The sequence below is a fragment of the Amphibalanus amphitrite genome, unplaced genomic scaffold (genome assembly GCF_019059575.1).
Source record: "Amphibalanus amphitrite isolate SeventyFive unplaced genomic scaffold, NRLGWU_Aamphi_draft 001012F_arrow, whole genome shotgun sequence".
NCBI lineage: Eukaryota > Metazoa > Arthropoda > Thecostraca > Balanomorpha > Balanidae > Amphibalanus > Amphibalanus amphitrite.
In genome coordinates, this window is record NW_024882506.1 from 7,633 (window position 1) to 126,975 (window position 119,343).

Below are 119,343 nucleotides of genomic sequence, written 5' to 3' on the forward strand. Positions count from 1 at the left end.
AGTGTGGAGGTTAGCCGACCCGTTCGAGCGACTGAGCTGTCAGGCCGGTCCAGGCTTGGCAGCCTGCCACTGCAGCACGGGTGCCAACCAAGGTGAAATCAATGGGCCGAATCGAGCCAAGTGGGCGAGCGGCCGCAACCCACTAGTCATGCCCTCGGCAGAGTTTCCGCGACATTGAGGCCGATCACTTGTGGTGCACACATTTCGGTCAAGCTCTTACACCGCAAGGCGACCGCCCGAGTGTACTTCTACTCCCTTCCCCGGCCGAGTCGACCCGGCCAGCCGACAGACAGACAGACAGACAGACACAGATGGCGGGCGGTTCGGGTTGGCATCGGTCCACTCCTGTCACCAGACCCGGCTGCCGAACCGTTGAGCACTGCTGACCGCCACCCTGAGTCACCGGTCTCAGCTGAGACCCGCGGACCACCGGTCTCGGCTGGTCCGGCCCCGCGGACCACCGGTCTCGGCTGGTCCGGCCCCGTGGACCTTGATCGTCCGCAGACCGACTGCTATCAGTCACTGTCCCCTGTCACAGCGCAACAGCGCACAGCCGACCACACGATATTGCTGTCCAGCCACAGCCCGCTGATAACCGACCAGTCCGGAATTTGGCCGGGTTCATTGCGGTCGCATATCAGCTGGATAGATCCCCACAGAGTGCTGATAACCAGCCTAGTTGGCCGGGTTCACTGCGGTCACATATCGGCTGCAGAGGTCTGAAATGGCACAGGACCGTCACCGTCACCCGATCAGTAAACAAAGCCATCCGCCAATGATATACCGTCCAAACCAATAACAAAAATAGACTCGGTATGAAGTCTAGACACTGCAATGAAAACCTCGGCAGCCTCATCGGCACGTAATGGCACCACATGTCCAGATGTGATCCGAATGCACACCACTAATCTGAACTTGAATTTATTGACTCTTCCAAACCACCGACAGGTAAATTGACATGCATATTGATAATCCCGTGTACTGGGCAATTATAACGTTCGGACGATACATCCGGCCGGCGCCGACGGCCAGCTGTCCAGCCCCGGTGGGCGCTGCTCGCCGGCTCAGACTGCCGGAGGGAACTGGAGAACCTCCGGGATAGGGGGACGGGAGGGGCAGCAGCGGGGCGCCAGGAAAAGGGGAAGACGAACAGACGAGCATACCATTTGGGTACCAGCAGGGACGGCACAACCGATAGATGATTTACCGATAATAGATACAAGCGAGTAAAACATAATAGGTATCTTATAAACATCCGAGAAGAGGTTTCCCAACGACTAGCGCCAATACCACACAGCCAAACACCACCGATTTCACCAGCCGCGCGGTCACAGCGCGCCAATCACGGCGCCCCGCAGAAAAGGCGCCAATCACGCCTCAGACACCGCTCGCGCACGCACTCTCGCCCTGGAGCGCCCGTCCCTGAGGCGCGCCGCCGAACGCTCTCGGTCACGGCGCCGTCTCAGCCGCCGGAACCGCCGACGCGTGGCGTCATTCCTCGCGCGCTTCTCGGCACTCTCGCACGCACTCGCTCTCTCGGACACTAGTAGCGGGGCGGCGGGCGGCGCTGGGCGCGCGCTCCCGCCACTCCGTGGTGGCTGCTATATCGGGCAGAGCTCGCCGGACCGGGGACGGCGTTCAGGAGGCGCTGGCCGGGCCGGGGCGGCGCGGCCCAGCCGGCGGCACGCGCTCGCTCTCTCTCGGCTCGGCGCGGGCTCGGTACGGACCGGTACGGCGGGCGGGACGGCCACCGCGGCCGGCCCTAGAGCACCATCTTGCCGACGATGGTGCCGATGATAAGCGCGACGATGGCCATCACGTAGTACATGGTAGTGTCGACGGGCGCGGGCTCTGCGGAGGCGCCGCTGCCGGCGCCGGCCGCCGCCAGCTGACGGCGCAACCGGATCCCCTCCTCCTGTGGCGAGCGGAGAGCGCGCCGTCAGACACGGAGGGTCGGATACGGGACGACGAGCACCGCACCGCGGCAACACGGGGTAAAATCAAGCCGCCATCCGCGCCAGGGGCACAGCGACTGTCAGTATACAGCAGCCAAGGGTCGCTTAGAACACAATGATGCATATCGTAATATTCACATGGTGGGTACTCAGAAGTTCGTTTTAACCGAATCCATTCAAGGTAGCAGCATATGTAGATTGGCGTAGTTTCGCAACAACAAACACGTGCCTCAGTGTTCCCTCAACTTTGCAACATAGAAAAGTCATGAATAACCCGGCACCTGGCAACTACGAGTGCATCAATGTTTGCTCGTAAGTAAACACAGCACCATTAAAATCAAACCTGCGAGTCAGCATATCAACGCCGAAATCGATGGCACCGACAGAAGGTCAAGTGGACAAGTGGCCTTTAATCTGACTCAGAATCACATGAGCCTACTCGAGTGAGCCGCACAGCTGTGCGCCTGGCAGCGGGCGGACCCCGCACGGTCGCCGGGCCGGCGGCGAGCGTCCCACCCCGTGACGCTACACCCACCTTGAGCTGGAGGTTTTCGTTGCGCGCATTGCTCATCTCCTCTCTGAGACGCCGCACCTCATCAGCTGCCATCTTCATATCCTTGGGCTCCGGCTGACCGGGCGGGGAAATGGCGTCAGCGTGGGCACAACCTGGTTTAGCTAGGCACATCATAAATGAGAGAAGATAGGCACACTCTGGGCCACAGGACTGGTGTAGAAAATTCAGCAAACACATGGACGATGTACTTTACAGGCGTGGCGAGATAGTGGAAAAATACACAGGAGATGTAGATATGAGACAATCTTGATTTCTGACACATTGTCACAGACATGCTCGGCACCGTACGATTGCTTATAACTCGGCTAATTACTGTTGGCACCTGTCAGCGTAACATTCATCGGTTGTTATCTCCGCCTGACCCAATATCTCCACTCAGGCGCTCATCCATTCAAGAAAGCGGACTTAGCTCGGCACACGGCCGTAATAAGGTCGCCTGTCACACGCCACAGTGGCACCCAGTGTCTGGGCGCCGACCGAAATACCCGGCCGGCGACACGGCGCTGTAAATAGTCGCCCGGACGGCCGGAGGACCGCAGCATCGCGGCTGGGAGCTAGGCAAGACACGGCAGTACACTGACACGGTCCGAACTGGTGATGTCAGGTCCCTATTTTGCCTAGTTGTGTATGCTCATTGACCAGTAGCCCGAAATATTGTGGAAAAGGGACCGAAAATGTCCAAAATAGCGTGTGTACGAAAACCGTCAAGCTGTTTTTCGAACAATGAATAAGCTCGCTTCCAGTGTTTAATATCAATGTTTTCACATCTGGATGCAATGCAATGAAATCAGTCAGAGATAACCAGGAAACTGATATGTAATGAAATCGGACCTACAAACAATATGCAAAAAAAAATGGAAAGTTGACTCGGTGATATTAACGAAACATGCCAACTATTTGTGCGCCTGACCGACCAAAGTCTGAACCGGTTTCGGACTTTTTCGGACGCCAGAAAATTCGGACTCCGATTTACATCACTAATCCAAACGGACAGACCCAGGGTCGCTGCTGCGCTGCCGGTCGGCGCTCACCCTGCTGGTCGGATCCTCCTGCGAGTCGGCCGGCATCTCAAACACGCACCGCATCTTGTTGGAGGTCATGATCTGTTCGGGGCTGGCGTTCTTCCACTGGGGACGCACGGCAGACGAGAGGTTGGGTCAGATACTGACGGCCGATGAACGTACGGACACAGCTTGACACGACAGAGCCCATTTAGCGGAAACTGTTATGGATCAACCAAACCACTGTGGGCGATTACCGCATCCGCAAAGAGACAGTGGCACCAGTAGCCATGTTGACAGCCAAAACCAAAGTGCAACTCATCAGTAAGTGAGGATGAAGAGTTTGCACACTTCACAGAGCTCTCACCAGTGACTCGAGGTCTTCATCTCCGTCCGGCAGGAACATGGTCTGTACCATAAACTTGTGCTTGTTCTTTTCAGCAGGGTCGTAATCAAACGGCTGCAGCATCACTGCAAAGTGAGCGACGAGCGTTTAGACTGATCGTGAAAAATAAGGAATGAGCGGGGGAATAGGAAGGAGTTTTTACGAACCCCGAGGAGGTATGATTGCGGAAAGTCGAGTTATTTGAATAGCAATTTAGCGATCAGAGATGAAAATTGACGAGTATGCCATTAGCGATTTCATTTTGTCTATTGGTGATTTTCTTGTTTACCTACTTTTTAGACCTCATTTCATTACCTATCTTCTATGAAAATGCATTTATGACACCATCACAAAACATAGCATATTGACATGGTAAATACCAACACCAACATATCGCAGCCCGGCCAACCGACTTACCTGCAATGCTGACTGTGCTTCCTGGTTCTACGATGCCCTGGTTCGGCCTCACGCAGTACCTCTTGGGCGCTGTGGTTTTGATCTTGAACGTGACCCTCTTGTCGGACGTGTTGGTGACCGTGAGGTTGCTGCTGGACACCTCATCCTTGAACGGACCTGTGATAAAAAAGGCATTCCATCAGCACAGTACAGCCAATGCCATCACTCAAGGACATGCTGGCCACTAAAGTCAGCTTGCATCGATTCAGGCAACGTTTGAAGGGACATAAAAATATGCCTCCCAAGAGACAGTTATTCGGTTAAGCCAACATTATGAACGGCGAGGATAGCGGCGGAGTTTCCCCGGATCGCTCGACGCTCGCTATCGAGACTCTTTGTAGAGGACACGTCTCTTGGGTCCTTGGTAGCCGCAGAAATCCGACCGCCGATATCCCGCAGCAGCTTTGACCCTGCTTCTCTGACTACGCCGGTAGTCCCCACTGCTACTGAAGTGGATCTATAGCCGCGGTCTGCAAGACTGGCGTAGCGCACGCGCTTCAGGTTCTCAGCGGCGACTGCAGCTGCGCCGGGATCCACCGCACACCTCACCACGTGAGAGGCAGCAAATGTGTCAACGCACGTGGCGTCCCATGTGAGGCTTCAACCAGCATTGAAGGGGAAAGCCGTCAGTCCGTCGGGGCGCTTTCCATCTCCTCTGTCCAGCCCCACAGGTTCTTAGATCCCTTTCTAGGCTAGGCTTTGAAAAGGATCTTAGAACTAAGCTAAGCAAAGCCTTTTTAGCTTTGTCTTCGCTAGCTATTATGTTAGTGCAAAGCTTAGGTTGCTAGAGGCAATCAAATGTCAAGCTTCAGATTTTGAAAATTTGGAAATTAGCTCATAAATTAAAATTTAATAGAGCAGGGCAACAGGGTGAAGAAAATAACATTTGACAACTCCCATCATGCCCTTTCTGTTCAAATTTTGTGATATTTTACATCAGCTGAAGGGCTCAGCTGAAGGGCTCGCCCATCAAAAAGCCAATTTAAAAAGGCACATTTGTTTTTGCATACAGCTCTTTTTGCATGTTTGATACTTTATACTTTATGAAACTTTAATGAAACATACTAAAATGAATGATACTTTCATTACTCCATGATAAATATGACTGATGCATTGCATTATGCACCAACGCACCAATGCATTATGCAGTAAGTGCAATGCATTATACTCTGACCACTATTTCATGCATTAATCTCAATCTTGTGGCAAAAGTCAATTGTATAGTCTGTTTTGAGCCAGAGGCTATCTTCATATTTTATTGCAAAACACATTTGATATCCATTTGGCCCATACAACCACAAGTTGCACCAATACACATGTATGAATTTTCATACAAGATGCAGAACCATCAAAATATGATCACAATATCAATGATCCAGACAAAATCCAATCCAGATCCAGTATACCTTATGCCTGATGTGAGCACCAAATCAACACACAGTCTACATCAGCCCATCATATTAAACCTAAACCTAAACCTAAAAACCAGAAGTATATTACATAAAGGGTCTTTAAAAGTAGAAGACCATTGGCAGATCCAGCTTGCAGCATTTTAGGCATTTGCTCTTCCTTCAGAGTCCAAAATGGACATAACTGACATTTTGAAATTCTTGGAAAAACACAGAAATCACATAACATGTGCCTGCAACAGAAGAGAATACGAGGAAGCAAAATACAGCCCCACAGCATCTCAAAACACCTATCTCAATCTGGATTTGTCAATGGGTATGATACTGTCCACACCTAGGCACCATACCAATAACTGGAATTTAATTAGAATGCTCAAGTCAGCAAGGGCAAAGTTGTCCTGCTGTTGCAGTTCACTCATCAGAAACAAATTTCTCAATTTAACATGATTCATGCACCTTGCTTGGTGCAGGCTGGTGCATATTTCCACGGTGACTATAAATACACATTTCCGGCATCCTTGTGGCGAGCTGGTGCAGACTCATCGCCCTGACTAATGGCTGATGTCGCTCATTGCATCTCAATCTGTGCAATGCATTGCATCATTGCATGCAATCTGGTCACCTGAAGTTAAACCAAATAAAGCATTCAAGATATTCTATAACTTGTCAAAAGTAAAAAAATATATCAATTTTAATATTTTAAAAGTGAAAGCGCATACAAGACACTTTTTCCAGATGATAATCATTTACTACTCAAACTCGGCGAAACCGACGCATATGACTTACCTTTGAATCGGAGCTCCTGGGAAGGCTCGATCGCTATTACGTTGTCTGACGACGCCATATTCACCCTTTTTATTTATTCGGAAGGGCACGAACTTCTAACAACAAAACAACACAAACATACGACAAATTTTCACCCCACCTTCCGACACGAACACTCCACAAACGTGACAAATCAGCCAAACAAATATTTATGTGTAATGCGCATGCGTAAATGACCTTGGCAACGTCGAACGAAGATGTTCCAAAAATGGTAAAATTGTTGTTACATCTAGAAAAATAAAAAATAGGCATTTGCCGATTTTCACTCAGCATACCAGACACTTAATATAACTTAAGTTAATTTATAATGTACTAGATAATAATACATATAGATGTCGCCCATATCAGCAAGAGCATTTCGATTTCAGTGTAGATGTCGCCAGCCGGCTACCTTGGCTGGAGCCTTGGCTGGCCGCTGGACCTGGAGCCAAGGCTATGCTGGATTGATGCTGGAGCGATTGGCTTGAGGACGACATTTTAGCCAATGACGAGAACGGTGAGTATTTTTATCCGTGAGTCAGTGTATATTGTGCAACATGGATACCGTATGTCTGCCATATGCGTGGGGCAGATGGCAGACATTACGCTTCAATCGGCAGTTGTAAACCAGTACCTATAACGCCTTTTGGGGCGACTAACGGAGCGAGCGAGAGGGTGGGGTCCTGGTCGGGTGGGGTCGAGCGAGAGGTCCTGATATGTCATGCGGATCTTGTCAGCTGTACCTAGTTATTAAGTTTCATATGTAATTCCTCGCTTGATTGATATTCGAACTGGGAGGGCTGTCCCGTCCGCAACGCAGCCGACAGTCTGTTCTGACCCATCCGAAATCCCAACAATACGTGGGGCTGCCTAGCGCCCTTAGATGAGCTGAAGGCTCAAGAACCGTCGAACGATGCATGAACAAACATCAAGGTACCTACATAGGTTCGCTGGATCAAGCTGCATTTCAAACTGATGAACATCGGCAAAATACTTTTATACTGTAATGATCGTGTCGATTGATGCACAAGCCATCCATTGACCAGCATTGGTGACAGGGCATTCAATTTTTGTTCACAGTTCGAGCGATGGTCAGCAGTACATCAGCGCTCACATTTCACCGAGGCTCGGAAGTACGCGATACAGGACTCATCGCCGTGCAAGCGACGATACTACTACCAGCTTTTACCACTCACCATCCCCTGGCGGTTCGGTACGGTACGGTTTGGTTTGGTTCGGTTCGGTTTGGTTCGGTTCGGTTCGGTACGGTACGGTGCGGCACCAAATACAGCACCGTCACCGTGTCGGCTTACTAGCGACCAACGGTTTTTACGTTTGTACAGGGTGATGCGTAGTTCACACTACACAGCAAACATCGAACAGTCTAGTTGTTGACGCCACTCACTTGGCCCGGAGCGCCTCGGGACACAATCGGCCGGTGGGTGGTACCGAATACTGCCGCTGCACGGCGCCACCAGTCCCAGCCGACCGAGACAGGTGGCTGACGTCGGTACCACTCTGGCACCTCTGAGACCCCCGCGGGGTCACCAGTGTCCGTAGGGTCACACCGCCCGGTGTCTGACCGTTCAGAGGCAGGGGACCCATCAGCAGACCTCAGACAGTCATCAGGTCTGCCTGTTGTCGGCTCGGCCGCTGGGCAGTCAGCGCTGGGCTCCACACTACCAGGCTTCTCTAAATGACCCTGCATGGTTCCGTGGACGCTACAGCACTGTCGTTGGGAAATGACGCCGTCCTCTTCAGCAGCTACCGTGTCGTTTTCCAGTCGTGAGTCATCCCAGTCTTCCTCCGCGGTAGCTGCTCTGTCCTCATCGGCAGTAGCTACATGGCAGCTGACTTCAGCACAGGGGAGGTGCGCTGCGGAGTAAATTAGGGACAAAGGCGCTGCGCCTCCCTGTCTATCAATGGGTGAGCTCGTAACATGCTGTTCACAGCGGGACGCAACTGTACCAGGCTCTGTCACGGTATTGTTGACGACTGCGCTGCGGAAGGCGGCGAGAGGACGTTCAGCAGTGCATGGGGGATCGCGCACACCATTTTGACACCCGGTAGAGCCATTAGGTGCAGTGGGACAACTTCCAGCGGATACCGAGGAAACGTCCGAACATTCGCCTTCAAATGTATGAGGCTTTGTAAAGGCTGGGTGCGCTAATTTCACATGTTGAACACGCGTTAGTTGTTGACACTCGTGCTCCTCTTTCACGACAGCCGAGGGTAGGGGCGCCACTCGAGACACCAGCAGCCGGTCGTCCCCGGAGCCCCGCTCCAGGTGCACCATCACCTCCCTCCGCCGCGGGACATCAGCACACCGCAGCGCGCTCTCCGAGCGCCGCCGAGCGCCGCTGGGAGCGCTCTTACTGCCACTCGAGGGTGTTTTATGGGCGTCACTGGCAGCTCGTACTCCATTGAACGCCTGGTATCCTCCACTGGGGCAGCGTCTCTGTCCTGGGCTGGGGCCATTCACCAGACTGGCGGCAGTGCTGCCGCCCTGGCGGCCCAGTCGGTTATCGTAGTTGGTCTGGTCGCCGTCAGGTGTCGCGCGCGTCACTCCCGCTCTCAGCGCGCACAGTACCGACGAGGAGTGTTTCCGGAAGAGGCTGCCGACCGCGGCGGTCACCGGGGGCCGTTCGCGCGGCGCACCGGGACCGGAAGGGACGCACTTCCGGTGAGTGTCGGCCGGCGGTCGGGCGGGAGGAGCGGCCGACGCTGGGTCGCGGGCATTGACTGACGACGGGTCGCGGACACGGGCTGACGGTAGACTACGGACACACTTCGGGCCGGCCGGTGGAGGACTGCGAGAGACCGGACCGACCGGCAGCGGTCCGCGGACGCAGGGCGCCGACACGGAGCGCGTGAGGTGCGCCCCTGCGGGCGCCAGGTGCCAGGGCAGCGTCTGACTGGCCGAGCTGCGCTGTATCAGCGCCACACTGGAGGTGACCGCTGCCGACTGGCTGCTGCGGAACCGGGCCGGCACGATCTTGGAGGCCGAGTCGCGCACCTCGAACGTCATCACGCACGAGGCCACCACGATGAACCCTGGGGAAAACACAGACAGGGAGGTGGTGTGGTCAGTTCGTATCCCACTAACTGGCATAGGCGGCGGAACCGGGAGGGCAGCGGGGCACCGTGCCCCCCTTTGATTTTGGCATTTTAACATTAGCCCTATGGGCGTTGCATGGAAAGAATGGCACCAAAAGTCGGCAGTTGAAGGTGTTACGCCGCTACTGCTAACTGGTAGAAGGCATGGATGAGCTGCCGTTCTGTAAACACAATCGAATGCTCGGGGGTGGAGGCTACCGATGTCCAATCTAATCGCTTATTACCAGAAGCATTTTCTTTCAAATTTGTAACGACATAAAACATCGTTAATTATGTATCTTTTCGCATACAGATAAATCCGTGAAATATTGCAGACTTATATGGCATACATCACAACTAATACTAAAACTAGCTGACACGTCCCATATATTTCTTGATAGTTTGTCCACAATTTTCAGGTATTTTCAGCGCTCGCCTCAGAAGCCGTTCTATCTAACCTGATTCTCATCGAATCGAACCGATCAGCCCGCCTTACAACTGCCTCCACTGAACGATGGAGCGGTTCCCGTTGGAACGGGCGCAAAAAGCAACTGACACGACATGATTTGGTAATTGGGCTGAGGGTCTGGATGCGACCCGTTTTCCTCGTTTTATCCATAACTGAGCTCGATATTTCCAGTAATAAAGACAACTCAAGAAACTCAAGGTTACGAAACGATATTTATTTTTAAATTACTTTTAAATGCACAAAGCTTTCGGTCACATACGACCTTGATCACTGTGTTTCACAATGTTTCACAATTATACAAACATCGCAAAAATGGTAGGTACTATTGGTCTCAAGATAAGGGTCCAGGCGGCCTGTAGGTTTGATGCGGTGAATACCCTCACCCTCGCCACAGCTGGAGTGGGGGTAGGGGAGGGGATGCGTTCGGCCCGAGTCTGACAGCGGGGTCGCTCGCCGCAGTGTGGTGTCCAGCGGTGCAGTCGGAATCAGGCGGAATTATGCCGGCGGCGGTAACCGGTCGAAGGGCCTGGCTCAGTCGCGTCTCGAGACGAGTTACCGAGCAGGGTGTCAGCGATAGATGGGAGGGGTGTGGTCAGGGCGCTGTCTGATCACCAACTCAGCATGCTGTCAGTTTGCTGGCGTTTCTCATCTTCCCATTGGTCGTTGATGAACCACACGTAGTGTGTGCGATTGACCAATGAGAGACTAAGAGACGCCTGTAACTGGCTTCCATATATTGGAAAACCGACAGCAAGCTGAAAACACGAAAGTGCATGGGGCGCACTAGCTTTGAAGGTCGCTCCGCAAAAGCATAACTTTCCATAGATGAGGGTGACGGGTGTTACCTACCCCAGACTTCTTGCGATTGCTCTCAACAAGGAAACCTGAAAGCTGAAAAATAGCACACCTGACTTGATTCAAGCCGATTCTCTGGTGACACCAACGACCAATTACATTTTCAATTTTTGTCGAGACACTGACCTATGACGTCATAAAAGACTTCACTCGGTCCCAAAACATTGCGGCTTGGCAACTCCGCCATTGCCAGGTCAACTTCTACAGATAAATAAAACTCACGGACTTCATATTCTTCCGAGACCTTGCAACTTTTATGTCTCGTAATTTCTAGAAGTTCACGTAAAGCTAGGTCGATGACGTAACCTCCTTCACCATCATAATTCAACGAGGGAAATATTAAAATTTATGTTGATGACAAAAAACAAGATTTACGACTATCGTTTGCACATGGAGTCGTGCTCGTGTCGCTTCACTCCTTGCAAGATCGATGCTCAACTTTTGCGTTGTGTGCAACGACATAAACGACGTTACATAGATATTGGAGTTTTTGTCATTATTCCGCACCGTAAACAGTGTTTACAATTGCTTCACGTGCAAAGAGAGAAAATTGTCAGATGTAGTTTACCTGATTTGTTAAACGTCTACACCTTTTTACACTCAACTTAAAATAAGTCACACTCAAATTAAAAAAGGTCACATTCAAATTAAAAAATGTCACAATCAAATTAAAAAAGGTCACACTCAAATTAAAAAAGGTCACATACAAATTAAAAAAGACCACATTCAAATTAAAAAAGCTCACATTCGATTTAAAAAAGGTCACATTCAAATTAAAAAAGGTCACATTCAAATCAAAACTGTATTTCGTTTACCCTTTTCCAGCCATATATTTTGGCAACCGCTTGGCCGATTCATCAGTGGTCCGGAGCAGTCAGATAGCCCAATCATGTTAAAAACTGAATGACTGTTTTGATGTATCCGGGTAACCGTCCCGGCGCGTGGCTCTCTCTCAAATGCCAAATCAGGAGCGTTTAAATGGCTTCTCTCACAAGTCACAAATCTTTGCCAGGATTGGAACGATTATTATGAAACTCATGGCTTGTATAACTGTTCTATTTTACTTACCTATATGGGCTCCATGTGACAATAAATTATCATGTGTCACGGTCGGGGTGCTGTTGCACGTGCGCATGTGTGGGACCTGCTTATGTATCTCGAGAACAACAAGGCCGATTGCACTCAGAGCTGGGGACCGGCTGTTTGGGTGATTTTAGCAAGTCAGTTGCTGTCTCATTTTGCACATGCGCACGTGTTAAGACGAATTTTGCATATCAAGAACGGTTAGGCCGATGGGACTCAAAGTTCATATGCCGCTAGGGACAGGCTTTTTGGGTATCCCGTTGATTTCAGTTGGGGTCAGCACATGCGCAGAGTAATCTGAGTATCCACGGTACACTTAACTTATGTGTACTCGATGTGTGTCCATGTAGCCCTGTGGGTGTTTGGAGGCTGGTAGGTATATGTAGTGCTTTGCGCGTGCACGTGCGCATATGCAAAGTGAGACCCTAACTGACATCAACGGGATAGGGGATACCCAAATAGCTGTCTCTAGCGGCATACGAGCTTTGAGTCCCATCGGCCTAACCGTTCTTGATATGCAAAATTCGTCTTAAACCTTTTTTAAATCGAATGTGAGCTTTTTTAATTTGAATGTGGTCTTTTTTAATTTGTATGTGAACTTTTTTAATTTGAGTGTGATCTTTTTTAATTTGATTGTGACCTTTTTTAATTTGAATTTGACCTTTTTTGATTTGAGTGTGACTTATTTTAAGTTGAGTGTAAAAAGGTGTAGACGTTTGTCTAGTCTGAAATATGCCGTATTTTTACATAAAATGTATTTGTTAACTTAAGTGACCGAAAGATGCCGGCGGTACGGGATAAAATTATTAAACCACTCGTAGGTAGACAAATATTTTAAACGTCTCGCCTATCGACTCGACATTTAAAAAATGTGTTCTACCTACTCGCGGTTTAATATATATTACCTACCGTTCCAACTGAAATACTACCGTTCCAACTGAAATACAAGGTGGTTATATATTAAACCGCGAGTAGGTAGAACAAATATTTTAAACGTCGAGCGGTTAGGCGAGACGTTTAAAATATTTTTCTTCCTACGAGCGGTTAAACAATTTTATACCGTACCGCCGATATCTTTCGGGCGCTTAATGATAAAGAATACATTTTATATAAAAATACGACATATTTCAGACTAGACGAAATTTCTACTAGACGTTTAACAGTTTGTTAATCGTCGACGTTTAAAAAATCAGTTACACGACATCTGATAATTTTCTCTCTTTGAACGTGAAGCAATTGTAAACACTGTCTACGGTGCGGGATAAACCGCAGTTAAACATCCACGCGCTATATCCTCTAAATTACAGGGTCATCAATAAAAGATGACATAAAGTCAGCCCCGCCAGAGGCGTAAGACATATTGCATAAACAGCTCACCGTTGGAATGATAAATCTTAGACATTTTACATAGCACAAACAGAAATCAGCTGTGTTGCTCGAAGAAAACTTGCTTCTCCATGCGGCAGACCGCAGCCAAGACCTAGACCTTGGCTAGACTCTCTTCACCTTCGAGCAACTGAACAAGATCCCAGCACCCCTGGTCACTCTGCAGTCTGGATTTTTCCTGCTTGGACTTCACCGTTTAACCTCAAGCAACTCAAATTACGGAGCGAACTCAAGAGTCCAAGACCCTTGATGAACTGACGCTGCCATGAGTCGTCGAAGGCTTCGTCTGCACGCCGAGTTTGGCCGCCGGCTTCTGTTTGTCCAGGTCTTGCTGGACGACAGCCCGAAGTTCGTCGATCAGGATGAGGTCCGGAGGGCAGCCGGCTGGCATCTCTTTCCTTCAGAAGTCTGGCACATTCAATTCGCACCACCGCTAGGCCTTGGCAGAGCGATGAGTTGGCGCACCGTCCTGATTGAAAATGCATGTCAACATGTCATTGACCATGCGTTGGCTTAGTATTGGGCCGAAGGTAGGTAATGAGCCTTGGAGAGCTCTTCCAAGTGCGTCTCACGGTCCTGTTCGGAGATGTGATAGCGCTTCAGCGCGAGCCGCTTGGCCAATTTTGTCGCCAACTACTGGCCCCTCTTCCCGGTCGCCTTTTTCAATGCGATTTCTGTAACGTTTGAAATGGTAGGCGCACGCCTGCAAACTGGAACGATCTGCAACACTGCCAGCAGCCGTATGCTTATCCCACCAACACCGGACTGTGCAGACAGTTCGTCTATAATTAAGACTTGCAAACAAAAACAACAGGCAGATGTTCAAACCAATCAGCAATGACACGCTGTGTCATTTCGGCCTGGAGCATGCCGACTGTCTGGTTCAGCTCCCTTGATAGAAATTTCAGACATTCACGTAGCGACGCAGCCGTTCAGGTAGATAATCTCTGTGAAACTGGCCGTAGCTCGGTGATCCGTGACCCGAGGTTCGTTCGTCACCTCATGCTCTGCGGCCAAGGACCGCGCAATGCAGGAGTGCAGCCTGAATCGTCATCCCTCAGGTGTGGACACGATTAGGAACAGGAAAGTGTTGTCATAGGTAGTGGACATAACTTTTGCGGAACGATATATTGTCGCCCTGTAGTGTCGTTCATTGTCAGCGAGACGCTACATGGAGTTTAAAATGCCGAGCGGCCCTCCCGCCGGAATGGTGAGCGTCCTTCTCTGTCAAACGCGGCGCTAGTTTCCGCCTAAGCTCCGCTGGCCCGCTCGACTGCTATGTCATGCGGCACAGTCTACAAGTACAGGTGACCGGTCGCGAGATCGGAGCTCCGTAGCACCGAGCGAGTGTGGCGAAGGTGGGGGTATTCACCGCATCAAACCTACAGGTCGCCTGGACCCTTATCTTGAGACCAATAGTACAAAAACCGTCCAAAATTCTTAATGTGAAGCGCACGAACATTTCTAGCCTATTTCGTGCGCTTATTATGCAAACATCGCAAAAATGGTACAAAAACCGTCTAAAATTCTTAATGTGAAGCGCACGAAAATTTCTAACCTATTTCGTGCGCTTCACATTAAGAATTTTAGACGGTTTTTGTATCATTTTTGCGATGTTTGTATAATGTGAAACATTGTGAAACACAGTGATCAAGGTCGTATGTGACCGAAAGCTTTGTGTATTTAAAAGTAATTTAAAAATAAATATGGTTTCGTAATCATGAGTTTCTTGAGTTGTCGTTATCCAACTGTCATGGATACTTTACATTTCCAGTAATGATCAGCGTACTTCTCTGGAAAAGGCGGGAAGATGAAGCTCACGGTTCCCAATAAAAAATACCCAGTGAATTTCTGTGTCAAACAGATGGCAGTGAACATTATGGATTTCCCCGAAGGAAAATCAAAAACTTTTCCTTTATTCGGGAGGGCCAACTGCGTGCGGCTAATTTAATGCAATTGTGGACTGCTAACAGGCAGCATTAGGAAGCTAATTAGCGCTCCCGCCTGACAGATTTGCTGCGAAACTTCCGCTGAGCTGGTGGCAGCTGTGTGTCGCTCCCTGTGATACCCAACAGTGGCCTGACGTATAAACTGCTGAGTGAACTGCTAAAATGGGACGACATAAGGGACCGTTCGGTATTTAAACCAGTCTTTTTTATTTAATTGATCAACAGGTACCTACGTCGACTGACCTTAAATTGGCCTTGGATGCCAACTGACAAATTTGGCTACCTTGCGGGTCAAGATCATGACATGTCCGAAAACGTCATGTAGCACATCAGTCGACCTGAAAGGATAGTCTAAACGGCTGAACACATCCCACCCGTGGGTGGTTGTCAGGGCGCGCTCTCACTGCTTCAGCATGTCTCTATCAATATTGATAGAAAACTTTTGGTGAACTTTTACCTCACATGACTTCAAGGTAATACATAGACCGTAACCGATACAACTTACAATCTCAGTTTAGCTGCGTAAGTTGTTATGAGTTATGCTCCAATTTCACGGTCTTATTTCGACCATGGACATATTGAGTGCGTACCTAAGTGCATTATTAGGTACTGTTGTAGTGTTCCCCTGTGTAGGTATGATAGTGAAAAAGCAACTAAAAGAGCCCTCACGAGGCAAAACAAAAAACATAACCGATGAGCTGCGTTTCGGTGCTGCAGATAACGTGACGTCTAGCGTTGGTGGCCATTTCCCTGGTGTGCGATCCTGTCGATCAATGTATCCGATCGGTGATCAGTGCCGTGGGCGCTAACCTGCCGCTCCGGGCCCGCACCTGCGACTAACGTCTCCCGGGGGAGGCGCGGCACGCTGCCGACAGCGGACAGCGATTTGTAATTGTATTTGTATTTATTCAACAGACCGTCAACAGGTACTAGACCCAGTAAAAGACGTAGTCACAAGATTACCGTACGCTGTAGTTTGGTGAAAGCGGTGTAAACTTGGCATATTTTTACCACACTGGACGGGCAGACAAGTCAATGGTGGGCTTGACATTGGGTGTGTAACGCCGCAGTTATGAGAAGATACAATTAAATTAAAATATGTAAAGGTTGAACGTTTAAATAAATGCATCACTAAGACCAGACAACATAAACAAGTGTTAAGTAACTAATGAGCCCAGGGATAGGGTATTATTTAAAATGTTCGCCATACAAATATAGGCCCCAACAACTGGGTGAATGCAGCGATTTGAAGATCGCGTACCACAAATAACCCAAAGCTCTGATGCATAATCACACACTGAAAACAATTTAACCCAAGGCTGGCGAGTAAACCGGCGTTTTACGGGTACCCCTATCCGCAACCATTTTTAACCACCCTCCCAGGAGTAGTGCTAGGTCCCATTGCGGTGTAGTCGTACTTGCTCTGAGCGGATATAACCGCTGCCAGCGAACAAGTCCGCTGAGAGCAGGGACGACTACACTGCAATGGGACCTAGCCTTCTCCTGGGAGGGTGGTTAAAAATGGTTGCGGATAGGGTACCCGTAAAACGCCGGTTTACTCGCCAGCCTTGGGTTAAATTGTTTTCAGTGTGTGATTATGCATCAAGCTTTGGGTTATTTGTGGTACGCAGATCTTCAAATCGCTGCATTCACCCAGTTGTTGGGGCCTATATTGTATGGCGAACATTTTAAATAATACCCTATCCCTGGGCTCATTAGTTACTTAACATTGTTTATGTTGTCTGGTCTTAGTGATGCATTTATTTAACGTTCAACCTTTACATATTTAATTTAATTGTATCTTCTCATAACTGCGGCGTTACACACCATGTCAACCCACCATTGACTTGTCTGCCCGTCCAGTGTGGTAAAAATATGCCAAGTTTACACCGCTTTCACCAAACTACAGCGTACGGTAATCTTGTGACTACGTCTTTTACTGGGTCTAGTACCTGTTGACGGTCTGTTGAATAAATACAAATACAATTACAAATCGCTGTCCGCTGTCGGCAGCGTGCCGCGCCTCCCCCGGGAGACGTTAGTCGCAGGTGCGGGCCCGGAGCGGCAGGTTAGCGCCCACGGCACTGATCACCGATCGGATACATTGATCGACAGGATCGCACACCAGGGAAATGGCCACCAACGCTAGACGTCACGTTATCTGCAGCACCGAAACGCAGCTCATCGGTTATGTTTTTTGTTTTGCCTCGTGAGGGCTCTTTTAGTTGCTTTTTCACTATCATACCTACACAGGGGAACACTACAACAGTACCTAATAATGCACTTAGGTACGCACTCAATATTCCATGGTCGAAATAAGACCGTGAAATTGGAGCATAACTCATAAACAACTTACGCAGCTAAACTGAGATTGTAAGTTGTATCGGTTACGGTCTATGTATTACCTTGAAGTCATGTGAGGTAAAAGTTCACCAAAAGTTTTCTATCAATATTGATAGAGACATGCTGAAGCAGTGAGAGCGCGCCCTGACAACCACCCACGGGTGGGATGTTCAGCCGTTAGACTATCCTTTCAGGTCGACTGATGTGCTACATGACGTTTTCGGACATGTCATGATCTTGACCCGCAAGTAGCCAAATTTGTCAGTTGGCATCCAAGGCCAATTTAAGGTCAGTCGACGTAGGTACCTGTTGATCAATTAAATAAAAAAGACTGGTTTAAATACCGAACGGTCCCTTATGTCGTCCCATTTAGCAGTTCACTCAGCAGTTTATACGTCAGGCCACTGTTGGGTATCACAGGGAGCGACACACAGCTGCCACCAGCTCAGCGGAAGTTTCGCAGCAAATCTGTCAGGCGGGAGCGCTAATTAGCTTCCTAATGCTGCCTGTTAGCAGTCCACAATTGCATTAAATTAGCCGCACGCAGTTGGCCCTCCCGAATAAAGGAAAAGTTTTTGATTTTCCTCGGGGAAATCCATAATGTTCACTGCCATCTGTTTGACACAGAAATTCACTGGGTATTTTTATTGGGAACCGTGAGCTTCATCTTCCCGCCTTTTCCAGAGAAGTACGCTGATCATTACTGGAAATGTAAAGTATCCATGACAGTTGGATAACGACAACTCAAGAAATCATGATTACGAAACCATATTTATTTTTAAATTACTTTTAAATACCAAAGCTTTCGGTCACATACGACCTGATCACTGTGTTTCACAATGTTTCACATTATACAAACATCGCAAAAATGATACAAAAACCGTCTAAAATTCTTAATGTGAAGCGCACGAAATAGGTTAGAAATTTTCGTGCGCTTCACATTAAGAATTTTAGACGGTTTTTACCATTTTTGCGATGTTTGCATAATAAGCGCACGAAATAGGCTAGAAATGTTCGTGCGCTTCACATTAAGAATTTGGACGGTTTTGTACTATTGGTCTCAAGATAAGGGTCCAGGCGACCTGTAGGTTTGATGCGGTGAATCCCCCACCTCGCCACACTCGCTCGGTGCTACGGAGCTCCGATCTCGCGACCGGTCACCTGTACTTGTAGACTGTGCCGCATGACATAGCAGTCGAGCGGGCCAGCGGAGCTTAGGCGGAAACTAGCGCCGCGTTTGACAGAGAAGGACGCTCACCATTCCGGCGGGAGGGCCGCTCGGCATTTTAAACTCCATGTAGCGTCTCGCTGACAATGAACGACACTACAGGGCGACAATATATCGTTCCGCAAAAGTTATGTCCACTACCTATGACAACACTTTCCTGTTCCTAATCGTGTCCACACCTGATGACGATTCAGGCTGCACTCCTGCATTGCGGTCCTTGGCCGCAGAGCATGAGTGACGAACGAACCTCGGTGTCACGGATCACCGAGCTACGGCCAGTTTCACAGAGATTATCTACCTGAACGGCTGCGTCGCTACGTGAATGTCTGAAATTTCTATCAAGGGAGCTGAACCAGACAGTCGGCATGCTCCAGGCCGAAATGACACAGCGTGTCATTGCTGATTGGTTTGAACATCTGCCTGTTGTTTTTGTTTGCAAGTCTTAATTATAGACGAACTGTCTGCACAGTCCGGTGTTGGTGGGATAAGCATACGGCTGCTGGCAGTGTTGCAGATCGTTCCAGTTTGCAGGCGTGCGCCTACCATTTCAAACGTTACAGAAATCGCATTGAAAAAGGCGACCGGGAAGAGGGGCCAGTAGTTGGCGACAAAATTGGCCAAGCGGCTCGCGCTGAAGCGCTATCACATCTCCGAACAGGACCGTGAGACGCACTTGGAAGAGCTCTCCAAGGCTCATTACCTACCTTCGGCCCAATACTAAGCCAACGCATGGTCAATGACATGTTGACATGCATTTTCAATCAGGACGGTGCGCCAACTCATCGCTCTGCCAAGGCCTAGCGGTGGTGCGAATTGAATGTGCCAGACTTCTGAAGGAAAGAGATGCCAGCCGCTGCCCTCCGGACCTCATCCTGATCGACGAACTTCGGCTGTCGTCCAGCAAGACCTGGACAAACAGAAGCCGGCGGCCAAACTCGGCGTGCAGACGAAGCCTTCGACGACTCATGGCAGCGTCAGTTCATCAAGGGTCTTGGACTCTTGAGTTCGCTCCGTATTTGAGTTGCTTGAGGTTAAACGGTGAAGTCCAACAGGAAAAATCCAGACTGCAGAGTGACCAGGGTGCTGGGATCTTGTTCAGTGCTCGAAGGTGAAGAGAGTCTAGCCAAGGTCTAGGTCTTGGCTGCGGTCTGCCGCATGGAGAAGCAAGTTTTCTTCGAGCAACACAGCTGATTTCTGTTTGTGCTATGTAAAATGTCTAAGATTTATCATTCCAACGGTGAGCTGTTTATGCAATATGTCTTACGCCTCTGGCGGGGCTGACTTTATGTCATCTTTTATTGATGACCCTGTAATTTAGAGTATAGCGCGTGGATGTTTAACTGCGGTTTATCCCGCACCGTAGACAGTGTTTACAATTGCTTCACGTTCAAAGAGAGAAAATTATCAGATGTCGTGTAACTGATTTTTTAAACGTCGACGATTAACAAACTGTTAAACGTCTAGTAGAAATTTCGTCTAGTCTGAAATAGTCGTATTTTTATATAAATGTATCTTTATCATTAAGCGCCCGAAAGATATCGGCGGTACGGTATAAATTGTTTAACCGCTCGTAGGAAGAAAAATATTTTAAACGTCTCGCCTAACCGCTCGACGTTTAAAATATTTGTTCTACCTACTCGCGGTTTAATATATAACCACCTTGTATTTCAGTTGGAACGGTAGTATTTCAGTTGGAACGGTAGGTAATATATATTAAACCGCGAGTAGGTAGAACACATTTTTTAAATGTCGAGTCGATAGCGAGACGTTTAAAATATTTGTCTACCTACGAGTGGTTTAATAATTTTATCCCGTACCGCCGGCATCTTTCGGTCACTTAAGTTAACAAATACATTTTATGTAAAAATACGGCATATTTCAGACTAGACAAACGTCTACACCTTTTTACACTCAACTTAAAATAAGTCACACTCAAATCAAAAAAGGTCAAATTCAAATTAAAAAGGTCACAATCAAATTAAAAAAGATCACACTCAAATTAAAAAAGTTCACATACAAATTAAAAAAGACCACATTCAAATTAAAAAAGCTCACATTCGATTTAAAAAGGTTTAAGACGAATTTTGCATATCAAGACGGTTAGGCCGATGGGACTCAAAGCTCGTATGCCGCTAGAGACAGCTATTTGGGTATCCCCTATCCCGTTGATGTCAGTTAGGGTCTCACTTTGCATATGCGCACGTGCACGCGCAAAGCACTACATATACCTACCAGCCTCCAAACACCCACAGGGCTACATGGACACACATCGAGTACACATAAGTTAAGTGTACCGTGGATACTCAGATTACTCTGCGCATGTGCTGACCCCAACTGAAATCAACGGGATACCCAAAAAGCCTGTCCCTAGCGGCATATGAACTTTGAGTCCCATCGGCCTAACCGTTCTTGATATGCAAAATTCGTCTTAACACGTGCGCATGTGCAAAATGAGACAGCAACTGACTTGCTAAAATCACCCAAACAGCCGGTCCCCAGCTCTGAGTGCAATCGGCCTTGTTGTTCTCGAGATACATAAGCAGTCCCACACATGCGCACGTGCAACAGCACCCGACCGTGACACATGATAATTTATTGTCACATGGAGCCCATATAGGTAAGTAAATAGAACAGTTATACAAGCCATGAGTTTCATAATAATCGTTCCAATCCTGGCAAAGATTTGTGACTTGTGAGAGAAGCCATTTAAACGCTCCTGATTTGGCATTTGAGAGAGAGCCACGCGCCGGGACGGTTACCCGGATACATCAAAACAGTCATTCAGTTTTTAACATGATTGGGCTATCTGACTGCTCCGGACCACTGATGAATCGGCCAAGCGGTTGCCAAAATATATGGCTGGAAAAGGGTAAACGAAATACAGTTTTGATTTGAATGTGACCTTTTTTAATTTGAATGTGACCTTTTTTAAATCGAATGTGAGCTTTTTAATTTGAATGTGGTCTTTTTTAATTTGTATGTGACCTTTTTTAATTTGAGTGTGACCTTTTTTATTTGATTGTGACATTTTTTAATTTGAATGTGACCTTTTTTAATTTGAGTGTGACTTATTTTAAGTTGAGTGTAAAAAGGTGTAGACGTTTAACAAATCAGGTAAACTACATCTGACAATTTTCTCTCTTTGCACGTGAAGCAATTGTAAACACTGTTTACGGTGCGGAATAATGACAAAAACTCCAATATCTATGTAACGTCGTTTATGTCGTTGCACACAACGCAAAAGTTGAGCATCGATCTTGCAAGGAGTGAAGCGACACGAGCACGACTCCATGTGCAAACGATAGTCGTAAATCTGTTTTTTTCATCAACATAAATTTTAATATTTCCCTCGTTGAATTATGATGGTGAGGAGGTTACGTCATCGACCTAGCTTTACGTGAACTTCTAGAAATTACGAGACATAAAAGTTGCAAGGTCTCGGAAGAATATGAAGTCCGTGAGTTTTATTTATCTGTAGAAGTTGACCTGGCAATGGCGGAGTTGCCAAGCCGCAATGTTTTGGGACCGAGTGAAGTCTTTTATGACGTCATAGGTCAGTGTCTCGACAAAAATTGAAAATGTAATTGGTCGTTGGTGTCACCAGAGAATCGGCTTGAATCAAGTCAGGTGTGCTATTTTTCAGCTTTCAGGTTTCCTTGTTGAGAGCAATCGCAAGAAGTCTGGGGTAGGTAACACCCGTCACCCTCATCTATGGAAAGTTATGCTTTTGCGGAGCGACCTTCAAAGCTAGTGCGCCCCATGCACTTTCGTGTTTTCAGCTTGCTGTCGGTTTTCCAATATATGGAAGCCAGTTACAGGCGTCTCTTAGTCTCTCATTGGTCAATCGCACACACTACGTGTGGTTCATCAACGACCAATGGGAAATGAGAAACGCCAGCAAACTGACAGCATGCTGAGTTGGTGATCAGACAGCGCCCTGACCACACCCCTCCCATCTATCGCTGACACCCTGCTCGGTAACTCGTCTCGAGACGCGACTGAGCCAGGCCCTTCGACCGGTTACCGCCGCCGGCATAATTCCGCCTGATTCCGACTGCACCGCTGGACACCACACTGCGGCGAGCGACCCCGCTGTCAGACTCGGGCCGAACGCATCCCCTCCCCTACCCCCACTCCAGCTGTGGCGAGGGTGAGGGTATTCACCGCATCAAACCTACAGGCCGCCTGGACCCTTATCTTGAGACCAATAGTACCTACCATTTTTGCGATGTTTGTATAATTGTGAAACATTGTGAAACACAGTGATCAAGGTCGTATGTGACCGAAAGCTTTGTGCATTTAAAAGTAATTTAAAAATAATATCGTTTCGTAACCTTGAGTTTCTTGAGTTGTCTTTATTACTGGAAATATCGAGCTCAGTTATGGATAAAACGAGGAAAACGGGTCGCATCCAGACCCTCAGCCCAATTACCAAATCATGTCGTGTCAGTTGCTTTTTGCGCCCGTTCCAACGGGAACCGCTCCATCGTTCAGTGGAGGCAGTTGTAAGGCGGGCTGATCGGTTCGATTCGATGAGAATCAGGTTAGATAGAACGGCTTCTGAGGCGAGCGCTGAAAATACCTGAAAATTGTGGACAAACTATCAAGAAATATATGGGACGTGTCAGCTAGTTTTAGTATTAGTTGTGATGTACCATATAAGTCTGCAATATTTCACGGATTTATCTGTATGCGAAAAGATACATAATTAACGATGTTTTATGTCGTTACAAATTTGAAAGAAATGCTTCTGGTAATAAGCGATTAGATTGGACATCGGTAGCCTCCACCCCCGAGCATTCGATTGTGTTTACAGAACGGCAGCTCATCCATGCCTTCTACCAGTTAGCAGTAGCGGCGTAACACCTTCAACTGCCGACTTTTGGTGCCATTCTTTCCATGCAACGCCCATAGGGCTAATGTTAAAATGCCAAAATCAAAGGGGGGCACGGTGCCCCGCTGCCCTCCCGGTTCCGCCGCCTATGCCAGTTAGTGGGATACGAACTGACCACACCACCTCCCTGTCTGTGTTTTCCCCAGGGTTCATCGTGGTGGCCTCGTGCGTGATGACGTTCGAGGTGCGCGACTCGGCCTCCAAGATCGTGCCGGCCCGGTTCCGCAGCAGCCAGTCGGCAGCGGTCACCTCCAGTGTGGCGCTGATACAGCGCAGCTCGGCCAGTCAACGCTGCCCTGGCACCTGGCGCCCGCAGGGCGCACCTCACGCGCTCCGTGTCGGCGCCCTGCGTCCGCGGACCGCTGCCGGTCGGTCCGGTCTCTCGCAGTCCTCCACCGGCCGGCCCGAAGTGTGTCCGTAGTCTACCGTCAGCCCGTGTCCGCGACCCGTCGTCAGTCAATGCCCGCGACCCAGCGTCGGCCGCTCCTCCCGCCCGACCGCCGGCCGACACTCACCGGAAGTGCGTCCCTTCCGGTCCCGGTGCGCCGCGCGAACGGCCCCCGGTGACCGCCGCGGTCGGCAGCCTCTTCCGGAAACACTCCTCGTCGGTACTGTGCGCGCTGAGAGCGGAGTGACGCGCGCGACACCTGACGGCGACCAGACCAACTACGATAACCGACTGGGCCGCCAGGGCGGCAGCACTGCCGCCAGTCTGGTGAATGGCCCCAGCCCAGGACAGAGACGCTGCCCCAGTGGAGGATACCAGGCGTTCAATGGAGTACGAGCTGCCAGTGACGCCCATAAAACACCCTCGAGTGGCAGTAAGAGCGCTCCCAGCGGCGCTCGGCGGCGCTCGGAGAGCGCGCTGCGGTGTGCTGATGTCCCGCGGCGGAGGGAGGTGATGGTGCACCTGGAGCGGGGCTCCGGGGACGACCGGCTGCTGGTGTCTCGAGTGGCGCCCCTACCCTCGGCTGTCGTGAAAGAGGAGCACGAGTGTCAACAACTAACGCGTGTTCAACATGTGAAATTAGCGCACCCAGCCTTTACAAAGCCTCATACATTTGAAGGCGAATGTTCGGACGTTTCCTCGGTATCCGCTGGAAGTTGTCCCACTGCACCTAATGGCTCTACCGGGTGTCAAAATGGTGTGCGCGATCCCCCATGCACTGCTGAACGTCCTCTCGCCGCCTTCCGCAGCGCAGTCGTCAACAATACCGTGACAGAGCCTGGTACAGTTGCGTCCCGCTGTGAACAGCATGTTACGAGCTCACCCATTGATAGACAGGGAGGCGCAGCGCCTTTGTCCCTAATTTACTCCGCAGCGCACCTCCCCTGTGCTGAAGTCAGCTGCCATGTAGCTACTGCCGATGAGGACAGAGCAGCTACCGCGGAGGAAGACTGGGATGACTCACGACTGGAAAACGACACGGTAGCTGCTGAAGAGGACGGCGTCATTTCCCAACGACAGTGCTGTAGCGTCCACGGAACCATGCAGGGTCATTTAGAGAAGCCTGGTAGTGTGGAGCCCAGCGCTGACTGCCCAGCGGCCGAGCCGACAACAGGCAGACCTGATGACTGTCTGAGGTCTGCTGATGGGTCCCCTGCCTCTGAACGGTCAGACACCGGGCGGTGTGACCCTACGGACACTGGTGACCCCGCGGGGGGTCTCAGAGGTGCCAGAGTGGTACCGACGTCAGCCACCTGTCTCGGTCGGCTGGGACTGGTGGCGCCGTGCAGCGGCAGTATTCGGTACCACCCACCGGCCGATTGTGTCCCGAGGCGCTCCGGGCCAAGTGAGTGGCGTCAACAACTAGACTGTTCGATGTTTGCTGTGTAGTGTGAACTACGCATCACCCTGTACAAACGTAAAAACCGTTGGTCGCTAGTAAGCCGACACGGTGACGGTGCTGTATTTGGTGCCGCACCGTACCGTACCGAACCGAACCGAACCAAACCGAACCGAACCAAACCAAACCGTACCGTACCGAACCGCCAGGGGATGGTGAGTGGTAAAAGCTGGTAGTAGTATCGTCGCTTGCACGGCGATGAGTCCTGTATCGCGTACTTCCGAGCCTCGGTGAAATGTGAGCGCTGATGTACTGCTGACCATCGCTCGAACTGTGAACAAAAATTGAATGCCCTGTCACCAATGCTGGTCAATGGATGGCTTGTGCATCAATCGACACGATCATTACAGTATAAAAGTATTTTGCCGATGTTCATCAGTTTGAAATGCAGCTTGATCCAGCGAACCTATGTAGGTACCTTGATGTTTGTTCATGCATCGTTCGACGGTTCTTGAGCCTTCAGCTCATCTAAGGGCGCTAGGCAGCCCCACGTATTGTTGGGATTTCGGATGGGTCAGAACAGACTGTCGGCTGCGTTGCGGACGGGACAGCCCTCCCAGTTCGAATATCAATCAAGCGAGGAATTACATATGAAACTTAATAACTAGGTACAGCTGACAAGATCCGCATGACATATCAGGACCTCTCGCTCGACCCCACCCGACCAGGACCCCACCCTCTCGCTCGCTCCGTTAGTCGCCCCAAAAGGCGTTATAGGTACTGGTTTACAACTGCCGATTGAAGCGTAATGTCTGCCATCTGCCCCACGCATATGGCAGACATACGGTATCCATGTTGCACAATATACACTGACTCACGGATAAAAATACTCACCGTTCTCGTCATTGGCTAAAATGTCGTCCTCAAGCCAATCGCTCCAGCATCAATCCAGCATAGCCTTGGCTCCAGGTCCAGCGGCCAGCCAAGGCTCCAGCCAAGGTAGCCGGCTGGCGACATCTACACTGAAATCGAAATGCTCTTGCTGATATGGGCGACATCTATATGTATTATTATCTAGTACATTATAAATTAACTTAAGTTATATTAAGTGTCTGGTATGCTGAGTGAAAATCGGCAAATGCCTATTTTTTATTTTTCTAGATGTAACAACAATTTTACCATTTTTGGAACATCTTCGTTCGACGTTGCCAAGGTCATTTACGCATGCGCATTACACATAAATATTTGTTTGGCTGATTTGTCACGTTTGTGGAGTGTTCGTGTCGGAAGGTGGGGTGAAAATTTGTCGTATGTTTGTGTTGTTTTGTTGTTAGAAGTTCGTGCCCTTCCGAATAAATAAAAGGGTGAATATGGCGTCGTCAGACAACGTAATAGCGATCGAGCCTTCCCAGGAGCTCCGATTCAAAGGTAAGTCATATGCGTCGGTTTCGCCGAGTTTGAGTAGTAAATGATTATCATCTGGAAAAAGTGTCTTGTATGCGCTTTCACTTTTAAAATATTAAAATTGATATATTTTTTTACTTTTGACAAGTTATAGAATATCTTGAATGCTTTATTTGGTTTAACTTCAGGTGACCAGATTGCATGCAATGATGCAATGCATTGCACAGATTGAGATGCAATGAGCGACATCAGCCATTAGTCAGGGCGATGAGTCTGCACCAGCTCGCCACAAGGATGCCGGAAATGTGTATTTATAGTCACCGTGGAAATATGCACCAGCCTGCACCAAGCAAGGTGCATGAATCATGTTAAATTGAGAAATTTGTTTCTGATGAGTGAACTGCAACAGCAGGACAACTTTGCCCTTGCTGACTTGAGCATTCTAATTAAATTCCAGTTATTGGTATGGTGCCTAGGTGTGGACAGTATCATACCCATTGACAAATCCAGATTGAGATAGGTGTTTTGAGATGCTGTGGGGCTGTATTTTGCTTCCTCGTATTCTCTTCTGTTGCAGGCACATGTTATGTGATTTCTGTGTTTTTTTCCAAGAATTTCAAAATGTCAGTTATGTCCATTTTGGACTCTGAAGGAAGAGCAAATGCCTAAAATGCTGCAAGCTGGATCTGCCAATGGTCTTCTACTTTTAAAGACCCTTTATGTAATATACTTCTGGTTTTTAGGTTTAGGTTTAGGTTTAATATGATGGGCTGATGTAGACTGTGTGTTGATTTGGTGCTCACATCAGGCATAAGGTATACTGGATCTGGATTGGATTTTGTCTGGATCATTGATATTGTGATCATATTTTGATGGTTCTGCATCTTGTATGAAAATTCATACATGTGTATTGGTGCAACTTGTGGTTGTATGGGCCAAATGGATATCAAATGTGTTTTGCAATAAAATATGAAGATAGCCTCTGGCTCAAAACAGACTATACAATTGACTTTTGCCACAAGATTGAGATTAATGCATGAAATAGTGGTCAGAGTATAATGCATTGCACTTACTGCATAATGCATTGGTGCGTTGGTGCATAATGCAATGCATCAGTCATATTTATCATGGAGTTAATGAAAGTATCATTCATTTTAGTATGTTTCATTAAAGTTTCATAAAGTATAAAGTATCAAACATGCAAAAAGAGCTGTATGCAAAAACAAATGTGCCTTTTTAAATTGGCTTTTTGATGGGCGAGCCCTTCAGCTGAGCCCTTCAGCTGATGTAAAATATCACAAAATTTGAACAGAAAGGGCATGATGGGAGTTGTCAAATGTTATTTTCTTCACCCTGTTGCCCTGCTCTATTAAATTTTAATTTATGAGCTAATTTCCAAATTTTCAAAATCTGAAGCTTGACATTTGATTGCCTCTAGCAACCTAAGCTTTGCACTAACATAATAGCTAGCGAAGACAAAGCTAAAAAGGCTTTGCTTAGCTTAGTTCTAAGATCCTTTTCAAAGCCTAGCCTAGAAAGGGATCTAAGAACCTGTGGGGCTGGACAGAGGAGATGGAAAGCGCCCCGACGGACTGACGGCTTTCCCCTTCAATGCTGGTTGAAGCCTCACATGGGACGCCACGTGCGTTGACACATTTGCTGCCTCTCACGTGGTGAGGTGTGCGGTGGATCCCGGCGCAGCTGCAGTCGCCGCTGAGAACCTGAAGCGCGTGCGCTACGCCAGTCTTGCAGACCGCGGCTATAGATCCACTTCAGTAGCAGTGGGGACTACCGGCGTAGTCAGAGAAGCAGGGTCAAAGCTGCTGCGGGATATCGGCGGTCGGATTTCTGCGGCTACCAAGGACCCAAGAGACGTGTCCTCTACAAAGAGTCTCGATAGCGAGCGTCGAGCGACCATCCGGGGAAACTCCGCCGCTATCCTCGCCGTTCATAATGTTGGCTTAACCGAATAACTGTCTCTTGGGAGGCATATTTTTATGTCCCTTCAAACGTTGCCTGAATCGATGCAAGCTGACTTTAGTGGCCAGCATGTCCTTGAGTGATGGCATTGGCTGTACTGTGCTGATGGAATGCCTTTTTTATCACAGGTCCGTTCAAGGATGAGGTGTCCAGCAGCAACCTCACGGTCACCAACACGTCCGACAAGAGGGTCACGTTCAAGATCAAAACCACAGCGCCCAAGAGGTACTGCGTGAGGCCGAACCAGGGCATCGTAGAACCAGGAAGCACAGTCAGCATTGCAGGTAAGTCGGTTGGCCGGGCTGCGATATGTTGGTGTTGGTATTTACCATGTCAATATGCTATGTTTTGTGATGGTGTCATAAATGCATTTTCATAGAAGATAGGTAATGAAATGAGGTCTAAAAAGTAGGTAAACAAGAAAATCACCAATAGACAAAATGAAATCGCTAATGGCATACTCGTCAATTTTCATCTCTGATCGCTAAATTGCTATTCAAATAACTCGACTTTCCGCAATCATACCTCCTCGGGGTTCGTAAAAACTCCTTCCTATTCCCCCGCTCATTCCTTATTTTTCACGATCAGTCTAAACGCTCGTCGCTCACTTTGCAGTGATGCTGCAGCCGTTTGATTACGACCCTGCTGAAAAGAACAAGCACAAGTTTATGGTACAGACCATGTTCCTGCCGGACGGAGATGAAGACCTCGAGTCACTGGTGAGAGCTCTGTGAAGTGTGCAAACTCTTCATCCTCACTTACTGATGAGTTGCACTTTGGTTTTGGCTGTCAACATGGCTACTGGTGCCACTGTCTCTTTGCGGATGCGGTAATCGCCCACAGTGGTTTGGTTGATCCATAACAGTTTCCGCTAAATGGGCTCTGTCGTGTCAAGCTGTGTCCGTACGTTCATCGGCCGTCAGTATCTGACCCAACCTCTCGTCTGCCGTGCGTCCCCAGTGGAAGAACGCCAGCCCCGAACAGATCATGACCTCCAACAAGATGCGGTGCGTGTTTGAGATGCCGGCCGACTCGCAGGAGGATCCGACCAGCAGGGTGAGCGCCGACCGGCAGCGCAGCAGCGACCCTGGGTCTGTCCGTTTGGATTAGTGATGTAAATCGGAGTCCGAATTTTCTGGCGTCCGAAAAAGTCCGAAACCGGTTCAGACTTTGGTCGGTCAGGCGCACAAATAGTTGGCATGTTTCGTTAATATCACCGAGTCAACTTTCCATTTTTTTTTTGCATATTGTTTGTAGGTCCGATTTCATTACATATCAGTTTCCTGGTTATCTCTGACTGATTTCATTGCATTGCATCCAGATGTGAAAACATTGATATTAAACACTGGAAGCGAGCTTATTCATTGTTCGAAAAACAGCTTGACGGTTTTCGTACACACGCTATTTTGGACATTTTCGGTCCCTTTTCCACAATATTTCGGGCTACTGGTCAATGAGCATACACAACTAGGCAAAATAGGGACCTGACATCACCAGTTCGGACCGTGTCAGTGTACTGCCGTGTCTTGCCTAGCTCCCAGCCGCGATGCTGCGGTCCTCCGGCCGTCCGGGCGACTATTTACAGCGCCGTGTCGCCGGCCGGGTATTTCGGTCGGCGCCCAGACACTGGGTGCCACTGTGGCGTGTGACAGGCGACCTTATTACGGCCGTGTGCCGAGCTAAGTCCGCTTTCTTGAATGGATGAGCGCCTGAGTGGAGATATTGGGTCAGGCGGAGATAACAACCGATGAATGTTACGCTGACAGGTGCCAACAGTAATTAGCCGAGTTATAAGCAATCGTACGGTGCCGAGCATGTCTGTGACAATGTGTCAGAAATCAAGATTGTCTCATATCTACATCTCCTGTGTATTTTTCCACTATCTCGCCACGCCTGTAAAGTACATCGTCCATGTGTTTGCTGAATTTTCTACACCAGTCCTGTGGCCCAGAGTGTGCCTATTCTTCTCTCATTTATGATGTGCCTAGCTAAACCAGGTTGTGCCCACGCTGACGCCATTTCCCCGCCCGGTCAGCCGGAGCCCAAGGATATGAAGATGGCAGCTGATGAGGTGCGGCGTCTCAGAGAGGAGATGAGCAATGCGCGCAACGAAAACCTCCAGCTCAAGGTGGGTGTAGCGTCACGGGGTGGGACGCTCGCCGCCGGCCCGGCGACCGTGCGGGGTCCGCCCGCTGCCAGGCGCACAGCTGTGCGGCTCACTCGAGTAGGCTCATGTGATTCTGAGTCAGATTAAAGGCCACTTGTCCACTTGACCTTCTGTCGGTGCCATCGATTTCGGCGTTGATATGCTGACTCGCAGGTTTGATTTTAATGGTGCTGTGTTTACTTACGAGCAAACATTGATGCACTCGTAGTTGCCAGGTGCCGGGTTATTCATGACTTTTCTATGTTGCAAAGTTGAGGGAACACTGAGGCACGTGTTTGTTGTTGCGAAACTACGCCAATCTACATATGCTGCTACCTTGAATGGATTCGGTTAAAACGAACTTCTGAGTACCCACCATGTGAATATTACGATATGCATCATTGTGTTCTAAGCGACCCTTGGCTGCTGTATACTGACAGTCGCTGTGCCCCTGGCGCGGATGGCGGCTTGATTTTACCCCGTGTTGCCGCGGTGCGGTGCTCGTCGTCCCGTATCCGACCCTCCGTGTCTGACGGCGCGCTCTCCGCTCGCCACAGGAGGAGGGGATCCGGTTGCGCCGTCAGCTGGCGGCGGCCGGCGCCGGCAGCGGCGCCTCCGCAGAGCCCGCGCCCGTCGACACTACCATGTACTACGTGATGGCCATCGTCGCGCTTATCATCGGCACCATCGTCGGCAAGATGGTGCTCTAGGGCCGGCCGCGGTGGCCGTCCCGCCCGCCGTACCGGTCCGTACCGAGCCCGCGCCGAGCCGAGAGAGAGCGAGCGCGTGCCGCCGGCTGGGCCGCGCCGCCCCGGCCCGGCCAGCGCCTCCTGAACGCCGTCCCCGGTCCGGCGAGCTCTGCCCGATATAGCAGCCACCACGGAGTGGCGGGAGCGCGCGCCCAGCGCCGCCCGCCGCCCCGCTACTAGTGTCCGAGAGAGCGAGTGCGTGCGAGAGTGCCGAGAAGCGCGCGAGGAATGACGCCACGCGTCGGCGGTTCCGGCGGCTGAGACGGCGCCGTGACCGAGAGCGTTCGGCGGCGCGCCTCAGGGACGGGCGCTCCAGGGCGAGAGTGCGTGCGCGAGCGGTGTCTGAGGCGTGATTGGCGCCTTTTCTGCGGGGCGCCGTGATTGGCGCGCTGTGACCGCGCGGCTGGTGAAATCGGTGGTGTTTGGCTGTGTGGTATTGGCGCTAGTCGTTGGGAAACCTCTTCTCGGATGTTTATAAGATACCTATTATGTTTTACTCGCTTGTATCTATTATCGGTAAATCATCTATCGGTTGTGCCGTCCCTGCTGGTACCCAAATGGTATGCTCGTCTGTTCGTCTTCCCCTTTTCCTGGCGCCCCGCTGCTGCCCCTCCCGTCCCCCTATCCCGGAGGTTCTCCAGTTCCCTCCGGCAGTCTGAGCCGGCGAGCAGCGCCCACCGGGGCTGGACAGCTGGCCGTCGGCGCCGGCCGGATGTATCGTCCGAACGTTATAATTGCCCAGTACACGGGATTATCAATATGCATGTCAATTTACCTGTCGGTGGTTTGGAAGAGTCAATAAATTCAAGTTCAGATTAGTGGTGTGCATTCGGATCACATCTGGACATGTGGTGCCATTACGTGCCGATGAGGCTGCCGAGGTTTTCATTGCAGTGTCTAGACTTCATACCGAGTCTATTTTTGTTATTGGTTTGGACGGTATATCATTGGCGGATGGCTTTGTTTACTGATCGGGTGACGGTGACGGTCCTGTGCCATTTCAGACCTCTGCAGCCGATATGTGACCGCAGTGAACCCGGCCAACTAGGCTGGTTATCAGCACTCTGTGGGGATCTATCCAGCTGATATGCGACCGCAATGAACCCGGCCAAATTCCGGACTGGTCGGTTATCAGCGGGCTGTGGCTGGACAGCAATATCGTGTGGTCGGCTGTGCGCTGTTGCGCTGTGACAGGGGACAGTGACTGATAGCAGTCGGTCTGCGGACGATCAAGGTCCACGGGGCCGGACCAGCCGAGACCGGTGGTCCGCGGGGCCGGACCAGCCGAGACCGGTGGTCCGCGGGTCTCAGCTGAGACCGGTGACTCAGGGTGGCGGTCAGCAGTGCTCAACGGTTCGGCAGCCGGGTCTGGTGACAGGAGTGGACCGATGCCAACCCGAACCGCCCGCCATCTGTGTCTGTCTGTCTGTCTGTCTGTCGGCTGGCCGGGTCGACTCGGCCGGGGAAGGGAGTAGAAGTACACTCGGGCGGTCGCCTTGCGGTGTAAGAGCTTGACCGAAATGTGTGCACCACAAGTGATCGGCCTCAATGTCGCGGAAACTCTGCCGAGGGCATGACTAGTGGGTTGCGGCCGCTCGCCCACTTGGCTCGATTCGGCCCATTGATTTCACCTTGGTTGGCACCCGTGCTGCAGTGGCAGGCTGCCAAGCCTGGACCGGCCTGACAGCTCAGTCGCTCGAACGGGTCGGCTAACCTCCACACTCCTGACCTATTTGTGTTGGACAAGGACAGCTTGGCTGGCAGTGACCGCTGAGGGGAAGGGAAGGGAGCGGGAGTCCGGCCCAGCGGAGGGCGGGGCCAGCTGAGACCGGGCAGCTGTCTGACGCTTACCAGGTAATGAAGAATGAGTTATGCTGACATGTTTTCTGTTACAGATATGAGGCACGTCTGATAGGCAACTGAAGAGCGTAGGACGTAATAGATATTTCCTGAACTTGAGCGATTTAAAATGTTATAATTTCGTAGTGGTGTCTTTCTCTTTGAGCTGCGCCATTGTTACCTTTGTGGCGCAAAATAGGGCAACAAATATGAAGAAAAAGGAAACGTGTCCAGTCGGATAAATATTGGAATTATTATTTGAAATGTGCGGAATAATCTGTAGTTTTTGTGAATAATCTGTATCAGATAATGTCAAATAAGATAAATATTAAGCTACAATGCAACAGTATTGAAATACTTATGTTGTGTGCCATTTCAAACCAAAGCAAATGTGGCCTTGGCCTATTCCAATTCCAATTTTAGCTGTTGCTGGTTGGCTCGTTTTATGAGTACTTTCCATTTATTTCAGCTTCATTTTGTCTCCCACCACCAACAATTTTGACTTGTACAATGTGCCCTATATATGGCCCTGCAATGTGCTTAAAAATTGAACTATGGAGCACCAGCAGATCCATTCCAAGGGAGCTTGGGGCAAATGCCTGCCTCCCGCAATGCCATGCCCGAATTCCGAAACCAACAAATATTTGTGGTTTTTCGAGAATGAAATGAAAATTACATGAATTTTTAGGAAAATTTTGCTTTAACTGCACAGTTTCACTGCACTTAAGGATTCAAAAATCCATTGTGTTTTCTGGAATTTGGTGAAAGCTTGAGCTGGGGTATGACTGGTGACCCCCACACTCCACAATCTCCAAGACTGCCTTTCTGGATCTGCCAGTGTAAAGAAGCTGGAGCATCAAAATGGGCATAGGGTCTCTGGTATGATGTGATGGTGCAGGGTCCTAAGTTCAGGTTTATTAAAAAAATTGTTAAACTGTATTTTCTTCTTCAGAAATCAGAATCCCTGAAAATGAATTAAGATTTGCTAAAAATACTGCTCATGTGAAACATATGACTGAGTCTAGCTGATATTTTGTTATATAAGTGGTTATTTTGTATGACTTGCCTAAATGAGAGGTAATAGATCCTGCTCACACAGCAAGGGTCACAGCACAAAACAATTGAGCTTGTACAAAGAGTGATGCACTCTAGATGACTGGTGTTGGGTGATGACAGGTAGTCGAGTCTGTAACAAAGCTTCAAAGTTTATGGTGTCCCAGGGCTCTGTTTCACAGCTCAATTCTACCTGCTGCTACCGCCTACCAGGCATGTAGGTAGCAGCCTGTGTTTCACAGCTCAATTCTACCTTGACCTGCTGCTACCAGGCATGTAGGAAGCAGCCTGCTGTGAAACAGGGTCCCACATGTGTCTGCTCCAAGATGTTCTGAAGACTGCTTGACTAAAACCCAATTTGAAACCAGGGCTGGAAGTTGCCTCAGAAAACAAGTAGATGGAGTAGGGCCATTAAATTTCATTACAGCAGTTGCAAATTGCAAAAGCTGTTCAGTCATTCAATCTGGCCCTAACTCCATGACTTGAAGGTATACCCTGATGATGAAAGCTTGACCATTTTCTCCTACCTATTTACAGAACTGAGAGATCCACCAGTTTCTGATTTTTGAACATTCCTAACACAACCTTCTTGAATAAGAAATGTCAAAAGAAAAGGACAAACATTTCCAAGATAAGCTGAAGAAGTTCTTTAAGCACAATCGTGATGGGAGTAATTACAGGTACCTATCTTTCGTTTTTCATTTGTAATGTCATTTCATTAATGATGTTGCTGGTATGCTACAATTGTTCTTTTAATTTGCAATTTTACCCATGATTTCACTAAACCACCTTATTTATCTCTGCCTAATAATTATTTATTGTAATATGTATATGAAACAGCTGCTAATTAGGTGTCAGGAATGTGCTGGGCATGCATGATATGAATGTTAACCAACATATATGTTTTTACTGGTTGACTAGTTCCTCCCCAGGTTACTTGTTACAAGTTCCTTGGTACTTGCTACTAACTATTTTGCCAGTGCTGGCAGAATTATGTGATAGGTGCCCTGTTGGCCTGTCTGGAGCTCCCTTATGATGACCGGTTCTGTGTAACTTTCAGTCAGTATCTCAGCCAGCCATTCGAGTACACCGCGGACCTCCAGCAGAGCCTGCGCTCACACTCGCAGCCGGGCACCCGCGTACGGGCCCTGCAGGTCAGTTGCATGTACAGAACGAGCAAAGTGTGGGGGCCATTCAGGTCGGCTGTCAATATAAAAACGTTGTTTGTCGATTTACTTGAAGACTGCTGTTTTTGTGGTGATTTGTCAGTATTATCCACCAACTGTCGATAAATTGCCCTTGTGCCTACTCCTGGTAGATAAGGTGCCTGACCGTCAATCTAGTGGGATTGTGTTCGAGGCCTTAAGTGTGCACTCGTCATTAATCACGGCAGCTCTGGCAACTGGCGAGACAGAGAGGGCCACACTAGCAGCTAGACCCGGGAGGACCGTGTCGCCATTTAAATACGAAGCTTTCTCCTCGAGATCTTGCCGGTGAACCGGGCGCGGGCGATGTAGCAGTCTTGTGGTGGCCCTGTGGTGCCGCGTAGTAAGCAGGTGCCCTGGCCCGTAACCACTCTAAACCATTCAGACTAGACGTAAAAGCATCGCTTGTCTTCAGGCTGTCAGTGAAAAGCACTGCAGCATATTTAGATCTCAGACTTTGTTAATTAAGTTACCAGTATAACGCCTTTTGGGGCGACTAACGGAGCGAGCGAGAGGGTGGGCCTTGCACGTGCGAAATTGCGAGGGGGTACCTCCAACTGACTTGTGCACGGCACCCTACTAACTGGTCTCTAGCGATGTGCCAAATTTGGGCACAATCGGCCCAGCCGTTCTCGAGATCTGGAAGCGGCACCCTGCACGTGCGCACGTGCAAAATGGGTCCCAACTGACTTGTGCACGGCACCCTACTAACCGGTCCCTAACCGTGTACCAAATTTGAGCGCAATCGGTCCAGCCGTTTCCGAGATCTGGAAACGACCCCTGCACGTGCGCACGTGCAGCAGCACCCCAACTCTGGCACATGTGTATGCAGTGACTAGTGGGTGCCTACCTACATGCCAACTTTCAGCGCCATCGGCCAAGTAGTTACCGAGATATTGCAACAATTACAAAACTGACACCTCTTCGTTTTGCACGTGGCACGTGCATAAGGGGTCACCCACATGCATCGGGAATAGTCCAATACTTGGTAGAAGGAATGAAGCTACCCTACAAAAATTACCGCGTGTAAATCGGTCAAGTGGTTGCTGAGATATAAGCCTCCCAAAAGCGTGACCACGGCCGGCCGGCCGGCCGGCCGCTCATACTCAGAAATTTACGTTAATCTAAGGAAAGACTACGCTCGCTTCGCTCGCTCCGTAATGAGATTTCACTCTTGGTAAGTCGTCTTTGACAGATCATTTTTTATTTTCGTTTCATTATTTGGTCGTCGGGTTGCGTTGACGGCCACGCCACTTCATTATGCGTCCAATTACATTATTATTTATCATCGAGATGTGTCATCATATGCGGAGGATTGTAAGGAGCTGTGGGTGTTCGGGCACCGCAAATCCGCCGCCCCAGCGCGGGTGATCTGGACCTCCGCCGTCTGCTGCGGCCCCAAAGCCAGGCCAGTGCGCTGGGGCGGCGGATTTGCGGCGCCCGAACACCCACAGCTTCTAATAATTCACCGGTGTGTGTCCTCGAACAGGCAGTCCAATGGTCGTGTTCTTCCACACCCCGCCCTCCGTCCTCCCCTCGCTCGGCCGCCGCAGGATCTGGTGGAGCGGGTGCGTCGCCAGCGGCTGGACGACCTGCAACTGGTGTCGCTGGTAGCCGACGTGGCCGACCTTCTGGAGCCGACGGCGGCGCGCGACACGCGCCAGGCGGTGCTGGCCGCGCTGACGGCACTGGTGGCCGGCCAGCTGGAGCACATGACGGCTGCCAAGGAGGAGCTGCTCGGACTGGTCGATAGACACAATGTCGCTGAGGACCTCCTGCCCAGGGTGAGACGCCGGGGACAGGGCAGTGTCCCGTAGAGGATGAGACGCGGCTGGGGACGGTACAGCGTCACAGGGTCAGTCGCTGGACCTCGCGGGCCTTCCATATCGTTGCACCTGACAAATTGGCACCTCTTCTCCATTTGTTTGCTATCCACCGATGGCAAGCCAGTGTTGTGATAATAATATGTCTAGGTACTGATTACTTTAATTAATAATGATGCACGTACTTTGTGAAAATATTTAACTTATTGCCCTCCTGTCTGAGCCACGGTAGGCCAGTTGGTAACTCCACTGTGCGTAACGCCCTTCAGGTGCGTCTGCTGAGCGCGCTGACGGAGAACGGCCGCAACCTCACCTACATCGAGGAGGAGATGCCGTCGCTGCTGGTGCGCCTGCTGCCGGAGGCGCTGCTGCAGCCGGTGGCCGGCGGCGGTCAGCGCGAGCTGCTCACCCTCCTCCAGAACACGGTCAAATTCAACGCCGCCTACGTGGAGCCGGAGCACGTGCGTCGCTGCGTGGAGCTGGTGTACGAGCGCGCCGCCGCCGAGCCGGGCGGCCTGGACACGGCCTCGTGCCTCTCCCTGCTGGACGTGATCCTGTGCTACCGGGACCTGCCGCGCGGCGCGCTGGTCCGCCTGTCCGCACTGCTGGCCAGGCTGGTCTGCCGGCCAGAGCACGCCAAACACGCCTGGCGCATCATGAGGAACCTGCTGGGCACCAGCATGGGACCGGTCACACTGCAGGTGAGGTCCGACGGACAGCGGGGTGGAGCTGGCTGGTTGGAGAAGGGGAAGGAGGTGCTCTGACCTATTTCGGTGGGGTGGGATGGCTATGGTAGTGGGTGGGTGTGCCGGGAGGGGAGCTTGGTAGGTTTTGTGAGAATTGAGATGTTATAGGTTGGCATTGGACGGGAAACTGCTGAAATGCTGTACACAGCTGCTGTTTTGTTGATAAAGTTGACAATGTGGCAGCTTAATTAGCGGACTTGTGGTTTAGACGTATCTGGACTCAAACTGTGTCGTTCCTTTGCCAACGTCGCCGCCCGTCCGCCCTCAGGTTCTGACCGACATCATCATGAACCGCTCCAACGCCAACGACGCGCCGCTGCTGAAGGGCTGCGTGTTTTTCGGCGCCACGGCGCTGTGGGGCGGCGAGGAGCGGGTGGCCTCGCTGCTGCACCGGCCGGGCGCGCTGCTGCCGGCGCTGGCCGCCGCGCTCGACTCGCCGCAGCCGGCCGTCTGGCACGAGGTGGCGCTCGAGCTGCGCCGGCTGGTGAGCGGCCCTCAGGCCGGCGAGCTGCTGCCGCACGCCTGGGACGCCCTGCTGGACCTGGTGGACCGCCTGTACGGGGAGGCGGTGTCCGGCCGGCCGCCGCTGGCGCAGGCCGCGCAGCAGGTGCGCGCCCACCTGGCCGCGCTGCTGGCCGCCATAGAGCAGCTGGTGGCGGCCGGACGGTTCAGCGGCGACGACGCGCGGCTGGCGCAGACGCTGGAACTGTGCGCTGCCGACCGACCCGAGGCCAACGTGGTGGCCACCGTGCGTGACACCGCCGACAGGCTGCTGACCTATAGGTGAGAACAGCCCACATAATGTTCATTCTGCGGGTGAGAACTAAGACGGACTACACGCCTACGAAACTAGGGAACCCCGACAATTACTGTCGACCTACTGCGGATGGTGCGGGGACATAATACCTTGATGTGCTGCTGAGTGAATCTGCAGCCTTGTCGCTCAAGCTCAGCTAAAGCAAAAGCTATTGTTTCACATTCAGCGGGCTTATGTCAATAATCGTCTTTGCGGTATGGCACGGCACGCACGCGTATGTGCAGAAAATGCTACATGCGTAGAATGCTTTCTTATGCGTGTCCTTTACCTTTGTGCAGGTACACGTGGCTGCCGGAGCTGCGTCAGCTGGTGGCGCGCTATTTCGAGCGGGAGCGGCGCACGGCGGTGCGTCTGGCGGTGTGTGAGGTCCTGCAGCGTGTCTGGGACGGGTTCCGCAGCCTGGAGGCGGGCCCGCTGCTGGAGACGGTGCTGCTGCCGGCCGCCGCCGGACTCCCCGCCGAGCCGGACCCGCTGGTGCGCGCCCGCCTGGTGTCGCTACTGGTGCGCGTGGCGGGTACCTGCCGCTCTCCGCACTGTCTCGAGGTGATGACCGTGCTGGAGAAGGTGCTGAACGCGCCACTGGAGGCCGGCAGACCGCCGGCGGCCGGGGAGGTGGCCGCGCTGGTGGCGGCCGCCGAGGGGTTCTGTGAGCTGCTCTCCATACACCTGGACTCGCTGCCGTCGGCACTGGCCGTGAAGGCGTACAGAGCGATGGTGGATCACCTGGGCCGGCACTACACGACCCCGGAGGTGCTCCTGGCGGCGCCCGAGGTCCGAGAGCCGCTGCTGCTCACCCTGCTCAGCCTGCGCGTGGGCTGCCGGGAGCAGATCGGCCTGCCCGACCCGGCCACCGGAGTGGTCAGGTTCAGCCCGCACCTGCTGGCCGAGCAGAGGAACGCCGACGCACCGGCGGGCGGACCGGCGCCGGCAGCGGTCGATGGCGCCCCGCACAAACTCGGCCCGTCGGAGACGCGCGTCAGCCTGGCCGGCGTGTGTCTGACGGTGATAAGCGCGCTGCGCCACGAGCGCGACTTTGCGCTGCTCTCAGAGCTGCTGCGCCGCGTGCCGCGACTGCTCGAGAACAAGGCGCTGGTGGTGAGCGAGCACAGCGCTGACGTGGACTACTTCGCGCAGGCCATGTGCCAGCTGACGGCGGACATCACGCCGGCGCTCTGCTCGCGGCTGGTGAACGTGCCGGCTGATGTGAAGACGTCCGACCTGCAGTCGCTGGTGTACCCCATCCTGGTGTCGCTGACCTCCTACCATGGACATATGAGCATGCCCATGCACCGGCGGCTGATCGGCAGTCTGGAGAGCGGCCTGCGCTCCCGCTGCGCCCCGCAGTGTATGACCGCGCTGACCGTCTGTGCCCTCGGTATGCGAGAGGCCATGGCCAAGGTCATACACGACGTGCTCTTCGGCATGTCCAAGCTTTCGGCGACGGTGGCGATGGGGAACTCGGTGCTGGAGTTTATCTCGACACTGATCCGCATCCCCAAGGTGTACTCGTGCTTTAATGAAGAAAAGTACATGTCCATCTTCGCGATCGTGCTTCCGTACACGAACCCGGCCAAATTCAACCACTACATTGTGTCGCTGGCACACCACGTCATCGCGATGTGGTTCCTCAAGTGTCGGGTCAAGTACCGCAGAGGAGTCGTAAAATACATCATCAAAGGCCTGAAGACCAACTTCAGCAGCATCCAAGAGCTGCTGAGGCAGCAGCAGGCCAGCAAGCAGGCAGCGGACAACGAAGACTCCAGCAACCGTCGCAGGTAAGAATAGAGAGCTGTCGGATCATTGGGACGACGTTTCGGGGAAGCCGCAATTTGGAGCTCATCTTTGTAGAGCCCAAGGGATTTTCGCTCAGATCTGTAATGGTTTGTGGGTAGTTTACTTTTATCAAAACGTGACACATCTGCGAATAACCCAAATCAACTTCAAGCATTCCATTTTTCATTGTGGTGTCATCCCGCCGCACAGACTGCTCAGTGAGCTATCTGCCGTGGGTATTGTGTATCTTCTAACCAGTTAGGGGGCCTCTGTTGTCTCGTAACCAGCGGCGGCCCGCTGTTGCTGTCTCCTGACCAGTGACGTCCCCGTCCGCAGATCGTCCAGTCTGTCGGACCGCGCCAGCCAGGCGCGCGGCCGCGAGACGCGCACGTTCCCGCTCTCGCGGCGCGCCCAGGAGACGCCGCCAGATCCGGGCGGTCGGCGCGGCTCGCTGGCGGTCGGCGGGGGCCCGCCGCCGCCGCCTCCTCCGCCACCCATACCAGTCACCGAGGAGCTCATCAAGTTCCACCGCGAGCTCACAGAGACCTGTGTCGACCTCATGTCGCGCTACACGGGCGCCAACTTTGCCGTGCTGCCCGAGCGTACGGCAGTGATGGAGTTGTTACTGGCCGGGGGTCTGAGTAACACCTGGGTGATCGGTAACCGGCTGGTGACCATCACTGTCGGCGGCTGCGGCGGCACCGTGTTCCGGCGCGCCCTCTGCGAGCGCTGCTACAACCTGTGCTGCGCTGGGCTCACTGACGACACGCCCACCAGCCCGCCGCCGGAGCTGGACACGCCCCAGCCGCCGCCGCCGCCGCCGGCGCCCAGCGCTCCGCTGGAGGTGCGCCGGCGGCACATCTCCACACCGGTGGGCCGCGGCGCGCCCGTGGCCGAGTCGCCGCCCCTCAGAGACGACTCGCAGCTGAAGGTGCGGGCCGCCGCCGCAGCCGCCGCCGCGGCCGCCGGGGATCAGCCGAACTCGCCGGTGAGTGGAGGTACTAGGGCTATGATAAGTTAACTGGTAGGGTAGGTGCCGAGAGGTCTGGAAATTATCGTAACCGTCATGCATATGCAGCGTTGCTGTTTTGTTATTTGTATATCGTCAATCATTGACGTCAATGATTGATTGACGTCAATCATAATCAGAACCATTATGGTTACCTATCATTACCTACGAATACCTATCGAATACCTATCATTTTCTACGGGATTCAATAGATGACCACACTGTGATGTGGTAATAGTAGTTTAGTCGTAAACGTGCAGTCTTGTATTAAGTACGACTCTCTCCTGCAGGGCACGGGCGCCGGCCCCGGCGGCGGCCGGCTATGCAGCTGCTGGTGCCAGGGCTGGGCCGAGGTGCTCGTCCGCCGGCCCTCGGGCAACATGGCCTGGATGACGCGCCTGGAGAACCGGCAGCTGGTGGACTCGGACGAACTGCCGCTGCCCGACCTGCTGTCCCTGATCGCGCCCGGCACGGCCGACCAGACCATGGAGAAGCTCCTCAAACAGGTGCGATGGAACGTAACGACCGGACAGTGAGGAGGGGGTGGGTAAGTCGGGTGGCGGAGGAGAGGAGGGGGAGGAGGAATAGTATATAAGAGTGACTTAGAGGACAGGACAGGAAGATAAGGATGGTTTCGGTCAAGGTTGAGGGTGTTGACATTTTACTGTCCTTTTTGGAGATGTGATGGAAGTGGCTTTTTATATCTGACTTTTTGGGACTTTTTACGGCTTAAAAATGCATTGAAATACTTGTAACGCTTGTTCCTGTTGAAACTAAATGGTGTGTTTATTTCCCGGCCATTTCTCCAGCTGGTGCTCTAGCCCATCGTCGGGCACATCTGACCGTCCATCACTGTCCGTCTGTCTCCCCAGACCGAGTCCCCGGCTGAGAGCGCCACCTCCCCGCCGGCCTCGGCTCCCGTCTCCCCTCCGGCGCCGCCCGAGATCAGCATCATCCAGGAGGACGGCGACGGTGCCGGAGAGGCCCCCGACGAGGGTGGCGGCCCGCGGCGCCTGCTGCCGCTCTCCCGCACCCGCAGCGGCGAGACGCGCCGACACAGCCTCTTCAAATCCGTCTCCGGCAGCCAGGTGGGTCAGATGGGAGCGGGTGGGCTAGTTAATGACGGGATGGGTGGGCCGTCAACCTAGGGGGTGAGACGCTGATATGCTGGCTGTGATGGCTAGGTTTGGTGTCCGCGACTTTTTAGCTCTGTTTTCTTCTGATGGCATACCAAGTTGCTGGTAACACACTTACTGATTCTGTTCATACCCAGCGTCCACTGCATTATGTTCTGCATCGTTTCACTTGTGCTGGTATTACCATTTTTCGCTGCAATATTCGAAATCCTATTTCAGACTTTGGTTTGTGTCTCTCGCTTGTTTACCACATGACCTTTTGACAGATTTTAGGATCCTTTCTCAATCTGGTTACAAGCTCCTGAACCCCCAGCTGTACCTCGGTCAGGTCCAGTAAGTCTCCCATCTACAGTATTCCGGGCGACTTAGGGTAGGCATACCACCCATCGTGGAGCTGCACTAAGCGGCGGAGCGGTCTGTGAGCGTCCCCTCACTGTTTGACAGATCCCTCGTCAGCTGCGTCACTTCTGCGCCTCATCTCTGTGCGGCTCGCCGCCCGAGGCCGACTCCGACGACCCCCCGCCGATGGTCTCTGACGCTAGTCTGTGTGACTGTGTGTGACTCGCACTGACCGAGAATTACTGATGAGTGATGAGTCTTATCGCGGCGTGGTGCTGGTTGAGAGGTAGCTTGTGGTTTTGGTTGAGAGGTAGCCGTTGAGAGAGTGCCTTTTGATCATTTGGGGTGTGGTAGTGATCGACTGACATGTTGCTGCTTTTCTGCCGTTTTCCGGATGCAGTGGCTGTTTCAGTCGGTAAGTTTTCGCTTGGTACGCAACTCTGCATTCCTGCACGTTTGTGTCCTGATTTTACCTAGAATGTATTGCTTATGTCTTGTAAATACCGTGTTGAAATTCGCGTGTTTCCTCATTCCACCTACGACGAACACAGTCCATTTGCCCTTCTAGCGACGGCTAATTCCCAGTGTGAATTGAGAGTGCCGGTTTTGAGAGTGCAGTGTGCTGGCCTGATAGACTGTGCCGCCGTGCATGGGTGCCCTGCGACACAGACGCCCAGCTGCCGCGCAGTAATGCTTTCCACAGCCTGCTCCGTGATAGCACATGATAACTGGACTGGCATCCCTCCGACATTGTAAATGATCAACTGCATAACGCACGTAAATGTGTAAAGACACTCGTATCGGGTGCCCTAAAATATCATCCGTCACCGTTTTTGCTGCTGTCACGTGCAATGCTCATTTTCCCCTTCATTTCCCCTCTTGTATCAGTGTTGCTCACGAGTGATTCAGTATGCTGGACATTTTTTTTTTTTTAACACGGCACTTTCAAGAACTTCGTCTTCACTGACATCAAAAAGGAGTATTCATTCTGCAGTTGTATTCCCGTCACGCGGCCGTCATTGGCTAGGTGGTGCACCGCGATGGTGTACTGGTTTACCCCAGTGCCCACACTGTGTGATCAGTGGGTCGTCCTCTGCCAACTGGCGCCCTCATTCCCCACTCCCCGCAGATGCCGCCGCAGTCGTCCCCCCGTCTGGGCCGTGACCGGAGTCACACTATCTCCGTCATGTCGCCGACGCGGCGCGCCCCGCCCTCGGACGGGCTGGGCGAGGACGGCCGGCTGGGCCTGCTGCCCGAGCAGGTGCTGCTGCAGCTGTTCCACAGCCCCGAGCTGGACGCCCGCGAGCCGTATCCCGAGCCGGCGCCCGCCAACTGCGACGTCCTGCTGCTGGAGAACGGTCCGGAGACGGAGCGCACGCTGGCCGTGTTCGATAGGATCACTCCCATGGAGACGCACAAGATCGGTGTGCTGTACGTGGGCGCCGGCCAGGCGGGCGACGAGCCGGCCATCCTGCGCAACCAGTGTGGCTCGACCCGGTACAATCAGTTCCTCAAGGTGAGAGACGGCGCCGTGCTGGCGGCCTAGCCTAGCAATGGGCAGATGGCTGTGAGTAGATACGGTAGTCTTGTGCTTACCACGGTGTTTACATGTTGCGTTGGAGTGAATCATAACAGAAATTCTTTGCAAAACTTTGGATGAAAATGTTTATGGTATCTAAACTTGCGTCCTTCATCCTTTCAGCTGTCTTGTATCTACAATTGTGTACTTTGCACATTTTCCGTGCTGCGGATGATGCCACGAATTTGCAGTTCTTGCAGCATGAGCTGTTAGTATTGAACGCAACACTCGTGCCCCAATGTCAGCAATGGTTTAGTTGTGGGTCTAACTGTATCGCCTGAGTGTCTGAGAGTGGCCGTTCACTGAGTGGCTGCGGCACCGACAGGGTCTGGGTCACCTGGTGGAGCTGACCGAGGCTCACCCGAAGAAGACGTTCCTGGCCGGCCTGGACCGGTCCGAGAAACGCTCAGACGGCCGCTTCGCCATCATGTGGGAGGACGACCTGATGCAGGTAACGGAGAACGGGACGGTCTAAAATGAATGACAGGGGACGGGAGCAGATAACGCGAAATAAAGGAAAGGGTGGGTGAGGTAGGGAACGGGGCGGTCCGAGACGGGTAGCGGAGGTCCCGTTTTCTAGTGGAGTTGGAGCGATGCTGCAGCCCGCTTACCGTCCTGTTCTCTACCCTGCATTCCCTCATCGGGTGTCGTTTCATGCGGAACTGATCACTGACAGTTATAAATGTTGACTGTCCTCCCTCAGGTGCTGTTTTATGGGACACGGGTAGTCTGATCGCTCACTGCCTGCCCCATCTCCCCCTCAGGTGCTGTTCCATGTGGCCACCATGATGCCCACGGTCGACGAGCGCTGTAACAACAAGAAGATGCACATCGGTAACGACTTTGTGCTGATTGTGTACAACGAGTCGGGCCAGCCGTTCAACATCACCTCGATCCGCGCGCAGTTCTGCTACGCCGGCGTGGTGGTCGAGCCTCTGGACCACGGCACCAACCGCATCGTCGTCAACACCAAGGGAAAACTGCAGGTCAGTCGGGCGGCGGGGTCTGGCTCAGTCATCAGTCAGAGACGACTCAGTATGAGTAGGTGGTAGATCAGATGTGAGTTGTAGAAACGAGACCCAACCAAAGACTCCCAGCAATTTTTCTTCTGTGAGCGCATATGAAAATGTGTGATGTTTTAGGTCACCTGTATTCATGATGTGGAGTTTGTTTACCTACGTCCTGGTATTGTTTCCTTTTTGCGGACTAGCGTATATCCCCCGCCACACCCCATCCAATCGCTATCCGTGCACCCGGAGCCGTATCTCCAGTCGCCCAGTCAGTCACGCTGCCCACTGACAGCCGCCGCCCCGCCGTGCCGCAGGAGCTGTTCGGGCACACGGAGGTGACGCTCGTCTCGGACCAGAACGTGGCGGCCATGGCCCGCCAGCTGGCGCTCCACGCCAACCTGGCCTCGCTGATCCAGCAGCGCGGTGTGGCTGGACCCGACCCGTACGCCTCCAACTGGCTCGAGCGGCTGCGGCACATCAAGCGCGTGCGCCGCCGCGTGGCGGACGCCCGCCAGCGCCGCCTGCAGGAGCGGAGGAAGGCTGGCGAGGACATGGCGCCGCACAGTGTCGACTTCACGCAGCTACTGGAGTGAGACGGATGGGGGACCCGAGGACATCCCCCAGCTATTGGAGTAAGTGTGATCGTGATCGTGGGTCGCTCGGACCTCCCACAGTAACTGGAGCAAGTGGTGTGGTGGGACCCGTTACACTCATCGCTCAGCAGCTACTGGAGTGATCCGATATGATCGGGCTCTTCCTTCTTTATGTCGAGGGGGAGGGATAGCAGTATCTTATTACGAAAGGGAAATCCTGACCTGGTATAATTCATTCACGCGACAGAAATGTATCTTTCATTAATGTACCACACATTACGATTTCGGTTGGTGGCGCTCTTTCGCCCTCGTTCATGAAGTGGGCCCTTCCGACGGCGTCACTGATGCACGACTCTGTGAGGCAGGCGTGTCGGACACAGCACGTCAGCTATTATACCGCTGATACTGTCCTTTGTGAACGGACGTGACGTCCCTCGCCGCGCCGGGGGATGCGGGATGACAATAAGAGCATGGCGTCTAGGAGTTGGCAGACCAAAATCCTCTCACGCCAGTGTCCGATGCTATTTTTCTGGCGGGGCATTCGGCCTACTGTGCTGATGTGTGATGCCTTTGCCGATGCATAACCGCTATCGGAGTATTTCTGTGTGGCTGGTACCGTCCGATGGGGCCCGTCGAAGGTGTCAGCTGGGTGCCAGCGCTGGGGCTCATCCGTAATCGTGTAAGGGAAGAGCCGAGCTATTTTAACGCTTCTCGTGTGTGTGGTGAGAGGTGTGCGTCGGGCGGTGTCGTACTTTTAAAGGCTGTGTGGCTGCTGGGGGTACGGTCGTTGCCTGCGCTGCTCGGTCGCCGTTTCTGTGACGCTCAGTGGAAGTTACGTCAAATCCATTGGTTAAAAGCGTGCCTCGGAATGCCGTTCATAAGAGTTCATACCAAACATCAGTATGATTTGTGTGATCTGCGTAAAACCTTGCGCCTCCCGCGATGGAATACTATTGTTGTGAAAATTATTATTTTTCCAGTGATAATCTTGCGTCCGATGCTCACGAAACAATAGTGTATGTAGACAAGGTGATGGTATCATAATTCGTTTTTGAATGGTGGAAGTCCATGTCCAAAGTAATAGCCTATAAGGCCACTAGTCGACACCAGGGTATATGGTTCGCTCTACAGCACTAGCTAATGTCTCCTTGGGATAAAACATCTCAATGTGTGCCTATATTTGACGATTTTTGGTTATTGTTTACGTGATATGAGCTCATTTGATACCAATAGTGCTGCAGCTGTACCAAAATACCACAAAGAAATGGACGCGGAAACACCAACTGTTTGTGCTTTGTTCATGGTGTGCGTGTGGCTGTGTATGAGCCGACGTGTCCGACACTCAGTGTGATTGCGCTGTCCAGCTCTGAGTGGGTGCGGTGGCGGGGTAGGACGGTCTCGACCGGCTCCTGTCGTGCTGACGGTACCGCATGGTATCCGCGGTATGGAGGACGCGGCCCGCCTGCGTCCCCGTACCGCGGTGCCGTGACCCTCGCGCGCCCCGAGTGCCTTGTAACGCCGTCAGCGTCTTGCCGTCTGTCTGTCCGTGTTCGTGTGTATTACGACAGATCCATCCGAGGCAGCCAAACGCGGCTCCGTGCAGTCTGCCGCGCGTCTCCCTGTATATTTTATGAAGGTGAGCTTTCTCGGTGCAGCCGGCGCGGTCGGTGTGCCGTCCGTGCCCGGTGGTCGGCCGGGTGGGCCCGCTATTGGGCCGCCCGACCGCGGCCCCTCCGCTCTGGGCTGGGTGGCCGCCGCCGCAGGCTTCCGTATCGGATCCATAGGCGCGGGCTGCTCGCGCGACTCGCGCGCTGTCCGGTTCTTGGTGGGTGGAAAAACAAACAGTCCGGCTGTGGTGCTACTCCCGTGTTGGGAAAATCATGCTCTGGGGCGTCTTTATTGTTGCCTCGTGAGGCGGGCAGGCGGCGGATCGTGTGCGAGCCAGCCGCCCGACTGTGTACTATGTATGTTAGCCTAGGCCTGGGCGCTGTTTGGTCGCCGTCCTTTATCAGCATGCTGCCGGTTTGCTAGCGTTTCTCGGTTTGTCATTGGTGGATATCACCTATTCACCATCAACTTAAAGGACGGGAAACGCTAGCAAATCACTTCTACATTCGGTGGAAGCGGCAGCAGGCTGATAAGGATAGCAGCCGGACAGCGCTCCGTCTTCAGTTCAGTCCAGGTCGGCCCACTCGCTCCGCCGTTTGCTGATCCCGTGTCTGGGTGTCAAATAAAGTTGAATACCTCAGCGCAAGTCTTGTTGACAGTTGCTCGTTTTAACTTTTACGAAGGCCTAGTTATGCGACAGTGGTCATGGGATAATTGTGCGTTATTTTTCTCGCGTGGACCGTGATTATAGAGGTGGTTAGGGTAGGGAGAGGGTATGCCGAATGCCACATAGTGCCTACGTTTCGCTTCATGGTGAAAGAAATGCCCGAATCTTCCCTTGTGGTTCGATCGGCTAACCACCGAGAACTACCCGGCGAATAGGACCGTCCAATGAATTGATATGGACAGTTTGTCGTGAGTGAACATTTTGATCAAGCTGTAGGCAATTGAAGCTATCGTTATATTCCTTGAGTACATAGAAATAAAGACTTTGAGTAGATGAGACAATGCCCAATTAGGTTGCCCACTGACAATTATAATTTAGTGCCACAATCCTCTCACCTGTTCGTAACAGCAGCGCTATTATTGAACCGTTAAAAGCTACCAATTACAAGTAAAGAATTCCTTCAAACTCGAGCAAAATTTAGCTATTATTTTCAAAAGCAGTATCTCAATAAAACATGATTTCATTCGAAATATGTAATTCATTTGATGTAAATGATAATATTTATTAATTCATGGATCAAATTAGTATTTGAGATGTTAAAAAGCAGGAAACAAGCATTTTTTCTAGTTTGAAATTCCACTAAGTAAAGGTGCATACAGTGATTTCCTTTTTTTGCAGGACATCGTTTCGTTTCATTGGTTTCATTCCCGCGTGCGCGTCTGTGTGGGAGTTGGCTGATTTTTTATTCCATTGTGTCGCTGGTTGCTCTGAATTTCGTGCGGTTTATCGAATGCTGATGGAGACCTTATAGCAAGAATTCAACAGTGCTTTATTGCAGGAAACGCCTGACATTTGAACTGGCTTTACTCCATCTCAATCTCCAGCCTTTTAATGGGTTGTTGTTATGTCTGTCTCATTGTGTGCATTTAGGCTTGAAATTGCAAGTGGCCTCAACCCTATTGGCTTTGAAGAGTATATTGGTAAGTCTTTTAACCTGCCTATGGATTATTCACTGGTGATGTAGGTACCTTCTTTGCCTTCTCAGTGGCATAATGGTTGACCACTTTGACAACTTGACGCATGATGCTATTGCTATTGCTATTGTATCAGAATCATGGCTAGCCTAGTGGAAGTCTTAGCAACTCTTTCTAACATTTTCTGTCTCTCAAAAGCATGGGCTTTTGATTTGCATGGTGTCAATGTAAGCCTATGTTTGCTGTGGGTTGTTGTCACCCTCTGCTGGTGTGGCTCATTGTCTGTTTCAATGGTTTGCTGGTTGGCTTATGGTGAAACCAGAGTTAAAAGCTATTTTCTTCTGTGGTCAATGCTCATTAACATGGCAGGATTATCAAACTTCATTGACCAGGGCTGAAGGTTTCAAAGTAAAAGCATGTGCAGAGATGTTTTTGATAACGTACCTACAATATTGAAAAAGATTGTGGACTGTGCAGACACTGTCATTGCCAGACTTTGTGGTAGCTGCCTATCATTGTGCCATTCTCCAGTCCTAGAATCACATGATTCCTGAGTTTAACATGGACTAACCTTATGAAGTTATGTGACTTATTTTTGCCCTAGCCCAGGACAGGATTTGAGCAGTAATTGCCACATATTTTGTATGTGGACTGCTCTTGAATGTAAATACAAATGCAATACAAATACAATACAGGACCATCTGTGCTAAGGGTGACCTAATTTGAGATCACACAGATCACTCTGGTTCACAGGGGTCATTATGGGTCACATGGGGCTAGTTAAGGTACCCAGTCTTTGGAGCAGCCAGGAGGTACTTATACAACCATGTAAATTGACCCCAAATTTGTGATACAGGTTTATGCCTCATGGCTAAAAGACATACAGAATGAATTATCTAAGGGTCAAACATGTGTCCAACATCTAAGGGTCAAACCTGTTGGCCCTTGTGATGAGTCTTGCTGTGGTGGGAAGAGATTTGAGATGAATATTGACCTGGAAGTTTACCTGGAAGCTGAAAATGTCCAGAGGCTAATTTTGAGTGGTGGTCAAAGGGGTTCTTTGCACTCAATATTCATAGCAGGGGATCAACAATGTGGGCTCACTTATCAGCTAAACTATGTGATGTATGAGCAATGAGAACCCTTGCTTGTGAATGAATGTTTAACCCGCGCCCTGCTGGGGGGGGGGGGTGTTTGAACACCCCCCCCTGTGGTTTTTCGCGAATATCTCAAAAACGGCGGCGCGGAGCGCCGCCGTTTTTGGTACTCCTTATCATACATCAATTCTACACATGTTGTGAAAATTTCAGACCAAGGTCATTCAAGGTCAGGCCACCAGGTCACTTGAAGTGACCTCACCTCATAAAAACTTTCAATGTCTGTCATAGCTACACCGAGTGACCGATCGCTTTGAAACTTTCAGCGATTGCTAAGAGCAATAGCATGTACAAAATGTATATCTCAGAATTTTGATATCGATGACCTAAGGTCAGGTCAATTTTGCGACCTCCCCATTATAAGTCAATGGGAGAAAATTGAAATGCGCCTCTTTTGGATGAAAGACGTTATAAACACTCCCAAACACCGAATTACAAGTGGTTTAGACACACTGAACTTGAAAATGGTGTCCGTGACCCTTGTTTATGCCCTGAGGTCATCTTAGGTCACGAATGGTATCTAACAGTTTTTCGCAAATAACTTTTGATAGAGGCATGCTAGAGCGATGAAAACGCCTTAGATGTGTTCAGCTCGACGATACGGATCGACTGATATGCAACATGACCCTTTCCGGTCAGGTCATGACCTTGACCTGAGGTCAAATTTTCAAGTTGACCTTTCAAGGTCAAGTTATAGTTCATTCGATGCGTCTTGACGAGAGGAACACGATGCCGGTAAAAGTAAGCTCGTACAATGCTTGGGTCAAAAGTTATTGCAGAAAAACTGTTTTCGAAAAAATCGGCTATTTTTGCAGTTTTTGCCCCCTGCAGGCAAAACCGTTGACGTTAGGTCAAATCTGAGAGAATTACTCAGAAAGGGCGTTAATAGGGCTATCGAATGCGCTTTTCCGCGGCGCTGTAGCTCTATTGGTTCCCGAGTTATGCGTTGGCTTCTTGGAAATTTTCGACATTTGACCTGGAAATCGGCGAAATTTTGCCTTCAATGACCTCTGGTGACCTGACCTTTGACCTGACCAAAAAATTGACCGAAGTGATTTCGTCATTATTTTTTACGCTCTTTCGAACGCCGCCTTCCGCGTATCGCTACGTGGCCCAGGAACCGAGTTACAAGGGGGGGTGTTCAAACACCCCCCCCCCCAGCAGGGCGTGGAAATCCAGGACCCCCAGCAGGGCGCGGGTTAAAGGGTAGCTGTTCAGCTGATAGGCATGCCTCTGCACATTTCAGCCCCGAAGCTGTCCAAGATGTCGTCTGGCAGCTGTGCAGGGGACGCCGAGTCCGGCCAGGGCAGGCGGCCGATGCGGTGGCAGCACGACCGGCGCGTGATGGGGCCCGTCACCGTGGAGACGGTGGTGCCCAGGCTGGTGGAAGGCGCGGCCGCCGGCGCCGGCCCGGCGGGCTCGGCCGGACAGGCGCCCGCAGGGGCCGCGGCGGGAGCTTTGTCTCAGCAGGGAGCCTCGCCACCACCGTCTGCGGCTTCCACCAGGGCGGCGGCTGCCGGCGCCTCGGGTTCCAGCCTCGGCTCGGGCTCTCGAGGAGCCACCCCGCCGGCGGCCACGGCGGGCCCCTCGGGCACCAGCCCCGGCTCGGCGGCCTCGCGGGGCGCCACGCCTCCAGTGGCTGCCGGCGGCGGCTCGGCGGGCGCCTCCCCGGACACACTGTCGGCGGAGGGCGGGGCGCGCCGCTGGGACCGCGACCGCGCGCCGCCCGACGGCGACATGGTCATGGGCCCGTCCGGCAGGGCCGTCTCGTACGCGGAGCTGGTCAAATCCGGCCGGGAGCCGTCACTGCCGCCGCGGCCCAGCAAGGAGGGCACTCCGGCCGACGAGCCGGCGCTCGAACAGAAGCCGTTCATCTCCGGAAACCCCTTTGTGGAGGTTACCAAGGGACTGCTGCATCTTTACAAGGAGAAGTGAGTGTCTCATCAATAGCTTGTGTAATGTACCATAATGTATGTATAGCTTTCTAAACCCAGTAAGTATCAATTTGTATTGAACTCTTAGATCAAATGTTCCGCTTTAATACGGCTTAGGTGCGGTCAGACGTGAGACAACAGACCCAACAGATTTTATGTCATCTGCTGCGTCCTCTCCACTGAACCCTGTACCCTACGGTCTATCATGAGTCTATGACGGCATTGTTTCTGGTCTCGGACATCGCTGACAGCCTCAGCCCGCCCTCAGCGCGATGACCAGCCTGGAGGAGGGCACGGAGCGTTCCGAGATGATCTGCATGATGTCAGTGCCGGCCAAGATGGCCATCCACGACCTGCTGCAGTTCACGGCCGCCTGCTATCCGGACATTGAGCGGATGCGCATCATCCGCGACAGCACGCCCAACCAGTACATGGTGCTGCTCAAGTTCAAAACTCAGGTGGGTCGGGATGGGAGGAACAAATGGCAGAGTGGGATGGGAGGAGAGTGAGAATGGCAGAGATCTGTGGATTCGATGGAACAGTAGAGAAATATGATTGCATGAACAGCGAATGCCATGGGAAGAAAGATGGATCTAATAGTTGGGAAGGATGACATGACGACATACGAGTGCAACCGGCTGCTGTCTGTTTATTTCGGTAGATTTGGGCTACGCTTGACACGCCCCCTACTCCGACCTCAGTCTACAACTCGATGAGAGTACCCCAGGTGTTGCTGTTCCACCCTGGAGCGTCGTTTGGTGTGACGCTGTAGCTCAGCACACCGCCCTGCCTAGTGTTACATGTGACCACACCGGTGTCCTTCCGCACTGTGTCGTCAGGCGGCGGCTGACGAGTTTTACCGCAACTTTAACGGCGTGGCGTACAACAGCCTGGAGCCCGAGACGTGCCACCTGGTGTACGTGTCGCGGGTGGACCTGGTCAACGAGTCCGACGAGGCGCGGCTGCCCATACCAGGTAAGCTGGGAGGCACGGCTGACCATGCCAGGTAAGATGGGAGGCGCGACTGACCATACTAGGTATGTAGATTGATCAGAGGTACTGTGGAGGATGTGGGTACTGCTGCTGGTCTGTGGAAGTGGACACTCGCTGCCGTCTTAAGCGGACACAAGTACAGCTATGTCGATCAGATCCGTCGTTGTACCATTTTCCACTCAATGTGCACAATCAGCCAGTGTTTTTACCGAACTAGCCCCTCCCTGATCTCCACTAGCGCCACCCCACTGACGTCCCCGTCTGTGTGCGTCTGTCGGCAGGTTTCACCGAGCTGCCCACGTGTCCGGTGTGTTTGGAGCGGATGGACGAGTCGGTGGACGGCATTCTGACGGTGCTGTGCAACCACACGTTCCACGGCAGCTGCCTCAGCCAGTGGGGAGACACCAGGTGAGGCGGACAGACTATGGCCCAGATCGAGCACTAGGGCCATAATGCAGGTCGGGGAGGCCGGGTTGGGATTCCGCACCGGTGCCCGGTTTACTTGGGTTAGGAGTAGGCGTGGAGGATCACTGGGAAGAGACATTACTCAGTACGCGTCAACTCTGTTCAGGGAGGTCAGGTGCTGTCGAGAATCACTGCGTTGGCGAGTGGTTGGGAACTGTTTGTGAGTAACACGGTGTTCCACTGCAGATTGTCGTCCGGTCTAAGTCTTGCTGGTTTATGCCGGGTTCACACCGGTTTTCCGGTCCGGAAAAATTCCGTCTGCCGGGCCGGCACCAAAATGTTGAAATTGTCGCTAGATGTCAAAAAAGTCGCTAGAACCGGAAAACCGGAAAGTCGAGCCGGAAATGTCATAATCATCAACCATCAAGTACGATAAGTAGGTACCAAGCAATCTCGCGAATTATTTTGAAATCGAACATACTTGTGTGACGGTTTTACAAGTCCCTGATGCAGTTCCACCCAACCGAAAATCATCCATACTTCACTGGTAGGTATATTAGCAAGATTAATACAATTTAACATTTACAGCATGCGGGCTGGGTATCGACAAAAAGACACTAATAAATTTCAATCGCGCTTTGGCTGTTGTTGGTTTAAAAACACCTGCGAACAAAGAGGAATTGAGGGTTGGGCAGGGCGCATTAGAGACGGCGAGCTTGATATTACGCTTGCTGATGTAGATGGCTGGGTCTCAAAATCGGTCATCTGACTGTCACTGAGCTCTACTGCCATAACCCGCGCCCCGCGGGGGGTCCTAAATTTCCACGCCTTGCTGGTGGGGGTGTTTAACATCCCCCTTTTAACTCGGCTCCTGGGCCACGTAGCGATACGGGGAAGGCGGCGTTCGAAAGAGTGTCAAAATTAATGACGAAATTAATTCGGTCACTTTTTTTTGGTCAAATCAAAGGTCAGGTCACCAGAGGTAATGGAAAGCCGAATTTCACCGATTTTCAGGTCGAATGTCGACGATTTACAACAAGCCAACGCATAACTTGGCATCAATTTTCTCCCATTGACTTATAATGGGGGGGTCACAAAATTGACCTGACCTTAGGTCACCGATATCAAAATTCCGAGATAGTTATTTATTTAAATTATGTACATATTGTTGCCCTTATCAATCGCTGAGAGTTTCAAAGAGGTCGGTCGCTCGATGTAGCATATGGAAGACGTTGAAACTTTGTATGAGGTGAGGTCACTTGATGTGACCTGATGACCTGACCTTAAGTGACCTTGGTCTACAATTTTTACATGTGCAGAAAAGATGCATGATAAGGTGTGCCAAAAACAGCCGCCGTTTTTTAGATGTTCGCGAAAAACCACAGGGAGGGTTCAAATATTCCCCCCACCCCCACCCCCAGCAGGGCGCGGGATAATATCCTTGGCATTCAGTAGGTACCATCGTATTTCCTGAATCTTCTACTTGCGATTGAATGGCAAAACTGCCTCCACCCTCCCGAGCTGCTATGTGCTTGTGTAGGAGGGCATCGAGGGCAGAGAAGTGTTGTCAGCGCGTCTTGTAGAATGTAGATTTCAGAATCTGCTCGGCTGGCTCCACTTCGTAGACGACGAAAGTTAGCAATACGTAAATTGTGCTACCTGTCCTGCGGCCGGCTCCAGCGCTTGATAATCTCTTCTGCAGATACTGGCTCCGCTCCTTCCACAACCAGCGCGTCCGCAATGTTGTTCCACAAATTCGCCCTTTTCACCGCTTCCTTATAATATTTATCTTTTTTATTATAAAGTCATGGATCATTTTATCATAAAGTCTTTTTTATTAGGGCACCGTTGGTTAAATTGGTCCTGTAGCGCTGAAACATAACATTATTTCCCTCGTGCCTTAATTTCATATCACAAACGGTGGCTATCCGGCAAGGCAAAAGTTGAGATGATTTCAACTTTTTGCCGGACCGGAAAATCTGGCTCTCCGGCCTGCCGGACCGGTCAAAAGAAGTTGCCAGATTTGCCGGTTCACACCAGTTTTCAATTTTCCGGCACGGAATTGGCCATTTTTCCGGCCCGGCAGACGGAATTTTGCCGGTCCGGAATCCGGTGTGAACCCGGCATTAGTGTTCTGGTCTGCACGTGGCTTACTGTGTGATTTTATACCTTTCAATCAAACTTCTGCACATAAATAATCCCGTCTTTCTGCCTCCATCTCTTCTGTATTTGAGGTCTTGATTGTTTCGTCAAATCGCACTGTCCCGCTGACCTCTCCCGCCCTCCATCCGCAGCTGTCCGGTGTGCCGGTACGTGCAGACCCCGGAGCAGGCCGAGGATAACTTCTGTTTCGAGTGTCAGGCCAGCGACAGTCTGTGGATCTGCCTGATCTGCGGCCACGTCGGCTGCGGACGCTACGTCGGAGGTCACGCCTACAGGTCAGTCGCTGGGGGCAGACGGGGAACCCGGCTGAGGAGGAGGGGGGGGGGAGGCGAGTGCGGTGCGAATCGGTCGGTGTATTGACCCCGCATAGTTTGTATGCAATATCGCTAGCGATCAATGTGACGTTAGCAACTGTTTGTGCCTGTGAGCGGAAAGCGACATCTGGCTTCTGGCGCCTGGTCTTATTTGATAAGTGTTCTGTTGGAACATGTTAAGAGGGCGATGTTGTAGCTTATCGCTTCCTCATATGGACCGAGCTATAGCATACTCACTCGTGACTCGACACTCTCACTCCGCTCTTTCGATTCTTATTTTGTCAATCCGTGTTTCAGCCATTTCCTGGACACTGGCCACACGTATACGATGCGTGTGGGCAGCACGCGCGTCTGGGATTACGTTGGTGACAACTTCGTGCACCGTCTGGTACAGAACAAGGAGGACGGCAAGATGGTGGAGGTGGAGGACGGACGCGAGCCCGGACAGCGCGACTCCAAACACGTGAGTCAGGGCCGGCTGAGGGATTAGAACTGGGGCTGGTCTCAGGGCAGGATGTGAGTGAGGCGGGAAGGGAATGTCGTATAACTTTCTGGGATGGCGCCGTGGCCGGCTGGTTGTTACGGAGCGAGCGAAGCGAGCGTAGTCTTTCCTTAGATTAACGGAAATTTCTGAGTATGAGCGGCCGGCCGGCCGGCCGGCCGGCCGTGGTCACGCTTTTGCGAGGCTTATATCTCAGCAACCACTTGACCGATTTACACGCGGTAATTTTTGTAGGGTAGCTTCATTCCTTCTACCAAGTATTGGACTATTCCCGATGCATGTGGGTGACCCCTTATGCACGTGCCACGTGCAAAACGAAGAGGTGTCACTTTTGTAATTGTTGCAATATCTCGGTAACTACTTGGCCGATTGCGCTGAAAGTTGGCATGTAGGTAGGCACCCACTAGGCACTGCATATACATGTGCCAGAGTTGGGGTGCTGCTGCACGTGCGCACGTGCAGGAGTCGTTTCCAGATCTCGAGAACGGCTGGACCGATTGCGCTCAAATTTGGTACACGGTTAGGGACCGGTTAGTAGGGTGCCGTGCACAAGTCAGTTGGGACCCATTTTGCACGTGCGCACGTGCAGGGTGCCGCTTCCAGATCTCGAGAACGGCTGGGCCGATTGTGCCCAAATTTGGCACATCGCTAGAGAGCAGTTAGTAGGGTGCCGTGCACAAGTCAGTTGGAGGTACCCCCTCGCAATTTCGCACGTGCAAGGCCCACCCTCTCGCTCGCTCCGTTAGTCGCCCCAAAAGGCGTTATACTGGTTTGGATACGGCACTAAGTCATTGCTGGTTGACGGTTCTGACTGTTCCCTCACTACTTATTGATTTTGTGTTCTTGGTCGATTCGTGGTGTCACTGTCATTCGATCAGAACCGGGGACACATGGCTGGTTTCGGTGGTAGTCGAGTTCTGGGACCAACCACAAAGTCCGCTGTAGAGTGGTGTCAGTACCATCCCCTCTTTCGCCCCCGTTAGGCGGACTCTGAGGAGAAGCTGGAGGGCATCCAGCTGGAGTACACGTACCTGCTGACCAGCCAGCTGCAGTCACAGCGCCAGTACTACGAGGAGTGTATCGCGCGTATCGAGAAGGACGGACAGAAGCAGGCGGACGAGCTGCGGGAGCGCACCCGGCAGTCGGTGGAGGAGACGCACACTCTGCGGGAGCGCGTGCAGCAGGCCGGCCGAGACCGCGCCGCCGCAGAGAAAAAGGTAAGCACGGGAAGCCGAAAAGGGGAACAGATGTTGAAAAGTGAGGGACAAAGGCCCGGGCATTCACCATGCAGGCACAACCGACACAGCGTAACACATCCAGTGCCAGAATATTGCGGACCAAATGCTGATAATGATATTTTGGGTTTACGGGTCTATGCTGGGTCAATTTTGGCATATAAGTAGTAATGAACTTCCTGCCTTTCCGCCTTTTTCCCAATCTGTTTTACGTCGAATATATGGGTCTCGAATGGAGATGTTTATAACCAAATGACTGGTAGTCAAGCAGCAGTTTCAAAGTCGCTCGTATCAACGTGTTTTAGTGTGGGTGAGCTTACTTGCTGTGTCATTCCTTCATTGACGTCATAGATCACAATTCCGCGCATTCAGGCCTTGCATTTGTTCGCCGTTGCTATAGCTTACCGCCAAGATTGAACGCGCTACACCTTATCTGCCGCCTTCCGTCCTTTCGAGGTGGTGCATGATTTTGGACGCTGAATGGTTTTATAGCTCATGTGAAACGCTCAACCACGAAGCCACTACACCGGTTTGAAAGTGAGTGAATTCTATGAGGTGGCCGAGGTGCCATGTCTTGTTCCGGCTAAACAATACGCTACCCGGTTTCAAGTAATGATTTTACTTTCGCTGCTGATTAAAACAGATTTAACGAGGGCCATGATTTGCAAGTGCTCTGCAGACGTGGAATTGCGCCGTGACATTTCACATGATCGCTGGCCCTCTCAGATAACATTCCATCCAGCCGTGTTTTGGGCAGTTCTGCACATTCACAGACGTTTCTGGCGGCCCGCCCAGTCCTGCCGCCGGACTTTGTTTGTTTTTCTGCATTCCGTGGGCGGGCCGGCCGGACGTGGCCGCGCCTCAAAAGGGGGGCGTGTGCTTGACGTACGCTGAGCTGATAGTAAAAAAGGTCATGGCTGTAGGACAAACATACGCAGGCGGTGCGGTCATGCGTTGATAATTGTGCTTGATTTTAACCCCTAGTTTCACTTATTTGGAATTATCAAGGCCATTTAAACTCGAAAGTCGAGAGCCGGGGTCGCACAATGCAGCAGGGCATACGTACGGCAGCGTCCTTGGCCCGTACCCCGCACCGACTTGCTAGATCTTTTAACCGACACATAGGCTAAATAAGTCATGGTAGAATCAGCCCAATGCGACAGTCATGTGTGAGCATAAATATCGCGTCGACTCGACTATAAGTGTTAAGTGACCGCAGCCGTTCGCACTTAATTGCAATCGAACATTCTGAATTGCTTCCGAGGACTGAGGAGCTGGATTTGTAGGTAATGCCTTGTCACGCTGACATTGCGTCTCCAATGACCTATGAGTAAGGACCTGTGTCTGGCTTACTCTGTACTTACATAACCACACTGCACGCCCCTCCCCCTGGCCCGCCAGTTGGTGCGTCGCGGTTTATCATTTGCGATGCGCACATGTGAACATGACCCTGCTTCCAATGTGCCTCCCTCTCCGTCCCGCCTCCCTAGAATACCCATCCAGCGTTCCATTGTACTCGTTAGCGGCTAAATGCGAGCCGCGCCTCCTCGTGACAGGCGTGTCCGTGGACGTCTGGTTCGTCATTGGCTGCGTCGCGGGCTTGACGGACTGCCTAATAGTGTAGCTCTGACCCGCGACTGACTGTTGTCTGTGTGACGGATGGCGTGGCTCCGTCAGTAACGCTGGCGAGATACAGCGTACTCGTGAGATGAGTTTCGCACGGAACGGAGCTATTCCAATGCGTGCGTGGGTCGGTTTGGTCTGGCGTGCCCTCATTTTATCTGGGTGGCGTGTTTGATGTTAGGGCGTCCTTGGCATTAGGCCCATAGTCGGGCGGAATATCAAAACATACAAGATGGACATCCATACCGGGCAGGGGAAGTAAAGTGTGGGTGGTTATATAACTTTTGACGTTTGCTATCTTTTCTGATGCAGAGTTAATCTTCGCCTCTATGACAAACGTGGATGGTTCGCGAGCAATCCATCTTCTCGCCAATGGTTGATCGCAATAGGCATAGGGAGGTTTAGCACAGTCATGGTGAATGATGAGTTCCTGCGCATTGCCGCCGTAAGTTTCCGTCGGCAAAGCTGTACGGTTATGTAATGTTCAACGTATGTGATCGCTCTCTGAGTTATGTTTCCTTCTGGTTCCTTCTTATGATAAATTCGGAGAATCGCATTGCGAATAAAAACATTCAACGCTAATGCTGAAACGTAGTTTTATTTGAGTTCGCGGAGCATGCATTGCCGGAAATGTGTCGTATGTCAACACATCTCAACCATATTGATTTTCAGCGTTATAACAACCGCGCCTTTGCCTTGTTATGATATGTTTTTGTTGACGTAGAGCGTATAAGCTGCGCTCTGCGCAGAGTGCATGGTTCTGCGTTGAAAAGTCCGCTTTGCGTACAGGCCATATTCCGAATTCCCTGTATTTGCGATTCGTTCAACGTCAGTTTATCATTTCACCGGTGCGATGTCCAAGTAGCCATGTCACCTTTGCGACTTTATCCCCAATGCGAAGTTCAAAAGATAGTTTCCCACTTTCTCCAGCCTTGCATATAGTACAGGTATGGCCTGTATTTTTCCTACCTTCCTTTTTGATTTGTGATAAAAGGAACATAACCACCTAGCTGATATCGAGCGCCTATTTCTCTGCCCCTACCCTCAAGACCAGCAGTTTTCGCAGCGTCTGACCCTTTCTGTCTTCTCTCGAATCCAGCAGTTGACACAGCGTCTGAACTGTCCGTTCTTCATGTTCAGCAGTTGTCCTCACGTTCAGCAGTTGACGTAGCTTCTGTCGTTGTCCGCAGGTTCAGCAGTTGACGCAGCGCCTGAACCGGTGCCAGAAGGAGCTCGACGAGGAGAAGCAGATCAACAAGTCGCTGCGAGAGAACCAGGCCGGGTGGCAGGATCGCGTGAAACGACTGGAGGCCAACCTGGGCGAGATCAAACGCGAAAAGGACAAGGTGAGACCGGCCGGCGAACCTTACCCACAACCGTCTGAGACTAACCAAACATGCACTGATGCACGCATAATGTCCGCTTATGCTCATTGCTCATCAGTTATAGATCGCCAGATAGTCGCCTCTCCGATTCCCTTGGGGTGATTGCGTTTATTGAGAGATTGTTCGCAGAGGCCTGCGTGCTTGGCCTTTCGTTAAGGGATCTGAGTGACCAAAGCGGATGGCTTATATCGCTCTCGCCGCCATCCAGCGTTGGCGCAATGCCATAGTCGGTGTACCCGACCGATTAGTAGGATGTTTCCTAGCTGGGCTGGAACTCGGGCCGAACTTCCACCACAGAGCTTCCCGCCCGATCCTCTGATCACGTGACCGACCTTCATGCTGTTGGCACTGGTCACGTGCTTGTTCACGTGATCAACAAACCCGTCATTGACTTGAGCTGTTAGCTCTTCGCTCTTGTCACGTGATATTCAGGGAGTCGTACGGCGTGATACGGTGGCTGATCACGTGCTGCTAACTCGGCGTAATGTGTGTACTCCAGGCTCCGTTTTTTTTCCTGTCCGCCCTGGCAGCTGATTAACAGCGCTGTCGTCTAGTCGCCCTGTTTAGACCAGCATCCAACGTCCGTGTTTTGATGAAGTTGCATATCTACTCCGCCCTAATCCGAATATCTGTCTCAATCTAACCCAGCCCTCGCTGTAGTTTTCCGCACCCTGCCCGATGCCATCCTGGTTCCTCGTTCCGCGGCCACTCCCCGTCTGGGTCCGCCCCGCCCCAAACAGTGTAATCCACGCAGCACGACGCCGGCATCGGGTTTCTATTTAACGCGTGACCGGCGCCTGCCTGTCGTCTGGTGACACGGACTCCTCACGTGGGTGTGGAGAGTGGCGCAAACACCGATCGCTGTGTGCATAGAGAGCAGCAAAAACGGCGGCCGGCCGGCCTGTGCCCTGAATAATGTATAATGTGGAACGTGCAGCCTGCCACTGCAGGGCGCAGGGTGAGATGGAGGGCGACAGAACTGGACAGTGGACAGAGGTGTGGAATGTGGCGACAAGGGGCTGCGTCTGGGTCTGCACCAGCGTCTGGGTCTGGGTCTGGGTCTGGTTGGTGCGAATTGTTGATAAGCAATGATCTTTCCTTTTTCTTTCGAAGCTTTGTCGATATTGCTTCGAGGTTGCAGTGGCCTGTGGGTATATGGTGACGTTCTTTTTTTTTTGGTATATACGAAACGATGTAACGATGGGCTGCCCGCTTCTTGTGTCACAATTCGCAGCACACCAAAATCTGTACTTTTTCAACACCAGCATCCAGATGTCCTAAAACCCACACAGGCTCATCAGCTGTCCAGTTGTGAAACATTTCATCAGCGCCACTGAACTGGCAGCTACTGGAGATGTCGGGTGGGGCTGCCGCGTGTCTGCGTTATATCAGTCTGATTACCTACAGCGCCTGTGACGGCCTGCATACGGCACAGACCGCCACCGGGACGCGTATTACCCAAGCCACCGAGACAGGACCCTTTGCCTGAGGTCCGCGGCAAGATGCGGAGGATGGACAGCCAAGAGCTGACAAGAGTATAGCATCAGCCATCAAGAACTGGGTCCCAACCTGGTCCGCTGGATCGGGGCGTTTCGCTGGTCCGTAGGGGCCTGGACCGTTGGTCTTTGGGATTAAACTGTCTGGTCCCCAGGGATCAGACCCTGCTGGTCTGTCATGCCGAGCGGGATTCCATGCGGCCCGGTGCCAGCGTCTGGATGTAGCCAGATAGGAGTGGTCAATGTATGTTTACGAAGCCGGCGAACAGATTCCGAGAGCGGTTAGTGGCCGGTCCAGGCGGGACCTTGTTCAGCTATTGATAAACGCTGTTTCGAATTGGACTTTGGCCCGTGTTCAGGCTGCTTCAGATGTCGTGTTCTGGTAATGTTTCATTGGAATGCTGCCCAGGTTCAGATATGCAACATGATCAAGACCGATCCAGATACCTGCATTCGTTCTGAGTATTCTGGAAATTAAGGGAAGAAGATAAGAGAAGATTGATTGCGGAAATAAAATTGTGGTAACCACGTGTGTCGCCGGCCGGCACGGGAGTTCCCGGCGCAGACCGATTCGCGCGCCGACTTGTGACGTCGCTACCCCGCCCCGGCGCTGGGGGGCGGCCCAGGACGTGTCTGTTCGTGAACTTTGTCCCATCACGATGCGACCGCGTGGCTGCGGCCTGCGCTGCCGCAGTGCGTCGGCCAGTGACCAATCCGCGCTCCGATCGGCAGCCACGTGGTGTCCGAGTGCTTCTGCGCATGTCTGGGCCCGGCCCGCTGCGTCGGGCCGCGCGCTCCCAGGGACTTCTGGCCGAGCTCTTGGCCCGAGCAGACGCGTCACGTCTGGCTCCGCGATTTGGCCCGTTCTGTCCGGGATTTATAACTTAGATTAGGCAGGGCATATTTGGCAAACTTGGATTTCATTCTCGTCTCTTCGTCGCTCCATTGTCTGATTCGCTGTTTTGGTTTTTGACTTCGTTTTTGTAATTTAAATATAACAACCCGCTCTTTTAATTAATTCTTTTACTTGGGGCCGTTTGGATCGAACTGATTGAATTTTTGGAACACGCACCAGGTTGATATTCTCCATTTCTGATTAACGTAAAACCCAGTCACTGATATGTGGTGAACAGCCCCACAGCACCACATATTGGTGACCGCCGACGTGATTCTTGTTCGATTTTTCCATACTTCCGGGTTGTCGCCTCCGCTCATTCCCGAATCAATTATTTCATTTTATTCCCCCACATGGATTGCTATTCCGTCGCTCCACAGTGGCTTCTGCGCCACTTTTCCATGATGGTTTCTGTGCCATCTCTCCGCCGTGTGATTAGTTAGGCATTTATCTTCTCGGTGATTTTATTTCGGCGTTCCATTGGCTCTTTCGGATTTTGCACTCGGTGTTTTAAATTTTAATTGTTCAGTGCATTGCAAACACCGGCTATACTTTAACGATCATGACGAACGACGGCACGATGGAGCCCGCTCATGCTGAGCCAGTCCATCATGTGTCGATCAAGCCGCCGGTTTTTATGGACACCGCAGTTGACGGCTGGTTTGCTATTATAGACGCCCAATTTAACATTGCCAAAATCACCAACTCGCAGACCAAATTCTACCACGTTCTCTCTGCCCTGCCTCCGGAAACCATCTCGCACATTCCGCGTGCTGTCTTGAGCAACAAAAATTTCTCTGAGCTACAGACAGCCGTCACTGACATGTACGAAAAGACAAAGCCAGAGATGTTTGAGAAACTGATCAGCAAAACGCGTCTGACGGGCCGCCCCTCACTCTTTCTAAGCGAACTCAGAGAGGTGGCCGACAAGGTTGGTGTCGGAGACGATCTTGTTCGGCACAAATTTATCCAGTCGCTACCTACAGGCATTGCAACGGCCCTGGCTTCTCAGCGCGAGCTCTCATTGTCGCAGTTGGGCAAACTCGCGGACGAATTGATGCCTCTTGTGCAAAACTCAGCTGCTAACATGGTTCACTGTCAGGATCAGGACCCACAGTCTGACTCACAGGCGTTCCTTGTGGCTCAGCAGCACCCAAGGTACCACAGAGCCACTCAGCCGCAGAGCCGAGCCGCCACACATTCCTCTGCTCGTGGTGCTCGTGATTCAAGGGCGTCTCTCGGTCTTACGCCGTTCCACCCTGACCAGAAGCCGAAAGTATGCCGTGCTCACCTGTTTTTCGGCAGCCGAGCACGCACTTGCAAGCCATGGTGTCACTGGCCCGACAAAGCTGCTGATCTGACCATGCAGCCGTCCTCACGAGCTGCATCTCCCTCCCGTGCAGCCACAGAGTCGGGAAACGAGAGGAGCAGGCCGTAAACGCAGCCCTCGGCCTGCCGCTCCTTAGGGTCACAGCCAAGGTGAATGATCAGCCCCTGAAATTCATCGTGGATACTGGCGCTGGTGTATCCCTGGTTCCACCCTCCTATGTGAACGGAACTATAATCCACCCGTCCGCTGTTTCGATCACGACTGCCAGCGGGCAGCCACTGCGCGTGCATGGCGAGGCCACTCTCGATATTGTCCTCCCCACACTCAGACGCAGTTACACATGGACATTTGTAGTGGCTGAAGTGACAGAGCCACTACTCGGTAACGATTTTCTCGCTCACAACTCGTTGGTTGTCGATTGTGGTTCCCAAGTTCTCCGCGACTCCACCACTCTGCTCTCTGCTCCCGGTGTACCGACGACCGGGGAGTCTGTTCATTTGGTGATAAACGATCTCGCTCAGGTGCCTGAGGCAGTGCGGCCCATCCTAGAGGATCACCCCGCTGTTCTCAGCCCTAACCAGCCGGAGTACACAGACTCGCCAATCAAAACCACTCACTTCATCGACACCGGCAGCGCTCCACCCACATTCGCCAGCCCACGCAAGCTGCCGCCCGACAAACTAACCGCAGCAAAGCAAGCACTCGATGTGCTGCTCAAAACAGGAGTGATTCGTCCGTCTAGGTCCCCGTGGGCCTCACCCATCCACATGGTTCCGAAGAGTACCCCTGGTGAGTGGCGTGTCACCGGTGATTACCGCGCGCTCAACGCCGTAACCAAACCGGACCGCTACCCACTGCCGCACATTCAGAGCCTCTCAACCAAGCTCCACAACGCTCAGTGGTTCAGCAAAATCGATCTGCTCCGTGCATATCACCAGGTGCCTATGAACCCCGCTGACTCAGAGAAGACGGCCGTCACCACGCCCTTCGGCTTGTACGAATACGCCTTCATACCAATGGGGCTTCGCAACGCAGGTGCCACATTCCAGAGGGTCATGGACGGCATCTTCCGAGACGTGCCGTGCGTATTCGTCTATCTTGACGATATCCTGGTATTTTCCGAGAACCAGGAGCAGCATGAGAAAGATTTGCGCCTCGTGTTCAGCAAGCTGGCTGAGCACAAGCTTCGCATCTCACTGGAGAAATGCGAGTTCATGAAGAAGTCACTCATTTTCCTCGGTCATGACGTCACCAGCACAGGTGTCACACCTCCCAAGGCCAGAGTGAAGGAGATTCTGGACCTCCCTCTACCGCATGACTCAGAGTCACTGCGTCGCTATCTGGGACTCATCGGCTTCTACCGGCGTATGATTCCGCGATTCGCCGATGTCACGTTCCACCTGACCGAACTGATTCGACTCAACCCAAAAAGCAAAGAACTGATGTGGACAGAGGAACAGATTCAGGCGTTCAGTGACAGTAAAGCGGCGCTGGCCGGCGCCTGCACTCTTCCACACCCAGTGCCACACTGCGAGCAGTACGAGCTCGTTACTGACGCATCACAAGTCGCGGTGGGTGCCGCGCTCCATCAGATTGTGGACGGAGTACCCGTTCCCATTGGCTTCTTTTCACGGAAGCTCAGTCAGGCCCAACAGAAGTACGCCGCGTATGACAGAGAGCTACTCGCGGCTTATCTGGCCACACTCCATTTTCGTGACATGATCGAAGGCCGCCACGTTACCCTCCGAACAGACCACAAGCCACTAGTGCGCGCTTTTCACAGCCCGCACACGGCTAAGTCTGACCGCCAACAGCGCCACTGGTGTGTCGTCACGGAATACATCACGGAGGTCTCGTACATTCGTGGCAGTGACAACGTGGTGGCGGACTGCCTCAGTCGCCCGGTAAATGCAGTGTCCCTCGATGCATGTGACCTCCATTTTATCGCGGCAGCTCAGAAACAGGAAAAGGAGAGAGACGCCGGCAGTGCCGATTCAGAGCATCAGGATTCCGAGTCAGGTCCAGGATCGCGCTCAAACCCGCAGGACACCTCCCGATTGGAGCCAGTAACACTTTCTGGCGACATCACAGCCCTGTGTGAAAACTCTGGACCACATCCACGCCCGTACGTACCAGAGGCATGCAGGCGCGCCGTGTTTGATCGTTTCCACGGCCTGTCACACCCGGGTAGGAAAGGCACCACCCGTCTCATCAGCTCTCGCTATTTCTGGCATGATATGCGCCGTGACATTGCGCGATGGGTGAAGGAGTGTGAAGCATGCCAGGAAGCCAAGGTGCACAGGCACACTCGTTCTCCGCCCGGTCGATTCGATGTGCCCTCACAGCGGTTCGAAACTGTACATATAGACATAGTCGGGCCGCTGCCCCCGTCAGTACCCCACGGGCACCCCTTCACCGCGCCATTTCGTTATTTGTTGACATGCATCGATCGCGCCACGCGTTGGGTCGAGGCCGTGCCGTTGGTCTCGATCACCGCGGAAAGTGTAGCCTCCGCTTTCCTCGACACTTGGGTGTCCCGGTTCGGAGTGCCACTGCAGGTAGTCACGGACCGCGGTTCCCAATTCGAATCGGAACTGTTTGCGCACTTGTCTTCAATGATAGGTTTCCATCGCCTCCGAACCACTGCTTATCATCCGACATGTAATGGGATGGTGGAAAGAGTCCACCGAACGCTCAAAGCCGCCATCCGGGCGCGCAAGCAAGAGTGGCTGCGCGCGCTACCCGTCGTTTTGCTAGGTTTGAGAGCCATGCCAGCAGAGTCGGGTTTTTCGGCATTCACTGCCGTCACAGGCGCGCAGGTGCTGTTTCCCCGCTGCGCCGTCGAGAAGGTCCCCGTCGGGACAAAGTACGTCCAAGAACTGGCAAAGCGTATGTCAGAAATCGATTTCGTCACACTCTCACAGGGCTCGAACCACGCCCGCACACCACCGACACACGTGCCACCCGATCTCATGACATGCACACACGTGTGGGTACGCGTTGACCGCGTGCGGCACTCTCTGGAGTCCCCGTACCGCGGCCCCATGCGAGTCATCAGACGCAGCCCTAAAGTGTTCACGTTGGAGCTGCCGACTGGCGCCCACGACACTGTAAGCGTCGACAGACTCAAACCGGCACACATGCCGCCACCTGAGGACACGCTTGGTCCGAGCAGTACCGAGCCTACGGCTCCGGAGCAGCAGCCGTCACCGTCGACCTCGCTCGGGCCCCTCGCCACTGGGGCGCCCGACGAGCCGACACAGACGCCAACGACTACAAGACCGTCCAGCAAGAGGACTTCAAGACCTGGAGTGACGTCTTCCGCATCGCCGGACGAGGACGACAAGCCGTCCGCGGCTGCGCCGGTGCACACCCGCAGCGGCCGCCGCGTGCACTTCCGGCCGCAACCGGACTTCCGATACTTTTGAGTGCGCCCGCGTACGTGCGTTCGAGGACGATCCTGATCGCGTGGCGCCGACAGTGAAGTGATAACTGCGTCGCGCGGTGTAGTGATTCTTGCGTCGCGGAGGACCGTGCAGTGACAATTGCGTTGCGCCGTACCGTGTAGTGATTATTGCGTCGCGCAGTGAAGTGTCGATCACGTCGCGCACCGAGTGATGTGAAAAGTGATTGTTTTGGCTTATCGTGTATGCGCTCCGCGCTGAGGCGGTGAGTACTGTGGTAACCACGTGTGTCGCCGGCCGGCACGGGAGTTCCCGGCGCAGACCGATTCGCGCGCCGACTTGTGACGTCGCTACCCCGCCCCGGCGCTGGGGGGCGGCCCAGGACGTGTCTGTTCGTGAACTTTGTCCCATCACGATGCGACCGCGTGGCTGCGGCCTGCGCTGCCGCAGTGCGTCGGCCAGTGACCAATCCGCGCTCCGATCGGCAGCCACGTGGTGTCCGAGTGCTTCTGCGCATGTCTGGGCCCGGCCCGCTGCGTCGGGCCGCGCGCTCCCAGGGACTTCTGGCCGAGCTCTTGGCCCGAGCAGACGCGTCACGTCTGGCTCCGCGATTTGGCCCGTTCTGTCCGGGATTTATAACTTAGATTAGGCAGGGCATATTTGGCAAACTTGGATTTCATTCTCGTCTCTTCGTCGCTCCATTGTCTGATTCGCTGTTTTGGTTTTTGACTTCGTTTTTGTAATTTAAATATAACAACCCGCTCTTTTAATTAATTCTTTTACTTGGGGCCGTTTGGATCGAACTGATTGAATTTTTGGAACACGCACCAGGTTGATATTCTCCATTTCTGATTAACGTAAAACCCAGTCACTGATATGTGGTGAACAGCCCCACAGCACCACAAAATCATTTGCTGCACATTCTGCACGCAATGGTACAAGGTCCGGAATGGCCATATAGATATGGAAATGCCATATACATGTATGTGGATAGATCCTCTGCTCACTCGGTGCTCCTTGCGGCTCTGCCCTTGTGCGCCGTCCTCGCCTGTCCCCCCCCCCCGCGCCTCTCGCTCCGCACTCTGTATCGCACAATCATCTCCTGGCCGGCCACCTGAGATCCCGTCACCGGCCGGCCGAGCTCACCTCTCTGTCTCCGACCGGCCCGACGGCTGACCCAGCGCTCACTCCACCCGGCGACAACCCCCAGCTGACCCGTCCCCCATCGAACCCCACTGACCTGAACCGTTGACCCACCGTAACCCGACCCAGACTGACCGTGCGGCCTTCCGGTAGCCCCTTCTGACATGGTGACACCATTGATTCCTAGACTGATCCCCTCACCGTATCCTACCCCACGTACTGAGGCGCTGACCCGTGCGCTGATGTATCTTCAGACTGACCCGCCTTCCGCCGGCCCCCGGTAACTACAGGGGGGGGGGGGGGTGACCTGCGCCGAGGGGTGGCGTGTCCGGTGCTGAGTCGAGTGGCCTGCATTCACAGAACCAGTCGGCTTCGAGAGAACAATGTAATGTTATCTCTAAACACCATGTATCACATTTTGACAGCAGCGACTGTTATCCTTTGGTAATGCTCAGCATCTTGTTGTCGCTCTCGGGCATACTATCGGGTATCACGATAACTATCGTGGCAACGGAGGAGTAAAAGCACCTATGTGTTATGCTATTTTACAAGACGGCTGTGTCTTTAGACGGTGGGTGCGTCTCTGTTCCAGACGTGCTAATGTGTCCCGCCGTACAATTATTTGATGTTTGTGTAACATATTCTCCCTCTGTGTGTGCTCGCAGGAGGTGCAGGATCTGAAGGAGCAGGTGCGCGACCTCATGTTCTTCCTGGAGGCGCAGCAGAAGATCGCCGCTGAGTCGTCGTCCCTGCAGCAGGAGCTAGCCGAGGGCAGTATAGTGGTGCCCGACGCGCCGCCCACCAAACCTTCCGGAGCAGGCGCGCGGAGGAAAAAACGGTAACGTTGAGCGCCTCAGCCGCGGATGGACCGCTAAGGTGTACTGCGACCTGCTGGCAAGTGTTAATGCGCTCGCCGGAGTGGTTTCGCCCGCTCCAGTGTTGTGAGGAAGGTAACCACCGTGGTCGGAAAGATCTTCTTCAGCAGGTGTTCTGTGATGGGCGGCGCCAGGTCACCGGGCGCCGGGATAGGGTGGCCCCTGGCGTAAGGTGAGGAGAGGAGGCACCTCGCCACCGGCTGGCGGCTCGGGCTCGGCCGGAAGACAGCCTCCCCAGTCCCCAGTCCCCGGTGTCCAGTGCCGGGTGGCACGGTGACCCATTGCTGCCTCTAGCCACCCAGTGTACGTCCACCTGGTATCCATGCTTGCCCACCGTCACCAGGGGCAGTGGGTGGGTCGGACGCGTCACTGCGCCGCGCCGCGCCGGCCGCTGGTGTTACCAGCAATCGTCTGTGATGCGCACGAGCTGTGCAGTGTTCCCCGGGTCGCCACCGTGCCCCGGAGGGAACTATCGGGATGTTCTGCTCGGACTGTTGCGCGTGTTCGTTGACTTGTGTGGCTTATTTACCCACAATTATGCTACTCATTAGCTAATTCACGACAGTCAAGCTATTTGCACTGCAGGATTTGCATTAGTGTTTGTAATGTGTGTGCTTATATAATGCATCATGTGTAACGACATCCATCAATATACCATCCAAGCTACCGCTGTGAACTTTTTGCTCTCTTCCTGACGCTCGATAATGGCTCAAGACCATACGAGGGCCATATGGCGGTGGAGTAGGCTGCTCGATATTGCGCGATAAGTGAGTTGTTTGGGTACCGTACTCTGCACATCCCGCTCCCTCCTCCCTGCCTCCGCACACAGCCCTACCAGTGGCCTCGTCTGCCGACCGCGGTCACTGGCCGGTGCAGCAGACACGCTCCTGCCCGGGGGGCGGATACGCTACTGCTGCCGGGGGCGAGCGAACACGCGTGCCGCGGCAGCAGTCGCCGCACTTGCGACACATCCGCTCGGGGGCTAATGATGGGGCTGTGAAACCGGTGTAATTATTGTAACGGATGGGCGCGACACGTGATTGACCCCGTAGTGAGTGAACCCGGTACAGACAGACTTGGAATTGCGAATGGTACCGAGTAGCCCTCTCGGCCCTCCTTTCTGTCCACAGACACGCACACACGTCTCGTAAACTCATCGTAAATGGTATCGCTTATATTTCCTATTTTCTACGAAAATAACGCGAGCGCCTTTGATGTTTAGATGAGCATAGTAATGAGTATGACAAGTGATACAGTAGGCTGACATTAGCAATCAATCTACACACCATCTCCCGCGGTTCCGGGCCATCCGGAAGACCTACACACACTCCTGAGCATTTGTCGCGGGCCGCATATCGAGCGATAGGTCACTGTACACTGGTCTACACAAAATGTCATCTAGGGGGTTTACACGAGTGTCATGCAGCATGGCGTGCCTCAGAAAACGGGCAGCAGCCGCGCCGTGAGTATCACAGTATTGCATGTCATGGCTTCGGCCTGCGCTATTACAGACTTGAATCGACATTTCAACAAATGGACACGGACATTTGTTGTCAGATGGTACATGTTACCGGGCCGCTAATGGGGGAGGGAGCCTGGCGGGCGTCTTGGGCAGCCACCGTGCCGGATCGTTCAGTCGTCCCCGGGCCGGGTTGTCGGTGCCGCCGGCGGTCAGCGGTCTGACTAGTGACCGCCGGTCCTCCGTGGAGACATCCTCCCCGTCCTCCAGTCCTCCAGCGCGCCGCGCTCAGTACGGCAGCGCCTCCTTCAGCGCCGCCCGCTTGACGATCCGCTTCTCCTCGCACTCGTTGCCCCACCAGCTACTCTTGACGCACTCGGTCCGCTTCTTCAGCACGAAACACTTGGTGCGCACGATGTTGAAGAAGATCTTGCCGACCATGTTGGCCGCACCGGAGCCAGTCATCTTCAGGCATGTGTGGAACCTGCGGCAGAAAGGACAATTGGTCAGCATCATCAGTGGTGAAACAATATGCTGACAAATAACATGCGAGGGAGTGTTCTAAGCTGGTGTTGCGAGTGGCTTCAAAGTCTATCGTAGAACGTTTATGTCAAAGTTATTTGTGAGCTACAAGAATGCGTAGTAAGGGGACCCGCCTAGCAACAACCCTTAGACTTTCAACATCACTGGGTGGGCGGACCTTGTCCCAGAGGTGGCTACCATGTCAGGAATGTGCCCTGGGACGGCCCCGGGCGCGGTCTGGCGTCCGTCACCGCCAGTCGTCACAGATTCCTCCGATTTGGGGGCACCTAGGGACCACAGGCGCCTTGTAAACAGACACCGGCCGGCTCTGTACTGTACCAGACACGACCGGTTGCCGCCCGGCGTCTGAGGCCCGAGTTACTACCCGGCGGGAGCTGCGCCAGACTGGGCAGCAATGCAAATATTGTGGTTCAAAGGTTCAGCGTTAACACGTTCCCCGCAGTAAAAACCCTACCAGTAAAGCACATAACACTGACCAGCGTTCAGAGCAAGGCCTGCTAGCCTTACCAGCTCCAACTAGCGTCTCCATAACTCCATCGCGGAGTTTTGGATGTGCCTGCCGTCCTCTCACCTTTCGTCGCACGCGCAGTGGTTGAGCGTGGAGATGCCCCAGTTGAAGAGGCCATACTTCTCCTCGAGCGATCCGATCCAGTAGGGACACTTTTTGTCGTGGTGCCGGCAGCAGCGGTCGGCGCCGGCGTAGCCGCCCAGCGTGCTGTACGTGGTGGCCGTGTAGCCCTTGCCGCACCACTTGGTGCCGGGCACGCGGAACACATCCAGCAGATCGCGCCGGTGCCTGCGGCCAGGGAGTGCCACGGTACAGTGTGGGTACTCACCGGGGACAGCCAGCCGAGCGGAGGAACGGGTTAGGAGCGCCGGCGGCGGAACAGAGCTGCTCAGCAGGCGGCGAGGGAGAGGAGGGGAGGATATCCCGGGGGTGCCTGTCTGCCCTGCGTGGTACTCCACCTACCGTCGCGTCGTGAGCCAGCCTCCCGCGGCGTCCGCTGCTCCCTACCTCCGGTCGCAGATGCAGTGAGACATGGTGAACAGTCGGAAGTTGAACAGTCCGTACTTCTCGCTGAGGCCCGGGATCGCGTACGGACAGTAGTCGTGTGAGCGGCAGCAGCGGTCGACCGTGTGCAGGCCGCCCATCATAGAGCGGCTCTGCGCCAGTGTGCCGTCGCCGCACCACTTGGTGCCCGGGTAGATGAGCTGCAGGTCCCGCTTCGTCCTGCAACGACCGGCCGGCCGCTCAGCGGACTGCGGAGCCTTCCCGCGCTGATCAGACTCCGTCCGACCCTCAGGTAACGGCCGGGGACCACGACAGACTAGTGGTCCCCAGACCGAAACAGGGAGGGGACGAGCTACCGCCCCTAGACCGAGACTGCCGGTTACCGGTCGGAGACCACGACAGACCGGTGGTCCCCAGACCGAGACCGGAGGAATAAAACAGTGGAACCCACTGCCCAGGCCCCGACCGGGACCACAGGCCACGATAGACCAGTGGTGATCAAATGAAGATCGCCTGCCACCGGTAGGAGACCACGACAAACCAGTGGCCCCCAAACCGAGACTGCAGGCCAAATAACTGGCGTTCCGTGCGAAAGACGCCAAATAGAAGGTCCAATGTTGCCCTCACAACATACTGTACAAGCCATGCTTGATGCTACTTCCGATTAATGCTGCAACCAGGATTTAATTCCAAAGTTTTTGTGGATTGAACACCCGACAAACAACGGGCTTATTATCTTTTATATGAAAAGTTTACTAGTACCGAACCGAAATTGGACCTCTAAATACGGTTGCGGACCAACATTCAACCCTCAAAACACTCCACACTTCCCGGAGTTACAACCACTCTCCAAAATATTGCGTGCACTAAAGCCCCGACAACTATCTCAACAACAAAGTTGCCGCTCTCTACCAATAACGGTAGAACCGTACGGCGACTCAGTTGGCTCAACGGTGAAGAAAACACAGTTAGCACCCAAAGCGACGCCGACAGTGCCGGCTGGCATGCAGTGGATCGGTTTCCGACCGGAAAACTTACGTTTGGCTGGCAGACAAGCACTTCCCAGGGAGGGGAGAGGGAATCAGCGTGCAAGGCTGGGACGGTGGGCATGGCTAGGGCGGTGAGCGTGGCTAGGGCGATAGGCGTGGCTCATGGCTGGCACGGTGGCCGTCCCGCCCCGCTACCAGAGACCCGGCGAGTGGCACTGAAGTGTCACCCGCCAGCGTCAGACCGGCAGCGGGATGGAACAGCGGGCAACACAAACACATTGATCACAGATAGAAAAGGCGTAAGAGTGGTGAAGGAACTCAAAGCGGGCTGATCATGAGGCAAGACCCGTGATGTACATGAAGTGACCAAGGCAGGCTGATAACTACTACTTCAATACTGAACCACGAGTTACATAATACCCCATTACCAGAGTTAATCACGATTCCGAAACCCACTACGACACACAGTCAACTCAGCCTACCTGGTGATATAGGCTTCAGCGTCCGCCTTCTCCTTCGCGTTGCCGTGGTGCTTCTTGTGGGCCACCTTGCGGATCATCTTGTGCTGCTCCTTGCAGATGCGCCTCATCTGCTTGTAGTCGAGGTAGCCGGCCAGCTCCTCGGGCACAGACTCCAGCAGCGTGAACGTCGCGTTCGTCATGCGGTTCTGCGCGTCCAGCTGCTCGTCCTGGTCGTCGGATTCCTGGTCGGCGGCCAGCAGGCGCGCCCGCTCCACGTCACTGTCGAACGACTCGAGGAAGGAGCCGATGACGTCCTTCCTGCGGATGTACTCGCAGTCCTTGAGCTCGCCCTGGGCCGTGAAGATGGACTGGATGAAGTGCCGTCCATCGGTCACCTGCCACAGGTGCAGGCCGCGGCTGCAACAGACCGGGGCGGTGGGGTCACACGGCGGGCCGGTGCAGCAGCAGGGGCGGCGCCGGACGGGTTGGAAGGACAGACAGCGCCCCCGGCGAGGCCGGTCCGATCCGGGGAGGTCCGGGAATCAGCAGCTCATCAGTATGCATGGGGCGTCAACCGCCAAATTCCGAGGAAACAATGGGTTCTGGAGGGATGGAATGCGACTGTTTGCACATAGCACAGACAATGCCGCGTAACACATGCTCTTATCACTTCCAGAACAGGTAAACGAGGGTGGCCGTTGGCTCACTCGTGCCTTTAGCCTTTCTTCCACCACGAGCCGGACTCCACGTGGCGCCACCTGTCTAGCCGGACCAGCTGTACCGGTCTTTAGCCAGACAGGTGTGCGAGCGGGGAGGGGAGGGATAGAGGGAGGAGAGACCGGCTTTCCCGCCGCGCCACGGTGGTACGATGCCAGTGGGCGGGGCCTACGGGCCGGGCCAGACGGACGCACCGGGAAATTACCGTCCCAGGGAGCCAGGTAATGAGGGACTGCGGTAACGAGGGACAACGAGGGAAATCTGAGCAGTGTCGGACAAACAATTTGAAAATTGAAATGGAGCAAACTGAACAGGATCGGACATAGGCGAGAAGTGCACACTGATTAGCAATTTGAAATAGTAAAAACAGGTAAAGCTTATTCAAAATGTGATTTGCATTCAACGACCATTCACGATGAACTACAATATACTTAAGGACTTGGCACATTGCAACGCTTGCCTATATCTTTGAGAAACGAAAATTAAAACTTAAACCCTGAATACTTTACTTATGTTCAGAAAGTGAGAATTCTTAGCAAATTCAGAATGCAAATTGAGTTATCCACGTCAAAGCTCTGGCTGGGGTTCCGTTTCCTCCTCCATCAAGACTCACGTAACGTTGCCGTCGACGGTTTCCATGGCCGTTTCCTTGGCGTGCACTCGGTCGAAGTGGATCCTCGTCTCCCGCTCGCCATCGCCGAGGTAGTCGACGGCCAGGAAATTGTTGGCTGCCGCCGGGACGGCCAGTACCGCCGCCGCCACCACTACCGCCCAGACTCCCGACTGCTTCATGGCTAGTGGTTTCCGCTGAGTGGTGCGGGCGCACGCGGCTATCTGTGCCGAATGGGCCGGGCCGCCGGCCGGTGCCGCCTATATCCCATCGTTCGGAGCGGTGACCCCACGGGCGCGTGGTCCCACCCGCCGACGGCCAATCAGCGCGCGGCTCGCCGTGACGTCAGAGACGCGCCCCCGCGGCGGCGATGAATGGGACGTCTCGGCGGCGACAACAGAGGGAGGCGGCCCTGGACCAGAGGGGATAATGGGCCGCTGGCGGGCACACACAGACACACAGACAGACAGACGGAGGGGAGGGGTGCGCAGGACCCTCCGTCTCGGGACGGATGGCACTGGGGTCGGAGGGAACGGTCTCAGGCGGGGAGGCGCAACAGAACGTGCTGCAGCATAAGCAGATAGGACGGTTGTCGGTTAGTCACTGCGGGCTCAGTCATTGGTACTGTAGTGGTGGCTACGCATCACATACCATAGTAAGCGTATCCGGGTAAAAAACATCCATGTATCAGGGCAAAAACTGTAGTGGGTGTATCAGGACAAAAACCATAGTAAGCGAATCAGCAAAGACCGTGCCTAGAAGGTATGTGAGTCAGGGTAAGAGGAGGAAGCTTGTCGGTGAGTGAGTTCACAAACACTCCAAATGCACAATCATTCGTATTGCATATGCTATTCGAGCCGTCGGCCTTCAGGACGTTCCGCATTCCCGGTTTGAAGCTGGTCTACCCGGAGCGGCGGAAGGCACGGCCAAAGCTGAGTTCCTGGACCCAAGTGAAGTCAGACCGGAGGTTCAACAAGTCCATGTCGTAATGTGCTCTGAGGCGTGTGTTGATGCAGCAGTCTGGCATTGGGTCCCTGATATCACGCCACGCCAGCGTCATATCTGCCGCCCCCCCCCCCCCCTCCTCCAAAGTCAAGTGCCAAATTTGCTCAAGTCACGCCACTTGTGCTGCACCAATCCAGTCGGCAGACGGACATGTTACCGCGTACCATAAAATGACTCACACACTGATATCATGGAACTCGTCAGAGGGCGGAGGCTGACTTCCGGAGGTCCCGCGCAACTGCGTGGGAGTCCTGTGGGCGACGCCCCGTCAGACATGGTGAGACGGTGCTGCGAAATGATCTGACATCAATCCACAGAGCGGTAGGCGTGTGTTTACATAGTTTTCATCCAGTAATATTACACACGCATGCCGGCTGATTCCGATCAGTTATCTGCTTCGGACTGGTACGACGTCACTCGAACCGATGCACCCTCCACGTCACAGCGTTAGTGGAGCGTAACCAGGGGCGGATCCAGGAAAACTCCAAGGGGAGGGTCATGAATCGAAGTGGTGCCCCTACCTATACCCAAGATTAAAAACTCAACGGATTTCGTCCACTTCATTTTGGTGGTGCCCCTATTTTCAGTTTTTTTTTATTTTTATTTTTTATTTTTAGTCAGTATCTTAACTCTTAGCCACAACCACATTTACCAATTGTAAGCAAGTATATATGAATGTGCTATGTGTATATGTATATGTTGTGGACGCTGAGTAGTGAGTACTTACCAGGAACGTTATCAGGTAAGCAAATCGTTGTCAGTCCGACGAACTTGACACTGGCGTCTAAAGGGTCTGTCCTTGACACTTCAGGCTTGTCAGGCGCACCAAAGTCCTTCCAGGGACACCACAAACCTGTCAGGGGCACCTACGGCCTTGTAGAGGCGCCACAGGCCCGCCAGGAAGCAGGGGCACCACAGGCCTAGCAAGGACACTACAGGCCTGTCAGGGGCACAACGGGCCTGTTGGGCCCATGAGCACCCCTAGGGGCAGGGGCACCACAGTCCTTCCAGGGGCACCGCAGGCCTGTGAGGGGCACCAGCGGCCTAGCAGGGGCACCACTGGTCTATCAGGGGCACCACGAGCCTGTCATAGCCAGGCATCTCAGGCTTGTCAAGGCCCAGGGCACCACAGGTCTGTGAGGGGCACCAGCGACCTAGCAGGGGCACCAGTCAACACAGGTCTGCCAGGGGCGCCACAGACCTGCCAGGGGCACCACAGACCTGCCAGGGGCACCAGAGGGCTGCCAGGGGCACCACCGGCCTTGCAGGGGCACCTTGGGCCTGTCAGGGGCACCACGGGCCTGCCGAGGGGCACTTCAGACTTTTCAGGGGCACCAGTCCTCTCCGGGCGCAGGGGCACCAGAGGCCTGCCAGGGGCACCAGCGGCCTAGCAAGGGCACCAGAGGCCTGCCAGGGGCACCACAGGCCTAACAAGGGCACCACGGGCCTGTCAGGGGCACCTCAGGCTTGTCAGGGCCCAGGGACACCAGTCCTTCCAAGGGCACCGCAAGCCTGTCAGGGGCACCAGAGGCCTGCCAGGGGCACCACAGGCCTAGCAAGGGCACCACTGGCCTGTCAGGGGCACCTCAGGCTTGTCAGGGCCCAGGGGCACCACAGTCCTTCCAGGGGCATTACAAGCCTGTCAGGGGCACCAGAGGCCTAGCAAGGGCACCACAGGCCTGCCATGGACACCACAGGCCTGCCAGGGGCACCACCGGCCTTGCAGGGGCACCTTGGGCCTGTCAGGGGCACCACGGGCCTGCCGAGGGGCACTTCAGACTTTTCAGGGGCACCAGTCCTCTCCGGGCGCAGGGGCACCAGAGGCCTGCCAGGGGCACCAGCGGCCTAGCAAGGGCACCAGAGGCCTGTCAGGGGCACCACAGGCCTAACAAGGGCACCACGGGCCTGTCAGGGGCACCTCAGGCTTGTCAGGGCCCAGGGGCACCACAGTCCTTCCAGGGGCATTACAAGCCTGTCAGGGGCACCAGAGGCCTAGCAAGGGCACCACAGGCCTGCCATGGACACCACAGGCCTGCCAGGGGCACCACCGGCCTTGTAGGGGCGCCTCAGGCCTGCCGGGGACACTTCAGGCTTGTCAGGGGCGTTACAGTCCTGTCAGGGCCCAGGGGCACCAGACCCGTAGTGTCACTGCTAGGCCTGTGGTGCCCCTGGCGGTCCTGTGGTGCCCCTGTCAGGACTGTGATACCCCTGATAGGCCGGTGGTGCCCCTGGCAGGTCTTTGGGCCCCCGGGCCTCAAGGGGGGGGGCATGACCCATGTGACCCCCCCTTGGATCCGCCCCTGAGCGTAACGCGGCGTCACACGCACGACACGGCGTGACGTCGACGTCGATGATCCGCTGCGATGATGACCTCAAACCGCACGAGAATAGTCAGCGTAGTCAACTAAGTAATTTCATTTGCACTAAGTCTGAGCTCCACAGTCCACAATTCTAGTGCTGAGTGGAAAAACACATGATTATCTTCCCTTCAACGAAATACGCACGAGCTCAACAATAAGTAATAACCAGTTCGTAATGGGCCATGCATGCATACAAATCATTATACTAATTAATTACCAAAACCACCAGCCACCTTGGCTGGTCCTAGTACGAAGGACGGTGTAGAATTACAAGGTCGGAGCGGCGCGTGCCGGGGGCAGGGTAGGGGAGTGCCGGGCGGGACGTCCTGGCATGCAGGCGGCACCGCCCCCGGTCGTCCCGTCTCGGGCGGCTGCCACAGAGCTGGGAGCCATCCCCAGTCCAGGCACGGGCCGCGACTGGAGACGAGCCAGGAATGTCAGTCGCACATACCCGCAGCCCCCGAGCCGGGTACTTGGCGGACAGCGCGGCACCAGAGATCATCTCGTAGTTCAGATCAAAAGACAACTGCTCGAAATTTGGCGAGCGCAATGGACTGAAGAAGTGACGAGTCATGCCTTGATTTGAGTTCTAAGTCAGACGCACCATTTCTACTTCTATGTGGATATTAAACGGACGATAGCCGTTTAATGAATTGTGGTAAAATCTAAGATCATATTCGCAAAATCCTTCCGCAGATGTATGGACGGTGAGATAAATAGAGCTGAGATACGATAAGATACGGTGAGATAAATCCGTAGTACGGTGAGAGTCAGCGCAGATACGGTGCTGCGTCGATCAGGCGCTTTCAGCCATTCACACGAGCTACCGCACTCAGGAAGACTTTCACTGCCCCAGATAGCATTCCGTAGTAAACGTAGTACTCCACTTCACCACGTGTTTACTGCTCCCTGTCACAGGAAACAGGAAGGAGCAGGTCCTGCCTCGTGACCGTGAATAAATGAAGAGGACCGTGTGAGAGTCACGTTCGCCGTGGCAATCCATATTCAGTGGTTCCCGAGCTGATAGTTGCGTCATGGTCATGAACTAAAGCTGGTAGTTGCCGTGCAGTTCTGATGGACCGAATGTCCTTTGATCAGACCTTTCAGAAGTCACCCAGCCACAAATGTGAATGAATGGATATTCGGTATAAAAATAAATACACGTACCTACTGATAGCGATATCATATACACGCGTGGGCATAGGGCCTGATGACGGACTAAAGGAAAGCTGCGGTGTGATCTTTGGCTCGGAGGGCGGCGAAGAAGGGATAAAGAGGTCGATACTCACCACCAATCTTGACGTTGGGCGGATGTGGAGTTCAGATTTAGGACGGAGGACGTAGGACCGACGGCCGCATGCCGTTCCATAACCGTCTGCTCGACGGTGGGAGAAGGCTGGGTCGTGAATCCACGTGAGATGAGTTGACAAGCCTGAGGAAAAGAATGAGAACAGGATCAAAATGACAGACATTCCTATGAGGTCTAGGAACACAGTGAGAACAAGATTAAAATACCAGGGACAAGCGTCTCAATATATCGGTCTGGAGAACTGTGTGGCAGGAGTAATCATCTGTTCCTATCCTCAGTCATCTCACTATTTCAATGTAAGGGCCTTGTCTCCAACACTCAGTCCCATGAGTGACACCCGACAGGTCGCCTCCTCCCGTACCGGCCTCAGCACCAGTTGACTCGCGAGGTCTGCCTCCCCGAGATGGCCTCTCACGGGACTGGATTTGTTCTGTCAGATGACCCCGGTCGCGTGGCGTGGCGTGAGGATGACGATGGTCCACGTCTTTGGTTTCCAGAGCCACCCGACCGGTGATCTATCTGGTGGATTTGACAGGTCCGTATTTGTTGGATTTAAAGACTGACCGGTCAAAATCTGTTCGAGGTGATCGAGCCATATGGGCTACTGTTGTCATGACGCAAGGTCAAGGTTATTCAAAAATCAATTACCTGACATGTGGAATGTATTACTGATCACGTACCACTCAAAACAAGCAGTGAGCACCCAGTCCCCTGCTCGAGCCCACTCGACTGAGAGCAATATAGCCTGCTCGACCTAAAACCTGCATGCGGCACATGAAGTACCCACCGGCCGACCCGGCCGCGCGACCCAGAAAACGCCGACCGGCCGGCCGGGCCGGCACGCAGACGACCTTGCCCACCGTGCACGGCACCATCCATCGGACGATGAGTGACGTCACACGTGTGATGTCACCGCTGGTACCGGACGGACCGGATAATGAGGCTCAGGTGAGCGGTCCGACAACAGACACGATCGGTGTTTTATCCGGGTGAACCGGGGGCCAATCCAGGATCACAACGGGATGCCCACTTTCCAGCTCACCGTCACATGCTTCACACACGAACATCCTGTAGAAAACTGTGATTAACATATAACTTGATTTTGTTTATATCAACCCCTATTCAATTCGCCCGTTGTTTCCGTTGACTTATACGAATAATGACCACACCTCCGGTGGAAGCCGTGGGTTGTCACTGTCCGACATTCTTCGGTAGGCTGAGCTCATTGTATATTGTATAATGCCTAACCATCACGCTCTCGATATCCTCAGAACCCATCACCACATGGTTATTGGCCATAAAGGCATTTCCGATGATCAGACAACCCAACCGTAGAACAACCGCCCACTATCCGTTGCTGTGTAAACATAGGATGCCGATAAGACGGCTAGGATTGTCTTCGTGTAGCTATCAGCAGCGGGTTTATTGTTTCACCGTGAGTGGGCACTCAGACGTTAAACGGTTAGCCACTCCACACGCTCAATCGGCGTACAATGCAAATACGATTGTCTTCGCCGTGTTAACACAGCAACAGTTTGTCAGGCCACTGATACGTGTAATTCATTATCGTGAAAAGTACACATTGTCAGTAATATACTGCTAGAAACCAGCCCAGGATAGTAGATAACACACATACCATCCCCCTTTGCCAATCCTCCCAACACCTAAACTTAAAAAGTCGGCAGCCGCGGAAAAGCCGAACCCACATTCCGGTCAGCCTGACCCGGCTACTCAGTAGTGAGTCCGGGTCAGTTCTCACAGTGAGATTGCTCGCTCCGGTGCCGTTCAGCCCGTTCATCTGAGTGGCTCTCACGCAGAGGCCTTCGCCGGCAGCCGAGCGGTCGCGGCGCCGCACCAGCCCTCTCCAGAGCCGGAAATTGAGCTGCCACCTCGTCCGCGGAACTGCAGACACTGGAAGGTCACTGGAGCCGACAGCGCGATACACGAGTGACAAGGTCGCCTTCGGTGATAATACGCGTCAGCGGGATATCTCAATATCGCAAAGCGTTGTATCATGAGAGAGAATATGCGAGAATATGGTAGATTAAGAGATCTAATATATAAATACCATATAAGCCTAAAGGAGGCTGGACACATGATTGGAATCCACAGAAATCGATAATGAGTGCAGGTGCTGTGGTAGAAGCAAGAAATGTGAAATGATTCGAAAGTATTTCAAAACCACGATAAGGCATAGGCACGCGTCACAAATAACAAGCGAACAAATCAGTTGCGATGAATCTTGTTAGCTTTTACGAAGCAGTCATGTCTACGTCTCGGCCCAGAGCCGTACCAGACCAGAGCCTCACGGTCAGCCCTGAAGGGGCCTCCCCAAGGTCACGGTGTGTCAGGGTCAGAGCTGATCGTGCAGGGCTTCACAGACACACCAACAATAGACGGCAGCGCTCGGCTGCAGGGGGTCAGCCCAGGCTGCACTTAGCAGCTCAACCGTAAGTGTCACATACAGCGGAGACTGCAAGAGCAGTCCGACGCAGGACGTCCGACCGCGCACCACGCGTGAGACGCAACACGTGAATGAATAGGAAAAAGATTAAGCTCCAATAATCGGAGCAGGGCTTCCCTGCAAAATGCAATTTCACTGAGCTGAAAACCAGACCAGCAGCTCATGCAAAAATGTTGCAAAACAGGTAACCTTTTCATGCATCGATTAATCGGGAACTGAAATGATTGTGTGTGTCTATGACTGAAGCATGTCAGGAAGTTCTGCGTCGTTTCTGGGAATCGCTGCAGCATTTCGCGTGAAGCCAAGTTCTGCCGTCAGCGGTCGCGTGGGGTCGCGTGGTGAGGGCGGAGCTACCTCACGTGAGACGGACGACGTGTCTGTGTACGTCACGCTAAGACGAGGGTGGCGCGGCTGCGACGGCGGCGCCCATTCGTCGAGAGCGCCGTCGGGAAGCCGGCTGAGCACCACTGATTAGAAAATCGATCGCCGCCAGCGTACTGCAGAAACCACGGCTGGCGGAGCGCCAGACAGCCAGTCACGTGACGCGACAGAAATAGCCGCAGCAAAAGCGGCTTCGCGCCGCAGTGCGCAAGCAATGAGCGAAGTCCGCGGACGAACAGCACGAACAACACATTGAGCACGACTCTTTGCTACTGCAATGGTTTGGGTGCTGCCCACATTGCCAAGAGCGACTCTAGCGCACCATAGTACATCTCCAAAAATTACCTCCAATGGTCTAACCTTGAGCTAGGACGCTCCAGACCTATCCATCATTCAATTGAGCTAACGATCACGCCACCCAGTGCGTAGCAGAACTGCGCCGCCGATCTGGCCCTCCTCAGCGATGTCGTCCGACCTTCCGCCATCTACCCCAGCGAGCAGCAGCGTATGACGGAGGCCCTCTCGGATTTCGAGGCCTACCTGACTACCTACCGGCGCGACTACGCCGTGCGAACCCTCGAGATGACCGGCCCTCTCCCGCAGTCCATCCCCGCGCCCGTGAAGACCCAGGGCGCCGGGCTGGATTCGAACAAGCGGCCGCGGCGGCGCGGCCGGCGACCGGCTGAGGCCAGCTCGCTGTCGCAGAATGGCGGTGGGTTCATCCTGCCCGGCCGCAGTCTGACCGTCGGTCCTGCTCCCGGCGTTCCGCGCCCACCGTCGCACGGAGACGAGCGCGATCATCAGGTGTCGGAAGCGCTGAAAATCGACCTGCCAGACGGCGACAACACCGACTACAATCAGTGGCTGCTCTCCAAACTACCCGAGATCGTCGAGAAGTGCTGCCGACAGCAGGAGCCTCCACCTCGGGTGATCGAGGTCCTTCCGCCGCCGGTGCGCCGCAAAATCCGCATCAACGTCACAGCCAACCCGAACCGCACCTCGCCCGGTCGGCGGCAGGACGATCACCCTGAAGACCCGGTCGAGGGCTCCACGGACGAGTTTGTGTTGGACGGCGCTGAGCTGCGGCAGGTGCACCGGGCGCGCTCACCGTCACGGCGGCGGCGGCGGCAGCGGCGCCGGTCGGAGCGCAGAGGGACCTCCTCTAGCGCCAGTTCTCTGGAGTCTGTGAGACGGACGGCGGCGGGGGACGCAGCCACAGCCGAGCTGGTGCGCAGGGTACTGGAGGAGATGTTCGGCCCGCGACCGGCAACCGGCGGTGGCGGCTCTGAGAAGCAGAAGGAAAACCTCAGCAGGAATAGGAACAGGTCGTGTCAGACCAGTCCTCGACTGGCTTCCGGAATGAATGAGAGGAACAATGGATGCGGAGAGGGACAGGTCCTCACAAAGCCTGCAGTTCAAACTGAGCCACCTACCGCCACCGATGCAGCTGCCCAAACGGAGCTATCCGTGCTGTCCCCGCGGCGCCTGCCGCCTCCCCCAGCCGTCGTCAGGTCTATGTCTCCTTCACCGCGACCTCGAGACACGTCCCGATGCATCCTGGACACCCTGACCGAGTCAAACCGACTCCTCAGACAAATGTCCGAGTTTTTCCGCCGAGCCGAGCTGAACGATCGCATCACTCAGCGAATGGAGCTCGGAGACGCGTCCAGCCCTCGGCCGGAGCTGCCCTCCAAACGGGCGGGCGGAGAGGTCAGGTCTCCGACCCGGCGGTACCTGGGCGGAGACAGCTGGCGGTACACGGACCAGGCACCGACCGGCGGCGGGGGCACGACACGCAGCGACGGCGGCCTCTCGCACGGCGACGGTGTGCGCCCCTGCACCCTGCGGCAGTGTTCCGACAGCGAGCTCAGTGCCCGTATCCGGCGGTTCGCCGCCGAGCAGTCCAGCCCGGGACGCGGCTGGGAGCGGCCGCGCAGTCCGACACCCGTCACCCAGCTGCCGCTGCCGAGCGGCGGCGACTCGGTGCCCAGCTCGGGCCGCTCGTGGGCCAGTCCGCAGCTGCTGGAGCTGCACAGCGAGGACCGGCCGTACCGGCCGCTGGTCAGCCCGCCGCCGAGGCACGCCGACACGCCGCGGTCCGAGTCCGGGGCGGAGGACGGGCCGCGCACCTCCAGCCCCGTGGCGGCGGCCCCGCCGCCCGTCTGCTCCCACCGACAGGCCGCCGAGGACATCGACAGCACAGACGTGCTGCTCAGCTACGACCCCTGGCACGCCATCGAAAACGACTTCAAAACGCTACTCAACTGACTGAAATGTCTCACTGTAATGTGACATGTTCGCCGCTGATGTAATACTTTGACAAACGAGCGATTGTGATGTAAACGACTTCGAACGATCTAATACAAGACATGTGTCACACTGAATTTTGACAGATGTACTAGAAAGGGTAATGCCAGAAGTAATAGGTGCCGACAGTGATATGAATAGATAGAAGAGAAACAGAAATGAAAGGAAAGATTTGTTGTACATATTTTATTGGAGCCGACGAGCATTTATGGATAAAAAGTTTACATTACCACGCGGTAGCAGCGCGTTATTGATGGTTCCCACGGAGTTACCACTCGGGTCGACACAGCGGTGTCCCTTCCCACCAGCGCCGCCTGGGCAGGCGGCCACAGCGGCAACTACTGCCACTGGAAGTTCCACTGGATCGGGTCGAACTGGAACAGGTCTGGGTGGCCCCAGTGCGGCGTCGTGTCGACAAAGTCGGCCTTGCTCCACTGGAACGGCGGCTGCTGGTCGTACGTCGGGCCGGCGATCGAGATAAACTCCATCACAGGCACCTGGAAATGACAAAAAACAGAATATCATGAACTGAATATACACAGGGGCGTTGATCACACGATTGACAAATGATACTCTTACCTAAGCTTTGGAAACTTTAGCTGGCTGCTGCTTTCTCAAGGCGTTGTGCGAAATGGCTTATTGTTGAGGTGCACCTCACTCCCTTTTCATAGCACGGCAGCCTCTACGGCTATCAATATTACTATACCAATGCGTCGGTAATCTTACGAGATCGTCCGTGACCAGCCGCTGGTTTACCGGGTTTACCACTCATTACATTATACATATCCCCACGATATAATGAAAGATGTCGCACGAGACACTATGTGATATGCCACACATGATAGCGGCAGAAACTCGGCAGAGGAATCAGCCCAAGGCATGGCCATGCATCATCTGGATGCTGCTCTATGACGAAGCACACAGCCATAGAGAATTACATGACTCACCAGTTTGGTGGTGGTGAGTTTCATGTCGGTGCCGCCGTGGTCGCGGTGCCCCAGAGCGCTGAACGGGTAGGTACCGTTGGCAGGGTTCAGGTCGCACCGAGCCGAGATGGCGTTCTCTCCCGAGTAGGGCGGCTCACAGTCGCACGCCGACAGCGGGTCGTTCTTGTAGTCGTTGTAGCGCATCAGTTTCATCATGGAGCCCACGTCGGTGACGCCGTCCTGGTCTCTGCGGAAGATGCGCGCGCGCGGCGTCATGTCGTAGCTGAACCAGTCGCCGTACTCGTCCACCAGCTCGGGGTTTCCGGACAGGTTGAAGATCTCGGGGAAGTAGGGCGAGTTGTAGCTGGGCCAGTACTGCTGGCTCTGCAGCACGCCAGTCACGTCCTCGGCCATCACCGTGCCGGGAATCTGCTCCAGGATCCAGAGCAGGCCCGGCCGCAGCGCCGTGTCGCCGCTCTTGAAGCGCTTGTAGTCGACCACCATCCACTGGTTGTTGTAGGTACCGCTGTTGTGGCGGCCAAACACGTCCGTCCACTCCTCGCCGCTGGTCGCCAGGTTGTTGGCCACCACAGCTCGGATCCACTCCAGCACCTGAGCCATTGGAGGCGGTCAGCGGAGCTCCACAGTCACGGGGCCAATGAACAAGAATTGGCGTTTATTTTACACTTAAAGATAAATTGGTTGTTTCATGCCAACAAGTTAAAAGAGGAAAAAAGAACGTATGCTGTGTTTTGTAGCTACGGATGCGACTACTGAATGAATGAAAATAATTAATGAATCAATTAATAAATCATGTGCATGAATTACTTAAGCCAATGAATGAAATGAAATGGATGACATGAATGGAATGATTGAAATGATTTAAATGAATGAAATGAGTGAAATGAATGATATGAATGAAATAAAATGAATGAATGAGTGAATGAATGAATGAATGAATGAATGAATGAATGAAATGAAGGAAATGAATAAAGTAAATAAATGCACTAATTATTGAAACCAAATGAATGAAGGAAGTGAATGAATGAAATAATGCTTGTAAAAAATGAATGAAATGAATGCATTTCGAGTAAATGAATGACTTCATTCCTATTGACGCGGTCCAGTTGCCGGCCACCAACTGACCTGGCCCTCCGGCTGGACGAACTTCCACAGGTCGTTATTGCTGTTGCCAATTGTCGTCTCCTGGGTCACCAGGCCAGATGACAGAATCGAAAAGTCGTCCTGCGGGGAGGGTAGAGTACAGTCAAACCAGAACGCTCCAGGCACCGGGTGAGGATGTCAGATTAACATTATTCATACACGTCACAGCGACCTTTTACGCACAACCAACGCAAACCCCTAAGAAGAGTGCCAGCTTGGAAAAATGAAGCAGTCATTCGTTCACACGTTAAAGAATATTTGCTCACCTGAGATGACAGAATTCCGGGGTAGGAGGAGAAGGTCGAGACACGGCCCGGGATGGCCACCTTGTCCGGCCCGTCAGTCTGTCCGTAGTTGAACACATAACGCTTCTGGATGCGCATCATGCTCTGGAAGCTGGCGAAGAACAGAAAAGCGTCACCAATACACGCGTTTAAGTAGTAAATCGCATCAGGCAGAAGCGAATATAACGGAGAAAACACACTATGAACGACTTACTACATAATCATACGAGCTTATCATCACCATAAAAATTCATTTGACGTTTACTTCTGGTCAGTAGTGCGCTTTGAGCCGAGCGCATCCATCACACTATATCAGCTCGGCGGGCGAGCAAAGTCCTAACCTGCTCCAGGTGACCTGCGCCGTATAGAGGTCCTCTCCACCAGGCAGCACCTTGATCAGCGCCGAACAGTGGCCGGAGCCCAGCGTCCGAGAGCCCCACGAGGCCTTCAGGTGTTTGGGTCTGTTGGCCGGCGTCGTCAGCGCCACCTCCAGGTCCTCCAGGTCACCGGCAATGTTGAGCCATCTACCGGACAAGGAATATACAGTGAACAGGAGCCACCTACGGGACAAGAAAAACACAGTGTAGGTTACATACAATAGCCTTTAGCAAGCCGTTGTTTAATTCAAGATTTATGTAAAAGTGCTGTGGAGGCATCAAAGTAGGCACCTACCCGAATTATCGTCTTGCTGAGGCATAGTTCGACAAAGGTCCGTAGTATCTTTGCCATGTAAACGTGTTAATCGTAATTTGTATACCAACGCACGATGTGCTTTTATACGACGATTACATTAAAACAAGGTCTCATAGAAAATAATGCATAAAACGCGATTTTCTGCGGAAAACAAGATAAGTTTAACAGCTATGCAATGCTATAGCTATCCCAGTTTGAGAGTCCGGCGCGCGGCTGTTACTCTGGTGGTAAACTGACTTGACTCCGGGGTCTCCGGGGATGGAGGGCGTCAGGTCCACGCCGTCAATCAGTCCATTGAGCTGCTGGTACACCAGGCCCACCTACGGAGGCGAGCAGCGGACACACATCAGAAGCGGTCTGAATGTTAACGGACAGATACCGTGGCAGATCAGTGACGACCAGGCACCTTCAGGACAGGTGGCCACTGGCCACCTAGATAATCTGAGTGCTCAGACCTGAGTGAGCACCGCTTGATGCGTGATCGCTACAGTGCTCACAAATGGTGAATAGTGGACCGGCTTCGCGAAGCAGAAAGTTCGTTACACTATCATACGAGGAGAGTTATTGATATCGCTTGTACAAACTCTGACTCAGTCAAATGTTTTAAAATATCGCTTAGAAAACTAGTGACGAAGAGCAAGGTGAAATCACCAAATAACGAATTGATGGCACACAGGTCACGAATAATTAGAAAAAAAAATTGTGCCATCCAACGATCCGTGTTGACACATTTCATTTGCGGCACGAGGCCACCGATCCAAAGCTCGGCTGAGCGGAGGGCGCAGTCCCTGTGGCGCCGCCGCACCCACCTGGTGCCAGTAGGGGTCGCTGGCGGCGTTCTGCTCCACCATCGAGTTGACCCACTGCTCGTTAGTGGCCACGTAGTCGTTCAGCTTGTCACACATCTCCTGGCCCTGCCACTGACAGTAGCCCGAAACGGTGTTCTGAAACAAAATATGTAACTATGAGTTAAGCCAGCGATAAACGAATAGAAAAGCCAAATGTGTCGCCCGCACAAACTAGAATGTCACACCACAACCTGAAAAGAATCAAGCAAAATCAAACCGAAGTCGATAAAACGAATTATTACAGGAAACAGCAGCTTATTCGCTCGATACAATCACAACTAGCACTTACGTTCCAGTGCATAACAACGAGATCTTTGGTGAGATAGGCCTCCACCAGGCCGGCGGCATAGGCCTGGTCGTTGTCGGGATAGTCGCCATTGGTTTCAACCTCAAGGAAATCCCAGCTGAAAATATAGAGAAAGAACAACGCATCTCAGTAATGTGAGGCACAACAATTTTAAGTCACTGGTTAAAACGTCCAAGACATCTAGCTCTCCCCGAATGGTGACAAATGGAAATATGAGCCCATAGGGTGAAGTCGTATAAGAGTACGCACTTAGTGGATTTCTTGCTCTCATTTGTTTAATATTTGAAGGAAAGAAATCGCAAATAGGGAATATTAAAGTTCATTGAATTAGCCATCAACCCATGGGGCAACGATCCTTCAGCGTAAATGGAAGTGGTCTAAAACTGACATTTTCTGAACCGTTGCACTTGCGTACTCTTACCATATGGGGTGTGTAAGAGTACGCACGCCAGGCGGGTGGAGTACGCAAGCATATGAACACACACCTATACAGCTTGCACTGTCCAAATGCTTAACTTCAAACTCAGAAGGCATTTAAGTTAATTCTAGTATCCAAAAAGAAAAACATAAAATAAATCTTTCAAGTCTATAAATCAGGAAATAATTATGTCGTGTATTTCTTAAAAAAATGCACAATCAAAAAGGAGAATAACTCGTATTTGGAAGAATTTCGGGTACGCATCTGCATCACAGTGCTCCATTGATGATATACCTACAAAACAAACGTCATTGAGCGATAGATTAATAATTCTATATTTCTGTATATTAGATTTAATGTATAATACTGCGTACTCTTACCCTCCTGAACAGTGCGTCCTCTTACCGTACATGCAATTCGCGCACAAAACAACCCCGGAACGTTGTGCAAAACTTCGCAAACAGAATATTGCACTGTACAGTATTTCCCCAGATAACCTCACAAGTTTCCCACAACAATCACGGAAATGTACCTTATCTCAACTGCCGAGTATCAAAATTATTGTACCATGTCATAATAATATCATAACGCTCGAAAATAATATTCATCGCCTTAAACTCAACAGCGTCGCCGCTCAACGCCCACGTTCCATTGGTGACATTCACGCACTGGCGGCTTCATGTCACTTCATGAACTCGACAAACCCGCGTTGCTAAGCAACCGAAACAGCTGATGCGTACTCTTATCGCCCGCGTACTCTTACCCGCCCTTACCCTACTAGTTATTCGGTTACGTACCCAGTCTCGTAATATTTGCGCGTGAGGTTGGCCTTTGCCACCCAGTTCTCGGCGACTCCGTCCTGCACGTGGAATTTGTGGTCCTCCGTGTAGGTAACACTGGCCAGAGAGGCGTCACAGGTGCACAGCGAGGCTGCCAGGGCCACGCTCAGCGCGAGCAACTTCATCGTGGGATGCTGAAATGACATATCTCTAGTTAGGCAAGCGTCATGCATTTCCGTAATGAAGGAAAATCAAACAAAACACCACACACGCAAACGCCTGGTCATAACATCGCTGAAATAAAGCATCACAGCTACAGATGGGACATACATGCGCTCATTACTGTATTGTGCGGATGATTGATGAGACGCATACAAAACCAAGTAGGCAAATATTTCGCTGCGCAAATAACTAATCACCCATCTCGCTGCTGAACATGAATACTTTCTTGTAGCTACCTCCACATAAACGAAGAATCAAACAACACATCCACACCAACAGCGAACCAAACATATCCACTGGTCAGTACCTTTCCACGAGCTCAGCTCTCTCCAATTACACAGGGATCGGTATCAAATGTCACCAGCCGGCCCCCGGGCACCTCCGATGAACAATGTTCGAAACCGCAGTATAAAGACACTGCGATACGGCAGCCAAACAGAGTTATCTGCAGACGACGCGGTGGGAACACGCAGGTGGCTCCGGGCGCCTGTCCGACAGAAAAACGGCCGGAAAAGTGGCCGGCGTCCCGTTCACGGGACACACAGATGACCGGTGACGGGCCGTGCACACAGAGGCACTGAGACATCAGACACTGAGGCAGCGAAACCAGGCATAGACGAGCGGCACAGAGACGGAGGCAGCAGACACTGAGAAAGAGGCACCAGACACTTAGGCACACCGACTGAGGCATCAGACACAGAGCCAAGACACAGAGGCACTGAGACAGAGACACCAGACACAGGGTAAGAGGAACAGAGACAGAGGCACCAGAAAACGAGACAAGACACAGATGAACAGAGACAGAGACACAAGACACAGACAAAGATAGACTCAGAGGCGTAAAGACAGAGAAGTCAGTCAAAGAGTAAAGACACAGATAGACACAGAGGCCCTGGCTCCTGAGACACCAGCAGGGTGACAGGGAGTCTATCGTACACCAACATCCCCTCCAACTCACCGAGTCTTTGTGTGCGCTCCAGCGCTGCCCCCGCCGCTGAGGCCCGTCGGCCGGACAATGAACCTCAGCCCGCACCCAGAGCCGTTCACGGCCGGAGAGCTGGTGTAAACAGAGAGCAGGGGCGTACGCAGGCAGCTATCGACTGATACCCCGACACTACTCGGGCCTGTAAACAGACCAGCGGCGCCCGCAGGACCCCATCGCCGCCGATACCCCGTACATACGACTGAGGGCGTCTCCCCACCAGCAGCTAGGGCAACAGTGGCTAGAGTTCCCACTGCTTCACCTTTTCGAGGTGACATGTTATGGCAGCATTTTGAGATATGAACTGATGCCGTTGTTCGACGCTATCAGTTTTTAGCTGCTCCCACAACCCGAGACAATAATCGAATTGTCCGGTTTCTACAAGTTACGTACGGCTTTACAATAATGAAAAACCCCTCCTTCTAGACAATCCACAATCTTTCCATTACCGATCGGAAGAAGCTGGGATCATAAGAACGTCATATGTATTTTCCATGAGCTCTTCTTCACTAAAGAACATACAGAAGACGGGGTGGCACCTGCTTCAACTACTGCCACTGGAAGTTCCACTGGATGGGGCCGAACTGGAAGACGTCCGGGTGTCCCCAGTGCGCCAGGTTGTCGGCCGCCTCCAGCAGACTCCACTGGAAGGGAGGCTGCTGGTCGTACGTCGGCCCCGAGATTCCGATAAACTCCATCAGAGGCATCTGCGGATTCAAAGAAAATGTGAATAGAGGGGGAAACTGCCGGGAGAAAATTGCATCTAACAAATTGACAACAACACTTAAGGTTCAATGGTGTTGAGGGAATCATGTAAAAACCTCCTGGAGTGCATCATCTTTTGAAAGAGGAGAGCAGCTATCTCCCAGCAAAAACTACCAATGCACCAACATAACACACAGAACGGAAAAGGAAGCATCATGGGTGTTAGCATTATCAGCCACAGTATGGCGCCTAAGCCTCTAATTACCAGTTTGGTGGTGGTGAGCTTCATGTCTGTCGCCCCGTGAAGGCGATGGCTGAGAGCGCTGAACGGGTAGGTACCATTGGCCGGGTTCAGGTCGCACCGGGCAGAGATGGCGTTCTCGGCAGAATAAGGCGGCTCACAGTCGCACGCCGAGAGCGGGTCATTCTGGTAGTCGTTGTAGCGCATCAGTTTCATCATGGAGCCCACGTCGGTGACGCCGTCCTGGTCTCTGCGGAAGATGCGCGCGCGCGGCGTCATGTCGTAGCTGAACCAGTCGCCGTACTCGTCCACCAGCTCGGGGTTTCCGGACATGTTGAAGATCTCGGGGAAGTAGGGCGAGTTGTAGCTCGGCCAGTACTGCTGGCTCTGCAGCACGCCAGTCACGTCTTCGGCCATCACGGTGCCGGGAATCTGCTCCAGGATCCAGAGCAGGCCCGGCCGCAGCGCCGTGTCGCCGCTCTTGAAGCGCTTGTAGTCGACCACCATCCACTGGTTGTTGTAGGTGCCGCTGTTGTGGCGGCCAAACACGTCCGTCCACTCCTCGCCGCTGGTCGCTAGGTTGTTGGCCACCAAAACACGAACCCATTCCATGACCTGGAATACGAGTAGAGTTTACAAGCCACTCAGGTGCCATGCCTTTTCTTGGTAATGAAACATCAATCATGAAACACATGAAACAGAAATGAGATGTCGCGCTGAACGTTAGCTTAAGGCGTCGAATGCCAAATTACGACGTTCAAAACTAGGCGGCGCGATAAACATGCCGTTTCATAACCTAAGCAGTCAGCAGTCAGCACAGTAGCTGCTCGGTCAAATGTTCACGCGTGTCTCAGGAAAGCATCACTGACCTGGCCCTCCGGCTGGACATATTGCCAAAGATCATTGTTGTTGTTGCCAATGGTAGTCTCTTGAGTCACAAGACCAGACGAAAGCACGGCGAAATCATCCTGCAACGATGGATATAAGCGTCATTGGTCAACAATAATTTAATCAACGTTTTTTTTTTGCAAAATAGAAATGAGGATGCATGAAAAATGCATCGCTCTGCGTGGCAGTAACGTTACACATGAAACATTCTCGACTCCCGTCACATTCAGAGGTTTCGGGCGAAATACTATGCACTATTAAAGCAAATATAAGCATCTAGGTTTCGTACATGTCTTGTATACAGTCAAAGGAGCAAAGTCCAAAGATCTCAGTTTTATATCGAGAAGTTTGTGTCAAAGGTTATGGATTCATTCGATTGCTCAATACTTAGTGAGCACGTTTGCTGTGCGCCACTGACATGTGAGGCGATGATGCCCGGATAGGAAGAGAACGTGGCGATGCGTCCCGGAATGGCTACTTTGTCCGCTCCCTCTGCTTGTCCGTAGTTCAGAATGTACCTCTTCTGAATCCTCAGCATCGTCTGGAAACTGCAGTGCAGGAAGGTCAGGAATTATACTGAGACGTCTGGTGTACGCATCATGTACGCATGACTACCAGTGTGATATGCTCGATCGCATAAAAACAATTACATTCACAATATCCAAGCAACTGAACTTGCTTGACATTCAATAACATAGGCATTAGGCACAAACAGATAATAAGACCTTAATACACATGAAAGCCTCAATATCTTATTATGCAGGCACAATGTCAATAGGATTGACTAAAATAAATAAATACATTATAAGACTGCTTATACGCCCGAAATTGCTTAAAAAACGTTCTTTAACGTTACATATTTTGTAACGGAGCATGAAGACCAAGTACAAGTGTACTGTATGTGTTCGACTCGTATCAGCCCTCGGACAAACTCAGCAGGAGGCGACGGACAGTGGCGGCCACCTGCGTGCTCCCATCCGACGCCACCGTCACAGGTGGTCGGTACACACGCACAAAACGGTGTCCAACGACAGAAGAAAGGCGCTTCAGAAGACTCCCTGGTCGCCGCTCCCGCAAGGAGCCGATAACAACTTTTGACGTAGTAGCATGACTTTCAAATAACGAAAAATGTCATATACCACAACCGGCGCAGCCGTTCATCTAGTGTGCATAAATGATGGGGGATCCATCATGCGTAACATTTTTTTTTTTCGACACAGTACGTTCAAGTGGATTTGTGGATCAATCAAGCCCAAATTATGTAGATACTGACCTGGTCCAAGTTACGTGAGACGTGTAGAGGTCCTCTGCACCAGGTAGCACCTTAACCAGCGCGGAACAGTGACCGGAGCCCAGCACTCTGCTCCCCAGGCTGGCCTTCACGTGCTTCGGTCTCTTCTCGTGGTCCTCCAGAGCAATTTCAAGATCCTCCAGATCACCCCATAGGCTGAGCCACCTGAAAGACAAACAATGTTATAAAATGCAATGACTTTTATACCATTAACTTACGTAATTCGATTAAAGTTGCTTCGCTTCAAACGGGCTTCAGCACATTTGAAGACAGCGCATGTTAAATGTCGAGCCCTGGCTCTAACGGCAAGCTAGATAGGATAAATATTTCAAAAACATGAATGAATAGCCACATGCATTAATTGAGCGAAAACTAGAACTTACTTCACACCGGGATCGTCCTCATAGTTGGGGGTCACCTCCACGTAGTCCACTATTCCATACATTTGTTGATACACCAGACCCACCTAAAATGCAGAGTGAACACACTGACGTTTCATGCAATGTGATTGATGATGCAAATCTAATTACTGTTGCCTGTGTCTTTGTGTCCGACAACGAGACGAATGCAACTTGGGTTACACAAAGTACTGTAAAAACCTTAGTAAGGGATTAATCGGCAGATAGTTTCAGTTCAATATGGTGGAGAGTACAGAAGGAGGCAGTAAAGAATTTAACACCATGGGAGCATTATTCAGACCCCCATCCCAGCGACCATTCCTGCCCACGACTCTAGCCGCTCAAAAGAAGTGATAACGACAAAGCTGACGTTATAAGTATGTCACTACCATTTCAGTTACCTGATGCCAGTAGGGATCGCTGGCGCCGTTCTGTTCCACCATCGACATCACCCATCGCTCGTTGGCGTCCACGTGGCTCGTGAGCCGGTCACACATCTCCTTTCCGAGCCGCTGACAGTAACCCGACACCGTGTTCTGGCCGAACGAAATGAGGGTTATGTTACTGCAACGATAGTTCGTCAATGGCAGCACACACAATGCAGTAGGACGTCTCAAAAGGTAAGATAAAATTAATTTGCGAAAACATGATGGTTGATGCATCAAAGCTTCTCGACAGGCGAGCGTTAAAAAAACAACATTTTTTCCTTCGCCCTGTAACGGGCACAATATTCATTTAGCAATGGAAAGAGCAGCTAAGAAGATCAATGCCCAACAATATAAGATGAAACGGGCAAGTGCGTGCACCATCCTGTACTTACGTTCCAGTGCATGACAATGAAATCCTTGGTGAGATAGGCCTCCACCAGGCCGGCGGCATAGGCCTGGTCGTTGTCGGGATAGTCGCCATTGGTCTCCACCTCCAGGAAATCCCAGCTGAAAATAAAAAACTTTGATAAGGGAATGTGGCGTGGTGGTTCAATGAAACATCCTACCGTTCTAGTTATAAAGCAATTCTGCATTAGATATTTCCATGTTCATAATTAGTTGTCTTACAGGTGCTATATTCAAACTACGAAGACAACAATACTCTCACCCAGTCTCGAAATATTTCCGGGTGAAGTTCGCCCTAGCGACCCAGTTCTCGGCGACACCGTCCTGGGGTACGAGCTTGTCTCCAGAGAATGTGACACTGGCCAGTTGGGCGTTACAGGTGCAGAGTGTGGCCAAAACGGCCACACCCAACGCCAGGAGGTTCATAGTGATGCGCTGAAATGATGCGTGCGTAATAAGGAGACGTTGCAGCAAGCAGGAAGCAAAATTCAATTGCCTAAATGTAATGACAAAGTTGTCAATTGAGGGTAAAAAATCACATGACCCAGTCCTTTGATGAACACATAGTGAGCTAACTAAACTCGGATGTATGACACTATTGGGTTTTGGGTCACACTCCCGGTTCTGCATGAGCGATTCAACCATCTGAACACAAATCGGACAAAATTCAACATTGAGCAGAAGGCTGCAGTGAGACTGAACAATTATGTATTATAAACATTCATGTAATAATCTAACACATGTCAATTGTGTTTACCCTACCACTATCGGCATGAATCAACCAGATTAGATAGAACACATGGGAAGCAGGCAATGCGTAGTAGATCAATAGATCGACGGCCATGACAAGAATTAATTACGTAAAATTAGTTTCCTACCCTCGTTATGCTTGCACAATAAAAATCTAAAAAGCGAGGAATTTCTGCTAGCACATGACAGTCCACGTACCTTCTCAGCCACTGGTCTCTCCAAAAGTGCGCTTTCCCGGGCGCTAACACGGATGTCTTTGAAACGACGCACCCATATGATGACAACACACTATTGTGGGACATCAGCAAACAGCTCTGGTTTTAAAGTGCCGCTATCACGAGTACACAGAGATATCTTTCGGCAACGATGAGAAGCTGCAGATGGCTACCGAGCGCTTACCTAGTAACCAGAGACTAGAACGACCACATTCATCTAACTGCTTCTGGTCAGCAGTAGCACATGCACCAACCATGAAGTGTTTACTAGATATCCGAAATTCAAAGCAAATGGTATTGAAAAAAAAAATATCAAAAGCTTTCGTAGCTCTTTCCGAAACAAATGCATCTAATTTTTCGGTATTCCCCGATAACACAGATAAATATCCTGTCAGCCACACACACAGAACGTAGGTAGAAAAAAAAATACGCTCACCCGATTTTAGTTATCCCCAATTTGCGTATTTGTTCCCTAAAGCGACGTAAAGACATCTTACAAACAAATGACTTTCTGTATTCAAATTATCACATCTTATCAAATCAGAGCCTTCAATCGCAGTAACACATTGACAACGAGCGAGTGCAAAAGGATCCCAATTGGACCAACACACTGAACTGACGTGCCTAACAGCAGACCAGATCACTGCGCAGCGCTGCCGCGGCCCCGACCTCGACCTCGACCCCGATCTCGACCCCGACCACGACCCCGACCTCGAGCCCTACCACCGGTGCTCGAACCCCTACCCCGATCTCGTGTGGGTGACGCAACTTCTTCGACCATTACGAGTTCCACTTCGCTGGGGTTCGTGGACGACTGAGACGCTTCGGGACCCTCATTCCTCCCCATCCATGGGGAAGAGGAGGCTGCCCTTTTGGGACGACCACGCGAGGGAGACGACGCCCCAGGACTCTGAACTCTTCCCTGAGAATCTCCCCTCCTGCCGCGCCCGCGCGAAGGAGACATCGACAGACCTCTACTTCTTCTCCGAGAACTTCCCCTGCCACCACGACCTCGAGTGGAGGGAGAGTTTTCCGGACTGGTACTTCCTCTTCGATCGGCTCCCTTCCTGCCGCGACCACGAGAGGTAGGTATCTTTGCACGACCACCCGGCCTGCCCCGAGACAACCCTCTGCTCCCTCGACCTCGAGCGGGCGGGGACCCGTCTGGACTTTCACGACCTTGATCGGCCCCCCTACTACCGCGACCTCGGGATGTTGGTATCTTAGCCCGCCCAGGCCTTCCTCTGGAGCCTCTCCTGCTGCCACGACCACGGGGCGAGGGAGTCTCCGGCGGGCTAGAGTCGCCCAGGGACATACCATTCCCGTCACTAGACACCGTCTCCCGTGAGGGGCTGCTCGGTCCAGCTCCCGCGTCACTCGTCCCCGGTCCCGGATCGTCGGCCTTCGGTCCCCGCGCCACAGCCTCTGGCCCAGTGGGTCCCGCCTTAGCCCCGGCTCCTCGACCCTTTGCTGCGCCTCCGCGGGCGCTGGTTCCGACCGGCCGGCCGCCGCGCCCTCTAGCCCGTTTGGGAGGGGACGGGGGCGGGGAGGTCTCAGCTGTGTGTTCGTCCGCTGACGAGGCGGACTCCGGTCCCTCGTCGGGCGGCGACTGCGGCGCCGGCTCGTCTCTGAAGCGCGCCAGGGCCCGCTCCCGCGCACCGCGACGTCCGGTCACTGGTGGACACACGGGGTTCAAAGTCAACCACTATGTCCGAAACGTTATGAAGCGATAAAACGTGTCAGTTTCAATTATGGCGGTTATCGAGGACAACCACAAAGTTCATCAACATAATGTAGAGCAGCAAGAAATGCAACATATCATCCCAGAAAAGGCCTGCCTGTGTGTATGAACAAATGTCTACCAGCATGCTATGCCAAATGCATCCTCACACAGTGCAAAACCGCATGCACCATCAAGGCCTCACGGTGAGCCCGGCTGTCCCGCAGCTACTCACGTGTAGTGGGTTTGTCCTGTTCAGCGGCAGCCTCAGCTGCCGCCGGTGCCTTCCCCTTTATGATCGCCTCCAGACGTCTCTGTATGTCGGGAGCGACATCGGCGCCGAGAAAGGAGATGCGTTCGATGTTGGCACCTGCCACAGACAACACAATCTGTCTCATGCGCTCTCAAGGGAGTCATATTTTGACCACCAGCTAACAGTGTCAAATTTTGAACTAAATGCGATAGCTAATCCATGATTTGTTATTTAACTAAGGTTATGTTTCTGTTAGGAAAATCTAACATCCATTTTCCGACATTCGCTGTCGTTCTTGTGATACAAACAACGTCCAAAGAAAACCGTGACAAAGTCCGGACGCTACTGCATTTATTTCTCACGGAACATTATTCTTCTAACAACTTTGATACCATCTGAATGACCCAAATTACGTAGACGTGATGTATGAAGAAAGCCGACTCCGTCCGGCAGACACCCACCTTTGAAGAGCTGCTGCTTGATGGCCTCGTATTTGGTGTGTAGCGTGGAGAGCTGCTGCAGGCCGCCGTCCTCCAGGTACTCCTGCAGCGGGCTCTCCTCCTCGAGCTCATAGCCAGCGTCCTCGTCGCCGGCGTCCGTCTTGGCCGAGCGGTGCAGCAGGTCCGGAGCCAGCTGGGAACAGTCGCAGCGGCGACCACCGTCAGCCTCAGTACAGCGTGCGACTCGTGGTGGCGTTAAATGAAGCATCGAAATGCACACAGGCTGAAATAGCCTTGTGTCACCATTATTATTGGCCTTGCTTTAGTACGAGCATGTACGAGTGAAATGCTTCATTAAATACTACCTGACAGGGGACATAATCTAACAAATCTCCCAGCGGGCCGACGCCAGCCACGCTTGACTCACCTCCCGGTCCTGTGCGACGAACACGAATGCCGACATGAAGAGCAGCTTGTCGATGACGAAGAGGACGTCGTGGTGATTCTGTTGGACGGCGAGCTCACGGACCTCCTTCAGCGCAGCCCAGACGAGCGGCGTGACCCGGATCCCGACCAGAATCCTGCGGCCGAGCGGGGAGCGACGGTGACTGACGGTTACATAACCCAGCTTGTTGTAGGGTGTGGTACCAACTACCAAATACACGCTATGGTGCTATATCGACATCATGATGCGAGTTGAAACTGGTGAATTGAACACGGCAGCAACTAACGCATATAACACATCGAACTTTATTTGGCATAACATAAAGCTAGTAAGTCATCGACCGCACGTCGCTCACCTCTCGCCCGCTCCGATCTTCATGTAGAGGCCGTACATGAGGTACAGGGCGCCCACTTTTCTTATGATGTCCTGTCCGTTGACGAATAGCCGCACGGCGATAGCCATGGTCTTCTGGAGGTACTCGATCCGTTCAGCCACGATCGTTCGGCCGCTGCCCAAACGATTGTCAAACACGGGTCAATAAAACAGCCACCGGGCAACGCAACGGTCGGATACACCAGTGACTATTGCCAAATAAGACTTGTGAATTTCCGAGGTGTAGGTAATGCTCGTACCGGTGTATACATTTATCATCGCTAAAATGAACCCGGATGCCAGCCGTGCACACGCAGACACGATTGATATTACATCTGCGAATTTTCCGTAAGGATAGTTTCCGTTTCTGTTAGTTTCCGTAGCAAAAACTAGCAATATTGCTCTACGAAGCTGACATCACGATTTCGTCCAATATTTTGCTCACATCATGTATTGTAGGCGACAATATAATATACCAATATTTCCAGAAACCGAAACCCTGCCCACCTCAGTATGTGAGTTTCCGTTTCCGTTAGTTTCCGTAGCAAAAACTAACAATATTGCTCTACGAAGCTGACATCCCGATTTCGTCCAATATTTTGCTCACATCATGTATTGTAGGCGACAGTATACCAACATTGCCAGAAACCGAGACCCTGCCCACCTCAGTATGTGAGAGAACATCATATCCCTCCAGCAGGCGGAGAAGTCGTTGAACCGGAGCGACTGGCGCGCCTCGAACTGTTGCAGCAGCCTGATGCAGTCCTCTCGCACACCGTGTACGATGGTGAACAGGCGGCGGTCCTCCGAGCTTTCAGACGCGTCAAACACACTGGGGAAAGGGATATTGTGGTACAGAACACACTGTGACAGACCGGAGAAAAGTCCACTAGACTGGCAGGGGGAGCAGTTACATACCGGCGACTGGGGAGGGGCGGGGAGGGTCACACGACTGGGGACAGGATGGGGAGGCATCAGACCCACCACACTTGCCGCAATTGTATAAAAAAATAACCGAACGCCTGCATCTAATTGGCAGCTGCACAAACAACGTTTACGATTATGATGTACCCTTCCTAGGGTGGTAACTAAAATAAACAATGAGGAAAAGGCAAATATATGCACTTTCAAAACAAAATCACTCGAGGATGAATCAACTACAACGATTCATCACTTTAATCACATTGACTGACGCTAATGCGGAGATGTGTGTGTAACTTACCGATCAGTACCTTGGTTCAAAGCACCAGCTGGCGTTGACAAGCTGGCAAATGATGCAACTCTTGAAGACCTGGGTTCATGTTGTGGTGGTAGTGCCATACTGAAATTTGACATTGCCATCCTATTATCGTGGTGACAGGATTACTGTCACTGCTTTTGTCTTGCACAGCTCAAAACATCTGGAGATAAAGGCACCAGTCAATGCTCACATTAGGGGGTAGAAGATAATGTAGCTGCAGCACTCAGCTTTGACAACACCAATATATTATTAACCCGTGCTGAGCTGGTGGTCTTCTGTGGAACTGAAGTACCGCTGGGGGTATTTTACAATTTACCCCCCCCCCCCTCTAACTTGGCTTCTCGATCAAGGTCAGGTTGGTCCGAGCAGACATGATACAGGCTGGAGAATAGAGGATCCATTTTCATCATATTCCATTTGGGTAAGCACTCTAACCCATTCCTGGTTCACATTTGTTATGGAATAGAGATGTCTCTGACCAAGGGGACCCAAAACCAAGCAGGTGAATTGATCAGCGGACTGCCACACTGGAAAAATACATGTTATGCCGAATATGTCCGGCGCAGTGGCGGGAATGCGCCGAAAATTTCCGGGAACGTCCGGCATAACCTCGCATGTGCCGAATTCAGCGCATGGCGGCGGACGAATTTTCCGGCACAGAGCACTTGCATTTTTTTTTTTTTTTTTGGCGAGAGACGGTAACCGAATTTATGCGGTACGCTGGTCAATCTAGCAGCAGATTCGCCCCGCAGGCGGCTCTGGAGAAGTTGCGGAACGAGACGTTCCCGCCCCGGCGGTCGCGTGACACATACTCGAACTGGCTACCCGCCCTGAGTCTACTCAGCATAGGAACGGCCGCACAGGTGAGGCCTCAACCTTCGTCGTAGATAGGTATGGGAAACCTTGTTGAACGTCGCCAAGCTTAAGCAATAGCAGTGGGTTCCTGCCAGTGCCCACTGCAGTATCGAGAGGAATGAGAGCGCAGACGACCTGGCAAAACAGGCGGCCGCCCTGCCCTCAAACGCCCGTTCGCTGACTAGGGCGGTTCATTGTGCGGCCTCGCAACAGTGGCGCGACAACTGCTCAGAATCCAGACTGGAAAACATCCATACACTACGCCGGACGCCCGTGAGACCCTGTTGCGCCGAAATTCGGCGCAAGCGATTTTGCGCCGAAATTTCTATGTGATTTGCGCCAAAAATAGGTGCCTATTCGTGCGAAAATTAAGCCCTTTTCACATAAAGCACATGTGCACATCTACTGATCAAGGCTATATCAGCAAGTCAGAGTGTTTCGGGGCTTTGCACGCTCTCCCATGTTTGAGCGTCCGAATGAGTTTTTTATTTCCACGTAAACCGAATACCTCGGCGGGAGCCAGCGAGGGCCGGGCAGCGGAGCAGCACGTGCTCCGGCACATCAGCCTCTTCTCGGCTCACGGTGCACAGCGCCGCTGGGCACCGCTTGTCTGGGCACTGCTGGCACGCAGAGGAGTGAAGACAGCCGATTCAGTGCCGTACTGGAGCAAGCGGCCCCGGTGGCCCGCCCTCATCTGGTGCACCGAAATGGCATCATCTCGGTCCTCTCCGGGGTAGGGAGCGGCGGCGTGCTCCCGAGGAGTGGCTTTAATAGTGATTCTGAGCAGTTGTCGTGCCACTGATGCGAGGCCGCACAATGAACCGCCCTGGTCAGCGATCGGGCGTTTGAGGGCAGGGCCAGGGCGGCCGCCTGTTTTGCCAGGTCGTCCGCCCTCTCATTCCCCTTGATACCGCAGTGGGCAGGAACCCACTGCTATTGCTTAATGACGCTTGGAGACGTTCAACAAGGTTTTCCATACCTATCTCTACACGCCGAAGGTTGAGGCTTCACCTGGGCGGCCGTTCCTCCGCTAGCCTCAGGGCGGCTCACCAGTTCGAACACGCGACGACCGGGGCGGGGACGTCTCATCCCGAAACCTCTATAGAGCCGCCTGGGGGCGAATCTGCTGCTAGATTGACCGGTATCGGTAACCCTGGCGTCACCGGTAGCTTTTTCGTTCAAGGCTAAGGTTTCCCGTATCAGGCCGCCGTGCCAGGCCGAAGCATGCTGTGACGTCACTGGGTAAGAGAATAACGTAAAGAACGACTCACGCAGACTCAAATCGACTCAGACTGACTCAAACTAACTCAGACCGACTCAACCGACTCAAATCGATCGACTCAAATCGATTCCGATCGACTCAGACAGAATCAGGCAGACTCAGACCGATTCAGATCGACTCAGACCGACTCAGATAGACTCAGAACGACTCAAACTGACCCAGAACGACTCAACCGACTCAAATCGTTCCGATCGACTCAGACAGACTCAGAACGACTCAGACAGACTCAAAACGACTCAGGCAGACTCAAACCGACTAAGATAGACTCAGAACGACTCAAACTGACTCAGACCCACTCAACCGACTCAAATCGATTCCGATCGACTCAAATCGACTCCGATCGACTCAGACAGACTCAGAACGACTCAGACAGACTCAGGCAGACTGAAACCGGCTCAGGCAGACTCGAACCGACTCAGGCAGACTCAAACCGATTCAGATCGACTCAGATAGACTCGGAACGGCTCAAACGGACTCAGACCGACTCCACCGACTCAAATCGATTCCGATCGACTCAGACAAACTCAGAACGACTCAGACAGCCTCAGACAGACTCAAGCCGATTCAGGCACACTCAAACTGACTCGACCGACTCAAACCGATTCAGGTCTGATGATTCAGGTCAAACCGATGGGTCTGTCTGAGTCGGTCTAAATCGATTTGAGTCGGTTGAGTCGGTTTGAGTCTGCCTGAGTCTGTGAGTTGTTCTGAGTCTGTCTGAGTCGATCAGAATCGATTTGAGTCGGTTGAGTCGATCTGAGTCAGTTTGAGTCGTTCTCAGTCTATCTGAGTCGGTCTGAGTCGATCTGAATCGGTTTGAGTCGGTCGAGTCAGTTTGAGTCTGCCTGAGTCGGTTTGAGTCGTTCTGAGTCTGTCTGAGTCGATCGGAATCGATTTGAGTCAGTTGACTCGATCCGAGTCAGTGTGAGTCGTTCTGAGTCTATCTGAGTCGGTCTGAGTCGATCTGAATCGGTTTGAGTCGGCCGAGTCAGTTTGAGTCTGCCTGAGTCGGTTTGAGCCGTTCTGAGTCTGTCTGAGTCGATCGGAATCCATTTGAGTCGGTTGAGTCGGTCTGAGTCAGTCTGAGTCGATCTGAATCGGTCTGAGACTCTCTGAGTCGTTCTGAGTCTGTCTGAGTCGATCAGAATCGATTTGAGTCGGTTGAGTCGGTCTGAGTTAGTTTGAGTCGGTCTGAGTCGACCTGAATCTGAAAGCGTGGTAAGTTACCTGCTCTTCCAGTGACGTCACAGCATGCTTCGGCCTGGCACAGCGGCCTAATACAGGAAATCCTAACCTTGAACGAAAACATTACCGGTGACGCCAGGGTTACCGATACCGATTGACCAGCGTACCGCATAAATTCGGTGACCGTCTTCCGCCAAAAATTATGCGATCGCCCTGCGCCAAAAAATTTGTCTTCCGCCATGTGCTGAATTCGGCGCATGCCAAGTTACGCCGGACGTGTCCTGAAATTTTCAGCGCAATCCTGCCACTACGCCGGACATATTCGGCATAACGTGTATTTTTTCCAGTCTGGCTCAGAATCACTATTCAAGCCACTCCTCAGGAGCACGCCGCCGCTCTCTATCCCCGGAGAGGACCGCGAGGATGCCATTTCGGTATTCTCACCTGGTGCACCAGACGGTAAATGTCAAGTTTAAGTCCTAAGAAGAATTCATTGATAATTTTTTCATATTTTTACATTATTTGACATCCTGAATCCAAAAATGATACTCATATGTCTCGCAAATAAAAGAAAAAACATAATCAAACCTGACCTAACCTTACCTACTTACCTATAACCTACCAACCTACAACCTACAAACCTACCCTAACCTAACCTAACCTACAAACCTACCTACCTACAACCTAAAACCTACAAACCTACAACCTAACCTAACCTAAAACCTAAAATTTTTGCTTTTTCATATTCGTATCAAAAGCGCCACAGTTGTAGTTAGGACCTAAACTTGACATATACCCACCAGACTGCAAATTGCAGATCAAGATGGGCAGAGTTTGAAAATACTCTGGGTAGAGATACTATAGCTACGATCACAAAAAATGTTGTTTCGTCTTTAGCCTGAAAAACTCTTGGAAAAACCGAAGACCGCATAATAACGGAAGAAACTGAAAACCAAGGCCATACCTATAACTTGAACCTGAAAACAATTTCAATTTTGAAAAGCACGGCCCCAAGCAAGTCCAATATGGTAGCATTTGGTAGCGCTAGCCCATTTACCGGGGCATATTTACGTCTGGACAACGAGTTGCGGGGAAAAGTGCTGATTGTGTTGCAGTTTTAGGAGCCGGTGATTAGGCTGGATTTTTGGGTTACTTTTTCGTTCCGATTCATGTATTTCATAGTGTTTGGCTTTTGAATATTTTAGTTCTTTCAAATAAATATTGCTTGCCTTACAACTTTTGTAAAAACGTTTCACTTTTTTTATAAGCCGACGTTCAGAGTCCTAAAAATACATCAGCACTACAATTATTGTAAACAAACAAATGGAGCACCACTTGGCTCTGTTCCAAGGCCATTTTTTAGCTTATCTGGTGGTTTTCTTGCTCTTGTACGTCGTTTTGTTGGATGTTTTGAATCCCTTAAGATTGACTTATATCATATTTAAGAAGCATGTTGACTGAAAACAATCTGAAGTATCCATGAGGCTGACAGAAGTCCTGACTACTGAGCAATATCAATATCAAGTTGAACAAGTTATGAAATTTTGGTTGATAAACGCAAGTTGATCGGGCTCATATATCAGCAAGAAAAAGTAAAATTAAAAGAGCTTATTGTCCAAAAACAAGCTAAAATTTTGCAGACCTTGGAGCAATACTGAAGTGCACGCTGAGCAGGATCATGCCAGAAAATGTTGACTGACGAGCACATATTGATGTATTGGTATGAATATTGAATGATAACTTACAACAGCAAGATAAATTAGTGCTAACTATCAAGTTAAAATCTAGAATGAATGGACTTGGGCAGTTTTACTATGTTTAGATGCTATGCAGATTGTAATGTGCATCAGATACTCGTGTCTGGCAAATGAAACATGCGATCATTCCATTGCTACTGGAGGAGAAAGCTTGGATCACTAAATCCACTTTATGTTGATTTTGATGTTAATCATCATCACTGTATTTTTTGAAAAAAGGATTGTAGTAAAATTGTCAATGTGACAATCCATGCAACGATGTGATCATATTATGTGTTTATAGTCATTCGTGATAGTCATTATTGGTCCAATATACAATGGCAAAGCTCTCAGTCTCAGCGTTTCTTCCTGTGGATGGCCAGCAGTGACTCAGAGCTTAGAAGTATTAGTTTTCTTCACAGGGCTGGGATAAAAAGTACTGAGGGTAATCTTCCACCAAGGAACTCTACTTTGACATGGTATGAGATGTAGGCACAAGTAGGTAGGTGCTCAGTTCCTATAGTCAGTAGTTGTGTATGTTTAGTCGGGCTAGCTTAGATCAGATTGTTAGTTTTTTAATTTGCCAAATGTCCATAAAAATGTGACCTGAGCAATGAGCATACCTGAACCTGACAGCTGACCTAACCTCAATCATCACACATATTTGCAGCCTACCCAAGACCTGCATGGCAGTAGCACCCAGTTATAGGTAGGTACTCACCCTAACTCAATCTTACCTGCTAACCTTCAACTTGCCAAAAGTTAGCTCACATTGCCAAGCTGTGTCCAGGGAAACAGTCAACTGAGGAACTGGCTCATTGGGTGGCTGGTGTGAGTCTGTGCATTTAAAGTGTTTCTTCTCTGAAGCTGCTCTGCACTGCTGTACGTCATGTTAGATGTTCAGAAAATGTGGGAAATGATTACTAAGCTACTTTAGTGCTTTGTTAATGCTCGAGACATGAACAAGTACATATCCTGCAGGGTACAGCTATGAGTTAGGTGCTAGGTGAGTATGTTATGTGAATGTGCTGTTCCCTGTTTGACCGTAAGTATACAAACAAGCACAGGGTCACAGTTATATTCAATCTCCACATAAACATACAACAAAAACGGCCATATAGCCTAACTCCGAAGTCAGATAACTTAAGCCTTTGAAGGCACAACAGTGTTTTGATTAACAGGACAGGTTTACAATATATCCTCTGTCCTTGGGGGATCTTGCTGCCAAGTTGAGGTATGATGACTGAACTTCAGGACTGATCAACCTTTTCTTAGCCACTGCTTATATACGAAAAAGACCAAATGCTTGTTTGTTTTGATTTACAGGACATGTATACAATATATCCTCTGTCCTTGGGGGATCTTGCTGCCAAGTTGAGGTACGATGACTGAACTTCAGGATTGATCAACCTTTTCTTAGCCACTGCTTATAAACGACGAGAAAGACCAAATGCTTGTTTGTAAACTGCGTTGAAAATTTAATGATCCACCTTCAATTCTGACATGAGGGCACAAATGAAATAGTTCCCTCTCCTTTTGGAATACAAAAAGCAAAATATTTAATAAATTTTAGTGGATGGACAAGAGCAATTAGCATAGCTTTCCCTCAAGTTAACTTCTGGCACTGTTGATGAATTACACTGACTCTTATTCGCTTCATATTTTGTAACAAATGCGCTAAAACTGCAATATAACAGCACTATATGCTTCTTGACAAAATGCAATAGTATTAAAAATTTAGCCCTGATGGCATTCATTCTTGGTGGAAACGTAATTACAAAATATTTTGTAGTAACTATTAAATTCCGGCCGAAAACAGTGCTCGGTTAAAAAAAGAATCATTCCAATGACGGTCCATTCTAGCGGTCCTGAAATCGCCACTATTTCCGGCCTCTCCAACGCAACTCGTTGTCCAGACGTAAATATATGTAACGGAAGTTAGCAGGGATTCAGCAGGGGTTCAGCAGGGATTCAGCAGGGATCGACGGCCCCTACGATTTCGCTGAATTTTGGTGTAGAGATGCAGAATGGTGTCCTCTATCGAAAATCCTAGTGCCAAAATGCGGGGAATCCATCAGGGGGGCCACAAATCCCAAAAAACAGTATGCCCTCAGGGCACAATCGACGAACTTTGAAAACCCTACTTCTAGCCGTCAAAACAGCTAAAAATGCACGTCATTCGAAAGAGGACAAAATTTTACGTACAACGGTACCAAATTTAGGGGGCTAGCGCCCCCCTGAACCGAACAAAACAGCTTCAAATATATGGGCCCGGGAGTATGCCCTCGGGGCATAAATAAACGTTTTCAACCATTTCAGGCCTATAACATCGACAAAATCCAGCAATATGCACATCATTGGAAAGAGCGTAATTTCCCAAACAAAAAACCCAAGTAACATTTTTCGATGGGGCCCACCTGGGGCCCACGGGACCCAATTGAAATTTGGGGCCCAATGGGGCGGCCCCTACGATTTTCTTCAAAATTTGCACAGACACTCTCCTGGGCCCCCTCTTCAATCTGGCTGAAGAAACCTACCGGGGAATCCAAAGGAAGGGGCCCAAAGAGGGCCCCAAAGAGGCCCTTTCTAAGTATTGCCCCTAATATCGCGACCAACCCCGGCAATATGCACATCATTGGAAAGAGCGTAATTTCCCAAACAAAAAACCCAAGTAACATTTTTCGATGGGGCCCACCTGGGGCCCACGGGACCCAATTGAAATTTGGGGCCCAATGGGGCGGCCCCTACGATTTTCTTCAAAATTTGCACAGACACTCTCCTGGGCCCCCTCTTCAATCTGGCTGAAGAAACCTACCGGGGAATCCAAAGGAAGGGGCCCAAAGAGGGCCCCAAAGAGGCCCTTTCTAAGTATTGCCCCTAATTTCGCGACCAACCCCGGCAATATGCACATCATTGGAAAGAGCGTAATTTCCCAAACAAAAAACCCAAGTAACATTTTTCGATGGGGCCCACCTGGGGCCCACGGGACCCAATTGAAATTTGGGGCCCAATGGGGCGGCCCCTACGATTTTCTTCAAAATTTGCACAGACACTCTCCTGGGCCCCCTCTTCAATCTGGCTGAAGAAACCTACCGGGGAATCCAAAGGAAGTGGCCCAAATAGGGCCCCAAAGAGGCCCTTTCTAAGTATTGCCCCTAATTTCGCGACCAACCCCGGCAATATGCACATCATTGGAAAGAGCGTAATTTCCCAAACAAAAAACCCAAGTAACATTTTTCGATGGGGCCCACCTGGGGCCCACGGGACCCAATTGAAATTTGGGGCCCAATGGGGCGGCCCCTACGATTTCCTTCAAAATTTGCACAGACACTCTCCTGGGCCCCCTCTTCAATCTGGCTGAAGAAACCTACCGGGGAATCCAAAGGAAGGGGCCCAAAGAGGGCCCCAAAGAGGCCCTTTCCAAGTATTTCCCTAATATCGCGACCAACCCCGGCAATATGCACATCATTGGAAAGAGCGTAATTTCCCAAACAAAAAACCCAAGTAACATTTTTCGATGGGGCCCACCTGGGGCCCACGGGACCCAATTGAAATTTGGGGCCCAATGGGGCGGCCCCTACGATTTTCTGCAAAATTTGCACAGACACTCTCCTGGGCCCCCTCTTCAATCTGGCTGAAGAAACCTACCGGGGAATCCAAAGGAAGGGGCCCAAAGAGGGCCCCAAAGAGGCCCTTTCTAAGTATTGCCCCTAATATCGCGACCAACCCCGGCAATATGCACATCATTGGAAAGAGCGTAATTTCCCAATAAAAAACCCAAGTAACATTTTTCGATGGGGCCCACCTGGGGCCCACGGGACCCAATTGAAATTTGGGGCCCAATGGGGCGGCCCCTACGATTTTCTTCAAAATTTGCACAGACACTCTCCTGGGCCCCCTCTTCAATCTGGCTGAAGAAACCTACCGGGGAATCCAAAGGAAGGGGCCCAAAGAGGCCCCCAAAGAGGTCCTTTCTAAGTATTGCCCCTAATTTCGCGACCAACCCCGGCAATATGCACATCGTTGGAAAGAGCGTAATTTCCCAAACAAAAAACCCAAGTAACATTTTTCGATGGGGCCCACCTGGGGCCCACGGGACCCAATTGAAATTTGGGGCCCAATGGGGCGGCCCCTACGATTTTCTTCAAAATTTGCACAGACACTCTCCTGGGCCCCCTCTTCAATCTGGCTGAAGAAACCTACCGGGGAATCCAAAGGAAGGGGCCCAAAGAGGGCCCCAAAGAGGCCCTTTCTAAGTATTGCTCCTAATATCGCGACCAACCCCGGCAATATGCACATCATTGGAAAGAGCGTAATTTCCCAAACAAAAAACCCAAGTAACATTTTTCGATGGGGCCCACCTGGGGCCCACGGGACCCAATTGAAATTTGGGGCCCAATGGGGCGGCCCCTACGATTTTCTTCAAAATTTGCACAGACATTCTCCTGGGCCCCTTCTTCAATCTGGCTGAAGAAACCTACCGGGGAATCCAAAGGAAGGGCCCAAAGAGGGCCCCAAAGAGGCCCTTTCTAAGTATTGCCCCTAATTTCGCGACCAACCCCGGCAATATGCACATCATTGGAAAGAGCGTAATTTCCCAAACAAAAAACCCAAGTAACATTTTTCGATGGGGCCCACCTGGGGCCCACAGGACCCAATTGAAATTTGGGGCCCAATGGGGCGGCCCCTACGATTTTCTTCAAAATTTGCACAGACACTCTCCTGGGCCCCCTCTTCAATCTGGCTGAAGAAACCTACCGGGGAATCCAAAGGAAGGGGCCCAAAGAGGGCCCCAAAGAGGCCCTTTCTAAGTATTGCCCCTAATATCGCGACCAACCCCGGCAATATGCACATCATTGGAAAGAGCGTAATTTCCCAAACAAAAAACCCAAGTAACATTTTTCGATGGGGCCCACCTGGGGCCCACGGGACCCAATTGAAATTTGGGGCCCAATGGGGCGGCCCCTACGATTTTCTTCAAAATTTGCACAGACACTCTCCTGGGCCCCCTCTTCAATCTGGCTGAAGAAACCTACCGGGGAATCCAAAGAAAGGGGCCCAAAGAGGGCCCCAAAGAGGCCCTTTCCAAGTATTGCCCCTAATATCGCGACCAACCCCGGCAATATGCACATCATTGGAAAGAGCGTAATTTCCCAAACAAAAAACCCAAGTAACATTTTTCGATGGGGCCCACCTGGGGCCCACGGGACCCAATTGAAATTTGGGGCCCAATGGGGCGGCCCCTACGATTTTCTTCAAAATTTGCACAGACACTCTCCTGGGCCCCCTCTTCAATCTGGCTGAAGAAACCTACCGGGGAATCCAAAGGAAGGGGCCCAAAGAGGGCCCCAAAGAGGCCCTTTCTAAGTATTGCCCCTAATATCGCGACCAACCCCGGCAATATGCACATCATTGGAAAGAGCGTAATTTTCCAAACAAAAAACCCAAGTAACATTTTTCGATGGGGCCCACCTGGGGCCCACGGGACCCAATTGAAATTTGGGGCCCAATGGGGCGGCCCCTACGATTTTCTTCAAAATTTGCACAGACACTCTCCTGGGCCCCCTCTTCAATCTGGCTGAAGAAACCTACCGGGGAATCCAAAGGAAGGGGCCCAAAGAGGGCCCCAAAGAGGCCCTTTCTAAGTATTGCCCCTAATATCGCGACCAACCCCGGCAATATGCACATCATTGGAAAGAGCGTAATTTCCCAAACAAAAAACCCAAGTAACATTTTTCGATGGGGCCCACCTGGGGCCCACGGGACCCAATTGAAATTTGGGGCCCAATGGGGCGGCCCCTACGATTTTCTTCAAAATTTGCACAGACACTCTCCTGGGCCCCCTCTTCAATCTGGCTGAAGAAACCTACCGGGGAATCCAAAGGAAGGGGCCCAAAGAGGGCCCCAAAGAGGCCCTTTCTAAGTATTGCCCCTAATATCGCGACCAACCCCGGCAATATGCACATCATTGGAAAGAGCGTAATTTCCCAAACAAAAAACCCAAGTAACATTTTTCGATGGGGCCCACCTGGGGCCCACGGGACCCAATTGAAATTTGGGGCCCAATGGGGCGGCCCCTACGATTTTCTTCAAAATTTGCACAGACACTCTCCTGGGCCCCTTCTTCCATCTGGCTGAAGAAACCTACCGGGGAATCCAAAGGAAGGGGCCCAAAGAGGCCCCCAAAGAGGCCCTTTCTAAGTATTGCCCCTAATTTCGCGACCAACCCCGGTAATATGCACATCATTGGAAAGAGCGTAATTTCCCAAACAAAAAACCCAAGTAACATTTTTCGATGGGGCCCACCTGGGGCCCACGGGACCCAATTGAAATTTGGGGCCCAATGGGGCGGCCCCTACGATTTTCTTCAAAATTTGCACAGACACTCTCCTGGGCCCCCTCTTCAATCTGGCTGAAGAAACCTACCGGGGAATCCAAAGGAAGGGGCCCTTCGAAAGGAAGGAAGGAAGGAAGGGGAAATTTCAATTGGGTCCCGTGGGCCCCAGGTGGGCCCCATCGAAAAATGTTACTTGGGTTTTTTGTTTGGGAAATTACGCTCTTTCCAATGATGTGCATATTGCCGGGGTTGGTCGCGTAATTAGGGGCAATACTTAGAAAGGGCCTCTTTGGGGCCCTCTTTGGGCCCCTTTCTTTGGATTCCCCGGTAGGTTTCTTCAGCCAGATTGAAGAGGGGGCCCAGGAGAGTATCTGTGCCAATTTTGAAGAAAATCGTAGGGGCCGCCCCATTGGGCCCCAAATTTCAATTAGGTCCCGTGGGCCCCAGGTGGGCCCCATCGAAAAATGTTACTTGGGTTTTTTGTTTGGGAAATTACGCTCTTTCCAATGATGTGCATATTGCCGGGGTTGGTCGCGAAATTAGGGGCAATACTTAGAAAGGGCCTCTTTGGGGCCCTCTTTGGGCCCCTTCCTTTGGATTCCCCGGTAGGTTTCTTCAGCCAGATTGAAGAGGGGGCCCAGGAGAGTGTCTGTGCCAATTTTGAAGAAAATCGTAGGGGCCGCCCCATTGGGCCCCAAATTTCAATTGGGTCCCGTGGGCCCCAGGTGGGCCCCATCGAAAAATGTTACTTGGGTTTTTTGTTTGGGAAATTACGCTCTTTCCAATGATGTGCATATTGCCGGGGTTGGTCGCGAAATTAGGGGCAATACTTAGAAAGGGCCTCTTTGGGGCCCTCTTTGGGCCCCTTCCTTTGGATTCCCCGGTAGGTTTCTTCAGCCAGATTGAAGAGGGGGCCCAGGAGAGTGTCTGTGCAAATTTTGAAGAAAATCGTAGGGGCCGCCCCATTGGGCCCCAAATTTCAATTGGGTCCCGTGGGCCCCAGGTGGGCCCCATCGAAAAATGTTTCTTGGGTTTTTTGTTTGGGAAATTACGCTCTTTCCAATGATGTGCATATTGCCGGGGTTGGTCGCGAAATTAGGGGCAATACTTAGAAAGGGCCTCTTTGGGGCCCTCTTTGGGCCCCTTCCTTTGGATTCCCCGGTAGGTTTCTTCAGCCAGATTGAAGAGGGGGCCCAGGAGAGTGTCTGTGCCAATTTTGAAGAAAATCGTAGGGGCCGCCCCATTGGGCCCCAAATTTCAATTGGGTCCCGTGGGCCCCAGGTGGGCCCCATCGAAAAATGTTACTTGGGTTTTTTGTTTGGGAAATTACGCTCTTTCCAATGATGTGCATATTGCCGGGGTTGGTCGCGAAATTAGGGGCAATACTTAGAAAGGGCCTCTTTGGGGCCCTCTTTGGGCCCCTTCCTTTGGATTCCCCGGTAGGTTTCTTCAGCCAGATTGAAGAGGGGGCCCAGGAGAGTGTCTGTGCCAATTTTGAAGAAAATCGTAGGGGCCGCCCCATTGGGCCCCAAATTTCAATTGGGTCCCGTGGGCCCCAGGTGGGCCCCATCGAAAAATGTTACTTGGGTTTTTTGTTTGGGAAATTACGCTCTTTCCAATGATGTGCATATTGCCGGGGTTGGTCGCGAAATTAGGGGCAATACTTAGAAAGGGCCTCTTTGGGGCCCTCTTTGGGCCCCTTCCTTTGGATTCCCCGGTAGGTTTCTTCAGCCAGATTGAAGAGGGGGCCCAGGAGAGTGTCTGTGCCAATTTTGAAGAAAATCGTAGGGGCCGCCCCATTGGGCCCCAAATTTCAATTGGGTCCCGTGGGCCCCAGGTGGGCCCCATCGAAAAATGTTACTTGGGTTTTTTGTTTGGGAAATTACGCTCTTTCCAATGATGTGCATATTGCCGGGGTTGGTCGCGAAATTAGGGGCAATACTTAGAAAGGGCCTCTTTGGGGCCCTCTTTGGGCCCCTTCCTTTGGATTCCCCGGTAGGTTTCTTCAGCCAGATTGAAGAGGGGGCCCAGGAGAGTGTCTGTGCAAATTTTGAAGAAAATCGTAGGGGCCGCCCCATTGGGTCCCCAAATTTCAATTGGGTCCCGTGGGCCCCAGGTGGGCCCCATCGAAAAATGTTACTTGGGTTTTTTGTTTGGGAAATTACGCTCTTTCCAATGATGTGCATATTGCCGGGGTTGGTCGCGAAATTAGGGGCAATACTTAGAAAGGGCCTCTTTGGGGCCCTCTTTGGGCCCCTTCCTTTGGATTCCCCGGTAGGTTTCTTCAGCCAGATTGAAGAGGGGGCCCAGGAGAGTGTCTGTGCCAATTTTGAAGAAAATCGTAGGGGCCGCCCCATTGGGCCCCAAATTTCAATTGGGTCCCGTGGGCCCCAGGTGGGCCCCATCGAAAAATGTTACTTGGGTTTTTTGTTTGGGAAATTACGCTCTTTCCAATGATGTGCATATTGCCGGGGTTGGTCGCGAAATTAGGGGCAATACTTAGAAAGGGCCTCTTTGGGGCCCTCTTTGGGCCCCTTCCTTTGGATTCCCCGGTAGGTTTCTTCAGCCAGATTGAAGAGGGGGCCCAGGAGAGTGTCTGTGCAAATTTTGAAGAAAATCGTAGGGGCCGCCCCATTGGGCCCCAAATTTCAATTGGGTCCCGTGGGCCCCAGGTGGGCCCCATCGAAAAATGTTACTTGGGTTTTTTGTTTGGGAAATTACGCTCTTTCCAATGATGTGCATATTGCCGGGGTTGGTCGCGAAATTAGGGGCAATACTTAGAAAGGGCCTCTTTGGGGCCCTCTTTGGGCCCCTTCCTTTGGATTCCCCGGTAGGTTTCTTCAGCCAGATTGAAGAGGGGGCCCAGGAGAGTGTCTGTGCCAATTTTGAAGAAAATCGTAGGGGCCGCCCCATTGGGCCCCAAATTTCAATTGGGTCCCGTGGGCCCCAGGTGGGCCCCATCGAAAAATGTTACTTGGGTTTTTTGTTTGGGAAATTACGCTTCTTTCCAATGATGTGCATATTGCCGGGGTTGGTCGCGAAATTAGGGGCAATACTTAGAAAGGGCCTCTTTGGGGCCCTCTTTGGGCCCCTTCCTTTGGATTCCCCGGTAGGTTTCTTCAGCCAGATTGAAGAGGGGGCCCAGGAGAGTGTCTGTGCAAATTTTGAAGAAAATCGTAGGGGCCGCCCCATTGGGCCCCAAATTTCAATTGGGTCCCGTGGGCCCCAGGTGGGCCCCATCGAAAAATGTTACTTGGGTTTTTTGTTTGGGAAATTACGCTCTTTCCAATGATGTGCATATTGCCGGGGTTGGTCGCGAAATTAGGGGCAATACTTAGAAAGGGCCTCTTTGGGGCCCTCTTTGGCCCCTTCCTTTGGATTCCCCGGTAGGTTTCTTCAGCCAGATTGAAGAGGGGGCCCAGGAGAGTGTCTGTGCAAATTTTGAAGAAAATCGTAGGGGCCGCCCCATTGGGCCCCAAATTTCAATTGGGTCCCGTGGGCCCCAGGTGGGCCCCATCGAAAAATGTTACTTGGGTTTTTTGTTTGGGAAATTACGCTCTTTCCAATGATGTGCATATTGCCGGGGTTGGTCGCGAAATTAGGGGCAATACTTAGAAAGGGCCTCTTTGGGGCCCTCTTTGGGCCCCTTCCTTTGGATTCCCCGGTAGGTTTCTTCAGCCAGATTGAAGAGGGGGCCCAGGAGAGTGTCTGTGCAAATTTTGAAGAAAATCGTAGGGGCCGCCCCATTGGGCCCCAAATTTCAATTGGGTCCCGTGGGCCCCAGGTGGGCCCCATCGAAAAATGTTACTTGGGTTTTTTGTTTGGGAAATTACGTTCTTTCCAATGATGTGCATATTGCCGGGGTTGGTCGCGAAATTAGGGGCAATACTTAGAAAGGGCCTCTTTGGGGCCCTCTTTGGGCCCCTTCCTTTGGATTCCCCGGTAGGTTTCTTCAGCCAGATTGAAGAGGGGGCCCAGGAGAGTGTCTGTGCAAATTTTGAAGAAAATCGTAGGGGCCGCCCCATTGGGCCCCAAATTTCAATTGGGTCCCTGTGGGCCCCAGGTGGGCCCCATCGAAAAATGTTACTTGGGTTTTTTGTTTGGGAAATTACGCTCTTTCCAATGATGTGCATATTGCCGGGGTTGGTCGCGAAATTAGGGGCAATACTTAGAAAGGGCCTCTTTGGGGCCCTCTTTGGGCCCCTTCCTTTGGATTCCCCGGTAGGTTTCTTCAGCCAGATTGAAGAGGGGGCCCAGGAGAGTGTCTGTGCAAATTTTGAAGAAAATCGTAGGGGCCGCCCCATTGGGCCCCAAATTTCAATTGGGTCCCGTGGGCCCCAGGTGGGCCCCATCGAAAAATGTTACTTGGGTTTTTTGTTTGGGAAATTACGCTCTTTCCAATGATGTGCATATTGCCGGGGTTGGTCGCGAAATTAGGGGCAATACTTAGAAAGGGCCTCTTTGGGGCCCTCTTTGGGCCTCTTCCTTTGGATTCCCCGGTAGGTTTCTTCAGCCAGATTGAAGAGGGGGCCCAGGAGAGTGTCTGTGCAAATTTTGAAGAAAATCGTAGGGGCCGCCCCATTGGGCCCCAAATTTCAATTGGGTCCTGTGGGCCCCAGGTGGGCCCCATCGAAAAATGTTACTTGGGTTTTTTGTTTGGGAAATTACGCTCTTTCCAATGATGTGCATATTGCTGGATTTTGTCGATGTTATAGGCCTGAAATGGTTGAAAACGTTTATTCATGCCCCGAGGGCATACTCCCGGGCCCATATATTTGAAGCTGTTTTGTTCGGTTCAGGGGGGCGCTAGCCCCTTAAATTTGGTACCGTTGCATGTAAAATTTTGTCCTCTTTCGAATGACGTGCATTTTTAGCTGTTTTGACGGCTAGAAGTAGGGTTTTCAAAGTTCGTCGATTGTGCCCTGAGGGCATACTGTTT

At 52.2% G+C, this 119,343-nt stretch overlaps 9 protein-coding genes across 16 annotated transcripts; 4 read left to right on the plus strand and 5 right to left on the minus strand.

Annotated features, from left to right (window-relative positions):
- Positions 1–908: 908 nt before the first annotated feature.
- LOC122369159 (vesicle-associated membrane protein-associated protein A-like) lies at positions 909–6,832 on the minus strand. Its single transcript, XM_043343658.1, has 6 exons — positions 6,567–6,832; positions 4,333–4,488; positions 3,898–4,001; positions 3,561–3,656; positions 2,491–2,583; positions 909–1,915 (listed from the first exon to the last, which is right to left on the minus strand). Exons 1-6 carry the CDS (start codon positions 6,622–6,624, stop codon positions 1,763–1,765), a joined length of 660 nt encoding a protein of 219 aa, XP_043199593.1. The 5' UTR covers positions 6,625–6,832; the 3' UTR covers positions 909–1,762.
- Positions 6,833–26,926: 20,094 nt separating this feature from the next.
- Positions 26,927–32,771, plus strand: LOC122369160 (vesicle-associated membrane protein-associated protein A-like). Its single transcript, XM_043343659.1, has 6 exons — positions 26,927–27,102; positions 29,187–29,342; positions 29,674–29,777; positions 30,019–30,114; positions 31,094–31,186; positions 31,762–32,771. The coding sequence occupies exons 1-6, from the start codon at positions 27,045–27,047 to the stop codon at positions 31,912–31,914; spliced, it is 660 nt and encodes a 219-aa protein (XP_043199594.1). The 5' UTR covers positions 26,927–27,044; the 3' UTR covers positions 31,915–32,771.
- Positions 32,772–35,381: 2,610 nt separating this feature from the next.
- Positions 35,382–49,123, plus strand: LOC122369172 (tuberin-like). Its single transcript, XM_043343685.1, has 13 exons — positions 35,382–35,525; positions 35,906–35,999; positions 37,604–37,834; positions 38,143–38,574; positions 38,888–39,402; positions 39,715–41,211; positions 41,546–42,197; positions 42,509–42,724; positions 43,091–43,306; positions 44,823–45,209; positions 45,598–45,723; positions 46,037–46,258; positions 46,597–49,123. Exons 1-13 carry the CDS (start codon positions 35,446–35,448, stop codon positions 46,873–46,875), a joined length of 4,947 nt encoding a protein of 1,648 aa, XP_043199620.1. The 5' UTR covers positions 35,382–35,445; the 3' UTR covers positions 46,876–49,123.
- A 742-nt stretch (positions 49,124–49,865) lies between these two features.
- On the plus strand, positions 49,866–71,648 carry LOC122369173 (BRCA1-associated protein-like). The gene is made up of 10 exons (XM_043343686.1): positions 49,866–50,130; positions 52,528–53,212; positions 53,484–53,673; positions 54,055–54,190; positions 54,490–54,616; positions 56,908–57,051; positions 57,388–57,553; positions 58,576–58,809; positions 61,641–61,796; positions 70,769–71,648. Exons 1-10 carry the CDS (start codon positions 50,055–50,057, stop codon positions 70,943–70,945), a joined length of 2,091 nt encoding a protein of 696 aa, XP_043199621.1. The 5' UTR covers positions 49,866–50,054; the 3' UTR covers positions 70,946–71,648.
- Positions 71,649–72,137: 489 nt separating this feature from the next.
- On the minus strand, positions 72,138–77,911 carry LOC122369155. 2 transcript variants are annotated; one of them, XM_043343652.1, is made up of 4 exons: positions 76,773–77,911; positions 75,464–75,859; positions 73,552–73,776; positions 72,138–72,921 (listed from the first exon to the last, which is right to left on the minus strand). In XM_043343652.1, exons 1-4 carry the CDS (start codon positions 76,949–76,951, stop codon positions 72,726–72,728), a joined length of 996 nt encoding a protein of 331 aa, XP_043199587.1. In that variant the 5' UTR covers positions 76,952–77,911; the 3' UTR covers positions 72,138–72,725. The 2 variants fall into 2 exon arrangements, with proteins under 2 accessions (XP_043199587.1, XP_043199588.1); XM_043343653.1 differs by lacking the exon at positions 73,552–73,776 and adding an exon at positions 73,996–74,211 and having other exon boundaries at positions 76,773–77,435.
- A 6,884-nt stretch (positions 77,912–84,795) lies between these two features.
- On the plus strand, positions 84,796–86,556 carry LOC122369158 (serine/arginine repetitive matrix protein 1-like). Its single transcript, XM_043343656.1, has one exon. The coding sequence runs from the start codon at positions 84,796–84,798 to the stop codon at positions 86,554–86,556; it is 1,761 nt and encodes a 586-aa protein (XP_043199591.1).
- A 210-nt stretch (positions 86,557–86,766) lies between these two features.
- Positions 86,767–93,336, minus strand: LOC122369157 (putative phospholipase B-like 2). 2 transcript variants are annotated; one of them, XM_043343654.1, is made up of 10 exons: positions 93,195–93,336; positions 92,033–92,208; positions 90,800–90,914; positions 90,472–90,606; positions 89,900–89,982; positions 89,311–89,493; positions 88,952–89,081; positions 88,668–88,766; positions 87,543–88,133; positions 86,767–87,092 (listed from the first exon to the last, which is right to left on the minus strand). In XM_043343654.1, the coding sequence occupies exons 2-10, from the start codon at positions 92,197–92,199 to the stop codon at positions 86,934–86,936; spliced, it is 1,662 nt and encodes a 553-aa protein (XP_043199589.1). In that variant the 5' UTR covers positions 92,200–92,208; positions 93,195–93,336; the 3' UTR covers positions 86,767–86,933. The 2 variants fall into 2 exon arrangements, with proteins under 2 accessions (XP_043199589.1, XP_043199590.1); XM_043343655.1 differs by lacking the exon at positions 93,195–93,336 and adding an exon at positions 92,544–92,718.
- Positions 93,337–93,686: 350 nt separating this feature from the next.
- Positions 93,687–98,704, minus strand: LOC122369162 (putative phospholipase B-like 2). The gene is made up of 10 exons (XM_043343666.1): positions 98,523–98,704; positions 97,837–98,009; positions 97,562–97,676; positions 97,143–97,277; positions 96,727–96,809; positions 96,326–96,508; positions 95,471–95,600; positions 95,034–95,132; positions 94,189–94,779; positions 93,687–93,925 (listed from the first exon to the last, which is right to left on the minus strand). The coding sequence occupies exons 2-10, from the start codon at positions 97,998–98,000 to the stop codon at positions 93,767–93,769; spliced, it is 1,659 nt and encodes a 552-aa protein (XP_043199601.1). The 5' UTR covers positions 98,001–98,009; positions 98,523–98,704; the 3' UTR covers positions 93,687–93,766.
- A 343-nt stretch (positions 98,705–99,047) lies between these two features.
- Positions 99,048–109,884, minus strand: LOC122369161 (collagen alpha-1(I) chain-like). Of its 6 annotated transcripts, none has more exons than XM_043343665.1 (8): positions 109,864–109,884; positions 102,992–103,169; positions 102,434–102,601; positions 101,753–101,905; positions 101,380–101,533; positions 100,974–101,145; positions 100,495–100,629; positions 99,048–100,213 (listed from the first exon to the last, which is right to left on the minus strand). In XM_043343665.1, the coding sequence occupies exons 2-8, from the start codon at positions 103,108–103,110 to the stop codon at positions 99,180–99,182; spliced, it is 1,935 nt and encodes a 644-aa protein (XP_043199600.1). In that variant the 5' UTR covers positions 103,111–103,169; positions 109,864–109,884; the 3' UTR covers positions 99,048–99,179. The 6 variants fall into 6 exon arrangements, with proteins under 6 accessions (XP_043199600.1, XP_043199598.1, XP_043199597.1 ...); XM_043343663.1 differs by lacking the exon at positions 109,864–109,884 and adding an exon at positions 107,296–107,376; XM_043343662.1 differs by lacking the exon at positions 109,864–109,884 and adding an exon at positions 107,293–107,309 and having other exon boundaries at positions 102,992–103,174.
- Positions 109,885–119,343: the final 9,459 nt, after the last annotated feature.

Bases quoted from the DNA above. Each gene is read 5' to 3' on its own strand.
- LOC122369157 (XM_043343654.1), bottom strand. From the start codon at position 92,199: ATGAAGTTGCTCGCGCTGAGCGTGGCCCTGGCAGCCTCGCTGTGCACC. The intron at 90,607-90,799 runs GTAAGTGCTAGT...ATTTTGTTTCAG, and splicing joins TCGTTGTTATGCACTGGAAC to AACACCGTTTCGGGCTACTG. The intron at 89,983-90,471 runs GTGGGTGCGGCG...TCGCCTCCGTAG, and splicing joins GCGACCCCTACTGGCACCAG to GTGGGCCTGGTGTACCAGCA.
- LOC122369172 (XM_043343685.1), top strand. From the start codon at position 35,446: ATGTCAAAAGAAAAGGACAAACATTTCCAAGATAAGCTGAAGAAGTTC. The intron at 35,526-35,905 runs GTACCTATCTTT...TGTAACTTTCAG, and splicing joins CGTGATGGGAGTAATTACAG to TCAGTATCTCAGCCAGCCAT. The intron at 43,307-44,822 runs GTGGGTCAGATG...CACTCCCCGCAG, and splicing joins AATCCGTCTCCGGCAGCCAG to ATGCCGCCGCAGTCGTCCCC.
- LOC122369160 (XM_043343659.1), top strand. From the start codon at position 27,045: ATGGCGTCGTCAGACAACGTAATAGCGATCGAGCCTTCCCAGGAGCTC. The intron at 30,115-31,093 runs GTGAGCGCCGAC...CCGCCCGGTCAG, and splicing joins AGGAGGATCCGACCAGCAGG to CCGGAGCCCAAGGATATGAA. The intron at 31,187-31,761 runs GTGGGTGTAGCG...CGCTCGCCACAG, and splicing joins ACGAAAACCTCCAGCTCAAG to GAGGAGGGGATCCGGTTGCG.
- LOC122369161 (XM_043343665.1), bottom strand. From the start codon at position 103,110: ATGGCAATGTCAAATTTCAGTATGGCACTACCACCACAACATGAACCC. The intron at 102,602-102,991 runs GTAAGTTACACA...CCCTTTCCCCAG, and splicing joins TTGAACCAAGGTACTGATCG to TGTGTTTGACGCGTCTGAAA. The intron at 100,214-100,494 runs GTGAGTAGCTGC...TGTGTCCACCAG, and splicing joins ACAGGACAAACCCACTACAC to TGACCGGACGTCGCGGTGCG.
- LOC122369162 (XM_043343666.1), bottom strand. From the start codon at position 98,000: ATGAACCTCCTGGCGTTGGGTGTGGCCGTTTTGGCCACACTCTGCACC. The intron at 97,677-97,836 runs GTGAGAGTATTG...TTTTATTTTCAG, and splicing joins CGGAAATATTTCGAGACTGG to CTGGGATTTCCTGGAGGTGG. The intron at 95,601-96,325 runs GTCAGTATCTAC...CCTGCACTGCAG, and splicing joins TCTCACGTAACTTGGACCAG to TTTCCAGACGATGCTGAGGA.
- LOC122369159 (XM_043343658.1), bottom strand. From the start codon at position 6,624: ATGGCGTCGTCAGACAACGTAATAGCGATCGAGCCTTCCCAGGAGCTC. The intron at 2,584-3,560 runs GTGAGCGCCGAC...CCGCCCGGTCAG, and splicing joins AGGAGGATCCGACCAGCAGG to CCGGAGCCCAAGGATATGAA. The intron at 1,916-2,490 runs GTGGGTGTAGCG...CGCTCGCCACAG, and splicing joins ACGAAAACCTCCAGCTCAAG to GAGGAGGGGATCCGGTTGCG.
- LOC122369173 (XM_043343686.1), top strand. From the start codon at position 50,055: ATGTCTGTCTCATTGTGTGCATTTAGGCTTGAAATTGCAAGTGGCCTC. The intron at 54,617-56,907 runs GTGAGGCGGACA...CTCCATCCGCAG, and splicing joins AGCCAGTGGGGAGACACCAG to CTGTCCGGTGTGCCGGTACG. The intron at 57,052-57,387 runs GTCAGTCGCTGG...TCCGTGTTTCAG, and splicing joins GTCGGAGGTCACGCCTACAG to CCATTTCCTGGACACTGGCC.
- LOC122369155 (XM_043343652.1), bottom strand. From the start codon at position 76,951: ATGAAGCAGTCGGGAGTCTGGGCGGTAGTGGTGGCGGCGGCGGTACTG. The intron at 73,777-75,463 runs GTAGGCTGAGTT...CCCTGGCCGCAG, and splicing joins GCTGAAGCCTATATCACCAG to GCACCGGCGCGATCTGCTGG. The intron at 72,922-73,551 runs GTGAGAGGACGG...TTTCTGCCGCAG, and splicing joins CACTGCGCGTGCGACGAAAG to GTTCCACACATGCCTGAAGA.
- LOC122369158 (XM_043343656.1), top strand. From the start codon at position 84,796: ATGACGGAGGCCCTCTCGGATTTCGAGGCCTACCTGACTACCTACCGG.